This window comes from Rhodamnia argentea, chromosome 7 (assembly GCF_020921035.1).
Source record: "Rhodamnia argentea isolate NSW1041297 chromosome 7, ASM2092103v1, whole genome shotgun sequence".
NCBI lineage: Eukaryota > Viridiplantae > Streptophyta > Magnoliopsida > Myrtales > Myrtaceae > Rhodamnia > Rhodamnia argentea.
Window position 1 is genome coordinate 7,471,272 of NC_063156.1, and position 119,564 is coordinate 7,590,835.

At 39.1% G+C, this 119,564-nt stretch overlaps 9 protein-coding genes across 18 annotated transcripts; 5 read left to right on the forward strand and 4 right to left on the reverse strand.

Annotated features, from left to right (window-relative positions):
• Positions 1-19,118: 19,118 nt before the first annotated feature.
• Positions 19,119-20,143, forward strand: LOC115746865 (short-chain dehydrogenase reductase 2a-like). Its single transcript, XM_030682804.1, has 2 exons — positions 19,119-19,210; positions 19,321-20,143. The coding sequence occupies exons 1-2, from the start codon at positions 19,119-19,121 to the stop codon at positions 20,141-20,143; spliced, it is 915 nt and encodes a 304-aa protein (XP_030538664.1).
• Positions 20,144-21,273: 1,130 nt separating this feature from the next.
• Positions 21,274-26,225, reverse strand: LOC115746863. 2 transcript variants are annotated; one of them, XM_048281602.1, is made up of 2 exons: positions 26,105-26,225; positions 21,274-23,334 (listed from the first exon to the last, which is right to left on the reverse strand). In XM_048281602.1, exon 2 carries the CDS (start codon positions 23,258-23,260, stop codon positions 21,557-21,559), a length of 1,704 nt encoding a protein of 567 aa, XP_048137559.1. In that variant the 5' UTR covers positions 23,261-23,334; positions 26,105-26,225; the 3' UTR covers positions 21,274-21,556. The 2 variants fall into 2 exon arrangements, with proteins under 2 accessions (XP_048137559.1, XP_030538660.1); XM_030682800.2 differs by lacking the exon at positions 26,105-26,225 and adding an exon at positions 24,289-24,655.
• A 10,858-nt stretch (positions 26,226-37,083) lies between these two features.
• Positions 37,084-38,203, forward strand: LOC115746866 (protein LURP-one-related 15-like). The gene is made up of 3 exons (XM_030682805.2): positions 37,084-37,388; positions 37,525-37,755; positions 37,897-38,203. The coding sequence occupies exons 1-3, from the start codon at positions 37,137-37,139 to the stop codon at positions 38,041-38,043; spliced, it is 630 nt and encodes a 209-aa protein (XP_030538665.1). The 5' UTR covers positions 37,084-37,136; the 3' UTR covers positions 38,044-38,203.
• A 123-nt stretch (positions 38,204-38,326) lies between these two features.
• On the forward strand, positions 38,327-39,665 carry LOC115746801 (protein LURP-one-related 10-like). Its single transcript, XM_030682720.2, has 3 exons — positions 38,327-38,794; positions 39,177-39,407; positions 39,495-39,665. Exons 1-3 carry the CDS (start codon positions 38,525-38,527, stop codon positions 39,663-39,665), a joined length of 672 nt encoding a protein of 223 aa, XP_030538580.1. The 5' UTR covers positions 38,327-38,524.
• A 1,240-nt stretch (positions 39,666-40,905) lies between these two features.
• Positions 40,906-65,085, reverse strand: LOC115746857 (regulatory-associated protein of TOR 1). 4 transcript variants are annotated; one of them, XM_048281598.1, is made up of 25 exons: positions 65,060-65,085; positions 63,632-63,638; positions 53,588-53,902; positions 51,405-51,507; positions 50,960-51,042; positions 50,715-50,873; positions 50,448-50,564; positions 50,163-50,320; positions 49,446-49,600; positions 49,202-49,346; positions 49,047-49,125; positions 48,861-48,962; positions 48,544-48,627; positions 48,346-48,456; positions 47,300-47,653; positions 47,007-47,196; positions 45,143-45,748; positions 44,613-44,942; positions 44,375-44,498; positions 43,915-44,039; positions 43,689-43,834; positions 43,483-43,584; positions 42,667-42,752; positions 42,116-42,200; positions 40,906-41,722 (listed from the first exon to the last, which is right to left on the reverse strand). In XM_048281598.1, the coding sequence occupies exons 3-25, from the start codon at positions 53,828-53,830 to the stop codon at positions 41,384-41,386; spliced, it is 4,026 nt and encodes a 1,341-aa protein (XP_048137555.1). In that variant the 5' UTR covers positions 53,831-53,902; positions 63,632-63,638; positions 65,060-65,085; the 3' UTR covers positions 40,906-41,383. The 4 variants fall into 4 exon arrangements, with proteins under 4 accessions (XP_048137555.1, XP_048137557.1, XP_048137556.1 ...); XM_048281600.1 differs by lacking the exon at positions 63,632-63,638 and having other exon boundaries at positions 65,070-65,085; XM_048281599.1 differs by lacking the exons at positions 63,632-63,638; positions 65,060-65,085 and adding an exon at positions 53,923-54,353 and having other exon boundaries at positions 53,588-53,860.
• On the reverse strand, positions 61,596-65,712 carry LOC115746864 (alanine--glyoxylate aminotransferase 2 homolog 3, mitochondrial-like). Of its 2 annotated transcripts, XM_048281603.1 has the most exons (10): positions 65,444-65,712; positions 65,098-65,401; positions 64,657-64,887; positions 64,323-64,493; positions 63,535-63,678; positions 63,198-63,377; positions 62,693-62,918; positions 62,294-62,407; positions 62,112-62,198; positions 61,596-62,002 (listed from the first exon to the last, which is right to left on the reverse strand). In XM_048281603.1, the coding sequence occupies exons 2-10, from the start codon at positions 65,344-65,346 to the stop codon at positions 61,959-61,961; spliced, it is 1,446 nt and encodes a 481-aa protein (XP_048137560.1). In that variant the 5' UTR covers positions 65,347-65,401; positions 65,444-65,712; the 3' UTR covers positions 61,596-61,958. The 2 variants fall into 2 exon arrangements, with proteins under 2 accessions (XP_048137560.1, XP_030538663.1); XM_030682803.2 differs by having other exon boundaries at positions 65,098-65,712.
• An 11,946-nt stretch (positions 65,713-77,658) lies between these two features.
• Positions 77,659-80,754, reverse strand: LOC115746933. Of its 5 annotated transcripts, none has more exons than XM_030682920.2 (4): positions 80,266-80,754; positions 79,163-79,792; positions 78,496-78,840; positions 77,659-78,067 (listed from the first exon to the last, which is right to left on the reverse strand). In XM_030682920.2, the coding sequence occupies exons 1-4, from the start codon at positions 80,470-80,472 to the stop codon at positions 77,792-77,794; spliced, it is 1,458 nt and encodes a 485-aa protein (XP_030538780.1). In that variant the 5' UTR covers positions 80,473-80,754; the 3' UTR covers positions 77,659-77,791. The 5 variants fall into 5 exon arrangements, with proteins under 5 accessions (XP_030538780.1, XP_030538779.1, XP_030538782.1 ...); XM_030682919.2 differs by having other exon boundaries at positions 80,260-80,754; XM_030682922.2 differs by having other exon boundaries at positions 80,302-80,753.
• Positions 80,755-92,543: 11,789 nt separating this feature from the next.
• Positions 92,544-94,618, forward strand: LOC115746892. Its single transcript, XM_030682850.2, has 4 exons — positions 92,544-92,696; positions 92,898-93,017; positions 93,794-93,967; positions 94,414-94,618. Exons 1-4 carry the CDS (start codon positions 92,619-92,621, stop codon positions 94,495-94,497), a joined length of 456 nt encoding a protein of 151 aa, XP_030538710.1. The 5' UTR covers positions 92,544-92,618; the 3' UTR covers positions 94,498-94,618.
• Positions 94,619-101,211: 6,593 nt separating this feature from the next.
• On the forward strand, positions 101,212-103,104 carry LOC115746924 (cationic peroxidase 1-like). Its single transcript, XM_030682910.2, has 3 exons — positions 101,212-101,504; positions 102,198-102,389; positions 102,523-103,104. Exons 1-3 carry the CDS (start codon positions 101,283-101,285, stop codon positions 103,072-103,074), a joined length of 966 nt encoding a protein of 321 aa, XP_030538770.1. The 5' UTR covers positions 101,212-101,282; the 3' UTR covers positions 103,075-103,104.
• The last annotated feature ends 16,460 nt before the right edge of the window (positions 103,105-119,564 follow it).

Below are 119,564 nucleotides of genomic sequence, written 5' to 3' on the forward strand. Positions count from 1 at the left end.
TGGGCCATCGGCCCTTAGGAGTTAACAAAACAAAAGAAGAAGAAAAAATAATAAAAATAATAAAAAATTATTCATGTTAGCATCGATCATGTCACGTGGGACAATCGAAATCCATATAAGCAAATTTCTAGCCAAATTTTGACAAGAATGACTACATTAGCAAATCATCAAAGATTTAAGAATAAATTGGCATAACTAAAATGTTTAGAACTAAATTGACATATCGAGTTTATGATTTTTTTTTTATTTTATAGATACCTCCCCTCCAATAAACCAACTTCTGGAACATCATAGTTTCCTCTTGGCAACCAAAAGGTTGGATTCCAAATTTATTGTTTTGCTCTTCCTTTCATAGACAAGGCATCTGATTAAATTCGGCGAAGATTGAAGAAAATAAAAAATTTCATAATAAAATAAAATATTTTTAATGAAAATGATTAATTTTTAGTTATTTGATGATTTACGAAAATGAAGTTGTTTTTCCCAATCTAAACTTATTGTTTTTAACCAGTAGAAAACATTTTTCGTATCTCGATTAGCTTTCCGTAATTCCAATACCGAAAAGTGAAAAAATAATTTTCATTCAAATAAACGAACTTCGATATTTTTTGAAAATAATCACGCATGTGCGTGGCGTGTGTCCAAACAATTGTGTGAATAAAGAAAAGGTTAATACCACGAAAAATTACAAACTAATATGTTAGTGACAAATTTACACCAAACTACTTTTTGACCACGAAAAATCCTAAATCGGTACACCTATGAAAAATTCATCCGAAATTATTTTTTTACAACTAAAAATCTCAAAATGATACATATATAATAAATTTAGTCCAAACTAATTTTTTTACCATCAAAAAAGTCCTAAGCGATACATCCGTGACAAATTTACCATATGTTGGTTTTTGTTAAATTTTATCATCAAATTGCTGAGTTGGATTATCCGTGACAGGTGATGTGTGTACCAATTTGGGGTTTTTACCCTCTGTTTATCACAAGTGTATCGGTTTGGAGTTTTTCGTGGTATTAACTCAATTTAATAAAAACTAAATATGATAAATTTATCACATGTATACTAATTTGGGATTTTTTGTGATTAAAAAATTAGTTTGGGATAAATTTATCACGATTATATCAATTCGGGATTATTGGTGATCCAAAAATATCTTTTGAGATAAATTTATTATAGGTGTATCAGTTTGGGATTTTTTGCAGCAAAAAAATAATTTTGGGTAGATTTCTCATAATTGTACCAATTTTTCTGTGATAAAAAATAATTTAAAATAAAATTTATCGCACGAGTATTAATTTGAAATTTTTCGTTACATTCACCCGCGAAGAAAACAACAGCGGTGTCCTAAGGATTGGGGGACGCAAGTATCGGATGTCCCGAGCTCAGGGGTAACAGGCGAGAATCAAGCGGTTGTGGTCGCATTGGAGGTACATGGGGGGTCCCGCAACCCTGGCCTCTTTCCCTTTGTCTCAGCTCGCACAGGGTTAACGACATTCACACCTTTAAGGTTTTCAGGTTCGCATGAAGGTTTAGTTCATTCTCGAGTCAATTTTTTACAATCACTGGCTCGTACTCAGTCCAAAACCTCGCACAAAAGTTATCCCCGGGCGCATGATCCACGACACCCGACCCGACACCCAGATGGAGGGCATAGAGATCCCAAGTTGTCTCAAGAATGAGGACGAAAACTGCCGATGTCCGAAGTTTGCGTGGTTGGTTATGGTGTCGAGAGATTTTCAGCTTAGAAGCTAGAAGTGACTTCTTTAAATCTGATAATTATGTGCAAATTGCTCTGAGCGAGAGCCTGGGGCACAGGCCGAATGTCCATACTTAATAGATTCATGAAGCTTGTAAGATGTTCAACGAGTCTATAGATGACTCGGTCTTACACCCATGGATCGCACAAACATAAATTATATGATTATATGATGTTCCAAGCAGAGAAGTGCAAAAATAAGTTAAAGGGAGATGAAAAACATCAACTCGAATTGTTTAACTATAATATCAATGACGCCCTGGATATTTAAGAATTTTTGTATTATTTTTCTTTTCTTTTCTTATATTTTTATTTAATTTTTTCTTCTTTTTCTTGCCACTGCCAGCCATCGTTAAGCCGGAAGATGGCCAACGGAGGTCGTCGGTTTCAAGTGAGGGACGCCCGGGCCTGGAGGGCCGCCCTTACCTAAGCGGGCGTCGGTTGCCCTCACGCAATCTTGCAAATGGTTGCCCTCTCCAGCCAAGGCGAGGGTGACTCTCGTCAACCTAGGCCCGGGCGCCCCTCTCCCAAGGTGGTGAGGGCGGCCCTCGCCTAAGGCCAGTGGAGCAAGGAAAAAAAAAAGCAAAGGAAAATAGAAAAAAAAGTAAATAAACATTAAAGATAAAATATTATTAAATTTTGTCTATGTCGGCGTCGCCCGTATCACGTAAGATAGGCGACGTAAACGTCATTAATTTTAGATCAAGATTGATTGGATAGACTCAATTGGTAAAATGTGAAAATGTTTAGGACTCCATTGGCAATATTAAAAAATTTACGGCTAAATTGGTAAAATTGTAATAGATTTAGGATTTTTTTGTCTCAATTGAAAAAATTAAAAAATTTAGGACTAAGGCTGCATTTGATTGGCTTTGAAAATTACCTTTAAGGAAATGCAAATGCTTTTAGCCTAAAGGGATTTGGGGAAATGTAAATGGCATTTAGCAAAAAAATCCTTTAAAAAAAAATTTTGGGTTAAGTAGTGTTTGGCAAAAAAAAAATTACAAAGGAAATTGGCTGCATTATTTTTTTACTAAAAAAATCAAACCTTTGCCAGCTCCGGCAAATGACTTAGGCCGCCAACGAGCCAAATATGGCACCAGCGGCCATCGGCCTAGGTCGCACAACCTCAATGACCCTTGGTGGCCCTCACTACCCATCGTTGGCCGGATCTACCCTCACCAATCGTCGTCGCTCAAGAAGGAAGATGAACAATAGATCTAGGGTTTTACTTTTTAAAAGAGATAAAATTGGATTTTAGTGAGGTTTTGAACGCAAAATAGGTAATTGACTAATTATCATTGATGGGACCTCAGCATTCCGAAAATACTGAAAGCTTAATCTTGGTCCTACTAGTATTGAAGTTTTAGCTTTCTCAAGACCAGTTTTCACCCAAAATTCCCTTGGAAACGATTGCCACACACCCCAAATTTTCTCTAACGGGCTTTGAGAATACCGAACCAAATGCACTACCGGCAAAACTACAATAGATTTAGGATTTTATTGGAAAATTTTCCCAACAACCATATTGTAAGTAGAGCTTTGCGGCTAAGAATAGACTTCACCTAAAAAAATTACAACCCTACAATTTTTTTGGTTGGTTACAACTCTACATAAGCTAGCGTGACACAAAAATTATAGGGATCTTCATCAACTAGCAGGACCCACAGGAAGAATTTCTTTATTTCTGCCTTGAGTTATAAGCCTGTCTAGATGTGAAATGGACGTGAGGCCCCGGAGAAAACTATTTTTGTCGTGACATTGTTTGATAGTCTTTTGGTAATAGTTTTGCTAGACATGCCGACCCGAATAGCATCATTTGTCCTTGGTGAATAGGCCCCACTTTTCGAGTTGGGAGGAAGCTAAAGGAAAGAAAAAGAATAATTAAGAAAATTATTTAAAATATTATTTTTTTAAAAAGTCAACATCAGTGTCAGTAGTGACACATCAGCACAGGTTGGCCAAAAACTCCGTTTGGTTCAGCACTGCAAATGGATTTTGGGCTCTAAAGTCCTTTGGCTAAATGTAAATGGCGTTATGTTCGTTTTTTGCTTAATTTTGGGGAAATGCGATTGCATCTCTAAAGGCCTCTAAAAGACCTTAGTGCAAAAGAAGCTTAGAGGTACTTTGGAATGCTGCATTTTTGGAATGTAAATAGATTTTTTTCCTTTCAATTTTGCCCTTGCTATATTTTCATGACTACAAAAATGTCCTTGAAAATCCCAATTCTGGCGAAGGCTTGAGGCCGCACGACCTTGGGCTGCCATCGCTTGGAGTCATGCAAGCCAAACTGACAGCCGCCTGGGTCGTAAGGTAGAAGTGGTAGACTTGACCTCACCAAAGGCCCGTCGATCACCAGCCCTAAGCCGGTTTTGAGTTTTATCTTTTTAAAATAAAAGTATGATTTCTTCAAGTGCCATTTTAACCAAAGTTATATCTCAATGTGTTTTTAAGGTACACTTATCAAACACTACTTGCATTTCAAAAAATCTCTTTAGTCGAAAGGTCTTTGCATTTTTTTCAAAGACATTCCCTAAAGCAAAACTAAATAGGCCCAAAATTTTCTAGATGGACTAAGTTGGCACAAATGCAAAATGTTTAATATTGAATTGGCAAAAAAAATATTTAGGATTGAATTTACATAATTATAATATATTTAATATTTTTTTGGTAATTCTCTCCATTTTAGAACGAGTACTGCTCTATATAAAATGCTTGTAAAGAGTGTTAAGTAAAAATATATGACTTTCTTATTGTTATAGGTCAAATAATGCAAAGATAACACAAATGATTATGGACCACGATCACCGATTTTTTCAGCCAAAGGTCATAATTAACTATTGTATGTGAGTCTTTATAAACACTTTATATACACACACACACACACACACGTGTGTGTCCACTCCCTGGATTACTGTAATAACTAATAACTAATAACTATGTAATTAATCTAGAAGTTAACATATTATTACCATCGTGCATACTAGTAGTTTTAGGCATACATCTAATTTCATTTTTTGAAAAAGGTTGTTTTCCACAAAAGGACAGTAAAATAATTATATGCGCGTAGCGCGTGTGTGGAAGTTAGCATTTTATCAAGGACAAGTATACATAGGATTAAACAAGCACGATCATTCTCGTCTTTGCTAACTATTAATGTTTGTAAGACACACATCATTGCACGTCATGATTTTTTTACAGTACAAAATTGACGTTCATATTAATTAAAAGATCAAACTGAACATTATCCCATAAGTAAGAAAATTCATCTAATTAAATAACGATACGGGTTCACAATTTCATGCATTCGTGCGATTGACTTCATCTGTATTCGTTGTTTGAGATTTTCAATTTACCGATACCACTTTTGTTTACCACTTTGTTGCATCATTTTGTTTATTAATCTGCAAGCAAATGCTAGAAACATGATGATGAGTAGCTATTGGATGTAACCCACGATCGTAATGGGGGGGTTTTTTTTTTTTTTTGGAATTGCGTAATAATGTTCCTCCTTCGTTGTCCCAGCCCCACATGACTAAGAAAGAAGCTTCCTTTTCAGGGTTTTGCTGTCTTTAGCTGATGCTTTCGAGCTTGGCCTTCTATATTTTTGGAAGATTGGAGGTCGGAAATGGATCTTGGAAGATTCCTAGGAAAGTTGGTAAAGCCTCTTTCATCCCTACTTTCAATTTATTGCAGCTTCACACGTTTCATGAAGAAAAAAAGTGAAAAAAAACGACAGTTTTAAGAGAAAATAATTGCCAATTAAAAGATTTTCGTGACACATATGGCTCTTAATAAACCGGTATTGCTCAAGTTTCAAAAATAGATCAATATCTGTTCACAACTTCATACATATAAGAAGATATTTTCGACTTAAAAGAAACATGTGTTTAATAAAAAAATAGTGGGTGCACACATCGTAATAAATTGAAAAAAACAGAGAACATGTACCACGAAATCAAATGAACCATTTGGCATGGATGAAGAAATTATTGGTTTCGATTATTAACAATAGTCACCAAACTAATCGGTTCTGTACATATAATATTTTGAAATTTTCAAATAAGAATCAAAAGTGCTCTCCTTTTATCAAATAATGGCCTGAAATGAATTTTGTTTTAAATAATGATCCGAAGTGTCATCATTTTCTCAAATAAGAACTCGAAATGGGCCTTATTTAAAGTAAGGGTATGAAATGTCCATGTCAGCTTCAAAGGAAATCATTTTCGTCTTTTATTTTTTTGAAATTTTCCCCTTTTCTTTCTTTTTAGTTTTTTCTTTTCTTTTCACCGGTTGCTGGAGAGGGCCCAATTGCCGATGAGGGTCGCCAAGCCCTTGCTGGCTGCAGAAAAAAGAAAAGAAATAATTTACAATTAAAAAGTGATGAAAGTACCTTTGATTGTCCAGAATAATTAGCTAGTTGACGAGGTCAGGCTCTTATTTGAAATTGTCATGGTCACTTCATGTCCTTATTTGTAACAATATATATTCAAATCATTATTTGAGAAAATGACGGCATTTTAAGCTCTTATTTGGATTTTTCCCTATGATCTTCATTTACAGTGAATCACAGCTCGTTACGGTAAAGAACACGAAAAAAAACCACGCATCAATAGTAAACGGTTGGAGCCATATATCTCAAAAATTACAAATTCACATCAATGGTCACCGGTATATAATCGATAGCCTCAATTACATACACTAAGTCGGGATCAATTTTTTCTTACCACATTGTTATTAAGTTGCTAAGTGTACTATTTGTACAAATAAAATGGTGGAGATAATGATGGTGTCTTTGCTTCTAAGCTTTGGCTCATTGGGAACGTAATGGATCTTGCTTCGCATTCGGATGTAGTACCAATGAAGGCCACCTCCACTACTTCTCCCTCCCCCCCCAAAAAAAAAAAGAGAAACAAATAAAATCAATTCCAACTACTCTTATTGCCGGCCGTTGACATGATTATACGTGCACTTAGAAAAAAAAATCAAATTTCATCATTCAAGCCCTAAAGTTAGACCCCCCCCATCCCCTTTTCTTGAAAAAATTAACACAAAAACTTTTTTACCTTGGTACTAATGTAGTCCATTCGATCAATTTTAGCCGAAAATAGCTAATGTGGATATCAATCTTCATACGGGGCGTGATTGGCGCTGACATTTGAAAAATAAATACTTACTTTTTTTTGAAAAAATTATTCTTTAATTAATTTTATCTTTCACTTTGGCCGGTGAGGGTCGCCCACCGAAGTGAAAGAAACAAAAAAGAATGGAATAATTAACTTTTGTGAATTAGAATTTATTAAAATTAGTTAAAAATATCCACATTATCGCTAACCACGTCACGTAGGACGGTTGACGTCCACGTCGGCGATATCCGGCTAAAATTGATCGGATGGATTGAATTTGTACCAATGCAAAAAGGTTTATGATTAAATTGGTCCAATTAAAAGGTTTTATGACTGAATCGGGATCAATACAATAGGTTTAAAACTTTTTTGGTTCTTTTTCCCGTTTTTCTTTTCAAGGAAAAACTTTAGACCCCAATCCCCTTTTTTCTTTCCTAGGAAACTATAGGGACATTTACCTTGAATACCCCGATTCGCGGGTTCTCGCCGAGTCCGACTTCGCATCGTCCTCGCCTCGGGCGTCCGATTTTTCACTATCTTCATTGCTAGATAAAGGAATTACTTAAAGCAAAAGGCTAAGGGTGCGCCCAAAATTCCACAAAACGGGTCGATGGTTTGGTTGGTGTCCTGTCTCTGTGATGAGACGGTACTCGAGCAGAAATAGGGTCTTGCTTCAACGCATTGATGGAGTGGATTCGAGTTTCGTAACTACGAGAAGTCGTCCGGCTTCATCGCAGGGCGGTTGACGTGGGAGGACCCGACGTCACGCGTCGGTTCGATTTTTGTAAAATTGAACTCTACAATGCAGTTCTGTAATGGTGGTGTTCTTTCATTTTCTTGAAAGCATGTTTGGTGAAAATAAATTATCTCAAGATAAATGGAAATTTCCCAATGTGTGTGTGCATATATGTATGTATGTATGTATGTATGTATGTATGTTGTTTTTAACGATAGAATTTGCTTTTCAGTAAGGGATGAAAAATTCGAAGATTACCTCCTTATGTGTTTTTGTTTTCTTGGTTATCGATTTATAATCACAAAAGAATGAAAACAATCGCCCTTGTTTTCATGTGTGAACACTTATTCATTGCGTGATCAAGTACGTTTTTAATGCCATTTCGACGAAACAATAAATAAAGAAATGGAAAAGTGCTCATATTTTCTCAAATAAAGATCTGAAGTGGACCTTATTTCGAATAAAAGCCTGACCAAGAGCAATTTCGTTATTTTACTTTCTTTTCCTTCCTTTTTGCTTGTGGCCGGCCATATCGGTCCTGTCCTCACTTGTGGCCATCCAAAGATACATAACAAGAAGTCGATTCATAACTTGTAAAATTCCGCAACGAGCATCCGGGATGTGATTGATTTAATTCGAGTCTCTACAGGTTAAAGCAGCGGTTTATATAGTGGATCAAGGTTAGGTCTCAACTCGACGAATTTCTTAATTAGACACGGGAGCCGGAACAATCGGTTTGATGGGATTCGTTTTATACATGCTTGCGATCTGTGCATTAAGCCCTCGATTAGGTGGATTAAATTGTGTTTACCATACCTAATTAAGGCCCTCCAATGTATTGGATATGGAGATTTACTTGGTGCGTGCTGTGAGCAATATTCATTTGGGCCAGACAAAGAGGCCCTTTGAAAGATTAGGCCTTGTCATTTGAAATTGTTATGTGCAATCCTTAATTAACGAAAACCATCAAGAAGCCTTGCGACACTTAGCCCTCAAATAGCACTTTTCAGTTTGAAGTTGGAAAAAAAAGCCGTGAAATCAAAGAGAAAAAATGTCTATGCTTGCTTAGAACTCGAATACTTATTCTTTTAATCAAATCATTTCAATCCATGCTCCGTTTGTTTCACTAGTAAACATTTTTTTTTCCTAAAACTGATTGTTTGTATCGTTTGAAATAATCAATAAAAAAATGCTTTCGTTAGCGACAATAATTTTTTAGCTAACATTTCTGTGGACGGTAGCAATGTCTTTTATTAACTCATTTGCATAAGCAATACGAGCGATCCTTTCTAGCAACAGCAACAAATAGATCGCCTTCCAGCATCAGTTTACGATGTAGTGTCATTAAAGTAGTGGGTATTAAAAGTTAAAACCAAGCATCCATATCAACAGGCCTCTCGACTGTTCTCCCACTGATTAAGATTTATGTATAGACAACTTGTCTAAGGTGCGTATTTGATTTGCCGCGGGCGGTCCAAATTTAGACGATTGCACAATTAACCTGATCAATAATAATCCGAGACAATATCACGATTGGCCCCCTTTTCTTCCAAAGCAAACAAATCATCTAATTAAATAAATATAAAAAAAATGTGGGGGTGGAAAAAAATAATTATTTTAGATGAACTGAAAAAATAAGAATCAAGATTGAAGAAGGTCGGTTTAAAGACACTGTGCGAAGCATAAGTCGACGACACAGGAGTCGAAACTTTGATGATTCATCCCAAGCGCGGGACGCTACTATACGACCCTACCCGGTGGTAGCCATCCGAAGATGACACAGAGTCTATTTTCCCCACCATCAACCCTCTAAATGGAGAGAAAATATTTTTCTTCCTTTTTTTTCCAGAGAATACTCCCGAATTTTACGTCATAGAGTTCAGACAAAACAGTTAAAGGACTTTCCTTAGGTCCAAAAGAAGGTCTACATAACTAGAAGAATAAAGACACCACCAAGTTGATATTTGATAATATAAACAGTGCCGATCATTGAGTTATTTGCTCTCATCCTCTTTTGACTCCAAGCACCAGACCAAAAGACTCGTTGTCATAACCAAGTTGAGTTGAAATTTTTTATTTTAATTTTTTTACCATTTTTATTTCTAAATAATGGTGATTAATAACTTAATATATTGCCCTGCACTATGCCTTCCCGTCTATTTGGTAAATCGTGTTTAAAAAACGGCACGAGATATTTTTATATGTATTTCACACATCCCGCTAATATTGTGTTTTGTTTGGTGGATGCCATCCGACGTTTTATTGAAACTTTGCGCAAAGATTTATGATTAAATTGAAAAAATTAAAGAGTTTAGGATTATAATTTATGTCCGTACAATAAATTTACTGTCAATTTTTCGGTATATCACCCGACGGTCTTATGATGGCAGTGCAGGTAATAAAGCATAAATGTACTTGTTTGTGGTTTAAATGGAGATCTGCTTTGCATCAAAATCTACAAATAATAGTTAAAATACAGCTTAGTTGTAATCTGTTGTCCTAAGTGCAGCAACAAGAGGGTCTTAAATAATCTCATCTTTGTACAAAATCAAATTATTTTATAATTTGCACGCAAAATCAGAAGCTTACCAAGCTTGGTCTTTTGGTTTATTTTATGTAGTCATGAGGATCCTGAAGAGCAAGTTATGAGCACATATGCACCCAAAAACCACAATTTTCCCAAACCCCCTAGAAACATTCCTCCTCGAACTTTAATTTTTCCGAATTCGTTTATCTCTTATATCGATTGAGAATGCCATACATTATATCATCCCCGATGCCACGTAAATCGTTTGTTATCCATCTTAAGGGCAATCATCGGACATTTTCATATATTCCAAACTCCAAATTATCTTTATGAGATCTAATTAAGATAATCTAGATGGCACTGTGGATGTGTCGACATTTATGGTTTCTCTCTAGTGGCTTGTTATGAAGTATAAAATACCGTGTTTATGCATGTGTTCTATACTCTAATGTAGTGTTTGAATTGGGGAGATTCATGCATGTTCTGTCGATTTAAACTAATGTGGTATTAAGGTATATTTCGGCCGCCAAATGTGTCGGTCTAGTGGTAAAGAGATCAAGTTGCCTTCCAATTTCAAGCCATTCCGTGAGAGAACATCCGATCAACATGCACGGTAGGTATTTTGCAATCCTGTATCGAAAGATTTTCTTATTTCTGGCACATCGGCACGGTTGCCGTGACAAGTTTGTACAAATACCGGTGAACCGAGTATTGATGACCCAAACAGAACGTTCTCTAGCGGATATAGTAACCTTATCATAATATTCAAAAGGAGTAGTTGCTTTGGCCACCTACTTGCGACAGATAATGAGACTTTTTCTTTCAATAAGTGAGTTTATCTATTCATACAAGACAACTTCATGAGGGTACTTCATAATCTTCCTAGAAAACAATAAGAGGACAGGTTAATCACACATCTGCTTTAAAATTTTAATGATTTTGATTGTCGATGACATGTTTTGACTTCCCCAAGCCAAAACTTGTAAGCATAAAAAACAAACCGGTGGCAAGGAGAGGTGTCAAAATGGGTTTTTAACCCATATTTAATGAGATGGGTCATACAATTAGTCAAGTTTTAATAAATGGGTTGTTAATGGGTTAGAGCTGTAAGCCTAATTATATGTTGGTTGTAAATGGTTTTGTCTTTAAGTCTATTTACAACCCATTTTATTAGTTGAGTCAATGAAATGCCTTTAAACTCATTTACTACTTTTTAATGATTTTATTATTTATCATTTTTTAGTTTTTTGTCCTACGAAGTCGATGAGGGCCACGAATCCCTCGCTGACACGAGAGGGCCATAGGGAAAGGGCCGTGCCCCTCATCGGCCTTGGCCTCTGATCAGCGAGGGTCGGCCGACAACCCTCATCGATAGACACGGCCGGTTCGGTGGAACCGGCGGTTCCGGTTCCACGAAAAGGTGGAACCGGAACCGACCGTGTATAATTCCGGTTCCGGTTCCGCTTCGGAACCGCCGGTTCATTCCGATTCCTTTTTAATAATAATTTTTAAAATAATAAATAATAAAATAAATAAAATAAATTATAAATTATAAAATACAATTAAATTGTACATTATAATAAAATATGGGCAAAAAAGAAAAAAAGAAGGAATGGGCTTGAACTTAATGAATTATCATTAAGCGCCTACATATCTTCTTAGGGATAGAAGAATCAAAGCCCATGTAGTTCTTTTACCTTTGAGAACCCCAACTTACCTCATCGTCAATCGTCGCTACCCGTTGTGGTACACGTGGCGGTGGTATCTCCAACATCATCGCTAAAAAATTCTTGTTCACGATCTAACTCTTGGTGTCGATATTTCGCCCTCGTCCAATCGTCGACACAAGCTTGAGCTTCCACAGAGTCCGGGCTTAATCTTGAACGGCGAGCGTCCAAAATTAATCTTCCACCACTAAATGCTTGTTCAACTGCAACCGTTGAAGAAGTGGTTGCTAATATTTGACGAGCGATGAGAGCGAGAACTGGATACTCGATTTGGTGACTCTTCCACCACTTCAAGATTTCGAAATCTGTACTATGTTCTGCATCATGAAACTCAAATTGAGTGGTTAAATATTTTTCTAATTCAGAAATACTACCTATTGCCCCTTTTTATTTTTTTTGCCTACTCTTAAGCATATTATACCCTCTACTAAGTGAACTACCACCTTCGCTACGTGAGGCAGTAGATTGTAAAGATCCGGAATCACTTAAACCATATCTACTACAAAATTCTCCATATAATGCTACTATAGATTCTTTAACATGTCATAATATATTTGAAATATCTATTGAATCTTCCAAATGTAAACAATCATGATAATACACATTCAAATAATCTTGTAAACCTTCTAATTTAATACGTGGATCAAAAACAATACCAACTAAATAGACAAGAGGAATTTGCAAATAATAATGCAACCATTTTTCTCGCATTATTAAAATAGTTCGACCTAATTCGGTATCATTTTCATATTCACTAAAAACACTACCAATATTAACACACTCTATTAAAAATAAATGCGTTGTAGGATAATAAATACCAGATAAAGTCTTAGTAGCATCATTAAAAATTTTCAAAATATCAAAAATTTTCTTGCAAACGTCCCAATGTTGAGGAAGTAAAGTAATTTCGAGAATATTTTGTGAAATAAACATACATAATAAATCTTTATATTCAAAAGTTTGCCGAAGCAACTCGTACGTAGAATTCCAACTAATCGAAATATCTTTTGGAAATCTTATTGGCCTTCTCCCATTTTGTTTACAAAATTTTCCCCATGATTTCATACATTGGGGACGACTCCATAAAAATTTAATTGCACTTTTTATTGGGGCGAGAGAAGTGTCAAGAGTTCGTAAACCATCTTGTACACATAAATTTAAAATATGACAATCACATCTAATGTGAAAAAATTGTCCGCCAAAAGTGGGTTTGCAAATATTTTCTAATTCGGGAATAGAAGCGGTATTTGCGGCGGCATTATTAAAACCAATTGAAAATACTTTATTTATTAAATTATATTCTTCTAAAACTTGCCTAATTATTCTATAAATATTATGAGCCGAATGGCTTTCATCAAAAACTCGGAATGCAATAAGTCTTTTTTGAATCATCCAATTATCATCTATCCAATGACACGTGACACCCATATAAGAATGAATTTGCCAAGGATCACTCCAAATATCGCTACCTATATGCACACGTCCATTGAATTCCGTAAAAAATTTTGCTAAAGATTTTTTTCCTTTTTTATAAAGATGAAAAACTTCGCGTTTAAGAGTATTTTTTGGAATAGTTGGCGCTTGCGAAACCAACGCAGTATTTATCAAATATTTCATATTAAAATTTTCACCAGTATTAAACGGAGCATGATCAAGGGCAACATATTCACCTAATGTTTGTTTATAAAGTGCTTCAGTGAAACGAAATAAAGGATGAGGCTTAGAAGTGGCGTACCCGGAAATTTGTTGTTGCGTATTGTCGATCCCCGCTTGCGTTGGATGTTTTTTCGTCAAATGCCGACGGAATGTTCCGTAGCCGTCTCCTTTCGTAAATTTATATGTTTGCGAACAATATTTACATTTTACATTATACTTACCTTCGACTTCATCACGTACCTTGTCGAAGTGTAGCCACAAGTCCGATGTATTATCTCGGCTCTTCCGTTCCGGCTCATTTGCCGTTGACGTTTCTTTGACACCGGTGGGAGGATGAAGACTTTCTTGTGTTGGGATGTGCTCGACGTTCGGAATCGGGACATAGTTGATATTATCGTCGTCGTCTTCCCAACTTGCATACTCACGAGGATCATATTCGGGAATGGGATACTCGGAATCTCCCATAGTCATCTTGCCCTTGTCGGCATTTCTGCTTCCACTTGCCATTTTTGAGAGAATTGATCGGAAATCCAATTGAGAGAATTGAGTCGGGATTGAGAGAATTGGGAGAATTTGAGCGATTTGAGAGGATTTCGGAGAGAATTCGAGAGATTGTTCGGAGAATTTGTGACAAAAATGAAAGGGGAAGCATATGTATTTATAGGCAAGAATTATTTTTAATTATTTTATTTTTTTATTATAAAGCAACGGCCCAAAGAAGAGGGGGGAGGGGGTAGCGGCGGGCCCGGGGCGGAGAGCCGTTGGGCTCTCTCGCCCCGGCCCCCTTTTTTTTTTTTTTTTTCGCGGTTCCGAACCGGCCCGGAACCGCCGGTTCCCACGATTCCGGAACCGTGGGCCTGGTCAACGGGCCGATTCCGGGCCTAGGGGCCCAAATGGCCCCCTCTACTCATCGGACTTAATAGAAGAAAATAAAAAGAAAAGGAAAATAAAAAATAAAAAGATAAGAAGAAAAATTCATATTTTTTTCAAATAAAATTTTAAAAATTGTCCATGGTGTTTTAGCAACATATCTTTTTTTAAAAAAAAAAATTATAAGAAATAAGTTTTCCAAAATTTTGATTAAATATGGAAGTGTTTTAGCAATATGGGTTGGCTCTGGCATGTGTTGAGTCACGTATGGGTCGATGAATTTGCACTGTAATAAATAGGTCATAAATGGATTTTATGGGTTAGACCATTTATGACCCGATCGAAACCGAACTTGACACACTCATTTGACATATCTTGTGGCAAGTCTAGAAGTTTACTTTTCATCTTTAGAGAATTCTAAAGACTGCGGGGATCTTCCAAGTCGATTTCTAGATCTGCTGGCCAAAATCGACTTTTGGCCTTGAGTGCCAACATAATCTGCCTTCAAATAAATGGAACTGTGCTATTCATACTCGAGCAAGAGGATGCAAATAAGGGCTTGGAAAACTTAAATATATACAAGAGGAGGGAAATAAGGGCCTAAAAAAGTTTGAACTAGAGGGCTCGTGTTTTCGTATCCTGTGAGATTTTCTGAGATCATCGTCGACCATTCTAAAAACTCAAGTGAATGGGCAAATGAAGATTATATGAATGTAAAGAGCTTTATAGGACCCATTATGAAGTGAGATGGGAATATATTTTAACGCCTCTTTTCACGTGCAAGCCAGATTAAGAGCTGCATATAGAATTTGATTGATGGAAAAATGGACGAATATAGGCGAAAGAAGTTAACACTGGCTTCGATGCAAAATTTTTGGTAGAGTAGGTCAAGGTGTTCGTGACCAAGTCTTGATGCAAACTCTTCTTTTATACTCTCCGAAACTTGTTGCTACCATCATCCATAATTCTCAAAATCCTCCACTTTAGTTGGAGATGCCTAGGGTCAACCCTTGACTCCGTAACTTCTTGTTTCCTGGAATTTGTTCGGACCTCAAACCTTCGACCAGAAGAAAACAAAGCTGGTATACGTGGGTGGCAACGAAAACAATGGATACGAACGCCCCACATTATTTTAATTTTAATTTTTTTTTTTTTGGAGATCTAATTTGACTGACAAGAAAAAAGACAAGTTGCAAGGAATAATCCAGTCTGTAGAGTATCTACAGAGAAAGCCGTTGGGGGGCAATTAGATGAAAGGAAATGTCGTGCTGCGGTGACGGCTCTTCAACCTCGGACTTTCCTCGACCCCGAAAAAAAAAAAAAAAAAACCTCGGACATTCAAGTCGTGGGTGATTGGCAGCAGTTAAGGCTCCGACCGAACATCACGTGGCGGGTGCTGGTCACTTATGTCCGCCTTTTACCGGTAAAAAGTAGAAGAATTAAAATGGAGTGTTACGGATACTAAGACGACCTTAAAGAAATTTATTTTATCAAATGATTTCCGGATATCTGATGTCAATTACATCTTGCTAGCTAAAGATATCAACTTAATACACATGGAAGCCAAAAGGGTCTTTGCTCACATGCTTGGACATTTGAGCCGATCTGTGTCAAAATTACATGGTGTGTAGATTTTATCACTAACTTTTTCGGTACTCCTACCGAATTCATTTTGAATTATCCAATGCAGGAGATGATGGTCTTTGATGATATCTAGATGGCGAGCTAGCTGGTCTCGCTTTGGGGGTGAAATTTTCTCCATAGTCCTACACCAATCATAATAAAGACATAGTCTTGAATACATAAGAGAGAGCATGGACCACCGACCTTAGCTTAATGTAGTAAACTAATTGGACTGTGTAACTTCTCAATTGGCCAGCTCTAAATAATAGCGTGGATCCATGCAAAATGTACCAGTGGATTGGCCAATCAAACGCGGCCATGGTGATGTACGAAATTTCGTGGGATAAGTACATCGTGAGTGCCATAACTTGTGTACGGTGTTCACTTAAGTGCCATAACTTTTTTTTCGCTCACTTGAATGCCACATCGGAGCAAAATCGTTTAGTTGAATGCTCATTCGGCCTAAAATCGTTCACTAGAGTACCACTTCCGGCAAATCATCATACATGGATTTTTTTATTATTTTATTTATTTATTAATGGCATGTGGATTTTTTAAAAATAAATAAATATTTTCTGGCATTTTTTTCTTTTTTTTTTAAATTTATTTTGATATTTTTGTTTTTTTATTTTGTGGTATTTTTCCCCAAATCGCCCAAATTGAATTTCCCCAACCTCAAGGCCAAAAAAAAAAAAAAAAAAAGAAGAGAACTCTCCCAACCCAAAAGCCGACTTCTCGCTCTTCCCCCACCCCCCAATCCCCCGGCTGCCTCCATCTCCACGGGGGTCCTTCGCGGCCCCCAAAGCCGCGACGAATTCGCCCTTGGGAACGAAATCCCCGAGCTTGCGCTTGTCGGAGAGGTCGCTGCCCGAGTCGGACCAAAACTCACCCCGAGTTCTTCCGCCGATACCGAGTCTCGGAGCCGGGATTGATCCAACTAGGGTTGTTGGAGTGCATGAAGTTGCCCGCCTCGTTGGCGGCGCCCCTAGGGTACCTGGCGGAGCCGCAGATCGAGAAGTAATCGGGCTGGATCAGGTCCCTCGACTCATCCTCGATCTTGTTGAGGTTCCTGGGGTTGTCGATAGAGTCAAAATCGGAACCAGGGAGCAATTCCCAATAATGGAGCTCACCTTCCATGGACAAGATAAATTCGACGAAGGCAACAATTGTCGTTGAGGACGCGACGGCCATCGCCAGGTCTAGGCGAGGGCCCCCTCGCCCCTGGTTGGCGGGGTCGCGAGGGCCCTCGCCCGCGGCCGCCGAGGTCATAATGGCCGTTGCCCAGGGTCGTCGCGGCCTCGCCGACCCATGGCGAGCCGACCCTAGCCCTTAGGTCGTTTGGTGGTGGCCGGCGCCGGTGACCCTCCAACCTTTATTTTGCAAACACATAAGAGAGAGAGAGAGAGAGAGAGAGAGAGAGAGAGAGAGAGAGAGAGAGAGAGCTCGCGCACCGGCGCTGTAAAAACCAAGAAAGAACCAAAAAAAGAAAGAAAATTTGCAAAATAAAAAAAAATTATGAAAATTCCACGTGTACATTAAAATATTCAAAAAATTGTTTCGCCAGTATCACGTTAGCTTTTCCGGCGTCCGCATCAGCTTTTTCAGCGTACACGTAAGCGATGGTACTTAAGTAGTCGATTTTTGAAAGTTATGACACTTAAGTGAGTGAAAAAAAGTGATGACACTCAAGTGAACATTGTACACAAGTTATGACATTCACGATGTACTTATCCCTAGTTTCATGATCTGTGACCTTTTTCCTCCCGTAAAAAACAAGCAACCGATCATAATACTAAATAGAATAAGGGATTACATCGGATATTGACTTTACATGGTTCGATCAGCATGACACCTATTTCACGGGAAAGAACATTAGATGATCCAACTACGGACTAAGTAATACAATAGAGATTATAACCACACTCAAGTGGCTCAAATACTTTCATTTTTTCACAACTCGAATTATACCCAGTGTTTAGCCCTCGCAATTATTCACGGAATTATAACTCAATCTCCCAAAATAAAATGAACAAACCTAATCGAAAAGATTCCGTTACATCTCCAAAACACTCTCGATCTGACGCCCCGGATGTAATTCGCAGGCCCGCCGCACAGTTAGCTATTTACGACCAGCAAGATCCATCTATATCTAAATCACATCGTCCGCGTTCAGATTAAAAGCAAACGCAAAATCATCGAACAAGAAGAAGTTCAATGAAATAGAAGAAGCGAGACCCCTTCTTCGTCAAATGTAAATGGTATTTTTGATTAGGTACGAGAACTAAGACAGCTGGAGGATCGATCTTTAATCTAGTACAAGTGGCTGATTAATTGAATCAGATCATCCGTGACACGACACGAGATCCCTCGATTCCCACAAACCATGTGTCGTGGAACTTGAGACATTCACTGTTTGGCTTTTGAAAAATCCTGCATCTAGGGCTATCCTTGACAAGTCGAGATTTACGAGGGTTAAACGAAAAAAAAGGAAAAATACTAAAGGGTTCGAAAACGTCCATCTCTTTTTTCATGTGGTGGGTTTCTTGGAATGCATGTTTTATCGGGGTACATCGCGATATTTCGACACGTACTATTCTTACCCTTTTCAATTCGCTCTGTTGGTTGCTGGAAGCATATTTACTGACGACGTCAACCCGTCCGAAAGACTGAACAGATCGAAAAAAGGATTAGGCAGAGAGGTCGATGCCGTCCCCGCCGCTCGGCGAAATGTTGCACGAAAATGTCTACGCCTCGCCCTCGCGAACTAGGTTTCTGAATGTCGCCCCCACCTTGCCATGGAAGCATAGCTTTAGCCATATTTCCTGAGGAAGCATTGGAGAAGCACTTTGGTCAAAGGACGTCCTTTTGCTTCCTTCCATGAGAACAGAACTCGATGTGGGATCGAAGCCCAATTTACTGGGAGAAGCTTGGTAGGTTGAAGGACAACTGGACGAGGCAAGTTGCACTGTAATGCAGAGTTTTTAGGACACATTCCGAGGAAACTTAGCTTCTTGCATTTGCTTATAAAAACCCTAAAGCTCATCTCTCTCGAGCAAGCAACCATCTTCGCTCTCCCTCTACAAAATGCCTAGCCAAGTGATGTCTGAGAAGCTTCTTCAAGGGCTTCATTTATCGGAAAGAGAAAGCCACAGTAATGCCGGCCATTACCTCCGGAGGTAGATTGTTCTGCCTTTTTAACTATTAGCCCTAGGTCGTTGCCTTTTGTGTTTGACATTCGTCTTCGCTATGTGGGATCAACTTCCTTATTCCCATTTTGTGTGCACAGGTTGGAGGGAAAAGTGGCGATCGTCACGGGTGGCGCCAGAGGGATAGGAGAGGCCGCCGTACGGCTTTTCGCTAGGCACGGCGCCAAGGTCGTCATTGCGGACGTCGAAGACATCCTCGGAGAAGCTGTGGCGGGCTCTCTGGCCCCTAACTATTGTGTCACCTACGTCCACTGCGACGTGAGCTCAGAACCCGATGTCGAGAGCATGATAAGCTCGACGGTCTCCCGCCACGGCCACCTCGACATCCTCTTCAACAATGCCGGGGTCCTGGGGAGCCAGTCGGGCAGGAGCAAGAGCATACTGAACTTCGACGCTGAGGAGTTTGACCGCGTGATGCGCGTGAACGTCCGGGGGACGGCGCTGGGGATGAAGCACGCGGCCAGGGCCATGATTCCCCAGGGGAGCGGGTGCATCATCTCGACGGCCAGCGTGGCCGGTGTCCTCGGGGGCCTGGGCCCGCATGCGTACACTGCATCGAAGCATGCCATCGTGGGGCTGACGAAGAACGCGGCGTGCGAGCTGGGCCGGCATGGGATCAGGGTCAACTGCATCTCCCCATTCGGGGTGGCGACGTCGATGCTCGTCAATGCGTGGAGCGGCGGCGACGGCGGAATGAGTTATGGGGTACCGTGCGAGCAAGAAGTTGAGAAGATGGAGGAGTTCGTGAGGAGCCTTGCCAATCTGAAGGGACCAACGCTTAGGGCTAATGACATTGCGGAAGCCGCTTTGTATCTTGCTAGTGACGAGTCCAAGTACGTCAGCGGCCACAACTTGGTTGTTGATGGGGGCGTCACCGCTTCAAGAAATTGTGTTGGTTTGTAGAATTTTATTTTATAAATTTTTTTGCCTCTTTTTTTTTCTTTTCTTGTTTTGTTAATTTGCCTTTTGTAATGGTAACTTCAATTGTAAATTCGCTAACGGTATTAAGATATCGAATAACTGTTCGATAAATCGACGACCGACGTGTTTATTACATGATATTATGCATTCAAATAAATATCTTTCATCTTCAGTACAATTTCAAATGAATGTTTTTATTGGTCTATGATGTTTTGTCATAATAGCACAATTATATCCAATCTCCTGGCATGAGATATTAGCCACAAATCTTTATTTTCCGTGCCAACGTAGAAAGCAGATGCAGGCGACGGTCAACGCTTTGCTTGCCTGCTGAAAAGTCAAAGAGCTAGGCTTCACATTATCGAAGTCCTCCATACAACTAGGACGGAGTTTTTTTTTGGGGTTAGATATAAGTTAAATATTTAACAAAATTAATTAAAATATTGATACAAAGTACAAAAAATCTCCTACCCCTCCTGCGAATCTCATTAATTACGGAACAGAACACCAGCTGTTGTCTAGTTGGTTCACACTTCATACGAGTCCCTCCCGTAAATATTAATTATCTTCTTGTGGGGTTTTGCGTAAATGCGAGCTGGAGCCAGAGTCCTGGAGCTCTAACTTCTAAGTACGTAGTTTATCGTCAGCATTGCTCCTGGGCTCGGTTAGATGCTGTGGACAGACAAAAGTTGGAAATTATCAACCCGTTCCGTGACCATTCCTTCACGAGAATGTCTAATGACAAGGGAGGGATCCTCGGGGAATCAAACATAGTCTCTGCAATAGTTTCGAGTCGGGTGATGTTGGCAACTAACATTTGAATGAAGCGCGGAACGAAGGCACGCCGGCAAGTGGAAGCTTGAAGGGAAAATCTGCAATGTCGTTTGGTAACGAAGCTAAATTGCAGTGCTTACGTTTCAAGATTAGCAACAAACTTCACAGATCAACAAGTGAGTCAGGAGATTTGTGAAAGAGCAGAGTGCAGGTATTGGTGTGATATGCAAAAGGGTAGCCTCTGATCTCCGTAAAAATTAATTTTTATCGACTAATTAGAGTCGAGCAGTAAATGCTCAGATGAACCGAAAAGACTGGCTGAAGCAGGGGAAATCGGGACAGATAAATCAGGACAAATTGATCACAGAACTGTCCAGTGAAGTTCCCGCTTCAAATATTATCGCAGTTTAAGGAGGCCGGTTCAAAGTTCAAATGGGGTAACATAGCCATTTAAGCATCATCTCTTGACATCCATACGCCGCGTTAGCAAGATAATGGATACAAAAAACTGCTCTCGAAAATGGAAGGATGCGAAAGATATGGATTAGAAGGGAAATTTGTCGAGAGCAGACTTTAAGCAGTACCGGGTTCTTCACTCCGCGCCTGTATGCGTATCATTTTCTACATGCCTTCCCTTTCCATTGATGAAGTTGAAGGCGGCTTCATTAGCTTGCTTTCTTCCAGTAGCTCGGCAAGCTGCATTTCCAAATTGGACGTGTCATTTGAATATCTACCTGGACTCTGCAAGTTTCCAATGCCTAGCAAGCCTCCATAGCTATTCTGGTTTGGAGAACATGAGCTAGATTCCTTCTGAGCAGCTACATCTTCACAAGGTAAATGAGAAACTGTGGCTTGTACGCAATCTCGAGTTTGTTTCCTGCAGAACTTGTCTTCAACGATATCGTAGAAATCTGCAGTCCTCACTTCCTGAGCAAGAGAGCACCAGCAACAGAAGAGCCATCTCACACAATCCGCAATTGCCGGTTTCCCACAGCAAGTATGATCTGCCGGCAAATTGAACCTCTTCCTCATCTGAATCCTCCAGAAACCGCCATAGAGCAGACCAAAAACACAGAGTACAATGCCGGTAAACCCCAAGGCCTCCCTCACTGTCTCGTCATCAATATTTATGGCGGCAAGGCCAAAGATCCAGAAAGGAGCAATGCAGAAAAGGAGGAAAGTTGCAATGTGGACATACATGTTCCCGAACCCGAGCCTTTCCATATTCCAACCGAAGATGCAGAAGCTACAAAAGAGAGAGAGATAAGCAACTGCTGAATTGTCACACAGATTGAATAACCCCCCTCTCCATTCAGGCGTGTACTCGATGATCCCGTGCTCGTTCTTGGATGCAAATGACAATCTCTTCTCTATTGACTTCCTTCTAAGTTCGCCCGGGTGAGCAGAACTGGAAGTCAAATCTCCATCTTGTGCTTCCTCATCAACTTCTGATACGTACTCTTTCCCTAAAGGGCTAAGGATGGCATACAACCCGGCAATTGCAGGAGAAGCAATTGCGACAGAGAGGCACACACCCACGCCAATTGCAGGACGCTTGGATCTTTTGTAACCCAAGTTGAGGCCACATAGAGCATACTGAGCAAAACAGTTCACATGAAGCAACACAACCACCACCATCATATGAATCCGTTCTCGGGGTTTAATGGTGCCACTCTTACAATAGACTTTCCTAAGTGCAGATACATCCTTTAGTCTCCACATACTCAAGAGAACAAGGTGGTGGAACCGCTTAGGATGCTGGTACAGGCACATGAGTGTAAACAAAGCATTGAGGATTTGATTGTTAACCTCGAACCATGCATTTCTCTGCGATTTTTTCGGCAACCAGCTGTTTAACATCCCTGTCATAACTAGAAAAAGAATAGCTCCCGATATAGCAACACAACCTATCCATAAAAGGAGGACAGCGTGGAATGGGTCATTTGCGTAGTCTTTGCACATTTTCACAAGAGATCTCCAATCCAACTTACTAGAAATGATCAAACCGAAATGCTGCTGGAGACCTTGGCTGGTTGAAGAATGGGTGGAATGCGATTCTTCATCTCTTTCGTCGGCTACTTTCCTGAATTTTGCCGATGGGGAAGCTAAATTGGTTGCTGAACCAAACTTGAGAAGGCCGAATTTGCTGGGAGTGGGAAAAGTAAAGAAGCCTCCTCTTTTAGGAATTTTATCACTCAGTAGTCCCTTTCTGGAAGTTGAAATGTTCAAGGCCCTTTGTCCATTGACCTGACAATCTTTCGGTGTCACATTTGAATGGAGTCCTTCCTGAATTCTGGCCACACCACCTTCACTTCTTGAAGCCATTTCACCCTAAAACTTGAAAACTCTCCTACTGAAAATCTGGCTGCGCACTTTATAGGCTAAGTCTCTTCTGCACTCTAGGATCGCAAGACAACATGCGAAATACACTGATGAGTGATGGCCAAAATCTGTATTAACATCACATTATCATGAAAGGTGTACTTTGGCTGTAAATTTGTCGAATGATAATCATAAGTCATCCCAAGGGCACCCTAACTAATGTACACCGATGGCGCCAATCCAGTCCGACTAGGATTCTAAAGACAAGCGTGTTCAAGAAATTCCACTTGCCCCGAGCAATTCTGTAGATACATATCTACTGGACAAGATCACTCCTCCTTTATTAGTTCAACTAACGTGCTTAGATGAGAGAAAGCATAACTTGGACAGCCGAGGTTTCACAGCAAAAACGAAGAACTAAGTATTATCTATTGGACCAACAATCATCATCTTGCTCATCCACACAAATCAGGGTAAACACTTCCTCAAAGAGATCTATGATGTTATATAGACGAAACATACTCTCCGACAGTAACCACCCCAACGGCTGCTAAATGTGTTCTAAAATTTACCTTACGAAATCATGTTAACATTTTTTATGAGAAAAATCAAGGACACTTCCAAACCAGAAAAAGCAGAAAAAAAAGGGAAACTTCGAACAGGGATATCATGAAAGACAACCCGTGAAACAAGGAACAGAAGGAATGCCTCGAGGGTTTCCTTGAAAAAACACAGCTGTAGCAGAAGAATTTGAAGTTTGCATTGCTCTGGCTTCAAACTTCAACACGAAGAAAGAAATCGTCGACCTCTCTAAAGTATTGACAAGAATTTGAGCTCTTTTCATTGCAAGAAACCGTCACCCGTGTGATGACTCAAACAACTCAACACAAAAATGCTGAAACTTCACTTTCTTCAGGAAGGAACAATCTCAACAGCAACCCCCATGCACATTCAGCGAATGACAGAGCAAACAAGAAAGATCCAAGAAAAGGAAAACCAGAAAGCTTATAGCATCAGCCGAATGAACTTACGAGTGGAGGTGCTGAATCGCGACTCCGGGTCGGGTCAACAAGAACTGGGAGATAGCTCATCCATTCAAGAACTTCAAACCCAGAAACCCACGCGACATAAAGAACGCTAACTGCCGAAACAGAGTGAAGCGAGCGTCTCTCTTTCAAAATTCAAGAAGGACGAGCCTTTCGGCTGTGTCTCTTTCTTTTTCTCCTTTTTGCGTTTTTGAATCTGTAACGCAGATTTCAACAGAGAAACGCCACTCCCCACCTCTTTTGAATTTGCTTCGTCTTCCTCCAATGCTGTGGCCCAAAACCACAAAGTGGACCCCAGTTGGATTGACCATTTAAATTTTTACCAAGGTCATTTTTTTCTCATATACTTTCAGAAATGGTGGAATTTGTTTTCATTTATAAAACGCATCGTTAAGCTTTTCATTCTTGCAGTTTAGATTGTCTAGACTTTTAGAGCTTTTAAAAAAAAAAAAAAGTTTCGGTTTCCATATAAATCAAGTCAAGCATCTAGGTGTAGAGAGATTTTGATTGGAATTCCGTTTCATTCGTTATTTACTCATATTCCTACTCAAGGGATTCTCCATAATAACGAGGCGTCATGTTACTCGGAGATGGCCTGAAGTGATTTATGGTTATTTTTCGCTTCATACTGTGTACTAATGTAGATTTTGATATTTGTTTACTTTCATACACGAAGTTCATAAGCAATATCGCTACTTTGGAAAAGCTATTCAGAAAGTCATAAGCCTATTGCATTTTTGTCAATTTGGTCCTAAATTTTTCACATTTTGTCAATTGAGTCAATGCAGTTAATTTTGGTCAGAAATCACTAAGATGGACGTCCGACGTCATATTTGGCATGGTTGGCACTGACGTGAAATTTTTTAATATTTTTTTGTTTTCTTTTTTTTTTTTCCTTAAAGCGATCAGTGATGGTTGTCGGGCCCTCGCTAGATGCTCTCGTTGACCGCAAATGAGGGTTGTGGCCCTCAGCCACGTTCGTGATGGCCTTGCCCAGAACACCACGTGATCGGCCAAAGTAAGAGAAAAAACAAAGAAAATAAATTATTAAAATGTTATTTAAAATTGTCCAAGTCAGCATCATAAAAAGTAGTCCCCGAACTTTCTTAAATCTGTCCATTCTTCAAGCGAGATTAGCATAGCATCTCACTCTTCAGATCAATTTTTTTTAAGGGTTAATATCATGAAAAATTTTAAAGCGATACACACGTGACAAATTTTTCCTAAACTAATTTTTTGACCATAAAAAACTCCAAGCTGGTACACCCGTAATAAATTCAATACAAATTGATTTTTAACCACCAAAACTTTCAAACTGGTAGTTTCCCTTAAATTGGATTAACAATATGAAAAATGCCAAATTATTACACATGTGACAAATGGATGATAAAAACCCCAGGCTAGGACACCCGTCAATTGCCATGTGTTATTCAACTCAGCAATTTGATGGTAAATATTTAACGGAAACTAATATAGGTTAAATTTATTATAGGTGTACCAATTTGAGATTTTTAGAGATCAAAAGATAGTTTGTGGTAAATTTATCCCATGTATATGAGTTTGAGATTTTTCGTGGTATTAATGTTTTTTTAGTGACCTATGAAATGTGATGCTATATCTTCTGTAATTTGTCATAATCTTCGTCTTACTTAACCTCATTGTAAACCTCGCCAGGACGGCCTTTTTTTCAAAACCATCTGCCTAATCATTGGTTGCGGCTACTTTTTTATGTTTCCTTCTGCATCGCCGATCATTGAAGTGGGACTAATCAGTATTCCCGAGTTACACCCTAATGACTCACCGGACGTTCTCTGAGACGGAGCCCGGTTGTTGCAGAAGAAGCTGCGGCCATTCATGCGCGGTGGTCACGATGGGGAAGAGGGGCACATGAAGAACCAACTCACCACCCCCCAAGGAGACATCCTTAACTCTGCTTGCGATTGGCGAGAACGCCGCCGGTCCAAGCGACTAATGTGCTTGGCGCGGCATCACCGGCGTTCCTCCATGGCTCTTGTTGCGTGAGTTAGTAATGCACGTGCCCTGCTTCTCCATCGGGCTCGCCGCACACCTCTTGCCGCACCACGTATCGCTCCAAGCGCGGAGAGAGAGGGAAAGAGAGAGTGAGAGGGAGGGAGGGGGTAAGTCATGCAGCAAAGTTTGCTAGGGTTTTTATAAGAGAAAGAAGAGAGTTGAAGGAGTGATTAGGACAGAGAGAGAGGTTTAATGGAAGCTTAGTTGGCGCATAGTTTCAGCTGGGGACCGCCCAAAGGATGTGTCCCCAGGCAGGACAGCTCCTCACAAACTTGCCGAGGACCATTCTCGCCTCATTCTTTTATACAGTTCGGACCTAAGCTACGAACAAAATCCTGTCTGTTTTCCCAATGCAACAAGACATGGACACAAATATGGCTGTCCAAAGTTAGGGTTAGGTTAAACCAAAAAAAAAGGTTAGGGTTAGTAACACACTTCATGAACTCCATCAACCTCATAGCAATATAACATTTGCGAAGCCCGGGTTTTTATAACGAGACACAAGAGGGACGGTGGGTTCGTTCTTGGATTCCACGAGAAAACACCCTACTCACATGTGTCTAAAATGCGTGATTCAGTTTTGTCTATTCCTTCACATACGTCAAATTTCTACGATTGTGGAAAACTCTCCCCTCCGACGCCCCCGGTCCCTCGCCTTTTCTACCGTCGCCACTGTTATACGCCTCGACCGCCCTCCTCGAGGATTGCCGACTATACCAAACAATTTTTTGGGATTAAGACAATCACATATTGAAAGATCAGCGGGTTGCTTGTACCGATCCCACTATTAAATATATAGTTCACTAAAACATAATTTTTTAAACTGAATCTGCGTACCTCGCCAATCCACCTTTATCGTCACCTCTCATTCCTGAAGTTTCCATAGCCCATCATTCGCCACGACCCACTTGCACGGCGAACAATGCCACCACTTTCTTTTCACCTGTAAATAATTGCCAAGCCAGGACAAGAAGATTCAATCAAATACTCGAACACTCATCCTAACTTAAATTCCAAACCCTAGAACATAAGAACAATCCGAAAGATAATGATCCCGGGTACTCAACGTAAAGGAAAAGTTCAACCTTGTATAAGGCCTTGCTTGGACGACAAAGCCGAAGGTAAATGTCTTGGGACATGGAAAGTTAGAAATGGGACATGTCCAGTATCCATCGAGCTGCTATTTTCTGAACCTTTGTGTCCTTTGGCCCGTCGGTATCTAGAATTTATTTCGGAGTCTTAGATGCCACGGTTCGTTCTCACGTTCGCATAACAGAAAGTAGATACAACCGGGCGAATCTTCTTTCTTCCTTCCGTCAAGGAATTGGATTATGAGAAAAGAGGAGTGTTTTAGACGTAAACGTGAATGAAATGTCGCCTAGGCTGATGAGACATCAATCTGCTTTGAATCTTTCTCCTTTAGTTTTGCCTTGGCGCGTCCTATTCAGTAGGAAACATCGCATTCTTAGGACCCTTTACGAATAAAACATCGTATTCTTAGGACGCTTTATAACGACACCAGCCAATCCCGATGTATAGGGATTGACACTAGTTGTTAACTCGGCTATAAAGTGAGTCTACCTATGGCTACCCAACAATGACGTTCTCTGTTGCCAAAATTTTCAACCTTGCACTCGAATTGGGCGCCCATCACGTTTGTATCCCGTATTATCAAACCGACTCAGCTCAAAAACAAAGGTCGTTTCAATATCCTTGGTGAAAAGTAAAGAAGTGAATATAGTGGCGCATGCGCCGGCGCGAGCACACACTCATTTCCTCTTTAAACTCATTTCCTCTTTAAACATCCATTCCGGAACCGAAACCATACATGCTTTCCTAATTTATTTCTGTAGGGCTGGGATTGGACACCAATCAGCTTGTCTCTTGTGTCTAAAAACCATTGTGCCTGATGAATTACCTGGAATTCCACTTGATCCCCACTTGACAACGATGTAACTGAGCAAAGTATTATTATTATAATCAAATTACAGTAAACAAATCGAGAATGAACCCGGCCATTAGAAAAGCAAGATACACGAGAGATTGCCCTTTTCCATTGCACCACGCAGCATTACCTCAGAGACGTCAATTCAGAAGCTCCATTGACGCCCCATCAATCACCTCGTAGAGGAAAAACCAAAGAGGTGAACAGAAGGAGCTCAAGAACATGGCCATTGAGTGGTTGATGAGTTGATGTAGGATGGCTGTGGAAGGGGGGCAAAGAGAGAGAGGGAGGGGCAAAGCAATGGGGAAGTAGGTAAAAGTTTCCATTAGCCACACTTAATCCAATGAACGAATCTCTATAAAAAGGGAACCTTTCCCATTAATAGTGGAGGCAGATCTCAAAGCAGATTTCTCAAGCCTTAAATCTCGATTTTAGTGATTAGATTATTGGAATTTGGACACATCAGAATGTTACTCCCGTAACATCATGGCCCCCATGAAGCAAATTTAAAAAGAAACAAATCGAAGCTATCTGTAAATTCAATGATCCCTCCTTTATGAGTGAATGATTGGGATCTTTCTCTCTCTCTCGACTTAATTGTAAATTGTGAATCTGGGTCGATCGGAATTGGCAAGTTGGTGATGCTCTTTAGGGTTTTTGATGCAAAATTTTCTACCACTACCACAAAGTTTCTAGGATGGGGAAAATTATCAAAAGGTTTAGGACATTTTAGAGGCCGGGTGAGGGAGGAAAAAAGTAAAGGAAAAAAAGGAAAAAGAAAAATAAAAAAAAATATTAAAGTACCATTATAAATTTTCCACGTTAGTGCCAGCACGTAAGATAGGTAGTGTCCATATCAGTAATTTTAGACCAATAGGACTTTAATTGATAAAAGGTGAAAAGTTTCAAGACTGAATTGACAAACTTAAAAGGTTTATGATTGAATTGACAAAAGTGCAAAAATTTTAAAAGCTTTTTTGACAATTTTCCCCTCTAGAATGAGATAGGTACATTGACGTGGTAGAATTGATTAGTCACACTTGATTAGATGGAGGAAAATTGGATGCCATCCATGTCCGAAACTGTGGATTCTAATACATAGACGTGATTTAGACATGTAGTTGACACCGTTCTTCGAAAATGTCCCGAGTGGGATTTGCTTTCAAGCATCACAAAAGTAGCACTTCCCTTGTCCAAGCACGATTCTACTATTCCATTTAAAGAAAACGGATCATTTTGATTTCTGATAAGATTGGGAAAATAATTAGTAAAAAGAAAGGTCGATAAGCCACGCTAATTTAGATTTGTAATAGAGTTAGTAAACGTTATTGTTTGCTAACCAAACAAATGAGAATTCGTGACTCTATTGAATAATCGATAGATCGAAGAATATGATTACGAAAAGTACAAAGCAATGCGATTAGTTGAGCTTAGACCAAATGGTACATGTGGCGAAGACTTCTGTTGAAGTGTCTAGCTAATGGTTATGATAGACTATAAGCGATTTGATCATGTGAAATTTCCTCATTTGTCGAATTTATGTGATGTGTCCCGAATCAATCGTGCCCCGAGCTAATTGAATTTGCCATCTTTAGTTCGATCAAAAGTCGTGGTACACATATCATGCGATCATCATAATGAAGAAATCCTATAGAGAGCTGGCCAATCGATTTTCCGATGCTTTATGGGATGAGACAAGCAGCATTATTCGAGTGATTGACAGGACGATTAGCACAATTTTTTTTTTCTTTTTGGTCTAATCAGCGGGAAAAAGAGAGGAAAGGTTCCGAATTTTATCCTTTCCTCTTTGTCTTACTTCTTGGGGTTGATTAGAGGACACTGATTATATCGCGATTATGCAATGGATGACATCAACTTTCATTTAACTCCTGTGCCCTACTCTAGTTTTATTGCCGAAATTTTTTTTTTGCCTTTGTTTTCTTCCATCCCCTTAAGCTTCCGAAATCAACCCTGTTGTCCCATTTTCTAGATTACAATGGCTTCCCAAATCTCGCGACCATTATCCATCCGTCTAAACTTGACACGGGTCGAGATTAGATATTCGGACATTTTATAATCAGTAATATTTAAATCCGTCAAACGGGTATGTCGGATTGGGTTTGGATTGGTCTAAAATAATCCGATCAAGAGAAACATATTTAACCCATTTTGACTCATTTTCAAGCAATGCATTTCTTGTGACCTCATACCTAGCTTGAACCATCTCCCTAAGACACTTCTATATTTAATCAAATTTAGGAAAACTCATACCCAGACCGAGGTGAGAGTGCAAAGTGCGAAATTGTCTCGTCGCACAAACGTTGAGGAAGAAACCATAGTACAGCTGACAATGAAATAATTTGTGTAATGTGTCAATTGAGTCCTAAAACTTGTAGAAAATGCAATTGAGTCATAAAACTTACAGAAAATACAATTGAGGCTTAAAACTTATTAAATTGGTGAGATCGAATACCATCAATTTTTCTAATAAAAAATGCTAACGTGGCATTATTAGATTAATTTATCTATTCTACGTAGAATTTTATTACTTTCTTTTTAATTCTTATTTAAATCAAATTAACAAAACTAAAAAAGACTAAAATATTAAATTTAAAAAATATAAAACACAAGCAAAGAAAAAAAAGAGGAGGGCGAGACAAGGCAGGGCCGCTTATCGCCAGACGGGACAGCAGAGGTCGTCGGCCCCGAGCGAGGGTGGTCCACTCTCGTCGGCCAACGGGGCCGGTGAGGTCCGCCCAGATCTGGGCGACGCATTTCAATCGAGATCTGGAAGTGATATGGGTGGCTGTGGTGTTGAGGAAGCCCAAGAAGGAACGTCGCAAATACAAAACCTGTGTTGTGCGTTAAGGGCCAAACTTGGGTGGGACTAATTCCACGATTAATCCTATGGCCTTCGCTAACCCTGCGCTTTTTTTTTTTTTCCTCGAAGGATAGCGAGACCGAGTCTCACAGCTTCAAGACTGCTTCTTTGATGCTTCTTGGAAGCCATTGCAGCCCAATTTTCATGAATGTACCTCCATTAGTGAACAAACTCGTATTCTAGCTGCACCGGAGGCTTCTCTCATCTTGGCATTTCCAGTCACATTGGGGGCAGAGGTGGATTTGGCTTTGATGGCGGGGCGTTTCAACCTGCAACATCCCTTCTTGATCATGAAATTAAAGATAAGATTTGTTTTCAATATCACGGAAATCTATCTTGATGGAAACCGTGGATGAATTCTGTTCGGCAAAGGAGTGCAAGATAACGTCGGATTCTTGGAGCTAAAGTCCGTCAAGAAGATTTAAAAGAGAGAGGGAAGTCCAAGATTAACCAGATCTCCTTGGACTTTGTTCCCTTCTCCAATATTGCGGATATCTTCAAGCCAGTTTTGCACTTCTTTCTGATGGTGATACATAGTATATTTTTTGGGTCAAAGTGGCATTGGGCTGCTGAGTGGATATTTCACACCCTGTTCTGCCACTGAAGTTGTGGTCGCACGTCAAGTTCATGTGAGCAGATGTTATTGGTGTGTGTTATCCACGATTGCTTACCCGTAAATTACATTTCATGAAGTTTGTGTTCAAGCCATGAAAATCTTGTCGTAAGATTTGTTTGTTTAATTATTTTGCGAGATTGAGAGATTATTTCGTAAGGAATTGCAAGGCTAAATACTATGTGTTATTGGATGTAATTGGGGCATTGGAAACACCGAGGGTATTTGAGCGACTCGAGCGTGGTTTGTAATCTCTATGTATCGCTTGTTCTATAGTAGAATTTGTTACTGATCTTCCCGTCGACGTAGGTCTATACGATCGAACCGCGTACATCCGGTGTCCGATTTATTTTTTTGTTCTGTATATTTATCATTCGATCGCTTGTTCCGCATAACAATATTTAAGGCCTGTGATGTCCTAGGGCAACACCTACTCGCGTTCTTTTTTAATCTTTTATTACTTATACTTGCCGCATGCGGAAGATAGAAGAAAGAACAACAAGCCATAAAAACACAATCAGCACAGGTTGGAATTCCACGTGGACTCCAGGCTGGCAAGCACCAGCTGCCTTCGCCTAGGTCCGGCGAGGCCCTGCCTTGCCTTGCCCTCCTTCCTTTTTTTTTTCCTTCTATTTTAGCTTTTTAAATTTAATATTTTAGTTTTTTTAGTTTTTTTTTTAATTTTATTTAAATAAGAATTGGACGAGTTCATTAGAAGTCCTAAATTTTGTCGCGAAAGTGCAATTGAGTCCGAAAACTTTCAAGACATGGAATAAAGTCCTAAAACTTGTCAAATTGATGCAATCAAGTCCTTCCGCTAACACCATCAATTTGTCTAACAAAAAATATTGATGTGACATTTTAAAAATTATTTTCTCTCTCTTAGGTGGCTTTTTTATTTTATTTTTTCTTCTTTAAGCTTTTATTAGATCGGATTTTAAAACTAAAAAAAGCTAAAATATTAATTGAAAAAACAAAAATGAAAAAAGGAGAGAGAATCGGGGGCAAGTGGGCACCATTGCTGCTCATTATTAGAGGGGTACTTGATGTTTATGATGTTTCCCTAGATGTGTGCTTGCTTTTTACTTGATCTTTTACCTAGTCTTGCACACGTTTAGAAAATGTTTTGTAAAACATCTGCTTATCAAATCTTTTTTATATCACATGTTGTTTTGTGTGCTCTTATTCCTTGTGATCTTTATACACTTTAGCAGGCATTCTTCTTACAGTAGCTCAAACATCTGCTGACCTCATCTTTATAATATCTCTGCAGATGTTTGACCCGGTGTTTAAAATGAACCTATTTTATTTCACAAATGTTTCTCAAAGTTTTCAAACAACCTATTCACCCACCTCTAGGTTGTATTGTTAGCCCCAATAGAGGACTAGTTTTGTGTCGAGATCATGGAGCCCCGGGGCTGTTTTTACATCGGATTATGTCTTCTGGCGAGGTGTTGGTGTTTCGCGCCGACCGTCTTCTTTGATGAGTCCGTTGACCGATCAACCTTCGTTGACCAGTCAACGATGACGTGGTGCCACATGGCTTAAACGTCAGCACATCCGTTATAACAGTTTAAAAATACAAAACTGATCCGATGGTGGAGAGCTTGCTACATATCAAGATATGAGTTTTTCAAAATAAAAAATAATTTTTTTCAAAAATATTTTGATTTTCGAAAATTTAAAAAATATTTTGTGATCGTATGGTCTAGGTGTGGCCATGCGTCATCATTCTGATCGTCCGTTCAAATTTCAAAAATTCAAAAGAAAATCTTTTTTAGAAAATAAAAATTCATTTTTAAGAAAATAAAAGTGTCCAGATAGGACGGCCCCCGATTAGCCACGTCGCCGGACTGACCTAGATATGATTGGTGGATCGTAGAGCCGTGGACCAGCCACGTGTCTCAATTTTGATAGCGGAATTAGAAAATAGAAAAAAAAATCAGAAAATTCGAAAAAAATAAAAATAGAAACGGCGTCGTTTCGCTTAGACCGATTCGGGATTCATATGGTCCGGGCCGAGTGCCTGCGAGGCTTGGGCTGGGTCAACCAGACCCGATAAGGATACTATTTTTTAAAATTAAAAATGATTTAAAAAATCCAAAAAAATTAAAATTTCATAAAAAAAAAATCATAAAGAAAATTTAAAAAAATGAAGGAAAATTTCCAAAATTAGGAAATGGGCCATTTTGATTGTCGAATCCTGTTTTTGGCGATTTTGTCTCCCGATTCTTTTTTAAAATGATGATTTTACCCCTTAAGGGTAAATTGCCTCAATCCTAAAATGAAGATTTTGCCCTTATCGGGCAAATCGTTCCTAAATTTCCCGAAAAATGTCAAAAAATGGGTTGAACCCATTTATGATGCTTCCGGTTCCGAATCTTTTCAAAATGACACTTTTGCCTCTCATGGGCAAATTATCTCCAAACTCTTATGTGTCTTTTCCAAAATGATAATTTCACCCCTTATGGTGGGATTGTCTCCAAATTATTCCCAAACTCCAAATACCCTTTCTCTAAGCCATTAGGGCTTTACTAGGTATGCCATACAATGATTTCATGCATTTTATCAGCATGTTTGGATTCTTGATTGCGTACTTCTTTACCGATTGTGTTTGATATGTTTGATATTCTCATCTGCATGAATTCCTAGATTTTAAGACTCTCCTCACCCCAAATCATCTAAATGTACTCCCGATTAGAGAAATCATTTAACTTAGGTACTGAAAGGGCTTCAATAACAACATTGGCGTAATTGAGTCCCCATTCTCAAATCTCGGGTTCCGTATGAGTCGTGCGACTTCTCCCACTATTCAACGAGGTTTTTAATATACTTTCCTCAAAGATTGGTGGCGAGTTTGAAGCTTATACACTTACGCACATGTCACCCGACCATGCACTAATAGGCCGAAACCATTTTTTTTTTAAATCCCATCGTCGCGCAATGTAAGGACTTGGGAGAGTCCAAGCCAATCTATGGAACACCACAGATCCATAGAAAATCGGCAATCGCCTCTAAATTCATCCTCTCATCGAGATGGGTCGCGAATAAACATGGTAGATCTCGTGGTCAAACTATCAAACCTACCAGCAATATAAGTCTAAGGCCATGCTTGCCATTTCGCATAGGGCCTTGCTCAAAGGCAATAGAGCTGAGAAGATCCACAAGTACATAGCTATCGGGCCTAGGCCCATTACTTAGTGCAACCCAAATATTACTGTACCCTGCCAAACCTTTGTCAGCAAAAGATCATTGCCGCCTCTGACGAGGGACTCGTCGTCAATAGAAGGCAAAATTCGTAACTACGCCATTTTGAAGACATCAACGTCAAGACCGCCGAAATTGTGAAAAAAAAAGTCCAAAATCCATGATACGTGAGTCAATTAAGTCCTAAATATTTAATATTGATCGACTAAGCGTTAAACCTTTTGAAAATTTATCATTACGGTCCATCCGGTCAATTTTGAGTCAAATATCACATGTTGACAATGACGGTCCTATATGGCACGGCAGGTGCTGTAGCGGACGATTTTCGTAATTGATTATTGTTATTCTCTGAATTTTTAATTATTTATTTTATAATAACAAAAAAAATACAAAAATAGTTTACATCAGCGCGGCCATGCAAAGTACGATGGCTTGTATCTATTTTAGCGGTTTCCGGTTAAAGTGATCGGATGAATCACATTAGCAAATTGTCAAAAAAATTAGGACTTAACTAGTCAAAATTTAAAAGTTTAGCACAGAATTAGTATAAATACAGTACATTTAGCCCTGATTACAAACCTATACCAATACGATACAAATATCTGACCACTTGGGGATAATATACCGTGTCGACAATAGAGAATATCTTTGTCCACTTCGCCCGAAGAATATGCCCTCTTCAGCTTGTTCCGATCCTCGTGCGATCTTCTTCTGCCTTTAGATGCTGCCAAACCGCAAATTTGGGCCATCCCCACCACCAATCACGTAACGACATCCGGCTATCTTTTTCTCTTAGTGTTCTTAACTGAGCATCAAATCCTCTTGGCTCCTTTCGGGTCACTTCATCCAATATGGGAAAATTGTCCAAACATTCTAAATTCAATTTTAAACATTTTTTCTTTTTTCCAGTTGAGCTCATTAGACTAATTTTGACAAGAAATCACTCACGTGGACGTCGCCCATCCAACACGGACCTGTACAATTTATAATAATATTTTAAAATTTTTTATTTTTTTCCTCATCGGTCGGCGAGCGTCGCCAAGTCCTCGCCGGTCATTGGGCAAGGCCATGATGGTTTGGGCGATGCCAGACTCGCCTACAGCAACAATGGTCTTAGGCGTAGAGGCGAAAAAACCCACAAAATAAAAAATAAAGGAAAAAAAGCAAAAAAGAAATAAAAAATATTGAAATATTGTTATAAAATTTTCCACGTCGGCCTTAGGCGTACCACGAGGATAGTCGGTGCCCACGTCATCGATTTCCTGTCAAAATTAACCGAATGGACTTAATTGACAAAAATTGAAAAGGTGTATGAGTGAACCGACAAAAGTGCAATACATTTAGGACTTTTGGAACAATTTTCCCTTCTTATATACATATAAACTAATGTAGGACTGGCTTTTGACCAAAAAAAGGTAAGACCTATCATGCCACATAGGACGGCTGATGTCTATGGCGGCGATTACCGGCTAAAATTGGCCGGATGAACTATCTTGATAAATGATCAAAAATTTATGATTTAATTGGTACAATTGAAAGGTTTAAAAATGTATTGCTATTATTTCTTTTAAAAAAATTTATTGGTTTGAACATAACATCACGGTTACAAAAACTTGCAAAAGGGCTTGTTTTTTTTTTTTTTTTCAAAAGGCCAGTCCAGTGTTAATTCATTGGTTCTTATGAAATATGATTGGCCCAATTTACAGGGAGGAGTTCAGACACCGTTGCTCCATTTATTTAGTAAAAAATGATTTTTTTAAAGTTATTTTCTAAAAACGATCTCTTGTGTTGCTCAAACTAATTAGTCATCGATAACATCTTCATAGATAATGAAAATATTTTTTGGCGATAATATATGTTTGTAATTATTTATTTCTCGCAAAATAAATGGGGACCAGTTTATTTCTCTGCTTCTAAGTTTAGGCACCCGAATGAAAGTCTCGACAAAAAAAAAGACAGAAAAAATAAGCGCAAAAGATCGCAGCTTCACTGGTTTCATACGTGACCACCACATTGCGTACGCTACGCAGTCGACCCCCCACCACACCCCCCCTCGCCTTGTCACGACAATAAAAAGATCCTAAACCATCGGATCAGATTCACCGTGTCGCTTCGAAACCCCTCTCTCTCTCCGGCACACCCGAATACAAGATAGAATGATGCCGCAACCCCAACCGGCGACGTCGCAACCGCAATCGGTGGCGATAGTCGGACCCCAGTACTGTGTTCCGCAGGTCCTGGACCTTGCAATCGTGAGGAAAGTGATGTCCCTTACGGACGGCAGCTTCGTGGTCACCGACGCCGCCGACAACATCCTTTTCAAGGTCAAAGGGCACGTCTTCAGCATCCACGACCGCCGTGTCTTGGTCGACGCTGCCGGGAACCCGCTCATGACTCTGACAGAGAAGGTTCGATGTGTACACATATTTCCTCCGGGTTCGGCATCCCTATATTGCTTTGCTCGTCGCTTTGTCCGTCGGTATCGGTAGGCATAGAGCGACGTCTGCACAGCAGATTTTTCAATGCCATGGTTTCCATTTGCAGATCATGAGCGCGCACGATAGGTGGCAAGCTTTCCGAGGAGACAGCACCGACCCGAAAGATCTGATCTTTACGGTGAAGCGCTCTGCGATGATCCAGTTGAAGACTAAACTCCATGTGTTTCTGTCCACCAACACCACCAACGGGCACGTCTGCGATTTCCGCATAGAAGGAAGCTGGTCCGAGCGATCCTGCGCCATTTATGCCGGAGAATCCAACAGCATAGTCGCCCAAGTACGTCATTTGATCGAAATTTTCACTCAGCAATATAGTTTAATTCGACTTTTTCAAGATCTTGTTATTGGTAAAGCTAGATCCAGTGTCTGGCGAACTTATCGGAGTCTTTGAGCATGACCAATTCATTCGAAATCGCAGATGCACAAGAAGCACAGCGTCCAGAGTGTCTTGCTTGGGAAGGACAAGTTCATGGTGACGGTGTACCCCAATGTCGACTACGCGTTCATCGCCGCAATCATCGTGATTCTAGACGGAATCAACAAGGACGACCACGGCGGCGATTGATCCTAAGCCCCTCAGCCTTTCTTGAGGTCACCTTATGTATCGTATGCCCATGTTGGCTGAATTCGATATCGTGATCATGTCATTTCGATCACAAAATAATAGGAGATCCGTGAGCTGTAAAATGCATTGCTAATGATAATTGCTGTGCGCCTATGTGATACTCTATTTCATTAGGATTTGTTAAAGCGGCAACAAAAAGAACCTTAATATAGATTCAGGTTCGACCTTGAATCTCTGCAAACACGTATGCTTTGCTTTGAGATCAAAAGATGGAAAACGGAAAGGATAGTTATGAAATATTACAACTGAGCACACATCCTTATTGCATCCCGGACGCCGCACCGATGTGTTAGAACCGTGCGATTCACGATCCGATAGATCAAGAAACTGCTCAAAGCACAAGTTCCTCAAAAGGAAAGGCTCAAACACCATCACCCAGATCCATTTTCTGTTGCCGCATTCGCACAGACAAAAGGGAAAAATGAACGATCAGTCTCTGATGATGGCATCCGAGACAACCTATGCCCCGTTGGTGAACCCGGTGGCAGTCGTGAGCCAGAGATTTTGTACGCCTTACGTGGTTGATCTCGTCGTTGCGAGGAAACTCGTCGCCGTCGCCGAAGGCGGGTTCTCGGTCACGGATGTTAATGGCAACGCCGTGTTCAGAGTCAAGGGTTCCTCCAGTAGCATCCACGAACACCTCGTCTTGAATGACGCCGCAAGCAATGCGGTCGTTTCCCTCCAACAGAAGGTTCATCAATCATTGAAGTTCAAATCCTCCTCGACTTTTTTCTTCATGAATAATGTTTTATGTTAGTTTACATATCCAATGCATTTTCTAAGCGTCTCATTAACTTACGCCACGACATGAACGACTTACGAAATCTCTGCCCAATTGTTTGACGCTGAAATTTGTTAGTCCTCTCTCAGAAGACAGTTTCCATGTTGTTGAAGCATTTTCATGCTTTAGACACAGAATTATTGTAAAAAGAAGAAGAAAATTTGACGTTCTTAACCATCAGATCAGAGATTGCTATGAACAACATTAAACTCGGCATTACTTGATTTTTGTTTCTTTTTACATAATGGCAATGGTTGATGATTGTTGACTCGGCGATTGTGCGGTCGATCAGATTTTGACTGCTCATAGGAGATGGCAAGCTTACAGAGGCGACAGCTCAGGCTCCGACGACTTGATATTCACGGCCAAGAAGTCGTCGATATTGCAAATGCACGGGACAGAGATAGATGTGTTCCTAGCAGCCAACACCAAAGAAGGAACTTGCGACTTTAAGGTCAAAGGAAGCTGGTTGGAACGGTCGTGCACCATATATGCTGGAAACAACACTACAGTCATTGCTCAAGTAAGCTTGGATAAACCGATCTGTATGCATTGTAGCGATGTCCGAAGATTAAGCAGCGCCTGCTAACCGTGTTTTGTTTTGCCGTAGATGCATAAGGATCACAAGGCGCAAAGCGTTGTGCCCGGAAAGGACACGTTCGGCATAACCGTGTACCCTAACGTAGATTACGCTCTTATCGTTGCTCTTGTGGCGATCCTTGAAGAGACCAACGAAGACACCTTCGCGGCAAAGCACTCCTTTTCTTGTATTCACACTTAGCTCTTTTCAGTCTTCTTTCTATTGACCAGGTGCAATTTGCATTTCCTCAACGGTAGAATTCTTTCCACGAGCTTTAAACACTCAGCAGCTATGTTGCAAAATCGATTGCGCCGCATTGATCCTGTGAGCAGGCGACCATCAAATACTTGGTGCATCGCCAATGTTTGATGCTTGGGCATTCATAAGATACGCAGATATAACAAGACGTATCCCGGGGCAGAAGCCGAACCTTAATCCAAAAGGATAATCAATGTGGCATGGAGTTGCAATAGCCTAAAACCATTACTTACCCCCATTAATTTAGACCTGCACTACCACCATAATGTCGAATTACTAGAGTTTCCAACCATTTGATGCAATGGCTTTTTTCCCGGACGCCACTGGGCTGACTCTTGAGGATCAATCCATGCGGCAACTTAGGCTTCCTTATTTGTTGAAACACCTAAGCTAAGCTTAGCCTTTTTCCGAGGATCGCTTGGATAAGTCCAAAGAGAGGCTCCAAGAGAATATCGTAGAAGATCTCACATTACAACCCGTCGATCTACTCTTGATCTAATGGCTCGGATGGCATCTCCCCATCTACTCAATTACCGAAAATAAATAGGAAAGTTCTAAAATATAGGACAATTACAATATCACCCGCCCTTGAGAATATTCTAAAGAACGATAAAAAACCCTAAAGAAACCCTAGATGTGAAGTGTCACTTGAGGTTCTTCTCGGCCATATAATCGACAGGTTGTGCCACGAAAACCTCGGTCTGCGACACCAACGTTTTCAAGCATGACATCCGAACATCAATCAAATATCACACATGCACAAAAAAAAAATTACTGTGGGAGCATGGACATAAGACTAACAGGAGATGACTCACAATGGAGTTGAATAGACCAAATAGTTCATCACTCTCGAGTGACTTCATATGCAATAACGAGGTTAAATGCAAGCGAATATTTGCGTGCAAAGGCAACGAGCATAAAAAAAGACAGCCGATCGGATAAATTGAACATGTCACTTGCCCATCTATTTACAAGCGCAATTAATACTGATTCCCAGAGAAGAAAAATAGCGTTCACATGAATGATATATCAAGATGAGAACCAGTAGTTCTGCACCACCCAGGTACTAGTGGAGAAATCTAAGCCGAAAGAAGAGTAGTAAAACGTCAAACAAAATAAATTCTTTCATCTTTTACCTGGTGGAGACCTTGTCGTCACATCAAGCTTCAGCAATGAGGATGACAAACAGGAGGAAGATGAGAGAGTTAAAGCCCCAAATTGATAGGAGCAAACCACCCATTTCATTTTGCAACAACTAAATTAGAATCATCACATTTCATTGCTTTTACAGATTAAACAAGAGAAAAAAAAAAATTGGACACACGAAGGAGGAGAAGATGAAAAAGAAAGAGAGGGATATTTACACGCATTTACTGGTATAACAGATTATTCACCGAAGCCCCTATCGTATGCAGGACGCTGACCATCTTTGACACTCCATGAGGCTAAAGAATTCGTAGCACGCAACTCCACACCCCGACCAATCTAACATGAGAACCGAGATAAGTCTGGGATTTTCACTGTGAACCTCCGGGAGACTCTCTGTACAGAGATGTGACTGTTTGATCATCAATTTGCACCGAAAGAGAAGCAGCATCAGTGACAAATCCGCCAAACTCAAGCACTTTCAATGCCACCCAACAGAGATAAAGAACATGCATTTATCTTCCTTGTGAATTTTCATCGGCATATATTGATACGCAAGCATCAGCAGCACCAGCAGCGAGTAACACTTGGTACGGATGGAAAGTCAGGCAGCTAACTGAACCGATTTTCTGGGCCATGAAAGTGGGGTAGTAACGAATAGTGCCAAGGGGTTGACCCTCGAGGCTAAAGACTTTAATGCGCTGTTCAGCTGAGCCACTGGCAATGATTGGAGCATGCCTATGGACAGCTAAAGCAGTAAGGCATCCTCTGTGAGCATTTATTGTTAGGTAGGGTCCCCCAGGGTATCTGACATCAAGGAACTGAATCTCTCCAGCCTGTGCGGCACTGACAATCTGAAAATAATTTAAGTTAACGACCATTCAAAGGGTGATGGTTCTCTTTACATATAGCCACATTCACGTGACGCGACCATCCATCCAATCATCAGTGGACAAAAGGAAAGGTACAAGAGCATTGAAAGAGCACAATGCCCAAATTCATGCGAGGACACAAATCAGCAAATTCACAAGCCTTTTTCTTATCCGTGCAATCAAATGGCTCTCCTTCCATTGTTGCAGAAAGACCAAAAATAACCTGATGGTCTTGAATCGCCTTTATTCATTAAAACACATCTTTTCACATTTCAAACAGCGACTACTTATGCTTCAAGAAAGGAAAAGGGATAAGAGAGGATAAAAACGCATATGTAAGGCTGGCAGAAAGATGCTGATGGATAATCTAGTTACCTTCGCTGAGTCAAGTCCCGGTTGAAATCCAATTCCAACAACCCTTTCTACTTCCTTAGTGTGCGGTCGCATAGCAGTAACGAGCCTAAAAACCAAGCGGGTTATTCCAGGCAATCAAAAGCCCCTCAAAATGCATGATACTCAATGACTAAAGAAAGAGGGAGAAAGGAGTTGGTAACGCTAGACATGACCCATTTGAACAGTATGAACATGAAATGATGGAAAACACGAATTACAGAGAGAAAACCCAAATATGACAAGACCTGACACGACATGCTAGCTGTATATGTTGACACGAATCAAAATTTGGCATGTAGAATCAAATTCATGATATTTTAGACCAACATGCATTGACCCGAATTACAAACACGATTATGACACACTAATACAAATTGCCAGTCCTAAGATAAATATGACCACACTAATGAAAGGCAGGTGAGTTTATCAAGTGAAGTGTGTGAATGCACATCTAAAGAAAAAGATTCATGCTCTGAAAGTGGTATGCCAATTTGAGAGAAATGTTTGCATCATGCTACGACAACGATACATACATTCCAGGAGCCCGTACGTCATAAAGTCTGACTGATCCATCCACAAATCCTGCAGCATGAAGATCCCCACGCACTTGGGAGGCAGACTGCATATATAACAGAGTATACATATATAAAGTCACAGAAACTAAGGAGACAATGCAATGAAACAATGCATAACAAGAGTGTAAACAGGAAGATTCTTATTTTAAACATGACCATCCGGACTGACAACATCCGCAAAACAAATTTTCAAAAACTGTACAGAACTCGATGCAAAGATGGCATCACCAGACAACATGCTGCAACAAACAGGAATGTCAGGAATGAGAGATTGCAGGCAAGATCATATTATATCCATCCACCTCAAATCTTTCCTCTCTCAATAACAGAATATTTCCAATGCATTGAAGAACACAGACTACAATGCAAGGGCAGAAAAGCAGTATACTATCAGTCTTAGCATCCATTAAGAAACCTACAGTGACAATTCTATAAGTAGCCACTTAAGTTTCAAGAAACAAACACGGAGATTACCAGCATAAACAGTTTCTCAGGAGAGACTAAAGTGTACAGGAACTTCAGATAGCATACTCATTAATCAATCGAGAAGAAAACGAAAAGTGAGGCAATAAATTAAAAGCACCAAATGTGACACATTTGAATTTAACTATTTCCACTCTAGTGACAAGTCCTAATGCCGGATATTTAGTCACATTACTACCAAACTGAAGAGTACAGTTTCCGAAAGGAAGAACAGAAAATCTGGCAAGTACATAGATCCATATGTCTTTCACTTCAATAATAAAGTTAGACTATGGAAGAGGTAGAACCCACCAGTGCAGAGACGCTAAACTCTGAAGCAGTTACAACAGAATTGACAAGCTGCTCCTTATCGAGATCCCAGACCATGATGGAGGATATCTCACCCGAAGCATACTGGTTAATCAGACAAAAAGGTGTTAAAAAAATGTCAACATTTGATAACATAAAATCAGAAAATCCTCCAAGAACATAATACTATGGACATCCTAAGCTATTACCAGATATCCAGACTGTTGTTGCCAGTCCACCACTGCATTCAAACTCCGAACGCCTGGTTTATGTCCTCGAATTGAAGAGAATGCTGTCACAAGTCTCTGCTTGCCTTTCAAAGCATAATCTCTCCATATTCGAATATTTCCATCACCTACACAAAATGAGATTTTCCTCTCCATTACAATGTGAACTCTTTCCACCCATCATAACCAGCTTAAAAAGGATAGTTACATGAAGCGACAAGGAGCAAACTGTCATCGAGCTCATTCAGAAGGCACAGCTTAGATATTCCCTTATCCGGGAAGTCGTGATTATCAAAGCCATTTAGAAGAGTGGCATCATCATAGTTCCATACCCTGGAAAATGAATTATTGAAAAGCCATTAAGAGAAGGAAAACGCATTTCTTTAGGCATAAATACATAAACTGTCCACATGAAGCAGAGTTGGCTGATTTTAATGGTAATTTTCAGTATTGGACCTTAAAGGCCATTATCTGCGTTATAGATTATTAAGAATCTAAAAATATATGATGCCTAGAATTTCATTTAAAGAGCTCTTCGAGTAGCTGCATGGAAATTCCACATCTATCAAAACCTTCAAACTGGCTTGCTGAGCGCAAAAAGTACTTTTGAAATGGTATTGCTAAAGCAAATCCTGATGAGTGAAATCATTAAACAGAACATGGTATACCTAATGCGTTCATTCTCATCTGCAGCAATCACAACCGGAGAAAATGGTTGCAACAACGCTGCTTTCGTCCCTGTCTCAAATCTGGTATCCCAGCCAGCAATTTGGTTATTCAGCTTACAGACAGCTGAAAGTCAAGAGAACAAATGAGAAGATGCTAAAAAAAGGTAAGGAACTCACATTTCAAGACACAGAAGAATAGAAAGAAGAGAAGAACAGAAGGAAAATGTTGAAGACTCACAAGAGTGTTGGCATTTAGCGATGTGCTCAAGTGCGAATTTCTCCCTCTCTTCCCTTCTAGCTGATATCTCTTCACAATCATCAGCTGCAGTAAGAATTGGCTTGGAGAAGTGGCCACAACTCCAATTATATATAGTCGATTGTGGAAGGACACTGCGCTCTGGAGCTCCTGGAGTTCCTCCAGAAGCTAAAACAGCATCAGCTAAGCCAGATTCTGGAGTGCTCATCATATATGGCCTGAACTCCAAAGAGTAAACTCTTCTTATTCCAGCTAAATAACTTGGCCGAGGAGGGCTAACAGGAGGAGTTCTGAATGTTAATGGCAAGTGACCTGCAAATGATAGTTTAATATCAAGGAAGGGATAGAAGATTTAAAGAAAGAAAGACAAACTATCAAACTTGCAACTCAAGATAATAAATGCAGCCACAGAACAAAAAGTGGTGTCCATTATACGTAATCAAAAAGAGAAGATGCATTTCATTTCTCTTTGTGGAAAGAATAGGGAAGACTTGGAACTAAGTAGAAATTACCTGTTGCATGCATATCGAACCATGAAGAGGACCGCGCTAGACCAGCAAGACTAGGGGTTACTGCTACAGTTTCACCAGGCCGCACACTATTGCCAGAGGTTTTTAAGGATTTTGTCACTACTTGCTCAATACCGATAACAGAAAGCACACGTCTGCCAAGACTTGCTATCCGTGGTGAGGGATCCTTTGCCAAAGTGCACATAGCCACTATGCACTGGGAATACATAGCATTATCAAGTGGTTTTGGCGTGAAACTGTCGACAACACCATTGCTCACACCATCGTTGACTATTGCAGAATCAGAGTGCTGAGATGAATCATCTGATAATGGAGATCCATGCATAACTCCAGATGCAACAAGAGGGTTGCTAGATGAGACCCTACCATCCCGAACTGATGGATTATCATTGCCAACTCTAAGTATGGGACCAATTTGAGATGAAACAATACTTCCAAGCTGGTTTGGGGTAGTACCTCCACTGCCTGTGCCTTGTATTTGTGCCAATGAAGGTAAAGAAGTCAGCAAAGAATTAGACTGCGGTTTCCAGTAGGCAGCAGCAATGGTCTTAAGGTGCTTGTTGTGACCAAAAGCAAACCTTCCCAGGGCTGTCAAATTAAACAGTTCAGATTCAGTCCAGTAAAGAAATATAATCCACAGAAATGCAGGAAAGTCCCCAATTAAACAAATTCATCGGAGAGACAAGATAAACTATTAGAACTCCCGTTTAGGAGCATAGCAGGAAGAGAAAAGGGTGATTAAGAGGGGAAGGTAAGATTCATGGAACATATGAAACACAATATCCTTTGAACTTCCTCAACACGGGTCATTTGTAAGCCAAAACACAGAAAACAATGGCGGGCGTGCATGAGTTGATAGTCCTAGGGTGAAAGCATCATGGCAGATCACCTTGAACAATCATCTTCCTACCAACTTCTGTCAAGTTGCCCAATAAAAAGTAATAGCAGATCATGAAGTAACCAAAATGAACATGAATTTAGCTTCATAAACTAGAAGTTGGTAATAGAATAATTCAAATGGATCAGTATTGAAGATTTTGAGGAAGCTTATAGATGCTACGGCATACTAGAAACATAGGCAAAACCCCATAATGCTTCCAGCTGCTTTAGTATGCTTCTTATTACATGCATTAAAGCATCAAGATGTGCACGATAATGACTAAAAGTTGCATTCCCAACAGTAATACCATAGCCTGCATACGTATACCAAAGCCATGCCCATAGTATACAATTTAAAGTTCAACTGATTGAAAGAACAAAACAGATAGTTATTACAGCATAGTTTCTCCCTACTGATCAAACAAGACGATAGCAATCATGTGTGAAGAAACATAACATTAAATATTACCAACACGCACAATAGCAGGTAACTAAAAAGTTAAAGGTATAGTACCTTCTAAAGTCATAAGGAAAACGGTTTTGAAACAGAAATCAGCAAGAGCAATTCAAGCATGAGGCGTAATACTTTTCCCAAATAATAGCATATATGAAAAGCTATTAATTACATCCGACTATTATGGAACAATATCTTCTGATAAGAGTTTCTTCAATAGAAACTGTAAAACAATATATTTGCTCGAAATTGTCTAACTTTATGGCAAAAAGTAGAAAAATAAAGTTCTGAACAAAAGAAATTTGTCAAGAGACATAATCTAAAGTTCAGAAGCAGGACATGATCAATCTGATTGTAACATTAAATGATCCAGAAGTTCTATGACTGCCTTATCACAGGCTGCACCAGGAGATTAGTAGAATTCAGTTTGTCATCTTTTGCTATCTTAAATACAATCTTAAAAAACAAAAGAAAGGAGCAAACTGCGTAAAACGTAGAAGGCAGATCACAAACCTACAGCGACCTCTGCCCTCACCAGTGGGCTGCCATCTGCAACAACACTCAAGAGGCTTTTGGCAATGCTAATCTCAGTCCTAGTCTTTTCATCATCATCATACTCTTCGTCTCCAATAACACTATCTGTACTTGAGTCAAATCCAACATCAAGCAAGGTACCCAGTGCAAAAACAGCAGAAGCCCTGACCTGAAGTTTAAGATAGAGAATTGAGAAAAGCCAATTTCCCTTAAATAATACGACAGGCAGGAATGATCCTGTCAAGATTTAAATGACAAAGCTAAATATAGACCTCAGGTTGGGGCTCAGACAATAGAGGATCGAATATAGCAGGGGCATTTGCCACCAAACCAGCCATTTGGGCCTCCGTAAAATCCTCCCAAACCTTTCCCAGACAAAGGGAGAGCCATTGAAGGAACAACGGATCAGTCTGCGTGTCGTTTGGATTTGGACCCTGTAGGTGCTTCAAGCAGACATGGACAAGACCTGCTTCGATACATGCTTCCTGACCCCTTCGATGGCCATCCACAATGACAGCCAAAACAAAAGCGGCCATCGCACGCTGCTCGGGATACGCTTCCATACTGTCGAGGAACCTGATGAAGTATGTGTGCCCTCTATCCTTTACTAAATCCACCTGACATGACTATCATTGCACAAGCAAAAACATAAAAGCCATTCAGAACAACACAACGCTCAATCATTAAGAAATTCCTAATGAGAGCAACATACTCTCGAATAGTCCTTGTATTAGAACCATGTTCTTTTACTTATACTCAAACAGTCATTAGAACCAAATTCTTTTTTTTTTCTTTTACTCAATATATGATCCCTTTCTCCTAAACAAACTATATCTCTCCAAGAAAGACCATACCTCATTTTGTACCATTGCTATTTAGTGCTTGATGAATTATAGTTCCAAAAGATTTACTTCTAGGATCATAGAGAAACAAAGACTCCAAAGACAGAACAGACATTGCACTCCACTTCCACCCAGGGAATTCTATTGATTTATATAATGAAAAAGATAAACAGCATCATTATTTCCTCTCCGGAAGATAAACAGTTTCAATACACTTAAGTTATGCACATCCATGAGAAAAACTACTCCTTTGAGTCTGGACAACCATAGACTCAATTGTCAAATCAAGATTCATCTAAAATCTGGACACTGCTGTGGCCCCAAACCCCTCCCAACACCATCCAATTTCCACAAAAGAATGCGAGGGACCAAGCAGTGCACTCCAACACTTTCTACACATGGAACAAGATCAAAATAAACAAATGCCAGCCAAACATGTCTAATGTTATGCAGTTCAACAACATATGCTTCATTACCTTGTCAAGAGCAAGAATTTTTGTCCAAATAAATACAAGAATCTGCCGCAGTTCTGGAGTTGTGGTCTGCAACAGCTTAAGGACATATGGAAATATTCCAACTGACAAGGCCTATGGGGAAGTTTTTTGAAAACTACAATTAAAAGTAGGTCGATGTATACCAAAGGTAGAACACAAAATCAAAACCACCATTATTACCAGATCCACAGCCCAAGGTCCCATGTCAAGGAACCTACCGAGGAGAACAAGTGCACGAAATCGATGACTCTGGCTGAGCAGAACCTAAAAATACACGTAGATACCTCAATTACATGGACTGATGGACTGACAGCACAACTTGAACAAGCAAGCTTAAACTTGATAAGCATCATGTTACATTAACCCCTTTTTGTTTGGTTGAAATATTAACCCTTTTAACTGCTTAAAAGTAAGCAAGAAAAAGTGAAGAACCGTGAAGCAAGAGAACTATAACTGTCATATGATCAAACTACGAACTATGACAAGCAATATCGTACCTGAAGAACAATAGGCAACTGCTCTGGTGGTTTTTTATTTTCGGAGCCATGATCAAGCCATACCTCAAAGGCTGTTAGCTGTTCGGTGAAAAAGGGGCTTGGCTGAAACAACGCCAAACAATGTTACTTGAGAATAAACCATGAGTGAGATCTAGCAATTTCAAGGAAAAAAGTAAAAGTATGAACCTGGAATTCTGCACCGGAATCCTCCACCAAAGAAGGAAGCTGTGATAGGCAGATTTCAGCAGCCATGTCCCATGCATCCCTACATACCAACAAGAAGAAAATCACTAATAAATCTTCAACATGAAACCAATTGCTGATGAAAGAAATTGCAGTACCACATATGATGCTGATGCGTTGGTGGCAATGCTGGGTGAGATATTGGTGAACAGTTTGCTGAACGCATAATTCTTTCAGCAAGTAAAAAATTTCGGAACAAACTGGCTACCAAAAGGTCTTGTCTGAACAATCTTTGAAACAGTTCTGCAGCACAACAATTAAATATTGACTAGTGGCAGAGAAAAATGCAAATGATCAAAACAAGAAAATTAAAAGCTGCGCAAAAAGTAAAGAGTGTGCTACCGTGAGGGAGAACATTCCAAGCAATAGTGTCGGTCACAGCAGTAAAAATCCAATTCAGTTCTCCCAGAGGCGTCTTGCGATCATTTGGGCGACCAGGAATTTTATCAATCAGAGAATAATCAAGGGACTCCCGTAGAAGTGATCTATGATAGAACCTGCCAGCCAAATTTTTAGAGCAAGAGTTTTCTCAGAACAAATGTCAAACTAACAATTTCAGATGGATCATGTAGCCAAGCTTCATCGACATATTTGGCACGTTAAATCATAGAGGAAGCTAAGCAGAACGTCTCTAGCTACAAATTATTGTGGAGAGAGCTATACTTCTATAAACTTAAGCATAAGAACCTCCACATCCAGAGCAAAGAAGAGCAGCAGCATGCATCTGTCACTAGTTCGGAGATCGTCCTAGTTACTGAAGCACCTATGGAAAACCCAGCACATATAAACTGGAGCATTTCCCCTGGTTCTAGAAAATGCAATACATACGTATTTCAAGTCATTGTTGAAAACAACTATTTGCTGCTACGTCAAAATAAACCAACGATTCTACCAAAAAATAAAAATAAATAAAAATAAACCAACGAAGCCCGAAGCGCCATCACATGAGAAAACCCAGGTACAGCACATATCTGAAGGCTAATAACATAAACTGTTAAAAGGCATAAAAATAAGTGAGATGAAATTGAAAACAGTAAGATTTAAGGAACTAGGTTTCACCATCTTAAAGCCATCTTAATGGGTGTGGTGAGGCAAGATGTAAAGACATCAGCAGGAAATTCAGCACTCTGAGGAAGCGTCTCATGCGCTTCACAGGCCGCCAGTATAATGCAATCCCTTGTGGATCCACTGGAGCTAGCAGCACCCCAGTCATTAAGCTACCATGGAATTACAAATGGGTAGTCATTGCAAAGTCCAAAAAATGTATGATGAACATTAAAACGATCTCAAGATGGTCAAATTTGTTTTAACAATCACAGCTGAAAGCATACCCATCTTGAGTACCTCTATAAATGCATTGACTATCAAACCAGCAGCAGAGCAATCGAAGACATATATCGATGGTGTCTTCAACCACGAATCAAGTTCACTGATCGGCAGGGGAATATACTGTGTATAACTCTGCAAAATTGGGTACAATAAAGCATGGAAAAGAAACTCAATCAAACTTGACACTTACTGAAACCGCATATAAAGCCAGTCCAACCATGACGCATAAAGTATAACTTCAACAAAATGCCAAAAAGAGCCAAGAAAATAAAATACTACTACCTTGTTAAAGACCCAGATTTCACCATTCGTAGTTGGTTTTGGTACACCATGACCATTGTAATGAAACAATACTCTCTCGGACTTGGCACATCTGCGACACGTTGTACAGAGTTTCTTTACTTCATCAACGGTGGGATCAAGTTTCTCCTTATATGAAGCCTGCTCGGATTGCAAGAATATAGTAGCATGAACTCCAGATAACATATTAAAAGATAATTGTTTAAAAGGGGTTAAAGAAATCTCACCTTTGGTTGCCACCTTTCATACTGTTTTTTCAGAGCTTCTCCAATTGATTCAATAGCTTTTCGAGGTTGCATGGAAAATGGATCTAACAAGGGAAATAAATCCAAGACAAAAGAATAAGTTAAAAATGTTAGTATAAGTAAAAACTCCAACTATAATCTCCATGTGCTTGCCATCAGTAAGACGGAAAAGGAGCAATTCACAATTGCTGAATAAAGAGATAGTTATGAAAATTACACCATTAAAATCTCTGATTTCAATTGACTAAGATTCAGCCGAGGATAATATGCCATGAACTATGTCCAGATATAGGAAAAAGAAGCATCTGTTCTCAATTTAAGAAACCAACATACGCCCACACAGAAGAATATCATGCAACAATTCCGCAAAGCAAGGCGATGCTGTAAAAACAGAAAAGAATTCCAAGCACAAAAAAAAATGACCTACCTATCCAGCATTCCATTCTGGCACAAGGAGATATCTTAATCACATCAGGTGGATCAACACTTATGTTTAAACATAAGACAATAGCTACACATCCCGTTTTCATCTGCAGAGCAAGCAACAAACCATTAGAAACATCTCATTCACCGGACTAGCATCATCACTTACTTTAAATTCTACCTCTGTAAAATTTACAATTCTTATTAATGAGTTTCCTTAGACTACTTTCTCAACAGCCACATTCAAGGAATTAAATGGAGGGGAAAAAAAAAATAGAGCAGCCCATAGAAAACACAATTGGAAATGTAAAAAAATGCACAGGCATTGTTGTATCTCTCAAAGAAAGGAGACATGAAGAATATCATATTCTCTTTGATTGAAAAGGAGAGAAGCCATTAATCTAACATAGAGAGGAAAAGCCATTCAAGCAAGAATATCTTTACAAGATAAGACTAATCATAGCAATGACTTCATGATAATACTTCAAGTCACAAAGATATGGTTTCATCTCTACACCTGAAGAGAGCACAACGCCTTATATGAGCATTTTCTTGCAAATAACTTTAGCTTTGATTGGTGTCGATTATATCATGCTTAGAGTAAAAAAGTAGACACATCACTGTTTCAATGAAAACCAAATGAATACTCAGTGTTTCACTTTAAACAGCCTGTTTGCTATTGTGCCGTACACCTCATCAGGAACTAAGAGCAAATGTAATGCCAGAAGTTGGGACTTGGGAAGCACGAGCACTGTGACACCCCAACCCAATAAAATCGCAGAGAGAAAAATACAGTCACACAAAAACAATATCAGAGGATACAAGCGCTTCTCCTCAATGTAATTTAGCCCTTATCACTAGTAAAATATTAATACCATTTCATTAACAGGAGGAGATAGATAGTTCTAATATCACTATATCCATTGCCATGAAAGCCAAAAGTTAGTTAGCAAATAATTTGCTAGACAAGGATTAGCTTCGCATGTTCGTATCACGAGGCAGCTAAAATTTCAATTTACTTACTCTTCTCAAAAGCTCCAGCTATACACAATTCACCCTGCAATTAAGACAATTGCTTCAAAGCAAAATGACTAGAGAAATTTGTTCAACTAGAGAAGCCAAAAAGACCTTCCAAGACAACGCGAGGTTTACAGGCATTTTAAATGGCTCTCTATATTTCTAGTTATAGTCGTTTGCTACTCTGCTGCATGTATTACACCTAAAGAGCTTTATTGACTTATCATTTTCAAACTGAATTGATACGTAAGTAAATCTATGCCAGAGAATATTGCAACTCTGCCATCAGCATATGCGATTACTTATCCCACAAGTTGCATGCCTTATAAGCAGATTATTCGTGAATCACTCAATTCCCACATGTCTGTTTATTTGGATTTTTGTGGAATCAAATATATAAGCACAATGAACATTCCGGGCAATTCTAACCCATCAAAAACCTGGAATGAAAGGCAGGGGAGCCTAAGGACAATGCACAGTAATACTTTTGGACACCAAACAGAACATCCAAACAAAAGAACCATTTTGCAGGTGCATAGATAGCAAACGCATTGCCTGCATAGATGCACAGTGATAATGACAGAAAGCAGCCTACAAATGGAAGTTTGATCGCCAGATGGCCTCCCAGCAAACTTCAGAAGATCACTATACCCAGAAATCAATTTTCAGAGAGGAGTGCATTGGGAACATGTCCGGTCAGTTAACCAGGGTAAGGCCCATGTGGCGGCCAGTTCTAGTAGAACAAATCCCCAATTGTCCTCGCTAGGAATGGAGGTCACAGACAAAATGCCGACAAAAATCTCTCACTATCTCACAGATTTACGTCAAATGAAGTGTTTTGTGCCGCCAGAGAATAGTCACGAGCCTTAGTTATCAAAAAATAGCTCATCCCTCTTTGCACTGGCCATATCTTACCATTCGAAAAATGCAATACAACACTACATACATAATCATGTTAAATGCAAATCACTCAACTTGAATAGCATCATGTCACGAAAATTGCAACAAAAACCAGTTCAGCGGGCAGCAATGTGAACAAGAAAAAAAAGCAAGTTGCCAATAAGACCGCCCGCACTGATTCACAAGCTAACAACATGGACATCATCAACTAAGCTAACGAGCACAGGGAAAAAAACAAAAAGAAAGAGAAGGAACGCCCAGAAGGTTTACCCGGTCCTTAGGCCGCCATTTCGAGACTAAGCCGCTCTCCGAGGGGCCGCAGGGGGCGCAGGCCTCGAACGCCTCATGCCGGAGCTCGCACAAGACGACATTTTGCGGCAAGTAGGAAAGGTTGCTGGTGCCGAAATCGCCATCTTCGTTGCTGGAGGAAGGGACGTAGTGGTCCAAGTGATTCGACCCCACGGCCACCGACGACTGAGAGAACCGGGACGCCATCATATCGCCCAATGCCATCAATTTGGAAACCAATCCCTCTCGGTAACACCAACCATAAAACCCAAAAACCGAAAAGAACCCAAAATAAGGGGAAACCGAAAAAGGGCTACCCAATCACGACAACGGCGACCCAAGGCTAGGGTTCAGGTGGAAGATGGAACAGAGTGGGAGAGGACGGGGGAAACTAATCGACGAAGCCGCTGAACCAGCGGCGCAGGGAGATGCGCAAGATGAAGGATAGAGAATCCAGCTCGAAGAACCCTAGAGAGAGGGACACAGACAGAGAGAGAGAGAGAGGGAGGGAGCCTTTTCTCGAGAAGAAGAAGAGAAAAGGAGAAAACTTTGAAGCAGAGAAACGAAGAGAAAAAGCAATAACAATGGCTTTCAGCAGCAGCAGCAGCAGCAGGAGAGAGGGAGAGAGAAAGAGAATGATGGAGGCGCATGTGTGTGTCGAGACTGTGGCGGCAGCAGCAAAGAGCAGCGAAGCGAAGCGAAAAGGAAATGATAAAAAGGAAGGAAGGAAGGTAGGGGAAGCCGCCGCCCCTCTCCTCCCACTTTCTCTCTCTCCGAACTTTAGGATTTTTAGAGAGAGAATATTGCTTTGAGCAAAATTTCCTCTTTTGATTTAATTAATTTTCCTTACCTTTGACGATATTAATTTTTGCTATTTCCCCTTTTCGCGTGACCCTTTCTTCGGGTGAGGATCTACGTGAATATATATATGTACAAATATTTTGCTAAGCATTTTCCATGTGAAATCAGAAAGCAAAGGAATCGACGTCACCCCTTGAGCTTATAATTTTTGTAATCTCGCGTAGCTGAACTGATAAGAACTTTTTCGATTCAAACCCCCGCCCATTCGTGGCGGTCGAAGCTGGTGAAAAAAGCCCGAAGTAAAAAGGACAGTGCCGTCGTGAATAAACCAATTCGTGCTGTCGCGACTTGAACGATCGGAAATTCAATTCTCTTACTATTTATTACATAAGTTCCATTTCATAGGGTCTCTTACTATTTTTTGCATAAGATTCGTGGACATCATTAGTTGAGTGACGCGCCACGTCACCTTCAACATATTGAAATTAGAGACGAAGGGATTTGCTTCAAAAATCCTACCAATCCAAATACTAGATTACATATTTGCAAGTTTAATGGCCACACCGAAAAAATAGTACAAATTCGTGCACCAAATTATCTACTTTTTCCCTTTTCATCAAAATTCGGATTTTATTTCTTCAAACTCCTCAAGAGGTTTGAGAATCAAGCAGAGAATAGACAATCGCATTTGGGCAAAATTATCAACCACAGTTCGCTATGGCATTTACTAGTTTTCGAACATTTTGATTCGACTAATCTCACGAATGTACCAAACCGTCTCATCCACATGCATAGGTAGGAGACTCCACTCTCATTATTATGAGCATGGCCTCCGGTGATAATCGAGTAGAAAATACCATGTTTTGAAATGAAATGTGCTTGCATACATACAGTGCATCCCCTATATATATATATATATATATACATGCATCCAAATCAAAAAGGAAAAAATAAAAATAAAATTATAAAAATATGTGGAAAAACAAATTCGCGTAAGACAGTCGATATCTATGATAGCGATTTCTAATCAAAATTGATCGGAATGATTAAATTAGTAAAGTGTCAAAATTTTTATGACTAAACCGATCAAATTAAAAGGTTTAAGATTGAATTAGCTAGAGGTGAGCATGGTTCCAGGTTCCAAAAAAAATGAAAATCCGTTACGACGGATAAGTTTCGAGTTTCGGGTAGGTGGAACTTAAGAGCTTGTAATGTAATATGTGACAAATTTTTTGTGTTTTTCTTGGTATATCTCTTCGCGAGATCCTGCTGTCTTGTATGTCTTCCGATGATGAGTACATAATCTAGAACCACTAGTCCGAGCTTCCATTTTCGGCCATATCTATGACTGAGACTTTTATTTTGTTAATATTTCATATTAATTCATATGTCTAAATATTAGTTGTGATAAGTAAATTGTGGCATCAAATGATGGTAATTAAAGGCAATGTTTCACTCCAATCGTTCAAACAGTTGGAACTAAAATCGACCTTAGAATGCGTGACGGGGTATGTTTCAAATTCCAAGAAGAACTTGTACGGAATACGGAACCGCTCAACCCTAAAATGAGCCCAAGTTCTATAAGCTTATAAATTTTTTGGTAATCTTTCCTAATATATTCGTGGTTAAAATTTTCTTTTTTACACAAATTCATCGACAAAGCAATAAATACGAAAAGGTTAGATGGAATACATGTTGGTGGATCTGGTGTTGACTTTGATATATTCCTTCCTGTTTATTTTGACCTCAGCATTTGGTTCTTCTTCAACCAATTCGCTTGGAGTAAACTTCACCTTATGTATTCGAAAGGATGCAGAATATAGAGCCTTTATCCAAGGCACTTTTTGACACGAGAAGCATCAGAAACGGAAGGATTCATCCACCAACAAAATAAATGTAATTACTAATATTAACTTTATGTATGTTAGTAATTTATTTTTGTTGGCATTAGAATGGAAAGATTCATCGATCAATAAAACGGATACAGCAATTAATGGTAAATTTCACATATGGGTTATCGTTTTAACTTTATTCGTGGAGTAATTCTTTGTCTCGATAGTGACTCGGATAAAGATTATAGGCATTCAAAATACTAACATTCGCCATAAATAGCGGTCTTGTTTGAAATTGGCCGCATGGATTATGAACATTTGTATCCATGATTCGGTAAATAACTCAGGTACGAGGGATTCCCTCTATGCCGTATTCGATATGGATTAGTCCCACGAATGTGTTTGAACAAATTACCAGAAAATCCTCAAACAAGATTGACCTGGCCTGAGGTCCATGGATAAAAGATCCTCGATCCATCGGTGAGCGCTCGTCTATGTGCACTAAAGAGATTACCACCAAGGTACTTGGTCTGGTGGTGACAGGGTCATCTGTCTTCCACAAGGTCCCGAGTTCGATTCGTATTGTGAGAGAACCTCTCTACACGACTCGTGTAACCATAGTATACCTCATGTGAAGAGATAGCCTTATTGCAGGCATCTAGTGAGTGCGGTAACCGACTTGCCGGCTTCGGACCTTTTGGATCATTGGCATAGCTCAAACTAAACATTTCATGATGGGTGACGAATCATATTGTAATGACCAAAATGAGGTAGCTATCAGAGTGTTAGTGTCCCTTTCCCACCATTTTACCTATAAAAAGAATTATAATATACATGGTCGAATGAGCAAATTAAGTGGACAACATATAATTGTGCCAAATTCTAGTCATTCCTTATTAATGGACCGATCACCTTTGATAGCAATACATAATATTCATCATTAAATATCTCGTAACTCCTAAAGTTATTAATGCCTAGGCTAGGCGTGGGTATTGAGGCCCTCACTAGCCAACACTCAAGGGTCACAACCCTCAGTTGGATTTAGGCAAGGGCCTGACGCCCTTGTTCGTGGCCGACGAGATTGGGCAGAGACTTTGTCAGCTCACAATTGAGGAAAAAAAGAAAGGAAAAAAACAATAAAAAGATTGGCAAATCATAAAAAAGTTTAAGACTTAATTGATACAACTGAAAAGATTGTGATTGAATTGAGACAAATACAATAGATTTAAGGCTTTTATGATGATTTTTCACTTACATTCGAATTGACCAAGCAGTTTGATCAATCAATTACCAACTCATGTTGGAGATTAACAGTACCAAACACATTTATCGAGTTACTACAAATACTTGACACCGATGAAATTCAAATATAAGTTGGAAATGCTTTGTTCAACCAAAACAAAATATTAATATATTCCAATCGAAGATGCTAATGTTCCAATTCCTTACAGTGGCTTCATGTTACAATGTCGGTAAATTTTCTACCTGTAAAAATCAAAAGAAAAAGGGTAACTCTCTCAATTAACATAAACAGATTTCGATGCAAATTCATAACTCAGTAACGCATGACCACTTTAAAAAGTTTGCCAGTTACCACGTGTTTATTAGCACCTTTGATAAAATCCATCATGTATTAATTTTCTTACCAAAAAGGAAAATAGAATGTCATTAATCGACCGTTAGGATATCTCAATATTGATGATTTGGCACTATTATCAGCAATAGCTATAGCTAAGACACTTGGGGGGTGATTAGTCATCAAATCTTCCAAAAGTTAGCATAAAGAATTATGAGAGATTAAAGGTTTAGCCAAGAAGATAATCCAAAAAGTCTTAAACTTATTGTACAACGATCAATTCAATCATAAACTTTCAATTTGATCAATTTAATCATAAATCTTTTGACGTTATGCTAATGTAGTCCGTTCAATTTGATTTGGCCAAAAATCCCTAATGAGAACCCCCGCCACTATACGTGATACGGCCTTCACTAATGCGCTCGATTTTTCTAATTTTGGCAAACATATTACTCTTTTTTTCCCTTTTCCCTTTTTTCTTTTTTCCTACTTCCCCCGCCAGCCACATGTGAAGGTGAGGGTTGCTTTTGCCTTTGGCCGACGACCTCCCTTGGCCATCGCTAGGCCTGGTGACAAGTGAAGGGAAACTGCAAAATTCGTCCATGTCCGCCTCGACAGTGGCACGCCAAACATCTAGCATACAAGTCAACGATTTCCGATCAAAATTGACACATCACTATGAGATTTGTGACTAAATTGATCAAATTAGAAAATTGGGAGAAATGTCAAAAAAGTCATAAATCTATTGCATTAGTGCCAATTCAGTCATAAACCTTTTTTTTTTGTTGCCAATTCAGTTCTAAACCTTTTGCATTTGTGCCAATTAAGTCCTAAACTTTTTATTGGTGCTAATTTAGTCCTAAACCTTACGTATTGTTACCAATTCAGTCCTATATCTTTTATATTTATACCAATTGAGTTAATCCGGCCAATGTTAATTGAAAATTGATGATGTGGACATCGATTGTCCTACATGGCACGGCTAGCGCTAATTTAGACAATTTTTTAATATCATTTTAATATTTTAAATCATTTTTAAAGCAATTTTTGGATTTTTTAAAAATTATTTAAAATATTAAAAAATGTCCACGTTAGCGCCAACCGTGCCACGTAGGATAATTGACGTCCGTGCCCGTGATTTTTAATCAAAATTGGCCGAATTGACTCAATTTTTTAGGAATAAATTAGCACTATTGTAAAAGGTTTATGACTGAATTGGCAGCGATAAATGATTTAAGACTTAAATTGAACAAATACAAAAGGTTTATGACTGAATTGGCACTAATGTAATATGTTTAAAACTTTTTTGACACTTTTCCCGTAGAAAATTTATAACTAAGTCGACCGATGTATAGTAGATTTATGAGTACTTTTGGATAGTCTTTCCTATGTTATCCTATTACGATTAGATTAACATAAACTTCCAAGGACTAAGTGAAGCCATACAAGAGGTGACGCAGTTGTCGTGACCTCACTACTCTTTGATCATTTATGCATACAAGGTTAAAAAAACTGAATTATTAACCACTTGTTTAATTGTCATGATTTGTCTCTATGTCCAACCATGTCCAAAGGGGCCGTTCCTTGTTGCACATTGTCTCATCCCATGTCCATCGATCGTGGTTGGTCACTCTCAAAAGAAGTCGATACGCACTTCTAACTTTTCAGATTGGACAAGCATATTAAACCATTGTTAGTTTAATTAAGTACAAGTGGGTGACTGAGATAAAATCAAGTAACATCTAAGTGGGGGGGAAATATTCTCTTTTTATTTATTTTATGTCAATTCCCTTTAATTGAAATAAAGTGTTGCTCAGGTTTTTAGTTTTTTTTTTTTCCTTTTCCTTTTTGGTTTTATTGGATTGATTGTCAATCTAACCATTAGCGATAATTAGGAGATTCTCCATGTTTGTTGTAATAACTTGTTGCTTTAAATAGCCATCTTCCATTGAAGGGCGGAGTTTTATCACGAAACCAGTATTCGCATCCGGGCGTTGCATGGGTTCCATAAATTTAATGGTCAAAATATTTGCATATGCTATATTATGTTGGATAAGCAAATTAAGGAATTACATAGCTAGGTTTGTTTATAACATATGTAATTACCGTAAGACATGTTCTTCAGTAGAAGGGCATAAGTTGGTCTCAGGCCTAATACCCTGAAAAGCTTCCAATTTAGCTCTTGTCACAATTCTACCTCTTATCTCATAAAAAACCTCTAACCTTAATTACTGTCACAATTCTACATTATTTATTGTTGTCCTATAAAAAAAAAAACCCGTAATTTTAGGTCCAGTTCTAATTCTTCCCTAAAATTTTGTTTGTCTCATAAAAAAAACTCTCAACTTTAGGTCTGGTTTCAATTTTACTCTATTTTTTTATTTTATAAAAGATCGCTAACTTTTACTTCACTCTTAAATTTGTCTCCATTAACCTCCGTCAAAATCGTCCTTAGGGATTTCGTGCTCGGTCTTTGATCTCTCGTGCTTGGAAATTTCCATCTCTCGGGCTTGATACGCTCAAATAGCTCGTGGTTGAGAGTTTTCCATTTCTTGATTGTCAACGAAAAATTTTGGAAGGAGAGTTAGTGGGGGCGGATTTGTGACTCAAATAAAAGCTTAAGATATTTTTATGACATTGTAAAAATTTTGGGTAAAATTTGGGACTGAATGGTGAAATTGGGATAAAACCTAAAGTTGAGAGTTTTTCATAGGACAGAAAAAAGTTTAGGAGATGGAATTTGAATAGGACCGAAAGTTGAGGATTTTTTATGGTACAAAAAAAGTTTAGGGTAGAATTGAGACATACACCAAAAGTTAGAATGCTTTTACGAGACAAAAAATAGAATTGAGATAAGAGTTAAAATTGAAGATTTTTTCTAAGGTATTAGGTGGTTAGCTCCAATACATAATAAAACCAGACAACTTTTGAAAGATCAGACATATATCATAGGTTACCCAACCATGCTTCAAGAGGAAGTTCCATGTTAACATAAAAAAGACAACATGTGATATAATCATGAGAATCAACAAAATCTTTCTTCCAAACGAAGGCGACTCTTGAAATTTCAAGAGGCAATTCTGCCATACGTGGGAAAAGCTTGTATGTTCCATGAGCCGATAATCATCTTTGAGCAATATAGCAAATACAGAAAAGAAGGAACATGTCGAGCAATATATCGGCTGCATTGCCTTAAAAAGCACTCTCGCTTCCTGGGTAATCATAATCGACTCGACATGCTCAATGACCTACTGAATAGTCAGATTCAAGATCAACTCCGACATATATATTTAGCAGCCACCGCTTCGGATCTCATCTCGCCCCTCCGTGATTCACAGCCTCTTGAGCAATAGAACAGAGCGGGACGATGCCGGATGCTGTTTTCCATGCATTTTTTTGTTACTAAATACAAGCTCGAATTCGAGTCCAAGCTGATCAGTTTCTTTATTTCAGTAGCACGCTGATCTTGGACATGAAGGGCATCGTGAATCAAAGCATGGATTCCCTATCACCCCTCGAGAGCATAACAGATCAATCCAAAATCAAGCAATGAGTTTCTCGCTTCGAATTCGCTTATTCCCTTGGCTAAAGCAGTGTGCTTTGAGTTTCAGACACTTGTTGCAGAAGCAAGCTTCAATTCTGCAGGTTTTCATGAAGCTTTGGAAAATATTGTGCATGCGTGACAGAATCAGTCATCTTTGGTGTTAAACTGCATCTAACAAGTATTTGCCGGAGCAAATGATTAAGAGAGACAACAAGTTGTTGACCCGACACGCAAGTCTTTAGTTGACCAACACCGGCAAGATTTAGCCCACAAAGCAAAACCAGATTGCAAATTATAAAAAAGTTCCTGGAGGTTCTTTCGACACAAACATCAAGACAAGCAGATTTTGTAAATGATACTAACAGGAAGAAATCCAGGGAAAAGAAACAACATCAGAGCTTAATTCTACTTATCGGTCCGGAGAGACAACGAGTTGTTGACTCACCATATGATCGGCTGTCTGCTAGTCAGCTTGCACACACCCTATGTACGATAAAAGCAGGAATAACTAAAAGCATGCATACATTGATCGGCAGTAGTAAGATCCATCTGTGACAGACCACACAGACGCTTATGCAAATATTTACATTTTCGGGAACTTTACATCTTCGATAGCGTATAATCCATCACATCCACCAGAAAATCTGCACATGAAAATAGAAACTACTCGTTAGAGGGTCATCGAAAAATATATATTTGATTAAAAGTCCCGTTGGATTCCAGCAATGCAAAAACAAAACATGAAGGGCATACCTGCATCTTCTTTGGTGATGCACAGAGGCGGCGTGATTCGGAACACGTTTCCATAGTACCCTCCTTTGCCGATCAATAGACCCAGATCTGTAAGAATTTTGCAGGATTTATGAGACGGTAAAATCGAGTTTCCATTGCAATCGGCTAAGCAAATAAGATGGAGAAACGAAGGAAATCCACACCTTTCATTTGTTCCATCACATGTAGAGTTTCAGCTTTCGCAGGGGTTTTCAACTTGCGATCAGTAACGAGTTCAACTCCAAGCAACAACCCCCGACCCCTCACATCCCCAATAACTGCATCGGCAAAAGAGGATCAATCAACTATAGTCAAGAACATTGATAACGGCCGAAATCGTGATTACAAAGTTGATATTGTAGACACGATGGGTGCTATATCATATAAATAGAGTTACCGTATAGTTTTAGTTGAATATAATCAGCTAACCACAGGCAAGGAACCACGCCGAGGCACAAGGGCACGCACATCATGGTATACATTATCTATCGTGTCGAAAATGAAGAGAATCTAGCAAATGCCATCACACAGCAAGCATAACGGTTTGGGGGAAGAAGGTTTACTTTCGTATTTGTCCATGAGCGAAGTCAGTCTGTCTTTGAGATGGGACCCCACGACGTGTGCGTTCTCCTGAAGATTTTCTTTCTCGATCACTTTCAACACAGCATGCCCAGCAGCCGTGCAGACCGGGTTGCCACCAAAGGTATTGAAATAACTGCGACGGGTCAGCACCTCTGCGATTTTGGAAGTGGTCACCACGGCTCCAAGAGGAATGCCATTTCCAATGCCCTATGGTAAAGAAAAAAACAAACAGTTCAGCTAATCATGACCAACATTCGAGACTGAGATAAGATACAGACATGGGACCGGACATGCCTATATGAAGCTGCATTACGAGTACTGGAAGAATACATAACCACAATGGATAAAAGAAAAAGGCAACTTTCAGTTTTATCATTTTGCTAAGTAATTCCAAGATAGCAAATTGAGGACTGATTTGAAGCGCAGAAACTGATATGTCAGCCAACAAAAAGCATGTGCAGAGCAAAGAGCAGATGTGATAAACACCTTTGCCATTGTAACAATGTCCGGCACAACCCCGTGGGATTCGAAACCCCAAAAGTGACTCCCTGTGCGAGCGTATCCAGCTTGAACTTCATCAGCAATACAAAGGCCACCGGCTTTCCTGATGCTGCTATATACAGCGGGCAAGTAACCTGGGGCCAATTCAATAATGCCTCCCACACCCTGTGATCAATTAGCAAGTTAACCAAAGCAATGATTTTTCACCAGATTGATCCGGATATTGTTTACGACAAATCAGTGCACATAATATTGGTAATGCACTATTGATATGTGAATGTATCAGGTTAACATTAAGCAAAGACTATGGGAATCGACTTACCTGTATAGCTTCAGAGATGAAACCAGCCACATTGCCACTAGTGCCAAACTCGATGAGTTCCTGGACATCTCTGGCGTACTTCTCTCCATCTGAACCAAAAACACCTCTGTATGGATCTGGGTTTAAGGCATGGTGAACTCCAGTCTGTCAATGAAAAGGACATGATTCAAGAAGCCAATTCATCAGTCGATTCGATACACGTGAACCAGCGTACTATGAGTTTTACATCGACGCATGTAAGGCATGCATCCAACAATCTAATGGCCATCGTTATTTCGTCTCATTTCTGAATTCCAGCATTGACAACATTTGTAACTGAGAGTTTGACATCCTTTTCAGTTAAACTACAGCTCGAAAAAACTGACACAGAAAAGAGACGGAGAATTGTCTGAGTTTTTCACTGGCAATTACAACCCACCTCGACGGTCAGACGGATTCGACAACAAACATACATAGAAAACAGGACAGAAAACTGAGAGAAACCTGAGACAAGCCCTAGAGATTCAATGCATGCTTCTGGTAGATTCGAACTGTACATGCGAGTTAGAGGATGCTGAAAGAATCCTTAGACCAATCTAGGTTCCACCTCCACATCACCCCAGGTCAAAATCAAGACCACAAATATCTGTACTGACTTTTGGGTCCACGCTGGTGCCAACCGAATCAGACGGAGATTCAATTCCCAGATAACAAAAGGCAACCTTTTTCGCTTCGTCTTTTCCTTGTAACCATAAAGAGCAAAGCCAGCCCGACCATGTGCATGTGTTATCGTCATGTATGCATGTTACCTGTACGATGTTGAACTTCCAGTTGCTCTGCGCCGTAGCCCCCATGGTCCCGGCGGCGTTCCCGTGATATGCGTTCCTTAGCGATATTATGTCGTGGCAACCGGTGTACAGCCTCGCTATCATCATCGCTAGCTCGTTTGCCTCCGTCCCCGAGTTCGTAAAGAACACCACCTACGAGCGCACACAGCCAAAGAAAAAACTAAACCAGTCAATTTTTAAATAGTCGATTTGAACAGAGCTAAATAATATCCAGGTGGGGTTGGTGGGAATCAATTAAATTTGATAACTTTGGCAGTGTTCACATGAAAATTGAGGATTGTGATGCTCTCATTACGTTGAGATCTCCGGGGAGCTTGGAGGCGAGGGCCTCGGCGAAGTCGGCGATGGCGGGGTTCAGATAGAGGATGGTGGAGTGCTGGAGGCGGCGGGTCTGGTCGACGATGGCGGCCACCACGTCGGGGTGGCAGTGGCCACAGCACACGGTGGCTATCCCCCCGAACCCGTCCAGGTATCTCTTCCCGCTATCATCGTACAGGTACTGCATCTTCCCTTCCACCACGTTCAGCTGCCCGGAAAAAAATAAGAACTCAACCAATCGGACCCAAGAAAACACGAATCCACGGAAAACCAGTTATTACAGACTCGTTTCCGATGAATGCTGGCGTAATCATAGGTCAATTTATTTTTCTCAATTGATGATAACGAGCCGAATAAAAAGATTTTGACCCAGAAGGAACAAAGAAAAAAAAAGCAGAGAGAGAGAGAGGGGACTGACGGGTTGTTTGTAGAAGTAGAACATGGAGGGGCTGAGGAACTGCTGGCGCTTGGCGATGATCTCCGCCGAGGAGGGGCCGGCGTACGGCGGGGGAGAGTAGGCGAAGGCGGGCATTCTGGGGCGATCATTTTCCTGCTCCGTCGTCTGGGCGGCCTGGGAGAAAGAGACGAAGCGGGACCGACGGTGTTGGGAGGAGGAAGATCCCGACAATGCCCTTCTGGCGGTTCTGGCAATCCCTCCCCGCATCATCTTTTCCCCCCCTTCGCTTGGACGGATCTTCTTCCCCCTGTAACAGAAAGAAACGCTCTGTTTTCTCTGTGTCTCTCAGTAACGTCTCTCTCTCTCTCTCTCTCTCTCTATAGGGGTCACGGGAGGAGGAGAGAGAATGCGAGATGAAACCTCGAGGAAAGATTCCGGGAATGCAGGGGCCTGGCTGGAGGTACGGGGATGTGTAATGGGCTTAAGGAGGACACAAACACGGCGATCGAGGAGAGAGAGAGAGAGTGCTGATTTAGAGGACAGAAGGGGGAAGAAGACGATATATATAGAGAGAGAAGATCCACATCAGAGGCCAGTGACGTCCTTCATTTGCCTTCTCTGTTCAGCCAAAACTGTTTTTGTTCGAACAATTTAGGGAGATTGGTCCAAAACAGAAAGAGAAGATCCGCCTCATGGGTTTGTGCGGGATGATTCCGCCAGCTAAGTCCTCATCTATGTTATTTGACATTTCTAATGGTAATGGTGTTGCCAAAACAAATCATTACTACACAAGATTTGCTTGCCTTATTCTAAAGTTGTTGTGGAAAGATATACTGAAAGTGTCATGAACTTATTATAAGGAGACTAATCTTTTCCTTTGGCATTTTAGTTATAAATATTTCGGCAATTTATCATCTGATCGAAAATCGCTGTTGTAAAATTTTTAGGGAAAAATCCAAAAAATGGCCTGAAGTCTTCAGATTTTCTCAAATAAGGGCCCCAAGTGAACTATGCTTCAAATAAGGGCTCAAAGTGACATAATATGCTTCAATTAAGGGCCCGAAGTGATCATATTGTTTCAAAAAAGGGCATGGCCTGAAGGGCGTTTTCGTCATTTCACATTTTAATTTTTTTATTCATTTTTTCTCTTTTTCCTGATTTATGTATTAAAAAAAAAAAAAAAAAAAACATCTACGAAAGGGAGGGTCGCCCTCCCCTCCTTTGGCCGCGGCCCACCGCCGGTGGGGGGTCGGCGGACGGGCGAAGGCCGGTGGGGTCGCCGAGGCGCCGGCGACCCCGCCGAGCTCTGCTGCCACCGCCTACGCCCCCCCGGCGGTGGGGCGGTGGCCACAAGCGGAGGGGCTGCCCCTCCCGCTTGTGAAGGTCCAGAGTTTTTTTTTTTTTTTCCTGGTGAGAAAACAGATAACAAATAGAATAATAAAAAATTAAATAAGTAAAAAGACTAAAATCCCCTTAAATCGAGCCCTTTTTTGAAATTTTATAGTCATTTCAAGCCCTTATTTGAAACAATGTTCACTTAGGGCCCTTATTTGAAAAAATATGATGACTTCGGGCCCTTTTTTGAAGCAGTGTTCACTTGGGGCCCTTATTTGAGAAAATCTGAAGATTTCGGGCCCTTTTTTGGATTTTTCCCAAATTTTTATTATAAGTTTTTCAATTTTTTTTCATTTTTATCTTTTTCTTTTGTTTCTTTTTATTTTATTTTATTTGCCTTCGCCCTCGGCGACCTCCACCGACCACAAGGCGGGGTTGACATTGGTGATAAGGTTTAGCTAGCATCGACCTAGCCGGATCTAGCAAGGGTCACTCCCGCCGGCCTCTGGCAATGGTGACGCTCGCTAGATCCTCGTTGGGCCTCACCGGATGTAGGTGAGGATGGCCTTCGCCGGTGGTCGACGGAGAGAAATAACCAAAAAAGCAAAAAAGAAAAAGAAAAAATTACAAATGATAAAAATTATCCACGTTAGCACTAGTTCTTTCAAGTAGGACGGCTAGCGCCGACTATACTCCCACATCATCGATTTCTGATCAAAATTGGGTGAAAGAACTACGTTGCAAATTGTCAAAATATTTGGGATTAAATTAATCAAATTAAAAGTTTAGGAATAAATTCGTATATGTACAATAAATTTATAATTTTTTTGATAATTTTCCCAAGCAAAATTTGTGCATGCTTGAGAAGGGTGTATTCGCAACTTATGTATTTCTATTTTTTTGGGAATATGTTTATGATTTGTTACGAACTCTAGTAATTGTCTGAATCATATAGGTGTTTAGTACATAAAGAAGAAAAGACAGTAGAAAAAATAGAAAGAGAAGTGGAAGTGATGAATGTTGTAATTATGTGGTTTAATGGCTCAATTAATATCAGCGTAATCGACACGGTTTAATGTCGGCGTACCGACGTGATTTGATGACAGCGTAATTGACATGGATTAATGTCAATATAATCGACGTTTTCCCTACTTCTCAGTTCAAAATTACAACTCACAAGTCGAAACACATTTCTCTGGTTCTCTCATAGTCGTCTTCCAAGTGTGCCGATTTCGAGAACTGTTGACAAAGTCCTGTTTGTATAGTGCTAATACAAACAGGTTCAAGGTATTACATTATAGGAGGTATAGTTTGTGAAGTTGCTTAGTACCGTTGGCGGGAACTAATCGCATTGAGGAGATTCGGTTAGCCATGCCTCACCTATTGTCAAATTCTTTATTCGAGTTCACAGTATTCATCAAATTTGTTTTGTAATCTTTATTTGTAAATATTGTACATTGATTTGATCGGTATTAAATATTATTATCACTTTCTCTGTGTTATTTTCTTTTCGATCACATGCAAACAATATTACATATTTCTCCCGATACGTTAATGTGTGCGCGTCAATAAATTCCAACACTAATAATTGTCTGAGTCATATAGTGTTGAGTCTATAAAGAAGAAAAGAAAGTAGAAAAAAAGAAAGAGAAGTCGAAGTGATGAAATTTGTTGGGATAGGTAATGTGGGGTTAAATAAATGTTGGTCTTCACGATTACCATCCAGAAAAAAAAAAATAGAAATATCTTCCTTTTTTAATAGTAAATGAATAAATTGGTTCAACAACTAGTATTTTATATAGTAAAAAATAAAGGGGTCATTAAAAACAAACCCTCAAAGTAATTATCTACAAAATTGAAAATAACACAAAGAGGGGCTTAAACGAGGGAGAAGGTGGAGATAGGGCGGCCCTCTCCTGGGGCGGCCCCTGCCGTCGGCAATGATGCCTGCCGGTGAATTTTTCCGCCGCCGCCGTTGCCTAGTCACGAGGCTCTCACCGGAAATAAGTCTCTCTGATTCGTGAATTGTCATTTTAAGAAATTTTATTCAACAGACATACTTGAAGGAAGAAGTTAAAATGGGCTATAAGGGTGTGTGAGGATTTTGTGTTTAATATGTGGGTCATTGTAAAATGAATCGGTTTAAAAATTAGTTTTTTTTTTTCAGGTTGGATGGTTTAAAAATTAGTTAAATAAGAGAAAATGGTTAATCTACCCAACCAGAAGGTTGTCATTCTCGAACGAGACAGGTTTGCACTACCCACTTAATTTTTTTTTTTTTTATATGCGAGAGGGTAGAGAAAGCTGATCATCCTTGACTCCTCCCTTCGCTCTGATCCCCAAGGTTCAAAATCGGTGTGCCCATGCCATAGTATTTTACATTCATAGTAATACGAGAGGTTACGTTGTTACATCGTGACTTTGCACGATACATATGAACGAGACGGGTTGAATGCAGGAAGGGGACTATTCCAAGCAAATGTTCGGAGATTACACAGTATTAAAAGTAATTAAGAACGATGCATAAAAGCACATAACCAAAACATAATCGTGGCGAAGTCACCAATTTGAAATAAAGAGACGAAAAAAGAAAAGAAAAGTGTGGTCGGGATTTAGATGTTCTTGTTATTGAACTGCTGTTCTTTACTAGAGCTTGGTCCGACCGAGCTATATCTGAGTGATACAGAATTCTGAGAATAGTGAAACTGCCCCGATTGGGTTTTGGTGGTCAGACTTTGGATGGGGCAGTGAGGATAGGATAAGAAAATATTTTGGATTTTCCTCTTTTAAAAGCATAAGTTTCGATCAAGGAACCGGACGTCCCCTAGCAAATTATTAGACATGATACATGTCTCCGATTTCACATCACTCAGGTCTATCTTGTAGGACCGATAAATAAGTCTCGCACAATCTTTATACCGTCCAAAAACATTGTATAAATCGCGGGGGCACGGGTGTCACGCAACTAGGATAGAAGATAGAGCGATGTCGATGGATACTGGCGTGGCTCCTCGCCGTTGCTGGTATCAGAGCCGGGAGCGGACGTCGGGGTTAAAGGATTGTCTTGTCACGGGATGCCACCATGCCGCATGTTGTCCAAACCCTAGAAGTGAAACGATCTGGTGGTGGTCTTCGCTTGAATCTCACTGTCAAATTCACGCTAACGAACGGCCGTGATTGAACCTTGCCAATTGAGGCACGGCTCCATCGGCAATCCCTCCACCACATCACAAATTGGGAATGTGGCTCGAGAAGGGGGTTTGGCTTAGCTAATGGCCTATAACAAATCCATCAAGATAAGACCTAAATTAGCTTTAATAAGCTTGGAAGATAAAAACCCTTTAACACCCGCGAATCATTTAAATACACACATAAGAATCTAAATAGTCGTCGAGCAAAATACGTAATGAATAATCATACGCAGTACGGAGGATGGGAGATATTTTTTGTGGCCATTCAAGTATGGGTAAGGCAAAAAAAAAAAAAAAAAAGTATGGGTAAGGCCAATAGACATGTCACAATTCTAGTAAAGAGATTTGGGAAATGAAGACTCTAGTCTCATGGGTGCGGGATTTGACTCCGGCTCTGTACAAAGGCAAAGCGGGAGTCTGACTAAGGAAAGTTAGAGATTGGACACAAAAAAAAAAAAGTATAGGTAAGGGAGTATCTTGCGCATGGGATAACCAAACTGGCCTCGAAAACCCGAAATTTGAGCTGAGAGGGAACCTCGATTGTCTCCTACCGGTTACCTCACTTACCCCGTAACTTCGGACCGGGACCGGTGGACCTACGGGTCTTAGTTTTTTTTTTTTTTTCCTTTCTCGCGGGTCTTCTTTTTTCTGGAGAAAAAAACGAAGAAAAAAGCGGGTTCAGGTGGCTGATATTTGGGATGATGGTGATGATATTTCAGCGAAGGGAGATGGGAATGACCCTCGTTTTTCATACTTAGCTCATGTCAAAACGTGTGCTCCTGGGCCACGCGATGCAAAAGCTGGTGGGATTCGCTCATCTCTCATAATGCAGGAGTCACTTTCCATTGAGCAACTCTCATGAGTCTGGCTCGTTATTAACGTGCCAAAAGGAGATTATCATATTTATCACAGATCATGCACCATGCCATTAACTTTGTCCAAGCAAAACCCCCGGGTCGGAATAATTGGTTGGGGCCTAGTTCAGGAACCGGAGGTCGTCGGTTCGAATTCCACCTATTGCGTCCAAACTTCTTTGGGATAGAATCACTTGCGCAAGTAAATAATTTGGACCGGTACACGAGGCTCGTAGAGAATGCCGTGAACCGGTCCAAATTATGATTTTTTGTTTTGTTTATGGCAATAGCACCTGATGATTTTTTTTTTTTTTTGTGGGTCAAAATAGCACCTGATGATTCAAGAGATGAATCTATTGCTTCATATGCATATGCTCCTTTTTATATCTTGTATGATTTGCATGACCCTTTTGTTACACAACTCACATCCATCGCTATTGACATAACTAGTTATAATTCGAGGAGTAAGCATCGCACCTTAAGGTTGAGAGGCTTGTCCTTTCCTCTTAATTTCATGCACATTTTGGATTTACAAGATAGCGTTGATCGATGGTGGTAGAGATAGACCGTTCTTATTACGAGAATGCGCATCTTCATTAGGTAATAAAGCTCCATGTGCCCATGAAATAATCCGTCAATACAACTAGGTAAAACACGAGTCAAATCGCGAATGAGTACTCTAAGCCTGCTTTTGGTCATTTGAATTTTTAGTTAGGATAAGTTAGGATGTATATGAAACTAATAAATTTTGTTATATTAGATATTCACTATTTGGTGAATCGCAGTAATAAAGCTGGCTATTTCTTAACCTATCAAATCCATTGTTTGGTGTGAACATCAAAATAAGCTCGAAAGTGCAAAACGAAGATGTTAAGAACTTCTCATGGTTCACTGCTAAAGAAATTACAAATGCACAAACGGAGATAACATCAATAAATCATTTCATACTATTGTATGAAATGACCTTCATCAATTGATTCATAATTATAGTATGGTCTACAAGTTAAACAAGTTCGAAAATGACAAGAAATATAAACGGGCTATACCAATATTGACGAGGTAAGTCGGATAGAGAACATGAAATGTAGTAAAAGAGTGAAAACATGATTGACCTTCTTGATTCCGAAAAGTATAGTGCTTTGACTTTCTCTTGTCACTTTCATGAAACTTTAACATGAATCATATAACTATGGAAAAGAGGAGTTACGACACTTTGGCTGCTTTCGTGGACTTTTGACATGAGCTAGAGAGTTACAAAGCGGAAGGAACTTCAACTCTCTCGTTGTTTTCGAGGAGCTTTAACGTTGACAAAGAAGTACGAAGGAGTCGTGAAGCTTCAACATAAACCGGAGATTTGGAGAAGGAGATGGAGTGAATTCGAAAGATCCACTTCAAGTTTTTTTTTTTTTTTTATCTATCATATGTCTAATTCTCATCTTTCTGACTTTTGCTTCAAATCTCGCAACTATGATACTAGGATCCTCCCAATTCCTTTTCCAATAGGACCGTATGCCTATTGGCGATCTACTTCAAATTTGAATTTGTTCATTTAAAATCGGAGTTCTTCTTCTTCATTTCTATTTACTTAATTTTTCTCCCTTTTTATTTCTTTTCATTTTCCCCTCCATAATTTCTTAAGTAATTTTATTAATAATAAACCATACTAATATGCCTAAAAATGTGTAATAAATGTAAATACTCAACACACACACACATGAAGAAAATGTACTATAGAATAGTAAGAAATTCAAATATATAGGTAAAATAGGGATGAATAAAAAAATGAAAATTATCAATTACTTTTTTGTTATTTTAAATTTTGTTATTTTAAATTATAATCCAAATATTATTCTATATGTAATTATTATTTTAATTTAAGAAATTTGTTATTCGAAAGAAATAGATTTTATGCTAAGGATATAAGAAATTATATCCATCTTTATCCCATCTCTTCAAGGGATATATTTTTCTAGGTTATGTCTCCTTATATTCGACTGTATTCTATCTTGGGTGGAAAAATTATCCAAAAAAAAAATAAAAAATTAAATCTATTGCACTTGTGTCAGTTCAATCTTAAACCTTTTAATTTTATCAATTTAATTGTAAATTTTTTTATAATTTTATAAATTTAGTCCTCTTGGCTGAAAATTATTGATACGAACGTCGATCATCCTATATAGCATGACCGGCATTGAAGTGGACAATTTCTGTAATTTTTTAGTTTTTCCTTTCTTTTTCTTTTTTCTGTTTTTCCTTTTTTTTCATTGTGTTGGCAAGGGTATCCGCGATCCTCATTGGCCGCCAACAAAGGTAAGGCGACCCTCACCGAATCTCGGCAAGCGGGCCCTTGTGCAGATTTGGGGAGGGCCTTCGAGGCTCTGCCGGACTAGGCAAGGGCCTTCGCGCCCTTACGGTAGCCGATGAGGCCTCGATGGCCTCGTCTAGGGCCTTTGCTACCTCGTCGGTCATGGTGACCCTTGTCGGCACAATGGCAAAATAAACAAAGAGAAAAAAAAGAAAAAAGAAAAGGAACAATAAAAATTCAAAAAAATAATTATTTTGATTTTTTTAAAAAAGAAAAAAATTTGTTGAAGTCAATGTCGAAATTGCCACACATGATGTTCAACATCCATGTCACCGATTTTTGGCCAATAGGACTGAATTGGCAAATTGTAAAAATTTAAAACTAAATTGACTAAGTTGAAAGATTTAAGGCTGAATTGATGTAAGCGCAACATGTTTAAGATTTTTTTTTTAGTAATTTTCAACCAAATATGGATATGATAAATTTTATTCTTTCTTGGCTTTTATTGGTAGTCTAATACGATATATCCGCCATTTGCAATGGACTGTTTCTAAAGGTACCTGCTACCTGGACAAGTAAAATCTAGTAATTAATGTGTGTGTCTGACATACTTATCATTAGGTGCTACGATTGTATGATAAGAGCGATCACGCGCCATAGATGAAAATCACCGATGGTCGTATCAAGTGTCAGATGATAAAACTTGTCCTCCATTATCTAGTGGAAGAGATTAGCCTCCCCATGGTATGGCACATCTAAAGGAGTTCGGTTTGGCTAATTTTAGATGGTACGCCCATTAAAAGAATTTCATGGAAGCCTATGGTATTTTTAATTAATTAAAATTTCTTGGAAGCCTAAAATATTTTTGATCACATGTCTTAGTATCAAACAATTCCTAGCGATATAGTCTATCGGTTTAGATCTTCACTAACATATGAGGAAGTTTGGATTGGCTAAGTTTAGCCTCTGTATCTTCACTTCTGATGTTTGTGGTAACATAAATAGTTTAATGAAAGCCAACATTGATGAGTCTTGGGACCATATGAATTAAAAATTCAGAAGCCCTAATGGGATACCTAGTAAGTATCAAGATAACCCGATAATGACATTCGAAACTGCAATAATATGAGCTTGATCACTTCACGGATCATCGCTTTGACGGGACTGGAAGCATTAATTAATAGCAAAGCATTGTGTATTTCCATTCTTAAATCTCGATGTACCTAGCTGAAATTTCCGGTCCGATGAAACACTAGACGCATCTACCCATTCTTGAGAGAGAGAGAGAGAGAGACATGGTGAATGGATACAAGGTGAAAATGTGATCGGAACAAGCTTCAATGGGGTCCAATCTGCCTTTAGAAGTGGTGTCTTCGCTTGGAGAGTTCCCCGCAGACAAACCTTCTCCATCACCAAGGAAAGCTAATGACGAAGTTTATATTAAAGTTGTGGCTGAGGTTTCGGGGTGAGCAATAGCAATAATACAAACCTCGGTTGTCCAATATAATTATCTCGTGATGTCCTTAAGTTTAATTAATAGCCCACTAAAGTACAAAGGGGAGTGCATTATACAACGCAAAAATATCTTGATGGAATTGGCATGGCAATGCATACACTAATCAGAACTTGGACATCGTGTGTGTTGATTAGAGGTCACTCCTATCTGGTGCGTTTGCCGTGTAGGATTTCCACATTTCGTCCCCCTTTTACATGATGGGGATTTCTATAATAGGAGAGATTCTCTTGTGGGACTCTCAAGCCTATAAACAATTAATTGCTTTTGTTGGCTTCATTGCAGTATATAAATAAATAAATAAATGAAAATCTGCTTGGGTTTGGTTGACCAAACCCTAGAGCCCTCAAAAGATGGGAAACTTAATATTTGCATAAGGCTTAGTTTGGACCTAAAATTTGCCGACTTGTCTTTCTTTCATAAGTTCAACTTGACCTTCGTCCTTCTCTCTCTCTATGTTAATAATCACTTATTAAAAGAAATGTGTAACATGCTAATCTGCATTCGGTCCTCTTGGTTAGAGGTTTCCCTCTCTGATGACATCAAAATATGACCAACTTTTAGTTACTATCGACGGATATTAGATTTAGTCGACGAGAACAAAGTTTGATCAATAATAAACATAACAGTGGATAACTTAAAGGGAAGCACCAACTAGCCAAAAAGTCATCAACAATGTCTTCAAAATTATCGACGGGAGCCTTCATCAAGACTCGAGAATTTGGCTGGTAAAATTATCGACAATGAGCGATTAACATAAAAATTTATCGCAAGATGATTATGTAAATTGGCACTAATTCAGGATTTTATAACTTCTTGCGGATAGGTGTTGCTAGATTATAGGAGATTGTGTGACTTCTTGTGACCATCGTATATAACCGTCGGTAGAGAGTTATAAATTTCTCAAATATCTTTATTGTATAATCACTAATGGGTCAAAGAACTCAACATTTTCGCGAATTTATCATTTATCTTTACTTTCCTGCAATTTATGTGGCTAAACACGTCTCTAGTCTTCAAACTTTTAAATTCCCCGTCACTTAATTTCCTGTTTAAAATCAACAAAAGACCCTTCACAACCTTTGCCGGTTCATATCAATCCATTTACGCCCGAAGGATATGTCATTATCATTGGTGAAACAATATCAGATCGGTATTGGAATATGCAAAAGAAAACAAAAAAAGAAGAAAAATGGGATCATATGAATGGGGTGCATAAACATTAGGGTTTTGTAATTTTAGAGTTTCTTATGACATACGACTCCCAATTGAGTCCGGTTTAGCCTGGTTTCCATCGGTGGTTCATCTTGATGGTTTGGAAAATATTGAAATAGAATAGAAAACACCTGTAAAACCTAAAAAAAGGAGAAGCTCAGACGTCCATGTCCAAGCTGAATGAATTGAAAGCAATGCTTTCCAGGTTTGATTTCCATTGTCCGACCATGGCTTGGACCCAATTTGTTAGGGCAAAACAACATGGCTCTACCTTCTTCGCCTTTAGTGGCGTGACAAATGAGCCATTTACTTACTCAAATGCCCAGGGTATTTCCTCCTAGGAATATGCCCCTTTAGAGGACAAAGAGCGTCCCTCATGCCGCATCAGAAAACGTTGCTACAGTTCGAAAGCAACACCCACCTAAAGAGATCATTTTGACAAGCTGACAGATCAAACTCATATAATCAAGCCAACTAACACCCCAAAACCACAAGACATAACCCCATTCTTTAATGATGCACGTTTGGATGGCCAAGTGAGGTCCCACTCACCTACCCAAAAAACAACGACAGCTGAAGCTAGAAGACGCAATTTTGTCTCCATAATTTGGGAGAGAGAGTGAGAGTGAGGGGGGGGGAATCTTATCTTTGCTTTGCCTGCTTTGCTGCGATGATGCATGGAGTACGTGGCCCAACTTATCCTTCTCTTGCTGCTCCCATGCCAAAGAGAAGAACACCACCAAAGAGAAAATGAAACCCTAGAAAGACCTCTGAGAAGTTTCGTTTTTTCTGGCCCTTCGCAGGAGGGGGTGATTGAATAGGGCGTTTACATCAACGAATTTCAGTCAAAATTGATTGGATGAATTCAATTGGAAAAATGTGAAAAGATTTAGGACTTAGTTGGAAAAATTGAAAAGTTTAGAATTCAATTGACAAAAAATGCAATATGTTTAGGATTTTTTGGATTATTCTCTCGATTGAAACGCGTTATAATAACTATGATGATGAATTGTTAGGAGGAGGAGACCGAATCCTAACATTTCATGTATTGATAAAAGATTAATGTAGAAACCCTAGTTATAGGTAGCTCGGACTTTACGTGTACATGTATTGATCGACGTTCCTTGACTATTAATTTCTGTGTTATAACTTTCTGTGTTATATCGTTCCGGGTTGTTATCCATTTAGCATAGAAAATACCAAGTACACGTATTTATTGAATTGGACATTCAAAATGCGACCGAAAGTTTAACCCTAAAATATTTCTAAATAGATGTACAAGGAAAACAAAGATTTCGTAACCGTACAATAGAAAAATTAAGAAGAAACTAAGAGTTTGAACACTACAAGTTTCTTCGCAGATTCAAATTTGGCTACTAATTTCGATTTACACAATTTGATAATCGTCCAATAATAAATTAATAAATCAAAGCTCATGAAGTTATCTCTTATATGATTCGTTCCTAAATATCTCTCAATTTTTCAAATTGAGTGGATGCTGAAAAAAGAAAATTACGCCAATATATGTAGTTCCTTTCTTTGTCTATTTTATTGGTCGAATAAATTTGAAAGAACTTCCTTTTAAACTTAATAGGTAACAAAGACTAACAAATCGCTGAAATCAATGCTAATTGATCGAATATCACCATGTGACACACTTAAATAATGTGGCTTTGCCATGTAACAATCATAGAAACATTCTCTTGATTTCGACTTTAATTGTAGAAGATAATAGATTTATGCATTGAAATTTAGGGGCAAGCATGATTTAAGGTATAATCGGGAACCTTCCAAATTCTAGGGTATGCTGGATAGGTTGCAAATTCCAAAAATTGAGAAACTTGTTCCCATGTGTACCTGTAACTTAGAACATGAAATAAGTTTTTTTGTTTTTCTTGTTTTATATCTCCCTCCCATAACGTCTAATAATGAGTGTAGAATTTAAAACCACAAGATCACAAGATATGTAGGATAGATTGCAGGTTTTAAAAAGTGGAGAACCGGTTTCGAAAGGTAGATTCCGAGATCCGACTGGCCTTGAAATCGCTCAACTCTATTGAAATTGAATGACCAGGAGGAAAATCCAATTGGGCATCACGTGCGATCATATTAATCCCAGTTACGTTAGAAACTTTCCCAGTGATTAATTAGAACATCTTACTGCAAAACTATCAAATTAAATCATATGTTGATTTACGTAGCACTACACATTCCTCTTTTTTTTTTTGTTGAGGGTTTCTGATGAGGTTAGACATATACATCGGCGCTAGCACTTCAATACATTAACAAGTCCACCAAAAATTCAGAACTGTCGAAAGGTCAGGTTAAGGCGTCCAGGGCGGAGCCCGGACTTATCCACCAACGCCTTGGGAGCGGAGTTAGGGACAACAGACGATATGCCATGAAAAACCATTCTCGACTCGCCTCCAAATATCACTACATCACCTGATTCCAGCATGACTCTCTCTGCTCCGTCCGCGTCACGGTAATCTCGAAACAAGAACTCGGCTGAATCGCCAATGGAAAATGAGACCACGGGTAATCCTTTCCGCAGACTCTCCCGGCTTTCGTCGCGATCCTGCCACGTAAGAGAGTAATCTGGTGAGAAGCTTTGCAAACAACCTTTGCCTTGGAATGAAATAACTGGATACAAAACACGAGTTTTGTTTTGCTTCTTAATCCAGAACAACACACATAGCGAAAGAAAGAAAACTGAGCAGCCATTGCAGGAAGATCTCAAACAGAAGCATGAGCAAGAAAATTGAATTCTGTACAGAGTATCAGACTTAAAAGCCGAAACTGACTTTAGGACTCACAAGCTTCCATGCCGATTCATATACAGAGTTTACCAAAATGAATACGAGAAATGCAGATTGATATGAGAATTGAAATAGTGGATGAAGACAAACACTGAGAAAACATTTCAAATCACCAACCGGTGTAAGATCCGAAAAATCCAAATCACTTATATGGAAGAGCAAAGGATGTAGTAACTTCATCACAGACCTGGTGAAGACCAAGTCGCCCAGTGGTAGTATAGAAATTGACAATGCATATGTTTGGAGACATTGTCGGGAGGTCGTTTCTGAGATTACTTCTTCTGTCGCCCTTCTTAACAAGGTCTTTTGCATCTCCAATTGCCCTTTTGACTGCTAGGATAAACTCATTAGGAATATCGGGTGCGGAGCAACCATCAACTCGTCTCTGTCGCTCATATTTTCTTGTGTTTGGATCCCAGTCAAGACCAAGACACATCATCTGCAAACGGAGCTTTGCTCCATCCTGGTAACACGGTTGGTAAAACCCCCCTGGACCAATACCAATCTCTCTACACTTTCTTATAATATCAATCTGCAATATTTCGCAGATACGTACCATAAGATAAAATGAAATGAGATAAAAATTTTGCTCCAAGATGAAAAGATAAGATCCCGCAGTCTATATGAAGATAGATGCTTCAGAAATAATATAAGATGCAGAATAGCATAAAAAATATAAAGAAAGTATATGCAGGGTTCGAGATTACAAAAATGAATATCCTTTGTTGTGATGGCCATGCAGACTACTTAATATCTATCAATTACATTCCACACCTTAAACCACTGACTATCAAAACGAAAATGTTCGGTTGGCTGAATTTTTCAAACAGGAAGTAACCTAAAGCAGAAATTACCTGTTCTCTGAGGGTGACATAGTTCTTGAGCAGAACCATTCCAGGCCTCAAAACTCGGCTTTCCTGTTCCACCAATTGTACCGCTTCATGAGTTTGTTCACAATCCTCTACAGGGTCAGAAGTTTCTGCAAAGTCCAATCGTCTTCTTCGAGGAAGACAAATATCGAACGGTTTTGCCTTATTCACAAAAATGGAAGCACTCAAGCTCCTAGCATCCTTCAATCCAATAGAAGTATGCAACTTCTCAACTTTAATTGAACTATCAGACCTAGTTGTCCCTTGATTCCTTAGGTCTACTCGAGTTCTCCTCTTGATGAAGTTGACTACACCATCACTTCCCCTATGAGTACCAGTGTCATATGAAGCCAATTCTACCTTGCGGACAACTTCTGGAGCAGCCCTTATCTCACAATGCTTTGGTGATTTTTGGCTATCTGTACCAATGTCCCTCTCTTGTGCAGCTCCTTGTGTCCCAGGACTCTCATTGCAGTTTAATGGATAATTCGGGGTCGCCTCAAGATGAACAGGAATGTCACCGATCATCATTATCCGTGAATTATGCTCCCCATAACGCGTATCACCGCCCGCAGACGTAGAAGAAAGTTCAGAGGAACCTTCGTCAGCCCCAACCTGTTAATGAAGTTAGCAAAGACCACCATTACAAATCCGAACAGTCAAAAAAACATTTGCTGCACCAACACTGTCAGTCTGAACTTGAATTTAAACTAATGATGGCCAAAAAGACAGACTGCTTCCCAAAGATTTGAAAAGCAAATAGTAAATATCAATTCACATCATGTTCTGCTCCAATTAATTCTGTAACATGAGGAGAAGGCTCTGTATTATCCTAAGACAGAGGTGGATGGTAATTCCCTCCTTTTTTTCACCTCACCAGTCAACACTTCAAATCAAGAAACAAGAGAAACAGGATGATGCGCCGCAAGTTCACGACCTAATTCCACCTCGGAACTTCAGTAGCACAAGTCAGTATCACAAATAAGTTCGAATGACCCTTTCACGAAAAACTTCCAACGAACCCACATCAGTTAATTTCATATCCAAGAACCACTTACGACCGAAATGGAGAAAGGACGAACTTTTACAAGAAAAGAGAATCCACTCACAGAGTCAGAATGAACCCCAGAATCGCCGCGAGAACTCGGGTCCTTCCTTCGCCAAGACCACTCATCACCATCGCCGAGACTCATCTTCATCTTCCCCATGGAGCAAAAGAGGAGAACTCTAACTTGGCGGGAAACCGTCTCCGCCACTCGTGAACGGCATGGGATGGCATGATCCAGGCGGCGCATAGCGTAAGATAAGCGACAGAGCCGCGGCTGTCTACATATACAGTGGGGGTTTAGGGACAGTCCAACTTGAGCGCCGACATGGGATGTGGCAATTAATGTCGCTGATGAGAAGAGGAGACGAATCGAAAGCTTCGCGTCCCAAGAGACGAGAAATGAATTGAGGGGTTGGGGTGGGGGGGGTGCTCGAAGCGACGGTTCTTGATTTCGGTGATGACGTCGCAGCGGTGGCGGTCAATTGGACCGACGAGGTTGGGCCGCCCGGGTCGGAAACTTCCACCGCTCCTGGTGGATGGAAGCCGAAGGGAGTGCAGGGAAGCGTGGGGAACTAAAAACCACGGTATTTCTTAAATTGATATCACTTCAGCACGTTATTTCCTACTGAATTTTAGAAACCTAGCATTTCCCACAAAAAAAAAACAAAATTAAAAAATAATTACTTATATCATTTGAAATAGTTGATCAATAAATAAAAATTTCATTATTGAAAGAAATTTATATCTAAACATTTTCTTATACGATAGAATTATTTTTCGTTTATTTTTTTATACGCAATACAAGCGACAATCTTTTGAAATTTTTTGAAATTATTCAATTTTCACGAAACAAACGTATCTTCAATCCCCGCTATAACTTGCGACAACGAGTTTTAACTTTTTTAAAGACCGTTTTACTTGTTTTTTTTAAGACTTCCAATGTGCTTCTTCCTTCATAATTTCATACAAAGTGGACTTTTGTTTACAATGAAGGCTTCAATTTATAATTTAGTGTGGATTTCGCGTTTGTTTTCCTATGATCTGTCGTATCTCTAACTCTTTCTCTCTTTTTGACTTTTGATTTGCCTCTTTACGGAGAGCGAGAATCGAACTCCACACCTATGATATTGGCGTGCTGATCCCCCAATCCTTTTATCAGCAAGGCCGCATGCCTATTGATGATTTCGTCTTCCAACTTCATCGGTAATTCTTAATTGTACGAGATTTATATCATAATAAAATGCAAACATCATGGATCATATCATCATAATGCAATGTGCTTCAATAAAATGGTCCATCACTCGTATTGCTTTGATGGGCTTCTTGGGGGCAATTGTGTACGGGCTTCCAAGCCACCACTAGGGATTAAAATTCTCATCCACCATATCCTTCCTTGGGCTTCCATCCCAATGGACCGACATGAGGAGTTTGGACATCCGTCATTTGAGCCTTTTGCCTCAAGAAATGATGAGCCCAAGGTGTTTCTTTCTCTCTCTCTTTTGTTTTTTTTTTGGCTTTTGTCTGTCTTATCTCTAACTTTTTGTAGAGCGCGGGAATCGAACCCTACACATATGATACTAGCATCCCTACCCTCCAATCTCTTTACTAGGAGGGCCGCATGCCTATTGGCATGAGCCCAAAGTTCACCTCTATCTAAGTGTGGACACATTTAATTGGAGAGGCAAATGGGGTCCGTAAATGTGTCGACTCTTGACCATTCGCTTTGATACCATGTGAGATTTTGTGGACCGCAACTAACTGTTCTAAAAGTGTCATCTTTCAAATGAAGTCGTGATTTAATGTTTAAGTACTCTGTCGGAATTTGGGTGTTCCTTAAATTGTGATTCGAATTGACCTACAAACAAAATTACAGGGCATTCACCAGAAAGAAGAAGGAACAAATTGGTGACGAAGGAAGGTGATCTGAGCTGTCCAGCAGGCCCAGATGAACGTGTCCTTATGCAGATGTTATGATAAGGAAAGAGGGATTCTCTACGCCGAAGCGAATCATGCGATTTGTTCGTTTCCCAAACAATTGGAAATCCTTTCGATTAGCTATTCCACATGTGAGGTGTAACGGGACAAGGACACTTGTGCCAGTCAATCCTCATTGTCCATCTCGTTAGGGTTTACGCATCATAAGAGAACGTAAACGCAATCGAGATGACGCTGTCTTGTTCCTCGTATTGGATCTTTTAGCCCGTGAACTCTAAATGTCACGGCTCAACATCGTATTGGGAATCAATGGAAAATTATCCAAAAAGTCATAAATTTGTTGTATTTTTGTTAATTTCGTCCTGAACCCTCTAATTGTATTAATTGAATCTTAAATATTTTCATATTTTGCTAATTGAGTCCATCCAGTCAATCTTGATCGGAAATCGCTGATGTGGACGCCGGCCGTCCAACGTGGCATGACCGGCGTAGGACGGCTGGCGTTGACACAGACAATTTTTAAGAATGTTTTAATTCATTTTCTTTTTATTTTCTTTTTTTTTGTACAATTGTGGCCGGCGAGGGCCGCAACGCCCTTCCCTGACCGGTTGACCCTCGCCTATTGTGAAAAAGAAAGAAAAAAAATAAAAAAAATTCGAAATCATATTGAAATATTATTAAAAATTGTCAACATAAATGATTTCAGCTGCATTTGATCGGGTGTATTTAATTAGTCATACGTGAAAAGGTTCAGGACTCAATCGACAAAATAGAAAGAGTTAAGATTGAATTAGCCAAAGTGCAATAGATTTAAAACTTTTTGGATAATTTTTTCCTGGGAATCGATGGAACATTGATCTGATCTCCACTCAGTTCAACAACGACACGCTCCCGTCTCGACCTCTCAAGAAAGAGCCCAGCACACGACTTGTCCGGAGCTTACCGCTACTACCGAGGCTGCTTTCACATGTGACATAACTGTGTTCGAGTGAGTCAAAACTCAAAACGCAGATCGTGGATGAAGGCGACATGCGTGATCGAGACGACACAAGCGTGTGGATATGTGAGTGCTAGCTACCAGGCATTTCCTTCTTTTCAGGCAAACTTGATTGGTCGCCTTCTTCTTTCCATGCTTGATTTTGATGTCCCCAAATCAGACAGGTATGCAAGTAAAACCCAGTTCTCGCAAAGCGATTCCGGGATCGGCCCTCGGATACTTTCGCAATCACTCGACGAACCGTTGCTCGGGATTTTGGCCGCAATCGGATCGCGAATCAATAGACTTCAATATAATTTACTGCGGTACGAAAAATAAGTTTTTTTTTTTTGGGTCGAAATATAATTTACTGATTTGATAGGGAAAGACGAAGATGCCCACAAATGGGGCTTCGTAAATAGTAGATTCCTTCGACCAAAAAAAAAAAAAAAACGTAGATTCCAAAGGGTTTGGGGGAGAAAGGACACCCAATTGCGTGATATGACTTTTTTCGTTGGGGGTTTTTGTGATCCGATCTGTAAACATGTTGACCTTTCTAAAGTAACGGGCTATATGAATGTCTGAAAGTTGGGATAACAGATCATGGTATTTGGCAATAATCACACGTACTTCGGAAAAGTATCAAAATAATTATAAACTTATCACGTTAGTATCAATTCAATCATAAATCTTTCAATTGGATCAATTTAGTTTTAAATCTTTATGTATTGTACTAATGCAGTCCACCCCGCTAGTTTAAGCCGAAAATTACTGACGTGGGCGTTGACCTACGTGACAGTGCCAGCTACGGCGTGGACATTCTTATATAATTTTTCTCTTTTTTCCTTTTTTTTTTTTCGCTTTTCCATTTCTTTTTGCTAGTGGGCGGTAGGCCACAGGCCATGGACAACGAGGCCCGGCAACGGGGGCCTTGTCAATACTCTCCCAGGCGTGGTCCAACGAGGCCTACCCTTGCCCAAGCGAGGCCTATGGCTTGTGGTCGGTCGGCTACCGGCAAAAAGAATAGGAGAAGAATAAAAAAAGAGAAATTTGCAAAGAAGTTATTAAAAAATCATTAAAAATGTTCACGTCAGCGCTGGCGATACGTTACCAATTTTCAGCCTAAATTGGCTGGATGTACTAAGTTAGTACAAATACAAAAAGGTTTAGAACTAAATTGATATAATTGAAAGGTTTAGGACTGAATTGATATCAATGTAAAAAGTTTTCTGATACTTTTCCCACGTACTTCCCAATGGATCGGTGTTCTACAAAGCACGTATCAGTTCGAGACTATTTGACTCGACAAAGAGGGGCTCGTGTTTTCTGAAGATGAAGTGCTTTAGGGTTTCTTCGACCAAAAAAAAAAAAAAGTGCTTTAGGGTTTCGAGGAGCTCTACTGTTTCTGCTTGCGCGGCGAAGGACACGGATTCTGACCGTGCAACTCTGTCGACGAGGGTCCCTGAAGAATCCCGACAGATACACGAGAGATAGCGCGGAAATAAGTTGTCCAACAAGGGAAGGAGCTATTTAACAGGCGAACCGATTTTTCTCGGAGTTGTGACCTTTGTTCGAGGGTGATCCAGACTTCGGTTTTGCTCGAACACCCAAAAGAACATGACTATCATCTTTCGCAAATAGCTGCAAAACTCGGAACACACGAATGGTTTCTCAAAAGGGTATGTGCGAATCGAATTTCGCTCTTTACTTTTTGTTTTGCTGTGTTCGTTCGGTTGCGGGTGAGTTCAAGTCATGGTCACTGTTACAACGTAAGACCAGGAAAGTCAGAAAGAAGTCGACGTCCGACCACGTGGATCTCTGCAGACGGTTTTGAGAATAGTTGTGGAGTTCTCTCTTTTTGTTGGATGCTAGAATGGTAGCTGAAGCTAGTGATCTACAGGATTTTTTTTTTTATTAAGCATAGGACGAAATGGATGTGTACCTAAACTAATATCGGATGCAGCAAAGAGGAACACGAAATATATCTACAATATGAGATTTTCATTATGGCGCATACTGCTAATGGTAACTTCACATTTCATTATAGAGATTGTAATTGCACTCGATTTGATTTGGAACCAACTTGAGTTGGACTTCGAGGACATATGAGACAAGTGAATAAAACTATTAGAAGCCTGAAGCAAAAGCGCTATACTTTCACCTAAGGAGATTCCTAAGGAAAGCACGAGTCCAAACCCGTTAACATATTTAATCGGACCCATCTTTATTCAAAAGATCAAGCTCATGAGTTATGGGCAAACTAGGAGACCTTTTCTAAGTAAACCCTCACATGTGCATCCAAACATTTAATATACTATCATTTTGTGCATATTTGAACTTGAATTGTCAAGTCGATGCTTGTGAGGTCCGCAACAACGAGTATAAGCCCAATACTTTCACATGAGGAAATCGCCAAAAAGAAGCTCGAGTCTGCGCTCGTCAACATGTCCAGTTGTACTCACCTCACTCAAAAGTTTAAACTAATGAGTTATGCGACAACTAGGATATATTAACTACTCCACACCATACAATTTTCAAATGCGGAATGCTTTATAAACACAACTCACCCACCCATGCATAACCCCCACCCCACCCCATGCAAGCAAAAACTGAAGACTTAATAAAATTCAAGTGTTAATTTAAGTCATATATTTTGATATCTTTTAACCATCGCTTGCACTAATTCTTTTTATTTTCGTGATAAATGAGCTTCCCATTTTAGTTATTTAATTTTTAAATTGCTCATAATCAATATAATTGGAGGCGTTTCTTGCAATCGCTTATATATACTGAGGAAAATGGTGCATCTATTCTACTACTAGATTTAGGAAGTTCTACTACGAGTTTAAGCAAGTTCAATAATCGAAAGTAGATTGTGCACAATATGGTGCCTAAAACTTAAGAAGAAAATGGGTAAGATCTCATCTATTTTTGTAATCATTAATTATGAAGATTGGTATTAATCTTTTTTTATCCATGTCGTGTTTTGTAGATAACACTTCACCATATGTTGTTTGTGTTCTCGATTTATACGATAATGCATTTGCGGGAAATAATTGTCTGATTTGAGTTTACATTTTATCTTGTAATTACCGATTTTGTATTCTTATAATGCAATAAAAATCAAACCTAAGTTATGATTGTCCCTTCAGTGAGAATCCCGAGTCCCCATTTATTTGGGATAGTTGATGTTAGGAAACACGTATGAGTGAGTTGTGTTAAGAAATCCCACTTCAATTTTCATAGTAGTGCAGAGAGTAGTCCAAAAATTGAAGTGATGTAAAGCGATTAGTATATCCATGTTGGCTCTAACTCTTTTGCTTTAGCCTTTAAGTGAATATGAGTTTGATTGGACATGTTAACGAGCTCGAACTTCGGCTCCCTTTTGGTGATCTCCCCAGGCTAAGATTTCAAGCTTCCGTTGTGCACTTCCATCGGTTGAATTCGATTGACTTACCTCCCGACTTTAAATGATCCTTATCTTATATTGATAATAACAAGTATACTATGAGTAAGCGGTTCCGGGATTGATCCAGTCCTAAAACTTGCCCATCGGAACCTATTATCTAATTTTCGAAACCCGAAACATACCTTGTCATAGGTTTTAAGGTTGGTTTCAGAGTCTACCGAGATTCTATTTGTGTTCTTAATTGAATGATTGCAGTGAATTATCACCTCTAATGACTACCATTATGGTTACTATCCGCTAATCGTAACTCATATTTAGACACATGAATAACATGAAATACGAACAAAGTAAAAGTCCCAATTATGGATATCGCCGGAAATGAAATCTCGGACTAGTGATTTCGGATTACACACTTATTATCGCAAGTTATAAAATACCGCAGGATCGCACAAATATATAGAACAAGAAAAACACAAATACTTGTTCTAGGTTCCAGGTTCCCGTTGGAAGGAATCGATTTCCCAATTCTTGAAATTTGGAACTTACAGTGCATATCCTAGAATCGATCCGGTTCTAGGTTTCACTCTGAAACCATGGTCTCCCTAGACAAAAATAAATATGGTATTATTTTTGTGGCAGAAAGATGTGGAAATATATTCTCGTCAATGATCGAATCGAGGTGGCCTTATTGGCCAGATACGGGGGACCAGAAATCTCTATGAAGCATAACGATAAACCAACAAACAAAATCGAGATGACTTTCGTAGTGATTTAATCATTGTACTTGTTTGCAAATAAGCGAGGCCATGCCATCAACATTTGTTTTTCTTTCACAAGAATGTGGACAAAAGTTATTAAGGTGAGAGAGAATTCACCTCCTTCTCGGCGATCTCCCTAAACGAAGGTATCCGCTTTTACTGGGCACTCCGAACAGGTTTTTATGGAGAATCGGTTTCTTGCAATGATTAAGGCAACGCACATGCACGGGCGTGTTTCATGTTCTTTTGTTTTTGTGCTTTCTATTCTCGTAAACACCAAGAGAACAAGTTGATAGCGGCATCAGTTTCTATGTTCGAGTATCGCGCCCGCCGGAATAAGTGCACCTGGTTAATCCAGTCAAACGGGGAGAGTCCCGTGAGCACGACTCACGACAACGGAGATGGAACTGAGAATTCCATGCACATTTTCGAGACATGAAATTTCAACCGCCAAATAACTCTTTTGATCTCTTGGAGTTACGTGATTTTTTGTATAGGTCACAAATGAATCGGTAGAAAAACGTGTTCAAGATGTGGGAGTGCGAGCACCAGAGCCATACGCCACTTCGTTTTAAACCTCACCGTCTGCCGGTCGATCCCTTTCTTTCTCATCCACGACAACACACCGCATCATACGTAGCCAGATAGTACATTTTTGTAAAAGCTTGTTATACGATCGAAACATAAGTAGATGCTTAGGATCAAAGGGATGCCGTGCGTTCGGACGTGACACGGCTAAGATGTCCATCGTGCAAGGTGTTTAGCGTAGATGTCGGATATACATTGAGTTAACTCCGGAAAACTCGATTGTGAACACGTTGTTCGTCTGTATGGAGTTGAAGTAGGGGACGAGCAAGTGAAAGATGAATCATGCGCAAATTTGGCTCTTTGAAAAGAAATGAGGGATTCTCATATGAAAAAAAGAAATGAGGGAGAATTACCATAAAAGTCATAAATTTATTACAATTGTATCAATTTAAATCTAAATTTCTTTTTTGTCAATTAAATCCAAATCGTTTTGCATTTGTCTCAATTTAATTCATTCGCACGAAAATCATTGATATGGATGTTGGCTATTCTAAGTAGCCCCCAACCGGCTATGAAGTGGACCTTTTTCTAATAATATTTAATTATTTTTTTAAAAAATTTATTTTTCTTTCTTTTTTTTTTCCTTCCCTTCTTCATCTAACCGGTCGCCGGTGAGGAAGAAGGGAAGAAAAAAAAAGGAAAAAGATAAAAAAAATCGAATTAAAATATTAAAAAAATTGTTCATCTCATCATCGGCCGCACCACATAGGAATGGCTAATGTCCATGTTAGCGAAGACTTTAGGCCAAACTTGGTAATATGGATTAAATTAACATAAATGCAAAAAGTTTGGTACTGAATTAACAAAAGAAAAACGGTTTACGATCGAACCGACACAATTGTAATAAGTTTACGATCGAACAGATAATTGTCCGTATGGAATGACGTGCGATGAGAATGGAACGGTCCCCTGAAGAGACGTTAAGCCGAATCCAGTTTCGTTTCACTCGTAGGGGGGTTGGCATGACGCGGTTTGAGAGGAATAATATATGCTCGTGAGAGGTAGGGGCATTAGGAGGCGAGGACGAGACTGCATCGATGCCCGAGAAAGGATAAGCCTCCAAAAATCATTCCTCGGTTTGTGTTTTGCCTTTTCCATCCAACACTTCCTCACGGGATTATTCTCTCTCTCCCTCTCTCTCTCTCTCTCTCTCCCCCACAACGTTTGGCGTATGCCATGTCGTTAAGACGTGGGATCAATTAGTGGCAATGGTACATAGAAACAAAGGCAAGCAAATATCAACTGGGCAAAGATTAGAGAAGGGCCTTTCTGGCAAGCTAGGGGGGCTTTTTGGTCGCGGCGGACGGAGGGAGAGAGACAAATGGGAGCAGTGTTGGCTGGAGTAGTGGCGGCGGTGGCTCTGGCTGGCCGGAGGAGCAGCCATCAACCGTGTCCGTCCACGTTGTTGTGGCCTGTTCAGCGTATATGCACGTTTTGTTCTCAAACGGATGCGATAGGATCTGAAAAGGACATTATTTGGCAAGTTCAAAACCCTTCTCAATTTGTAATGTGAACTGAGGGGTGAATAGGGTCCTAATGTCGATGTCCTTTTCCTTCTATTTATATCATAAGTCAACTATAGATCATGATACTATATAGGGTCGTGATGGTCAATTAACTCCACTCGAAAGATTAATAACTACCCTTTGCCTTTATCTATTTTTGTCAAGGTCACAGCTGAACATACATTGTGGTCTCCACATGGACAAGCAATGAGTTTTCATTATTACAAGACTTGAAGCCGATGTATGATGACATATCTGTTTAAGCTAATGACAGGTTTGAAAATACAAAAAGAAGATAAAATGTCAAGATAATACCGTTAGTATTATTACAATGTGCATGCTTTTTTATTTTTCTCAATTTTAACTCCAATTTTGATTACAATACGAAAAAGGCGCGGTCCTCCAACGTTTTTATAGATGTATGCAATGTGTCGATATTACGCCTATATAACAAAACCATCGAAAAATGTAAGTAGTGCATGGATTTATCATTCCTAATTTATTAGCGCTTTCGTTAATGCGTGTCTTCGAGGCATTTATAAATGAACATATTTATAGCAAATCTTACTAAAGAAGACAATTGTAAGTCCGGTATACTTGTTTAATTAGGTAAAATAACGCAATCAGTCCCGAGCATATTATACGGATGTCAATTCAGTTGTAAATTTTGTAATTTTGCTAATTTAGTGCAAAACATTTGCTCGAATTTTCAATGTAGCCCTTCCGACCAACTTTCATCGCCAATCGTCCTAGGTGACATGCTACAATGTCAGTAATTTTCGGCGAAAATTGGTTGAAAGGACTACATTGAAATTTCGCACAAAGGTTTATGACAAAATTGAGAAGTTTATGATTGAGGACTGATTGGATAATTTCTCATGCTTAGCCGATCATTTCTCCATATTGTTTAAAACTAAACGCTCACATGTATTTACTCACATCATTGTATAGCAGTATCCGATGATTTATTAACCACAAGTTTTGCCTAATTATGCTTATGAGTGCTGGTCATGGTTTAGGTCATAAGAGTAGATTCTCCAATAATTATCCGCTTTCCGCTCATCGTTTCGATTTGATCTATAAACTATTACTGTGTGCGGTTTAAAATCTATAATTATGTAAATGGGCATGTAACGGGTAAGAATAGACCGTGTAGATAACATTATTATTCTTTCCAATTTTGCGAGGAAGTACTTGTTTTGGAACCATTTGGCTTATAAGTGGATAACTTGATTTACTTAGACATATCCACTGAGTTCTAATCATATCATTTCGCAAATTTGAAGGGTTCATGAATTATGCAAATAACATTCGGTAAGCTAGTATAGAAATTAGTAATTTGCAAAGAATAAAAAAGTAAATAATTTTATGAAAGTATTGGTAAGTTACCAACATGTTACTTAAAAGAAAGTTAGTCCTAAGTGTATTGCACAGCACCTAATTCAATATTAAACTTTTCAATTTGGTTAATTTAGTCATAAATCTCCCGACGATTTGTCAATATAGTCATTCCTATCAATATTGTCTAGAAATTGCTAACGTGGCGGTCCAATTAGCACCGTCGTCCCACATTGGTCACCCGGTGCTGACGTGGATGATTTTAGCAACTTTATGTAACATTTGATCCATTTTTTTTCTTTTTTCTTTCCGTTTTATTATTTCCCCTATTTCCTTTTTCCTTTTATAAAATTTTGTGTGAACCTTCGCATTGGCTATGCCATATAGGATGGCTGGTATCTACATCGGTGATTTCCGGCTAATTACATAGACAAATAGCTAAAAAGATTAGAACTAAATTGACCAAAATGAAAAATTGATAACGGAATTGACCACTATTAGTAAATTTATGACTTTTTGGACAATTATCTCATGGCTTTTTAACTAATAGTTTTTTTCTTGGTAATGCTTAGGGTGCGTTTGATATCGTTTTTGTTCCTGGGAACAATTTCTAATCAGAAATATTTTTTTTGTGATTTTGTTCCCCGGAACTATTTTTGAACAGTAGTACACATTTGGTAACTATATAAAATTTCTATTCCCGGAATAGAAAGAAAATATAAATGTGTTTGGTACGTCCTTAAAAAATTCTATTCAGAACTATTTTTTTATATAATTATACAAATGTTAGTGGATGTGGCGGGGACAGACGAGCTGCGATGGCGGCCGGTGAACAATGGTGGGGGCGGCGACCGGCGTCAGGGGTGGTGGACTCGTAGTTGTAAAGATGAGCATTAACTTACACTCGGCCCTTTTTTTTATAAAAGGAAAAATTTCAAATAAAGGCCTCGAGTGTCCTCATTTCTCAAATAAGAGTATGAAATTGACTTTGTTTCAAATAAGGGCTTGGAGTGCGATCATTGTCTCAAATAAGGGCCTGAAGTACATATTATTTCAAATAAAGGCCTAATGTAACCATATCGATCTCACAGAAGGGCCCGACTCATCAATTGACTAGGGGCATTTTCGTCATTTTTCATTTTTCTTTATTTTTAAAATGACATTGTTTCCGATTCTGTTCCCGAAAACAAAGGAGCTAATTTTTTTTTTTTTACTTTTTGTTTCTATTCCTAAGAATAGACCGGGAACAAAAAATCAATTTATATTTCAAAATAGATTTCTGCTCTTTTTTTATTCCTGGGAACAAACATTAGGAATCAGAGAATTTGGAGTTTTACCAAATAGGTGCTAATAAGAGTTAGCAATACGAAAAAAAAAAATTGTGCTTCTTGACACAGAACAACAGAGACTGCTCTTTGATCCGGCGTTTATACATCTAACGTGGAGTTTCATGTCATAAAAATGGGTTAATTTCTTAATACGTCACTAACGTTTATCTTCATTCCTAAGTTTTTAGTCGTTCAAACCACATTAGTGCAAAACGATGTTACGATACCGTGTAGATCAAGCCATTTTCAATGTTGATCATGCCAACCTTACGATTGGACCTACACAATTAATGATTGAGACGATATTCGCTCACATGATATATAAAAATTATGCGAAGATCTTTAGAGTGCATGGGATATGTAAAGAAAACAACAAAAGGAAAGAAAACAACAATAGAGTTTCTGATGGACTTTGCAAACTCACCAACCTGCCTATTTATAGGGCCCCCCACAGCGAGAGAGAGGTTAGGAATAATAGAACCAGAGATCGAGCGAGAAAGCAAGTCAAGAAAGAAGAAGAAGAAGAAGAAGCAGCAGCAGCAGCAGCAGCATCACCATGTCTTCGAGGGACAGAAAGAGAGCAGCTCTCTATCAGAAGTTGCAGCAGCTTCGCGCTGCTACCAACTCCACCGCGGTACTTTTGATAATAATTTGATACTGACCATGAGATTGATCACACAATATGCTCTCAGAAATAATCTAAGTGAAGATCAAACAGTCCCTTCCTAAGTTTCTTTGGCTTAGCAAATCCTTGATCCAATACAGTTGTTGTTACATGTGGGAGCTACGTTGACTAGTGAACTCCATAACCGTGCATCTTCCTTCTGTTGTGCAGGTGAACAAGACCTCCATCATAGTGGACGCAACCAAATACATCTCCAAGCTGAAAGAGGAAGTGGAGAGACTCGACCAAGAAGCCGGAACCTCTCAGACTTCGCCAAACCGGTTGCCTGTGGTACGTCCTGCGGACTTGCGTGAGAACACAGTTTTTCTTTTCTTTTTCTGGATAGAAAAGAATTCTGCTTTATGCAACTAAATTAGAACTCGTGAAACGCTCCCCCTAACCTCGCGAGCTTGCTTGAGATCATGCACATGAGCCATGCATAAGGGCTTATCAATTTGATTTTTATCAGGTTATCTAGTTCGAGATATATGAATCGAATCATTTCAAGTCAACATTTTCCTTCCTGTGTCTGACGTAATAAACAAGATCACATCCAATCCACTAGACGAAACTAATTTAATCTTTCAAGGGAAGTGTAGAGGATTATCCAAAGTTTTAGCAGCCTTGTCTTGGCGGTGAATTGTCTATGAGATTGCATACCTACAACAATGAAAAAATTGAAGGACAGGGACAAATAGATTCTTGCATCATCCAATAGCAAGCTGTGAAATTAACATTCGAAGAAGGGATATGCGCGATCTTGAATAGGATTTGCATAGGGATAAGTCATGCAACGCAGAGACCTAAGTTGCTCTTCTGTCTTTTCTTATTTTTCGTCCGAATTGGGAAACGCAGGGTATTAATAGTTAGATGCAGATGGGGGCAATCCAAGCGGAAGCGAAGTCTAGCACAGTTCTGCCGAAACCATTTTCTTTCGTGTGAGTTTGAAAAGAAAGAAGTATCAACTCTAACTATAGAAAATTAGCTGAAACGACTCTTTTGCTTGTGCTTTTTTATTGATCTTCATTAATATTGGGTTTGTCTAATGTAAAACTTCCATTCTTCAGGAGGTGACGGTGGATACCCTGAATAGAGGGTTCCGCATCAACGTGTATTCGGAAAGGAACTGTCCCGGTTTGTTGGTTTCCATACTGGAAGCTTTCGAGGAGCTCGGGCTTAACGTTCTCGATGCTAGGGTTTCTTGCTCCGACAACTTCCACCTCGAAGCCGTAGGAGGAGAAGTAACTCTTTCTCCTCTCTTCTAACCCCTCACTATAATTTCTTCTCGAGCTAGGGCTGGGGCAATCCTTTGTACTAATCAATCTGATCAACGTCAGCAGATAAATCATCTCCCTTCTGATTTGTAGAAATTGGTGCAAAAAATTTCGAGAACAAAAGCATACGTGGAACTCGAAAATATCTCCTAGACAAGACTTTCATCATTCTAGTGATGCCAATGATCGCCGCATGTACAAAATAGGTTTAGATTCTCCTAGAGTAGATATCAAGAAAGATACAAAGAAGAAGTTTAGCTCTTCATCAGATATAAGTTTCTCGTTCTTGATATGGATCGCTCGGTTTGATTCAATCTGGCCACAGATCTATTATGCTCAACACACACGCGCATATATATTTCTATATCGACCTATATCTTGCGATGAAATGGAGAAATTTCACCTTGTTCTAGGATCATGGCGACGGCATGGACGCTCAGGAGGTGAAGCAGGCGGTTTTGGAAGCTATTAAGAGCTGGAGCGAAAGGAACGAGTGAGCCAAGATGACCAATGCCGACCAAAACTCTGCTTGCTTAGCTTATTAGCCCTCCTCTTTCCCGTAGTTTTCTAGCATTTGCATCTCTACTTCCATTTCCCTTGGCATTAGACCATCAAATGTGGATGAGAATCAAGTTGCCTGCACCTTTGGGATTATCGGTCATAGTCAATCAATATTTACATTGCCCATGTAAGAAAAGAATTCCTTAAACGGCCTAATCACCATTGATTTGTTGGTTAGCGAAGAACCGAGTAGTTAAAGACCCTTGAGTCAACAGTGGATAGGATGGTCGGTGTAATGTCGGCTTTCTGGCGGGATGGTATGTTCCGATTTTCGCTTCATTATTTTTTGACCAGGTTAATTTGGCACGCCATACGTCTTTACAAAGTTTTTGCCAGAGCTCTTTAACAGGTCAAATGAAGAAACGAATTTTCGCTCAGATGAGGCTAAAGGCCGAGCTCAATAGGGGACCCCATCTTAGGCCGAGAAAGCGGCCACTTTTGATCGAGGCCTAAGAGAAACGAAAGCCCTTTACTATTTTACCTTCATATAAACGAAAGCCCTTTATCTGGAATCTGAAATTTACCTTGCCACAGGTTTCAAGATCGGTTTCAGAGTCTATCCAGATTCCACATATTTTCTTAATTGAATGATTGCATTGAATCATCATCTCTAATGACCACCGTAAAATCCACTGATCACAATTCATATTTAGAAAAGTGAAAAATATGAAAATTAACAAAGTAAAAGTTTCAGTCAAGATTACCGCCGAAAAAGGAAGCTCGAACTAGTGATTCCAGATTACACATTCATCATCGAACGCCATGGAATACCTCAAGATCGCGCAAAAACGAACGAAGGCTCTTATTTTCATAGTTGTCGTTTGTGCTTTGGTAGGTCTCCGAGATCCTTTCCATGACATTTCCCTTTTCGCAGGGACCAGGAGATTGGATCTAAGAGTTCGCTGGAGAATGAACTTGAGAAAGACACAAAATAAGAAGAACACAAAAATTTATATCAAGTTCCATCTAAAATCTGAAACCCGCATAGGTTTCTCAAGTTTTGAAATATGGTACCTACCATGCATACCGTAGAACCTAAAACCGGACTGATTCTTTCTGGTCTCCGGTTCACAATTCTACCTTAGAACTATGCTCATCCCTAAAGGCCCTTGGCACACTAATCGATCAAATTAAACATCTCAAACAAATCGCGGTTGATAACAAAATAAAATAAAATAAAAGCCACCGTTATCAGCAACAGTTCATGGTTTCTATCCTCTTAATGCGTCCGATTCCATTCACAAGCATCCACTAGCACATGCAGAGCATGCCAGATAAAAAAAAAAAAACAATCATTATAAACATTGACCAATCGCGACATACTTCGTAAACAATTCTTATGAGACGATAGAAATAAAAAATTAATCGAGATTTGTTCAAGATTATGTCGCCACGTGGGCTTTTATTACATACTAAGGGGATCAGTAAACGGTAAAAAAGGAAAGAGTAAGCGTGTGGGGACTAAGCTGAAAAAGCTCTGCATGCGTTGGCTGCGTTCAAGCGCACTTCTATGACTTTCGCACCTCTTCTCACATGCTTAAAATCGATAATTTCTGAGGAAAGATAATTGGACACGTGATGGGAAATAAAAGAATTATGACCGTTGAATATGATTATTAGCTGTTTATGGATTTTTAGCTTCCGGGCTTCTCAAGAGCGTCGGACTAATCTCATGGTCATCTTAGCCATCCCAGTTCTCTCCCGCGGCGCAATGCTCTACCCATATGGGGTGGTTTGTGTTTTGAGTTAGAGGAGAGACTTGAGCGTTATTTACAAAGTTTTCAGCCGCGCTCTCTTATCACGGGTCGAGCTCAACTTTGCCCATATTAAGTTGCACCCATATTAGACTGATTAAGAATCTTTTTATCTTAACTTATCAGAACAATCCAGTAAAACGGTAAATCACAATCTCAATTAACGTACCCCACATAAGAAAAACTCTTACAACCAAGCCTTTTGATGTGCCTAATCCAAGCTCGTTATCGGAAGTTTATGTTATCGAGACTTGCTCGGTTTCCAAGGCATAATTGGACATTGCATTTTAGCCCTCTCGGCTAACTGCTTATTGTTAGGGTTTTCTCAGACATCCTGAATGTGCCATCCCGAGCACAAATTTTATCAAGCGGACTTCTTGTCGTCCTAACTTCAAGTATTACGTATCCTTCACCTTTACATCCCTTAAGGCCCTCTTTCTCTGTCCGTCTGTCTACAAGGTGAACAACTTAGCTTACAGCACAGCATGTTCGCCACCACACTAGCTGGCTGGTGCATTGACTTTACTGTAATAGAGGCAAGAGGTATGACCCTTCGATTCATCAAGACTCCTTCTCATGCCAAAGTCCAATTTTATCTTTGTTAATTAGTTGGGAGACAAGGCCACCAAGATTTGAGTCTTTGGGATGTTCAAATCACTGTCTAGGAGATAAGCCGGCTCAGTACAATATCCAATTAAGCACATGGAGAGAGAGAGAGAGAGAGAGAGAGAGAGAGAGAGAGAGAGAATCTTTCTGCCTTTTGATTATTATTATTATTATTATTATTATTATAATATTGTATATGTATATATTGCTTTATTTATAAGCAAATTGCAAAAAATAAAACATAAAGATGAAAAAGAAGCTTCGGACAACTCATCGAGAAGCAACGTATCTATCTGAGAAACCAAATAATTGGTCCGATTTGGCTGTTTCCAGGATTCCCGAAGCCACTTTGACAAATGTCGAGCTTGCCAGTTAAAATGAAGCTTCTAGTCACAAAATGAATAAGAGTTTAGCAATCTTGCTGCACGAGAAAACATGTTATCTGCCTTGAGGACACGGTTTCGCATCGTTCCGATGTAAAAAAATAGTTAGAGAATGTTGACCCTTGACTATTGGACTTTTTTTTTTTTTTTTGTATTTTTAGAAAAAATTAAGTTCCTTGAAATCATAATTTTTTGCAACTTGGTTTTTTTTTCCTACTAATTGATCATACTAAAATCGATGTCGACATATTTACCCTTTGTTGGCGAATGTAATTTACCTAAGATGGAGATAATGAGTAAAACTTTCTTTACTTTTATGGATTAGATGATAATATTTTTACAAGACACAGCTTCCTATGCGACCCATCTGATCTTGATTAGTAATACTCTCACAATTGACACTTTATTTGGACATGGTATTGAAACCCAAGGGTTCCATTTGTTAGGAGATTTTATTCTTTAGCGGTTCAAACTTTTAAAATAACCTTTGGTTTTTCCGACTTTAAACTATCATCTACAGAAGAAGAAGAAGGAAAAAACAACCTAATGTCGAATTTGTAATAAGTCTCGAATCAGATCATTCGGACATCTCTCATTCGCGTATTAGGAAATGGGAATACAAACATCGCCTGTTTCTTGTAATTCGAACTTTCAAAATTGGTCGTACGAGGTTAACCTGCCTCATTAATATTTTGTCTGGTAAAGCAAAATGGAATTCTTGGATATGAACACTTAATTGTCTGATTTTCAGGGGCTGAGTGTGCATATGAATCTAATGCACACAAATGGAGATTTGAGAGGAAGTAGGTCTCGCAAAAGAGCAGACTCGTTAATTCCCAACGAACTTGGACACATTCAAAATCAATCATAGAACCCTAGATAATCGCACTTGCGTTATGCATCTCCATTACGATGGTACATTGTACCCATGCCGACCACGAAACAATCGACCTATTGATATTGTGAGACCTATTTGTTCTTCTTTTTCCATCTTGTGATTCTTTGATGTATTCTAGTGAGAAAAACTAATGTCTACGAAGTCGACCCGGAATTGCCCAGTTGTGCAACGTCCCGCGTGACCAAGTCCATGGTTCGCTGATGTTGATTTTTTTTTTCCTTTGTCTTTTGGGCACATCGGACATTGGAACTTGGAAGGGACAAAAGAGAAGGCGGCTTTGGTTTCGCGTGCTTAGCCGTCGCGGACCAATCAAGTGCGTGGACCATACGCCCACCAAGCACGTTTTCTTTTTTGGCTACACCCGGTTGCCATATAAGTTAATCATTTATGTGAAAGAGAACATCGTATGTCGATTATGTTTCCGACATAATGAAATGAAATAACTGAATCGGTAAATCGATAAAGGGATTGCGCGTCACAATAAATTTTGGTACATGTTTTTAAGCGTTAAATCATCTCGACCAAAATTGACGGCGGGTAAGCTTAAGAGAAGAAATCCGAAGACGGCTAGGCCACCTACCTTCTTTTTATCAAATATTTATATTCATGTGCGAGAGTTGGATAGTCCTTGCCATTATCGGTATCGGCAGCCCTCATAGAATACACAAATCAAAGGAGGACAGGCATTGAAGTAGATTGTACTAGTTTCATCTTGTCTGAGATTTGGCTTGATTTGCAGTCGGACTGCATTGTATCCCTCTTGTATTTTTGTGAAAATAAGTGAAATGTTATTTTGACAGGAAAAAAAAAAACGAGTCTAAGACGTTTGGTACAACATTGTTATTACAATGTGGTCTGCTTTTCCGTTTGTAGAACCTTAATTTCCATTCCTCGGGCAATTCCAACGACAGTAGTGCTCAGGCTAGTTCTCATTTATCTATTCATTCAAGCTACATTAAAATTGACTCACAAAATCGATAACTAAGTGACTTGGCGGAGTCCCTCGATGGGAATTCAATACGAGAGACATCTGCCTAAATGTTCGCTCGCAGTCCGCCACGTCGTTTGACATGTCGTTTTAATAAATCACTTTCTCTATATTCGATATGCACAATTTAGTTATTGCGGGGATGGAAGGGGTTGCGAGTCCTTTTTCAACCTTTCGAAGAGTAGGCACGTGGCATTTCGCCGGTATTCCACTGCTCGCTCCCGTTGGTCAGTAAAGATTAAGGTTCACAAGTTATCTGGTCGAGAGTTTCGTCAATTTTGCACTTTGTTAGCTTACCTCTTTGGTTGATAAATCACTAAGTATTCATCGCGTGATTAAATGCATGTACATGACTTTCTCCACTTTCTGGCTAACCTTAAAGAGGCATCTTGCTCAAATCATTTGCAATTATTCTTGTGCAGTTGACCGCATCATCTCATCGATTATCTCTATTCACGTTCGTGTTTACATAGTCTTCCACATCTAAATCAATAATATCGGTTTTTTTTTTTATGTTAAACGTACAAGTAGTGCTAAAGCTTACTAAAGTGCAATTAAATTTTAAAATTTTCAGACAATACAATCGAGTCCTAAAACCAAACAAAGTGTTATCGAGTTCCTCCATTAACTCTGTCGGATTTGGTTATCGAAAAATTCTGACGCGGTACTTGTAAATGTTGTTTTTCAAGGACATGAGGCGTCGAAGGTTGAAACAAATAAAAGGGAAAAAAAGAAAGGGTTAAAAAAATAAAAAAAAAATGATAATAAGTTAATGAAGAAGGAAAAATAATGATAATTGAAAAGGGAGGAGTAAAAAAGGAAGGTTATCTACTTTGCTGACCGCGACCCTCACAAAGGTCGGGTTGAGCAAGCGAGGGTTGGGCACCCTCTTCTAGATTTGGGCGAGAAATCGAAGCCTCTCACCTAATCGTTGGGTGGTCTTTTCACCACTTGATACTACCACAAGGGTCGGCTACACTTGATCCGATTTGATCGAGGCCGCCCAGCCTATGCCTATGGTTGGGGAGGACCATTGGCATTCTTAGCCCCCTTTTTTTTTTTTTACTTTATAATATATTTTAATTAAGGTTCGGGAAAAAAAAGTTTGGGATAAAACGATATTATTTCAGGCATTGATACACTACTTAGTTAACGTTAGCAGTGATGTAGAAGAGGGATACCAATAACTAGAGCTTTGCTTGCATTTTTCTTAACTAAATTAGATTTAGTTAGCGGGATCTAATTGAACATCTTCAAAAAGTTTTAAGACTCCATTGTACTAACAGAAAGTGTTAAAGCTAGATTTTACTTTTGTAACAGATTTATATACTTATCCCTCGTGTGTTTAGAACAAAAGGTTGTTGCATTTCTGAAATGTGCTTAATTTCTTAATTTACCAACCAAAGTTGGGTTTCCTTATTATAAACCTTATGTCATACAAGGCGAAAATGACCAAGAGTTTAACTGGGAACCAAGGTATTACTTTAAATCTTGGCATACCTAAACTAACCTTGGAACATTAATTATCTCGTAACTTGATTGGTTCCTCACAGAATGAGTGAAAAAAATAAAAATGAAAGTAATTAGCTGTCGACTTCATCATTTAGATATACTAAATTAAAAAAAAAAAGCCAACCTGTCATCAATTTTCTACCTAAGTTTCAGTCAGATATAAAATATTTCGACTAAAAGTCGTGGGGTTCACGAACTATTTTCACATTGGATCGAATCATTACAAAAAAAGGATCAATGTCTCATTCTAATCAATGATCCTCGGCAGCTTCCTCGGCAGCTATGGCAATTTTGACTGGTCAACTATTCTGGCGAGTTTCAAACTCATGACAGCCCGACACTAACCTGTTTTGATTAAGATTTATATAGTTAATCACCGGCAGGGCAATTACATGTGTTCTTTCTCCGAAATCAATTTTTAAAAAACTATAGACTAATGTCCCGAAGTAGTGCAATCCTCCTATAAATACCACATGCTGAAGTTCATGAAGAACCCAAACCAAGATCACGACACACATTTGCGAGATCTTTCCCTTGACCCCCCTCCCTCTCTCTTCCCCATCTGATTAGTCCTTCAGTCATGGCTTCCTGGACAGCCCTGAAAATCTGCTTTCTTCTCTTCGTTTGCGTGATCATGTCGGGATCTGCCTCTACACAGCAGCTGTCCGGCCAAGATTACTACGCGAGGAGGTGCCCGAAAGCGCTCGAGACCATCACAGCCGTTGTGAAGTCGGCGGTGGCCAGCGAGGCTCGCATGGGAGCGTCGCTGCTCCGCCTTCACTTCCACGATTGCTTTGTCAATGCAAGTCTCTTCCGCTTTCTCGCTCAGTTCTGTGTTTTTTTTTTTGGGCCCCCACTTCACGTCCATCTTCATCATGCCGTGCGTGTTTTGGCATGTTCCTTTACGTGCAAGCTCTCACTACATTCCCAATCCACGCATGAATTATTCCTTTAACATTTTCTTCGATTGATCGATCGTCGCACGTCTGCTAAACTTGCCGCTATTTGGAAAAAAGAAAACAGTTTTCACGTCGATGTTGTAAAGCGAATATTTTTCCTTTTTTTTTTCTTCCATTCCGTAATATCGCGTTGGTTATATAATTCCATACATGCCACATACATTAGTGTGCACAACACTTTTGGTAGAAAAAATGTCATAAAAGAAATGTGACCAACATTTTGGAGATTCGGATCTTTAAGGAATTTCGGAACAAGTGAGATATACATGGGCTAATGATTCCATTAAATTAAGAAAGAACGACAATGAGCCAATCATAGCACACCATTAGACGACCTGCCACCATGGTGTCTTTAACATTTGTTTTTTCCCTATTCGAACAAATGAAACATCTCCCTCTTAACATTCTCTTGCCGACTGGTCGTCAAAAAGACAAAAACAATATTTTGTTTCCTCATGAGTTCGATGTTTAGATCTTGTAAAAGCCAACTAGACGAAATATTTGATGGTTATTTTTTCATAAAATTGTTTTGACAGGGATGTGATGCATCGGTTCTGCTGGACGACACCGCGAATTTCACCGGGGAGAAGACAGCGTTCCCCAACGCAAACTCCCTGAGGGGATTCGATGTGATCGACACCATCAAGTCGAAAGTGGAGAAATTGTGCCCCGGCATCGTCTCGTGCGCCGACATCTTAGCCGTTGTTGCTAGGGACTCCGTCGTCGAAGTAAGCACCCGACCCTTGAGATTGCTAGGGACATAGTTTTATCATTGATCCCTAACAGAATAATCTTTGGAATCGATAAGAACAAACGATGAGTTCCTAAAACTTATGTGGATTCACTGAATTTGATCTTCAGTTGGGTGGCTGGGGTTGGCAAGTTCAGCTAGGAAGAAGGGATTCGACCACGGCGAGCCTGAGCGCTGCAAATACCAACCTTCCAGCTCCAACTCTTAATCTCAGCGGCCTCATCACCTCTTTCTCTAACAAAGGCTTCACTGCCCAAGAAATGGTGGCGCTCTCAGGATCCCACACCATAGGCCAGGCTAGGTGCGTGACGTTCAGGGCCCGGCTCTACAATGAGAACGACATAAGCTCGTCGTTCGCCACGTCTTTAAAGGTCAGTTGCCCCAGCTCGGGAGGCAACAACAACCTCTCCTCTCTCGACGTCACGAGCCCGACGTCCTTTGACAATGCCTACTTCAGCAACCTGGTGAACCAGAAGGGCCTGCTCCATTCGGACCAGCAGCTGTTCAGTGGTGGTTCGACGAACGCTCAAGTGACCGCCTACAGCAAGAACGTGGGCTGGTTCAGGAACGATTTTGCCAAGGCCATGGTCAAGATGGGAGGCCTTAGCCCTCTCACCGGGTCTAGCGGTCAGATCAGGACGAATTGCAGAAGAATCAATTGATTTTAATCCTGGCTACTGTTCTTTCCATGATGTGTTTATTTTTTTTTCCTTTCTTTAACCTTTTATTCTCATAACCTTTCGAGATGACTGATGTGTAATAATTTGTTGCTTTTGGGTGTGTGATTATAACTTTGTTTCAAGTCAACTTTCATGGGGCGTGATGATAATCATGATAATTTGATTTTGTTACGAGATTGGGTTATGTTTATATGATGTGATGGGTTACATTCTCTTTTCGAAAGAAACTAGGGCTCATTAGTTGAATTTGATGATGTCGATGTCGGACGCTACATGATGACTCATCTTAAAGCTTCTAAGCTCCTGGAATCACGAGGCTTGACTATTCGTTGTGACTATTCTTTAACAAATTACAGAGTGGTAGCTTAGAAAAGAACTAATCCTGGTGCATTGCAGATCAAAAAACGGTATTGTCGAAATAAATCACGAAATTTTTTTCTGTTGGATCGACGAACATCGATCAAATGGTTGATTTTTGTCGGCCGGCCGCCAGATTGTGCATTGACACTTTCACCATGCCAAAGGCCATGGCAAGGTAGAAGCAGCCTTAAAAGGGTCATGTAGATGAGCTGTCTTTTCTTAAGCAACCATTTGGTTTTCAATCCATACGTACAAGATCCAATTGAAGTTGCTATAAAATTTGGTTGGCGAATAATTGTGATTAATCATAAGTTTATTGCTTTCATTTACTGTGTTATTTAGGACGAGTGGATGAAGGGTTCATGTCGTGCATTTTCATCGCAAACGTAATCGCAAACGTAATTCGTGTCGATCCGTGCTACATGAAAGCATCACATGAAGTTGGGAGTAAGTGGTATTCAAGGCCTTTTCGCTTTATCGTAGGTTGCTAGCTGGTAGAGACGGCCACCACGAGTTGAGATTCTTAGTGATGTTCAACTCACTATCTGAGCGACAAAACTTTCTTGTCGAAAAGTGGCCGGGAATACTTTAGAGTAGACTCGATCATGGATCTGGTAACCGGCTTGCGTTAACCTGATGCATGATCCAAAAGAGTAAATGGACGTGCTTTTATGAAGTGATCACCTGAAAGAGGCTCGACCAGCCTAAGTTGCCTCAAAGAGAAAGTGAACTCCGACAAACTTGTTTGCCTTAACTCTCACCAGCAAAAACGCAAGGAACGTCAATGTAGGAAGAGTCGGAGAAACCCTAACCCACGTTTGGAAAGTCGCTGAAATTTCCTTAAGTTGTTTTAATTAATCAGCCGGCTCAATGGAATATCCGATTAAGCACATTAATTAAGGGAGGGAGAGAGAGAGAGAAGTACAGTATCTGTGTAATATTAAAGATCCCATTTGGTTCTTTCCGAGAATCCCGAAGCCACTTTGATAAATGTCAACTTTGCTAGATTTTTTTTTTTTTTTGTCTGTCTTATCCCTAACTTTCCTTTTTTTTCTGAGTTTTGCTCCGCCTCTTTGCAGAGTAAGGGAGTCGAATTCCACACTCATGGTACTTGCTGTGCAAGAAAATATACGCGATTCATTTTAGTCTCATTTTTTGGTATAAAGATAGTTAGAGAGTGTTGACACAATGACGATTGGACCGTCATTGTTCTTCTTTCTTTCTTTCTTTTGGAAAAATAAAATAAAATAAAGATCCTTCGAATCATAATTCATGAAACTAATATGGTTATATTAATCATTTTTGGTGTGAAAATAGTTAGAGAACGGGGACCAAATGACGATTGGACTGCTCTTGTTTTTTGCTTTTTTTTCTATCTTCGTAAAGAATAAAGATTTCTCAAATCATAATGGTCGGTTGACCAAGTCTTAAGGAAAATTGGAGGAGGTTGGTGATGGGGGAGAAACGGGCAGCAATTCGCCGCTACGACGATACCTTGTACACAGGCCGACCACTTCATGCCCGAAATCCTCACATTAATATATCCTCGGCTGTTGTACCCAGAAGTTTTCTGATTAATTTTGCTTTTTGTGCTTGTTTTCTTCAATGATATTCTTTTTCTAAGGTGAAAATGATCTCATGGGAGTCAATCAGGAACCGGCCAGTTGTGCAATGTCTCAGACACGTACGTTGACCTTTTCTTTTTCTTTTTTTCTCTGGGGTACATTGGACATCAGAAGGCGCAGAAACAAAGTTCTGGTTTTACGTGCTTGGCATGAATGTGATTCAAAAAGTTTGTAGAAGAACGCCAAGCCAACCCTTCATTAACTTTCTAAATGGCTGCCTAATAAGCCATCGCGGGCAACTAAGTGCGTGGCTATACACCGCTCTAGATTAACCATTTATGGAGAGAAGCACATCATCTCCATATTATGTTCTCTATGCACGATCGATCACTAATCGATAAAGTGATTGTGTGTTGTGACGATTTACGATATTTAGTTTTGAGTATTAAGTCATCTTGGCTCTAACGGCTAGGCTACCTACGTTCTGTTTTTTTTTCTTTCCATAATATTCAGCTTTGGATGTACGTGTGAGGTGAATAGTGCTTTCCTTTAGAGGTAATTCGTTACGTGAAAAATAAAGCCAACCAGCGTTTTAAAAACATAAACTGAAGGAGAACATGCGTTGAAATAGGTAGTGCTAGGTTCATATAAAGGAAAAAAGATTCTTTGGAGCTAAATCCATATCTTGTTAATTATGCGATAGATTTTTTTTTTTTTTGGTCGGAATTATGTGATAGATTGAATCTACTCACTTTATGCAACTTCACCAATATGGATATTTGTTAAAGTAGAGATGAGCAGAAGTCCTAGGTAGATCCCGGAACCGCGCTGAACCGGTCCTACCCAGCAAGTTCTCATCCAGTTCCCGATTTCAAATCGGCGATTCCGGTCTGTGGTGTTCCACACCATAGACCGGATCGGAGAATTGGACCCATACAACCCTAATTTTCTCTTTTTACTTTTGCATCTTAAAATTTTTATTGTTTGGGTTAATACCATCAAAAATCTTAAATTTATACATCCGTGACAAATTTACTCGGACTAATTTTTTATCACAAAAACCCAGATTGGTACATCTATGGTAAATTTACCACAATCTATTTTTTTACCACGAAAAACTCCAAACCGATACACTTATGACAAATTTATCCCAAACTAATTATTTGATCACAAAAAATCTCATATTGGTACTCTTGTGATAAATTCATTCTAAACTAATTTTTTGACCACCAACAATCCTAAATTGGTAAAGTTGTGAAAAATTTACCCTTCGTTGGTATTCGTGAAATTGGGTTAATACCACGAATACCTCATACGTTACACTTGAAAAATAGAGAGTAAAAACCCCAAACTAATACACATGTCAACTGCCACGTGTCATCCAACTCAGCAATTTGCTAGTAAAATTTAATGAAAACTAACATGGGTAAATTTTTTTACAGGTGTACCAGTTTAGGGATTCTCATGGTCAAAATATTAGTTTGAGGTTAATTTGTCACAAGTGTGTCGATTGGGTTTTTTTTTTTTTTTGTGGAAAAAAATTAGTTTTGGATAAATTTATCATAAGTGTACTACTTTGAAGTTTTTCATGGTCAAAAAACTAGTTTTGGGTAAAATTATCACAGATATACCAGTTTGGAGTTTTTCATTATATTAACCCTATTGTTTATTTTATTTTATATGTTCATCTTTTTATGGATTGTTACTTGTGATGGTTGGAGATTTTTGTTGTTACTTTATTTTTCATTTTGCTTGCCTAGTCGATGAGTTGGACACTTTCCAATTATTTATTATATTTGTTTGTTTTGTACTGGTAATTTACTTCTCAATATTCTGTTGTTCTATTTTTTTTACGTAACTGCTATTTGTCTCGGTCGTAAAAAGGGGATGTTTTATTTCTCACGATTTGGTATAAAGGGAAAAGTTTGTCCTTTCGAGGAATAAAAAGGAAAAAATCAGCTGGTTTCCAAAGTCTACAGGGTATTTATCATATTCCAAAAATTGAGAATTGATATTGACAAAACAGGTTCCAAGCCTCACACTGTTGGATTGGGCTCAAATTTTGTGGACAGTATGGTAAGCCATTATTTCTTGAATTCATCTGGTGGAGATGGTGAAATAAATTTTGAACGTATGTCTTTGAAGGGGAAAATCGGCCTGTTGTGTTGCTATTGAGTCCAACGCGCGATCGAACAAAAAAGGTGAGTACGCGTTCGTTCTAAGTAGGAATGCATTGAAATTTGGAGGAGACCTCTATGACAACTAGTTCACAATCCATGAAGTTGTTGTTCAACGCCTCTCGCCATTCCCTGCCGGTTACTACTGCAGTGAATCTTCCTCGAGACCCCCTGGCCGTTGGTCGTCATTTGAGTCGGTAATCCAATTCAAGTAATTGCCTAAGTTATGTTTGATTACATATGTTCAATTGCCTAAATTATTATTATTATTCGAATACGACACTATTTGATTTGAGATTTTAGGTGTTTCACAAATAAGAAATTTCCTTTATGAGTCGTTGCAATAGGGGTTTCGATCTTATGACCTAACATGGGATCTCAATTACCTTTATTTCGTATTTTGAATGTTGTGTGTATTTGATCGTGTGAGCTTATACATTATATGTCATTAGATTAGGAGCATACAACATATAGAAGATATAATAATTGCATTGCATTTAGTTTAGATTGCATTCATGTCTGTTTCCTTATTTAGAAATTGCATACATAAGGTGCATTAGGAGTCATACAGTAATTTGCATCTAGAATTAATCAAGAATATTATCTCTGCCCCATAATATCAAAATTTGATAAATGTATATCTTTGATAGCTATTGATGATTCTTGAATGATAATGCAAAATTTCCGTGAGCATAAAGGCTGATAGTCTGCGCTTTTATCATATATTCGTGCATGTTGCATATTTTAGGTCATATTAATGCATATATGTGTGTGTTTCCTAATTTAGAATTTCATGCTTCGGAAACTATATAGTAATTTAGGAAATTACCTATTTTAGATTAGAATTTAATATAGTTTATTTCCTAGTTTAGATTAGACCTTGACGTACATTTAAGCAGTTTTCCTACTTTAACTCACAAAGAAAATCTTAAAAATATATCATGCCTATTTCATATAAAATTAGGCATATTGCATGTCATTTTGTGATTATATGCTTTAGAGTCATATAGCTTATGTCATGTCACATTAATAATTGCATCTCATGCATTGCAAATAGGTTGCAATCAATTTAATTAACATAATATGCATGTCATCCATGATTTCACGTTAGTTCATCAATGCACGTTAGTTCACAATTCACATAGTCATAGAACTTAATTAATTCATGCTTATTTTATAAAATGAGAAAACCTAAAAAGGAATTAATCGACATTGGATATAGGAATCATGTGTCGGTCATCCACACATTGTTTGGTCTTTAATTAACAATTTTGCAGAATACTTGAAGTATTAGACATAATGGAGCTTTTTGCTTGCCTAGTGCATCAAAGTTCTTCAAATCCTTTTGCAATTTATTTCTCATTTTGATTGTTGAGTGTTAAATTCTTACTTGCTTACCCGCATGATCACCAACAACATTGTAGTGGCTTAATATTAAGATCAGTCAAGACCGCTTGCAAAATATTTTTTGAATAAGTGAAAAGGTACTGAAAGATCTCTAGCGTAACCAAATTATCATATCCATGAATCTCTAGTTCGCAATTGATTTATAATAGATTAGTGGCTACTCCTAAACTAATTAAACAACATATTTAGACTTAGAAGAGTCTACATTAAGTATTTGCTTAGTAATTCATTAGCTTTCCTTTTGGCTCACCTTTGAAAAGGTCTCGACAGTACTAGCTAGCCTTAGACAATCGCGGGTACATTTCTGCAATCCTAATTTCAATTTAAGCTCAAGTTGGCGTCCAATTTTCCAAGTACAATAAAAGAAATGAAGTGATTCCACTGTCAATACATAAATACATCATGGTTGTTAGAATATACACTCAATTTAGGCTCATGAACTAAGTACGAGGCTCAAATTTGATTTGATGCTCAAGCAATCAACGAAGCACGGATATGTCGGAAGCATGTGCGATGTCTGACACATGGTCAACGCCAGCGACATGCAAGTCGGTAAGAAAGGAGGGCGGGGAAAGCGTGGATCTAGAGGGTAGAGATCGGGGGGAGTCAAATTTGAGGATCGAGAGAGAACCAGAGATGCGAATTGATGAGAACTAGAAGCTGCTGCCAGGGTCGAGGCTGCTGCTGTTGTTGCGGTGGAAGCTAAAGGGGAAGGAGAGAGGTATCTGAAAGAGACCTGCTCCGATTTGGGTCTTCGGGAATTGAGGCCGCCATTGTTGTTGTCCCTCTCGTCATGCGAAAGAGAGGGTTTTGCAGGTGCGCGAGTCGAAGAAGACGAAGATGATGACGATGGGAATGGTGGGTTATCAGAAAGGTGATTGGGGTTTGGTGGGTCAGAAATGGCAACCGCCATTGCTATTAGGGGGGGAGAGAGAGCTCAAGAATACAATGGTATAAAACCCTAACGTGTCAAATTACAGGAGTGCCCAATACAAGTGGTTTAATTTTGTTTTGACTTTATTATGTGCCCTTCTTTTTTACGTTGGCTAGGGTCAAATTACGGGAGTGCCCATGCTAGGAAATTTCTTTTTTATTATAGGAGCTCTTTTTGTAAATTCTCTATTTTTACAAAAAAACCTAGAAATGATAATTTATCATGCATATATATATGTGTATGTCGTGTTATAATATGTTGAAATTCTCTATTTTTTTAGAAATGACATATAAATGTGCCGTGTTGTGTGTCGGTGCCGGTACTACTTACCAAACTATTCAGATGAGTGACTTGATTTAGTTATATTAGAATTTTGACAAAACTCGAGGATTTTTAGTTTGGTATGAGCAAAAGGAAGCGAAAAGTAATTAAGAGAGGTGGGGCCACTTGTTCAAATGCCTAGTAATATGATAGAATCTTGATCCTCGTTGATTTGGCGGGAAAATGATTGTCCTAAGTATATTGTAATTGCGCTAATTTAGTCCTAAAACTTTCTTTTTTGCTAATTGAGTCTTAAACTGTTTGCATTTATACCAACTCAGTCCAACCGGTCAATTTTGGATGAAAATCACTAACATTGATGTCAACCATCTTGTGTGATGCAATCGGCGATGGTGTTGATAATTTTTAATATTATTTTAATATTTGACAATTATCTATTTATTTTCTTTTTGCCTTTTTTTTCTTCTTTTTCTTCCCTTCAACGGCCATAGGTGAGGTTGACTAGGGTTCAACCTTGCCCAGTGGCGGTGAGGTCAAGCAAGGCCAAGGGTAGCGAGTTGACCATCACCAGGCTGGTGAGGGCGAGGCTCTCTAGTGGCAAGCAATGGCGAGCTTCCCCGGTGACTCAGCGAGGTTGAGGCTCTTCCTTGCCGGCCCTCGTTTCTTGTTGGAAAATAATTAGATAACATATAAAAATAACAATCATAGGAAATATATTGGAATAGACGAGAAAAATAAAAATAAATGTCCGAGGCGTGCAAGCACCGTCCTTAAGGATAATTCTGCCCCCACGGAGTACGAAACTCGATGCGTAAGGCTTCTAACGACTATCTTCCCAAGATACAACAAACATTCTTCTATATTCTATACTGAATGTTAGAAAAAACAGAAATAACATTATGTATATAACTCAGCTATAAAATGAAAGATATGTGGAGAAAATGAAAATTCTCTTTCTCAATCCAAATTTTGATAATTGTGGTTTGAAGTCTAATTTATATGTGAAACAAAAGATAGAGTGGTTAAGAAAGTGTCATAAATTAATTGGTAACTATTAATGAAAATCACTGTTGGAGGTTTTATGAAGATAAAATCAAACATCAGCAAACCATTATACGGCCATTGTATGGTCGTTAGAAAACTATTATGACACCGTTAAAAAACTGATCATTGGAAATATTGATGGCTAATCATAGCGGTTACAATTTCTATCAAAATCATTTTAAAGGTATTTCAAAACTGCTAAAATATCCAACAATCCCTCACATATTTCAAAAAGTTTTGGAAAATCAAAAATAGAATAATACTGAGTTATTGGAGCGTAATTTATCGAAGCTGGTGCTGATTAGGTTATAAACCAGCCCTAGAAAGAATGAAAGATAATTCACCAAATCATTGATGAAGTACAAAACTTCTTTGAACCAAGAATTCCTTTTTGTGAATTGTGATTTTAACCAATCACATTATATTCCCACAAAGTCAGTTCTTCAATGCAATTTTGTGCAAATACACCATGCACGTGCTTGGTTTATTCATAAGTGATCTAGAGATTATCGCTAATAATTCTTATAGGAGCGGTCCCACTCTACACTTATATAGATGATTCCATCAAGTATATTATGCAGCTTAATACACTACCAATAACGGCTATAGAATTCATTACGAGCTTAGCTCAACCTATTTTTCTTTGCGGTTTTGCACTATTCTTACCTTATGAGGGACATAATTAAATACTACATAACTAGATCAATAAGTGACTTGTTATTATCCACATAAACCTAATTCATGGGATTGCAATCACATACGTTGGGTTACCATCATCGTTGATTTTCTTCAACCGGCCTAGTCCCATTCCCCTCGATAAATAGTCGGAGGATTGGCCAAAATTGCTTCTGACTTTACATAATCAATGGACACAATTTCATCTTTAAGTAGTTATTTTACCGCATCACGTCTTAATTGGACGTCTCTTTCTATCATTGAAAGTTTCACTCTTATTGCCACTTTGCAATAGTTATTACCACTTGGCAACCACAATGCGGACCCGTAAAGTGTCAGTTTCATTCCCAAGGAATATATGCTAAGAAATTTCTCAATTACTTAGCTTCATTTTCATATTTGAGTTTGAGAAACATTTTCCCTTTTCCAAGAACTTGAGTAGTGCTTGAATCCACAAGATAAATATTTTATCTTCCTTCCCTACTAGAGCGTAGGAGGATAAAACACTATGTTTTTACATATATGCTTGGTAGCACCTGAGTCTACAACACATTTTTTTCACATTGGCCACAATATAATCTTGAGAAATGACTGCAACAATTTCCAACATTAGAATCATCTGCTTCAACCAAGTTATCTTTTGGTGTAGCAGGATTGTTATTTCCTCCACAATTTGTTTGGTCGAATTCCAAGTTACAGTATCTCCACCAAAGGTGAACACTTATCAAATAGTGGATTTTGTCTCAGTCAAATCTAAAATTTAAGCTTCATTGTATCCTTTTTAATACAATGGAAAATTCACTATGCATGATGTCTTAGTTTGTGTTTCCACAATAAAAAATAAGCTCAAGAAAAGTTTACTTTTCGTAATTCTAATAGCATATACTAGACCACATTCAGCAAACAAATGACGCGACAAATATGAATGAAGAATATCCATGACTCGTGCCTCTACCATCATGCATACTTTTAATGACTAAGTAGTGACACCAGGATAATGCATGAACACATAAACAATGTACATCAAAGTTATAAATCTCAATGGGCAAGGCCAACGTCTCACTTTTCGAAATCCTTCTACCTTTTCGGATTCAACAAGAAAAGTTGCATTTAATCCTATTTTCATATCTATACTGAAAAAAATAGGGAGAAGCTGAAAGCATATAAAATATTGTTGTACTCAACAACGACAATCATTTTCTCGTCACCTGGAGTTAGCTCCCGTATGTTACAAAACTCTTCACAATCTTGATAAATAAATATGCTCTAGTAGATTAACTCGATGACAGCCTTTGTAAGTACTATGTAGCCATTCAGAGTCGAAATTAGGCGATTGCACAAGCAGTTCGGGGAATCTTACAAAATTGAACACAATCACATCATTCCAATAACTTAAATTACGTAACTTAATTTCTTTCGAACAATTGTTATGCAATTGTTTGCACGTCCTCTTGTACGCAAAGGGCAATGACACAAACAAGAACCAATCCCCTAAAAATTTGCGGAAACTTCATCAAACCACCATTCACCACCGTAAAGGCATTTCATTACATAAAATGCGGCCTTAAAAAATTAAACAGGATCACAATACTATAGTAGCAATGCAGAGCATGTACTGAAGTAACTCAATTATCTACCAATCAGATCACGACGATTTTCACCATAGATCAATTTTCTCAAAGAAAACGACATAGTTTCTTGCAAATTGGAATACTTCACAGTCATGGAAAAAGAGTTCATTTCAAGCTTGCCATGAGAAAGAGGAGGAGCGCATACCTAATTCCGATCGACAATATCAACGAACATGATGAGCTTACCATAGCTGATGAGAGCGACCCCTTTCGATCTCTAAATGTCTCTTGAAAGGCGAAAATGTCCCATGACAACATCCCACCAATATGCGATACTCATCGTACAATATCTCTGATTCCTTGTTCAATTACAAAAGCGTTGGTAGCAGCAGCAATTCAAATTACAGCATTTCCATCAATGGTGAAAACATAACTTATAGCGAATTTTGTCTCAACTGAAATCAAGATCCAATTAACATCACCGTATCCTTATAATGAATTTTGTCTCATCTGAATCCGAGATCCAGTTAACATCATCGTATCCTTCTAATACAGTAGGAAATCCACTATGTTAAAAGCCGTAGTTTAATATTTGCTTGGTTGTAAAATTACAACTCTGAAATTTATATTTAACCTTCATATCTTTATTTTACTTATGTCATGCACTCCATATTAACACAGTAAATTTCCAAATGCTGCTAAAATGACAGGATTTACCAAGAATGGTTGGAAAAATTAAGTCCTCCAACAGAATCAGAAAGCAATAAAAAAGGACGTAAACTTTTTAACATACCTTATGCTAGGCAACTATAAAGCCTCACCAGTTCTTGAGAAATTAAACACTTTCTACCGCGATCAATTGCATAAACTACATAAATTTTTCCTCTCACGTTTGTACTTTGCTCCAAAGAAATAAACGTATGCATTTCTTGCAGAAGAGGAACATTGTTTTATTGCAATTGTGGGTCAATCTAAACCCAGGAGGTTCCATATATGTCGCCTGTGCTGATCAGTCTCGGCGGCGGAGCTTCAAGCGAGAGAAAACCACTTCGAATTCACCTAGTTGAAAAGTAAGGGAGAACAGAGCAGCCTGTACCGGAACGGCCAACCACCAAAGACAACATATAGGAGGCAGAGAAAACAAAGGATTGCTTAAAAAAAACAGCGAGAGAATTTTCGTTGTATAGTGAGCATCTGGTTCTCATTTTCAAAGAAATGCATGGCCTCCCCTTTTTCTGTAACCTCTCTCTGTTGTGTATACTCTCTTCGTCAAAGTCCATGCTCTCCCTCCAGTGAATGTCAACAAAGGAATGCACGTCAAGAAAAGAAACGCCTTTCTTATTTCTTTCACCCCCTTTTTTATTTATTTATCCTTTTTCTCCCTCTTAGTCCATCGTCTTGCCAAAATTTAACCATTGATTCAAGAACACTAAAGCTTTAGCAATAATTCACATGTCTACCATCTCTGAACAGGAATGAAAACACATAAATATCCAATTTCTTCCCGGCAAAACAAACATAGGTATCAAAGTCCCAAAGGACGCTTTTACCCGAAACTCGATAACCTTACCAAAATGCCTCAAAGATCTTTTGTGCTCGTGCTCAATAATGTCCCACAATAACTGTCCATGAATATGCGATACTGGTCCTTCACGATCTCCAAATCCTCGTTCAATTCCAACAACGGTGGTAGCAACGCAATTCTAGGTTGAGAATCCATAAGGCATTTATCCTTAAGATTGTTGAAAAAATATTAGATAACATATAAAAATAACAATCATAGGAAATATCTAGGAAAAGACGAGAAAAATAAGAACAATATATGAGGCGTGCGAGTACTATTCTTAAGGATAATTCCACCCCTCGGAGTACGAAACTCGGTGCGTAAGGCTTCTAGCGGCTATCCTCCCAAGATATAACGGTCTTTCTTCTATATTCTGTATTGAATATTAGAAGGAACATGAACAACGTTATGAGTATAACCCAGCTATAAAATGAAAGATATGTTGAGGAAATGAAAATTCTCTTTCTCAATCCAAAAGCCGATAATTATGGTTTGAAGTCAAATTTATATGCAAAACAAAAGATAGAGCAGTTAAGAAAACGTCATAAATCAATTGGTAACTATTAATGAAAATGACCATTGGAAGTTTTATGAAGATAAAATCAAACGCTACAAAATCGTTATATGACTATTATATGGCCATTAGAAAACCGTTATGGCACCATTAAAAAACTGATCATTGAAAATATTGATGGCTAATCATAACGGTCATAATTTCTATCAAAATCTCTCAATCAAAAAGCCGATAATTATGGTTTGAAGTCAAATTTATATGCGAAACAAAAGATAGAGCGGTTAAGAAAACGTCATAAATCAATTGGTAACTATTAATGAAAATGACCATTGGAAGTTTTATAAAGATAAAATCAAACGTTACAAAATCGTTATACGACTGTTATATGGCCGTTAGAAAACCGTTATGGCTCCGTTAAAAAACTGATCGTTGAAAATATTGATGGCTAATCATAACGGTCATAATTTCTATCAAAATCTCTCAATCAAAAAGCCGATAATTATGGTTTGAAGTCAAATTTATATGCGAAACAAAAGATAGAGCGGTTAAGAAAACGTCATAAATCAATTGGTAACTATTAATGAAAATGACCATTGGAAGTTTTATAAAGATAAAATCAAACGTTACAAAATCGTTATACGACTGTTATATGGCCGTTAGAAAACCGTTATGGCTCCGTTAAAAAACTGATCGTTGAAAATATTGATGGCTAATCATAACGGTCATAATTTCTATCAAAATCATTTTAAAATTATTTAAAAAATGCTGAAATATCCAACATTTCTGGCCGGTAATCGAGGTCTAATGACTAACTAGAGGAAGAAGGGAATAAAAAGAAAAGAAAAACATAAATAAATAAGTATTTGAAAAGTCCTAAAATATTATTAAAAACTATCCATGTCGGTGCTAGCTACACCATTTAGGACGGCTGGCATGCATATTAGCAATTTCTTGCCAAAATTGATCGGATGGACTTATTTGGCATAAATACAAAAAGTTTATGATTGAATCGGCACAATTGCAATAGATTTAAGATTTTTTTTTATAATTCTTCCTTGATTATCCTCGCTTATTTAAACACTTTCTTGCGGTCCTTCAAATGATTTAGTGAAAATATAGTATCAATTGAAATAATTTACAACCAGTGAACAAGGTTCTTCTGTCAACCAAAAGAGGAAAACAAAAGAATAACCTACTTTGAGAGAGAGATTGATCATGGGGCACGGATATTCTAGATATCCCATTATACATCATTTTCAAACCCTAAGATAAATATTTTAGATGTTCCCACTATAGAAGATAGAGGGACTTGTAATTAATCAACGTCTTAATACGGTCTACCACCTAGCTAAACTTAGCAATAATTACAATCTGTAGGGAACTTGATTATATGAAGATTAGTGAATAGTTAGTCAAAACTTTCGGCACCCCAATTCCAAAGTCGTCTTTCTTTCCGTTTGTAGAAAGAAAGACAACCAGTCGGATATTTAATTACTTTCTTGCGGTCCTTCAAATGATTTAGTGAAAATATAATATGAATTGAAATAATTTACAACCAGTGAATAAGGTTCTTCTGTCAACCAAAAGAGGGAGATTGATTATAGGGCATGGACATTCTAGATATCCCATTGCACATCATTTTCAAACCCTAAGTTAAATATTTTAGATGTCCCCACTATAGAAGACAGGTGGACTTGTAATTAATTGACGTCTTAATAATAAGATTAAGTCAACAATATATCGCCTAGCCAAACTTTGCAATAATTACAATCTCTAGGGAACTTGATTATATGAAGATTAGTGAATAGTTTAGTCAAAACTTTTGGCACAACAGTGTTATTCCAAAGTGGTCCTTCTTTCCATTTGTAGAACCTTAGACTGCGTCTAATAGTCTAGATTTCTGGTCGGGATAGGACTAGATAGAATGGGATAAGAAATCCAAAGGAAAAGTACACTAGAAGTGTCATAACTTTTGTACGGCGTTCACTTGAGTGCTATAACTTTCAAAACGTTCACTTAAGTGCCATAACTTTCAAAAATCATTCACTTGAGTGCCATGTTGATGTGGACGCCGGAAAAGCTAACATGGCAGCCGGAAAGCTAATGTGGCATGCCGGAAAAGTTCTTGTAGCACGCCGGAAAGCTGACGTGGTATGCTGAAAAAGTTATTGTAGTACTCAAGTGAATGATTTTGCTCCAACATAGCACTCAAGTGAACGATTTTTGAAAGTTATGGCACTTAAGTGAACGTTTTGAAAGTTATGGCACTCAAGTGAATGCTGTATACAAGTTATGGCACTTCTAGTATACTTTTCCCGAAATCCAAAGATTTTGTCATATCCTATCTATTGTTTGGTGAACTATAGATATAAAGTCGGATAAGTAGAGGCACGGCATGGCTGGTATCAACTCCATTGTGCAAAAACATCAGAATGCTTGAGTTCTGATGAGTGAGTTATTGTTGAGCAGAGGTTTGCGCCATCTGAATTTGAACACGGCATTAATTGAGTAGACCACCTAGAACTAGGGGTCTTGATTTGGAGTCAAATCCTTTGATAATGACCCGCTAACCTTGCTTGTTGTCTTGTCAAGTGAATAAACAAGTGCTGAAAAATAAAATTATTCAGCCTCCTTTTACAAGTTAAAGATACACTCTTGCAAGTTGTCCAAGAGAGCTACCTTAAAAGTCGATGATCAACCTCGAGTTCTTTATAACATATTGAGACCAATTTCGAATGTTGAAAAGGTTCGAACAATTAAAGAACGAGGGACACGGAAACAATCAATTAAAGAATAAGGTCATGGAGATACTCGACTTAGAGGCTAAAGACCCCCGCCCGGCACCGCTAGAGAGGCGGCCCGATGCGGCAGAGAGGCGGCCCAGTACGTAGGAGAAGCAGTAGTTGTGAAAAAACCTAGTTTTCCTCGTGTATGCTCTCTTAATAAATCCTATTCGAGTCTATCCTACCCCTCCCTAGGATTATTTTGTTCGGGTTATATTTCCCTTTATTCTATCCTAGAGAGCTACCAAATATAAGATAAGATAAAACATAACATATCTTGATTTTTATCCGAACGACCAAATGCAATCTTAATATCCACGCCACAAACATTTCCATTGATAGTAGTGATCACAATAATTATCTTTAATTTTTTTGAAATTATTTATAGCTATATCACCATCGATTTAGAAAATTGATAACTAAGTGATGTAGCGAACTATCCATATGTATGTTTGACAAAAAAAAATACCCATATGTTTAAATATTCACTTGCAATCTGTCACATCATTTGATGAGTCAACTTTCGATGCATCCAGCATTACTCGATTTGTTTATTACAAAACCACTGCTTGTTTCCATTGGCTAGTAATGAGAAACATTTAAAACTTACTCGGTTGAGAGTTTTGTTAATTATGCACTACGCTAGCTCAACTGTTTGATTGTTACCAACTTTTAAGGATGAGTTTTTTGAGTCCCTAGAAAGTTATCGCTTGTTTTTTATATTTATTTTTTTATGTGCGTGAAGTGTGATTCTCAAGAAATATTTGCGTCCTCCCAATCCCTGGGAATATATATGTTGCAGCTTTTCAAAAGCTCGTGGAGGTGTAATGGAATCCTCAAATTTTCAGATAAAGCAATCTAACTCCTAAGATTTTTAAATAGTGCAATTAAGTTCTAAATTAAATAAATTGATACATTCAGGTCCTACCACTAGCTTCATCCAACTTGGTTAACGACCTAACATATTTTAATGTATTGACGATACTAAGTGCCTAAAAAAGGAAAAATAATAATAAATAAAAATTGACAAAAATTGAAAATGAAAAAGAAAAGTAAAAAAAAAAAAGGAAAGGGGGTGCCTACTTCGGGTGCGCATGAAAACACTTCTCCATGAGAAATCAACTTCCGATCAGAAGTTGATTTCTCTACTTCTCCTCAAAAGTAGAAGTTGATTTTTCTACTTCGCTCCAAATTGACTTCTCGATCGGAAAAATTCGTTTGATAACGGTTGAAAATTTCTACTTTCGAAACATTAGTAACAAAATCTTCAGCGACGATGGTCGACGGAGGCGGCGGTCGACGGTGGTCGGTGGAGGCGGCGGCGGTCGGCGGAGGTCGGTGGCGACGGCAGTGGTTGGTGGCGGTCGGCGATGGTCGGCGATGGTCGGCGGTGGTCGGCGGTGGTGACGGCGATGGTCGATTGCGGTCGGCCGCGGTCGGCCGCGGTAGTTATGGTCGGCGGCCGGCGATCACAGCAACGATTGTCGGCGGAGGCGAGTGTGGTCCAAGAAGTGATTTTAGAGCCGAGAAGTTAAAATTTTTTACTTCTTAAAATTGGCCAAAAATCCTATTATAAGTGAAAAATCCTACCAAAAG

Bases quoted from the DNA above. Each gene is read 5' to 3' on its own strand.
- LOC115746865 (XM_030682804.1), top strand. From the start codon at position 19,119: ATGCCTAGCCAAGTGATGTCTGAGAAGCTTCTTCAAGGGCTTCATTTA. The intron at 19,211-19,320 runs GTAGATTGTTCT...TTGTGTGCACAG, and splicing joins GCCGGCCATTACCTCCGGAG to GTTGGAGGGAAAAGTGGCGA.
- LOC115746863 (XM_048281602.1), bottom strand. From the start codon at position 23,260: ATGGCTTCAAGAAGTGAAGGTGGTGTGGCCAGAATTCAGGAAGGACTC.
- LOC115746866 (XM_030682805.2), top strand. From the start codon at position 37,137: ATGATGCCGCAACCCCAACCGGCGACGTCGCAACCGCAATCGGTGGCG. The intron at 37,389-37,524 runs GTTCGATGTGTA...TTCCATTTGCAG, and splicing joins TCATGACTCTGACAGAGAAG to ATCATGAGCGCGCACGATAG. The intron at 37,756-37,896 runs GTACGTCATTTG...TCGAAATCGCAG, and splicing joins CCAACAGCATAGTCGCCCAA to ATGCACAAGAAGCACAGCGT.
- LOC115746801 (XM_030682720.2), top strand. From the start codon at position 38,525: ATGAACGATCAGTCTCTGATGATGGCATCCGAGACAACCTATGCCCCG. The intron at 38,795-39,176 runs GTTCATCAATCA...GCGGTCGATCAG, and splicing joins TCGTTTCCCTCCAACAGAAG to ATTTTGACTGCTCATAGGAG. The intron at 39,408-39,494 runs GTAAGCTTGGAT...GTTTTGCCGTAG, and splicing joins ACACTACAGTCATTGCTCAA to ATGCATAAGGATCACAAGGC.
- LOC115746857 (XM_048281600.1), bottom strand. From the start codon at position 53,830: ATGGCATTGGGCGATATGATGGCGTCCCGGTTCTCTCAGTCGTCGGTG. The intron at 50,874-50,959 runs GTGAGATTTCTT...CAATCCGAGCAG, and splicing joins ATGAAAGGTGGCAACCAAAG to GCTTCATATAAGGAGAAACT. The intron at 49,601-50,162 runs GTGAAACCTAGT...TTTGGCTGGCAG, and splicing joins ATTAAGATGGCTTTAAGATG to GTTCTATCATAGATCACTTC.
- LOC115746864 (XM_048281603.1), bottom strand. From the start codon at position 65,346: ATGATGCGGGGAGGGATTGCCAGAACCGCCAGAAGGGCATTGTCGGGA. The intron at 64,494-64,656 runs GTAATGAGAGCA...GTGCGCTCGTAG, and splicing joins AGCTCCCCGGAGATCTCAAC to GTGGTGTTCTTTACGAACTC. The intron at 62,003-62,111 runs GTATGCCCTTCA...TTTCATGTGCAG, and splicing joins CATCACCAAAGAAGATGCAG to ATTTTCTGGTGGATGTGATG.
- LOC115746933 (XM_030682919.2), bottom strand. From the start codon at position 80,472: ATGCGCCGCCTGGATCATGCCATCCCATGCCGTTCACGAGTGGCGGAG. The intron at 79,793-80,259 runs GTTCGTCCTTTC...CTTCATTAACAG, and splicing joins GATTCTCTTTTCTTGTAAAA to GTTGGGGCTGACGAAGGTTC. The intron at 78,841-79,162 runs GTAATTTCTGCT...GAAATATTGCAG, and splicing joins ATGTCACCCTCAGAGAACAG to ATTGATATTATAAGAAAGTG.
- LOC115746892 (XM_030682850.2), top strand. From the start codon at position 92,619: ATGTCTTCGAGGGACAGAAAGAGAGCAGCTCTCTATCAGAAGTTGCAG. The intron at 92,697-92,897 runs GTACTTTTGATA...TCTGTTGTGCAG, and splicing joins CTGCTACCAACTCCACCGCG to GTGAACAAGACCTCCATCAT. The intron at 93,018-93,793 runs GTACGTCCTGCG...TCCATTCTTCAG, and splicing joins CGCCAAACCGGTTGCCTGTG to GAGGTGACGGTGGATACCCT.
- LOC115746924 (XM_030682910.2), top strand. From the start codon at position 101,283: ATGGCTTCCTGGACAGCCCTGAAAATCTGCTTTCTTCTCTTCGTTTGC. The intron at 101,505-102,197 runs GCAAGTCTCTTC...TTGTTTTGACAG, and splicing joins TCCACGATTGCTTTGTCAAT to GGATGTGATGCATCGGTTCT. The intron at 102,390-102,522 runs GTAAGCACCCGA...TTTGATCTTCAG, and splicing joins CTAGGGACTCCGTCGTCGAA to TTGGGTGGCTGGGGTTGGCA.